The sequence below is a fragment of the Varanus komodoensis genome, unplaced genomic scaffold (assembly GCF_004798865.1).
Source record: "Varanus komodoensis strain SLA01 unplaced genomic scaffold, ASM479886v1 scaffold24, whole genome shotgun sequence".
NCBI classification, from domain to species: domain Eukaryota; kingdom Metazoa; phylum Chordata; class Lepidosauria; order Squamata; family Varanidae; genus Varanus; species Varanus komodoensis.
The window spans coordinates 3867288-4000180 of NW_025335641.1; the positions used below are offsets into that span (position 1 = coordinate 3867288).

Here is a 132893-nt window from a genome sequence, read left to right on the forward strand (position 1 = left end):
TGGACTTCTCTCCTCCTCCCTCAATAATTCCCATGAATGAGGCATGGTGACTGTGCAACACAATCCTAGATTGTGTCTAGAAGTACTGTGTTCCCTCCACCACCTCTAACTTAGTCCTTTTAGTGTTAGATTATTAGATCCATTGACACCTCTTAGCTTAACATTAATTATTTTACTTATTTTCATCCAGCACCTCCTAGCTAACAAAGACTTGGCCAGAGCTTGCCAAACCAGCTCCTGCAAGTCCTGGCTGAATCTTTCCCCCTGCTCTTTACATCCCAGTGGAGATGACAGCAGCACAAGAAGGCAGAACCCAACTTGGTTGCTGTTTGCCACAGCTGGCTTCTGGAGCAGGTTTTAGCTCCCAAACCAAAAGAGGCTGTCTAGACAAGATTTAAGGCTGTAAAAACTCAATTCAACACTCTAGACTGAACCTAGAATGAAATAAAAAGCCAGTGGAGCTGACATGGTTGGAGTTACATGCTTTGACCTGTAAGTACCAGACAAAATCTGGTTCCTGAATTTTGGCTGAACAAAAATATCCGGACTGTTTTCACAAGCTGCCCAGTCCACCACAGAAGGAGGACTGTTTGGCTGACAGATGTCATCCTGTTGGCAGACAGTCACCAATGGACACAAAGCATTCTTTTTTTCAGTGAGCTTTGGCATAGTTAGTAAATGATCTTGCATGTCTCCAGTGTGTGTTTTCAAGTTCAAACTCAATGCACTATGGTTCATTTCACTTTTCCGGAATTTGATGACACATTTACAAGACCAGGTCTTCTCATTCTGCAGAAAATTAAAGGACTGCTTCTCTTGGAAAAAGAAAAAAATCTGTGCATGAAAATATAGGTTGTACTTGTTGCACACAAGTTATGCTTCAAAATGAGAAGAATGGAAGTAGTCTCTCACAGAGGAAGGTCAATGGATTCAGAGTGTGTGGAAACAAGTTGAAAAAAGCTCACCCTGACCAGTCTATATGTAAGATGTTTATTTATTTATTTAAAAAATTTGTAGACCTTCCCATTACCAAAGTCTCAGTTTAACAATACAAAATGTAAAAAAAATTAATTTAATACACAGCATCCTAAAATTTAGCTAATAATAGAACCCCAATTAAACCAGTTAGGTCTTAAAACATTGGGAAAATAAAAAGGTTTTGGCCTGGTGCTGAAAAGAATAAAGTGATGGCCCCAGGTGAACCTCTCTGGGGAGCAAATTCCACAATTGGGGCGCCACTGCAGAGAGGCCCTTCTCCGGGTAGTCACCCTCCTAATCTCCTTCAAGAACGGCACCCGGAGAAGGGTGTCTGCCCCAGATCTTAAGGGGCAGGCAGGCACATATGGAAGGAGACGTTCCTTCAGGTAACCAGGCCCTAAGCCATTTAGGGGTTTATGGGTCATCACCAGCACCTTAACTTGGGCCCGGGCTTCAACTGGAAGCCAGCGTAGCTGGAAAAGGACTGGCGTTATGTGTTCATACCTGCTGGTCCCTGTTTAAATTGTATAGCCTGTTGAAAAGTTGAGGGAACAAAGTAAAATGTTTCTTTTTGTGCAGAGCTGAAAAGTAAGTGGTCCTTCTCTCAATGTATTTCAGAAAAACAGAATGATCACCTATGAAGCATCAGGTAAGCTGGGAAAAAGAGAAAGTAGAGACAGAGCAGGAGGGGGGCATGGCTCAGTGGCAGACCACTTGCATGTCAAAGGTTCCAGCCTCAATCCCTGCCTTCTCCAGCAAGATCAAGAAAAGAATCCTCTCTGAAGCCTTGGAGAACCCTAGTCAGTCAGCGCCGTCAATACTGGGGTTATGGACCAAGGAAATGCTTCAGTGTAAGGCCGTTGGTTAGGCTTCTAAGAACGTGGAGACACATGGAATTAGTTATATTTGTTTGCAATCAGATTCTAGCAAGAAGCAAAGGTGAAAGAGGAGAAAAGGGTTGCAAGAGCCATCAGCCTTATTAGGAATCTGCTCATCTGTCTTAGAGCAGGCAAAAGGGAAGCAATCCTATTAAACATTTGCAATTTCATATCGAATACAATCTGTTCAGGCTCCAGGTTGCTTGGCACAATTTCCAGCCATTTCCTCATCACATCATTCAAAAGCTTTGTCATGTTGACTTCTGTCCATGAAATCAGTAACATAATTTCTGCAAGTTGTGTAATATAATAATGACATAGATGCCAGAGGCTGTTAGGTGGATGTGTTTGGTACTTGGGAAGGGGAATGTATGTAAATCCCATCACCTACTCGGAAAATAATTCCAGGATGGCACAACCTGTCATCTTCATCAAGATTAGTTAGTTTGAATAAACTGAATTAACAATGCACTCCCCTAATTTAATTTGTCCTCTTAGTTGAAGTGATAATTAGTGCATTCTCTGCCCTGGTTGGTCACAGGTTGAGAATTTAGGCTTCCAGAATTGTCATTCAGCTGTTGAAAAGACTTCCATGCGAGGGCCATGATCCAACAAAGAACTAAGCTTGCTTAAATCTGTTGAAAAGAATGGGTTGAATAGCCATCCTGCATCTTACTTGCTTATACCAACAAGCAGCTACATCTTTCTTCTTTACTCTCAAGTAAGCACAAGGGGAAACAATCAGGGCTGGGACCTTTGCATGTGTGGCACGGAGGGGGAGGAGGGAATTAGGGGCTTTAACCCTTTGCCCTTGGCTGTGATCCCATTCTGAATATCTCAGCCCACCCTCCTCCACTCCCCCCCCTTTACAATAATTTTCATAATTGCCAAATTGTGATCGATGCTGTGGGATGATCCACTCTGCGACTGGATATTGCATTTGCCCTTGACCCCAGCAAGCCTGACTGCTGCAGATTGGTGAACAATCCACAGTTTGACCATCCCAACACAATTAGCGCATCAAGGGCAAAATCCGATGAGGCTGCCCATCACTCTCCGGACTCGGAGGATTACAGGCATCCATGCAGGGAGGGAGGGATGCAGAGGCAAAGCTGACCTGCACACTCCTCTCACTGAGGCAGCTTCTGCCTTTGCACTCTTTTCTCTCTACAAAACAGCAAATGGCTGATTTCACCTGTCTAAGGGGGGCCTCAGGAAGCCAAGGCACTGCTAGGATATGTGATCTGGATCTGGATCCCCAGATAGGAAGTTGGAATGACTCTCTGACCTCGTTGCCAGGAATTAAAACAAAACAAAACCCTATGGCCTTCTCGATTCTGCCTAGCAGTCCTAGGTTTGCTCTGCAAGATGATTTAAAAAGTTGGAATGAAAGCTTTAGAATTGGAACTAAAGTTTGGAAGCATTGTAAATTCTGTACCATAACTCTAATTTCAGCTTTATTTATTGCCTAAGTATTATGGTGGCTGAGTGAGAATTAATAATGCATAATGCAGGAAACTCTGGAAATGGAGAAATGCCTGCAATGCTAGACATGAACTTCACAGGCAAGAATGTGAAATTCTCCACTTTTAAGGCATGATGCTATATTTCAGCTGTGGTAAGTTCATAGCCACAGTTATTTGTAATATATTCCATTAATTCTCTGTTCTGTTTCCACCCTTTTAGCGCCACAGGGCCCTACGGAGGCCCAGGAACAGCAGCGTGACCCATTTGAGGAGCAGGTGGGGGGCAGTGCAGGCAATGTTTTGGAGAGCAAAAGACTGCACACTTACACGTGTGTTGCAGTGATGATCTACATGGCCAGAGTATGTACGTATATGTATAAAACCTGCTTTTATCTCAATTGCACTCTAGTATGGAGACTAGAACAATGAGTGGCGAGACCTGAACAGCATCTGTTCCATGTCAAGAAATCAGAACACAGAAAAGGAGAGGCAAGGAATGGGGAACACTGATTATCAGTAGTTGCTGTCAAAGCTTTTCTGTTTTTCCTTACTTCAACATCGTCTTCGATAATATGGTACATTGGCTTCTGCATCACAATCCATTGTTGGAAGTGGGTATTCACGCTTGTAGCATGGCACACTTTGCACTCTCATTCAGTCTTGCCAGTCTTCTTATTCCAGTGTCTACTCTTGTACAGGGAAGAAATGAACAATGTGCATAACTAGCGGTAATTATACCAATTCTAGAGTTACATGTGCAAGTTATCTCTAATTACAATCATACATAATGCAACTCTTCTATGTGCTTCCACAATGTCCATGTGATCAATTTAAGCACAGATCTCCTGAACCACATACTTGCTTTATACAGCAATTTTTCAGCTTCCATGCACATATAATTAACAAAAGTTATCCCATTACAATATGTAGGAACTGATCTAATTTGTCTAAGCAAATGTATGTATATGTATATATATAATTTTGATAGCAAACATATCAGACTATTTTAGCAAATTCATGTCTACATCAACCCATACACAGATCTCTTCAGTAATTTGTGGAGTTCTGAAAGCAGTAGATATCTGTCAAGAACTAAATTTCTAGTCACTATTTCAAGTAATTTGTACTTATACTATGATTTTCAGGCAATGGACTGATCACCTACCCAATGCTGTTTGATTCCACTTAATACCAAACATATATACAGAAAAAAAGAAAGCCCCATTTTTTTAAAATAGGAAGTTTTCGGACTGACTGTTTTCTTTTCCACCAAACTGTGGAAGCCTATGACACCACCAATGGACAGATCAAATTAATTCCCACCTATACATTAAGAAAGGAAGATGTTATACAGCAGTATATGAGGGAACTGAAAAGTAATGTTCCCATGTAAATGTTGCCATGGCTGCTGCAGCAAAAACCCCCAATTCCTCTGAAAACAGCCATGAATAGAAACACGTCTCCGGGGTTTTGTACTCCCGAAGAAGCAAACATGTGGCAAGTGCTATTCTCATAGGCCTGTAATCACAAAAGGAGCAGCCCCGTCTTTGCGAGGGCCTTGCTGGAAGATGCCTCAACTCCATCCACACTGAGCTGGATAACTGTATAATGTAATGGCCATTTCAGTTGGAGCTCTTACAGAGTATTACATATCTGTGGTTCACTTATACAACCTCTGACAGGTGGACCTTAAAAGAATATGAAAATGTGTGAAACAAAAGGAAGTCTGTCCAGTTCTGTAAAACATAACTCTCTTCTAGCCAACAACACCCAACATTTCTATTCTGGCCATCACTGCAGGAATGTTGTTGGGGACAATGAATAAAATGATGTTTGCCCTGAAAATGTGCAGTTGCACAGCAGCTAAGCAGCAGAAATAAATAAAGCAAGCATGAAGCGTCACTGCTGAAAGCATCATGATAACAGCAATCTTTTGAAAATCTCATAATTAAAAATACATCCACTCTCTGGGTCATCTCATGGGACATGTTCCTCCACAGGGTCCTTAACCCAGCAATTGCTACTTGAAAAAGTACAGTTGAAAAATTGTAAGTATATGTATATGATAGCACAGACACCTACGGGAAATGGAGATTAATGTGCACTAGCCTCCTTCATGCTTGTGGCCTGGTCGCTGACTACTGAAGCAACATACACTTTGTCTTTGTACAGCCTTCTGCTGCTTCTGCTCTTTGCATCCATGACTGGACAAGGCATGCGCAATTATTTGTATGAATCAAAGTTCCTGTCGTGAACTTTGAACCACTCCTGTTCTGTTCTCTCTTCCCAAATCCAGGATTTCAAGGTTTTTCCTTAAAACACCATGGCCCTTGGCCACCGTATCCCCAGATGCCATGTTATGCCACTGTGGACACTTCAGGAAAGGCTTTTCAACCAAAAAGGAAGGACAGATGTTTATATTTGTGTGGATGTTTCAAGCTACTTATAATATGTTTTATTTATGTTTATTATCTTTCAAGTCACTTATAATATTTGATTTATTATTATTTAATGTAAATTTAGATTAAAATTAAATTTTAATGTAATTGTAGAAGGTATATGTCAGAAATGTATCTAAAATGTTAGTTTTGTAGGAAATGTTCACTATGTTAATATTATTATTCTGTTTTATTTTGTATACCACCAGAGAGTCCTATGGCCTAATGGGACAGTTTCTAAATATGATGATGAGGATGTTCTTACGGGGGTACAAATATCAGGATAAGGAGACAGAAATTTAAAAGCTTTGCTTCATACTTGCACAGTTATGAAATAGAGAGGTGGAAACAACAGCCATTTTTAAAAAGCTCAGTAAATACACCCAAATGTCAAAAACAGAAAAACAAAAACCCTATCACAAATGGTCATCTAGTCGGGTGTAGTCATCCTATTGGTAACACCATAAATTTAAAGAAGACCACAATGGTTGGGCACACGCCACTCCATTACTGCAGAACAAAAGCAACCATAAAAGGCACCAGGTTAAAACCTTTTTATTTAACCAATAGTTTAATAAGTTTTAATACTGAATCTTATTACCGTATTTTAATTGCAGCCAGAGTGTGCCAGAGTGTGTCGTTAGTTTATTTATGTTATAGTGTTACATATTTTGGAATTTTATTTGTGTAAGCCGTCCTGAGGCTCTTGCAAAGGATGGCATACAAATATCTTAAGTAAGTAAATAAATAAATGCTCTTGGTGTTGCCCTGGAGGTTTCCTAGGGTAGTTCAGTGCAATTGACACTTGCAGGAGCGCTGAATGGGGATGGGGTCCTGCCCCTTGAAGGACAGTCTACTGAGATTCTGCATTTGCATGTGTAGGTGCTTTCAAAGAAGACTTTTGTCACACTCTCTGTTGCCCTGTCTCATTCACAGAATTTTATGAGACATCCAGACAAAGTCATCATCTGCACATAGCCCTGCTATATTGGCTATCTTCTGTGGTTTATTTTGGTGTTTTTTGCTTTTTTTAACAATGGAAAATTCATTTAGGAGAGAAAGACTATGTAGCTGTACAATGTCTTCCTACTTGGTAAAATCAAGAAACCTCTGTCTAGAAGCACCGGTTTTCTCAAGCAGTTTTACGCACCTGTCTTACTGTTGGTGACAGATACAAATGCTAGTGAATAGGATAAGTTTTGATTCCACTTGAACTACATGATGTTTTGGGCAAAGCTGGGTTTTTTTTATTGATCCCTATGGTAGACAAGCTTCAGATGAATAGAAAGGCTGAAAATATACACACAAGAATAAACTATCTGGATAAGACCTGGAGGGCAACAAGTACACTCAGAAATATCAAGGGAACTTTACAGAGAAATCAAATTTGACTACTCTGGTAGAGAAAGCACGCCATCTGTGATTGTCTTGACAAATGCTACACAATGGAAATTTAGCCAAAGAGCTAATAGAACAATCCCTTGCAAAATGTTCTGGGTTCACTAGAAGGTGGGTGTGGTTGACTATGTAGAAAGTAAATGCCAGCCCTTCTGTTAGTGGTAATTAGATATGGCCTGAGTGTCATGAATAAGAGATTCATACATCTATGGAGGAAAATTGCTTATTGCATCCTGGGAGTACCATAATAACAACCTCTCTCCTCTGTACCTCCCATGTAACTGATTAAAGTCACATCTGTCCTTTGTGGTGCATGCTTCTCCTACTTCTTCCCTCTCTCTGTTGTATCTGCCAAACAACTTTGCAAACTTCTTTGCACAGGTAGCAATAATAACAGTGCGCAGGCGCCAGAGAACTGCTTAGACTCATACAAGGAGCCCTGCTCGATTTTTATTTTATTTATTATTTATTTATTTAGTAAACTTCTATGCCGCCCCATTCGCCGAAGCTCAGGGTGGCTTACAACAATAAATAAATACATATAATCATATAAAAACAATATAATTAGAAACGCCCTGGCCAAAGATATAAAATCAATAAATAAGCTAACAATTAAAATGCCGTTCAAATAAAAAGGTCTTGGCCTGGTGCCGAAAAACATATAACGACGGCGCCAGGCAGACCTCTCTGGGGAGCGCATTCCATAGATTGGGTGCCACCGCAGAGAAAGCCCTCCTCCGGGTACTTACCCTCCTAATATCCTTCACGGAGGATTCCTGGAGAAGGGCCTCTCCTGCTGATCTCAAGGAGTGGGAGGGCACGTATGGACGTAAGCGCTCCTTTAGGTAACCAGGACCCAAGCCCTTAAGGGCTTTATAGGTGAAAACCAACACCTTGAATTGGGCCCGGAGTTCAATGGGGAGTCAGTGGAGTTGATGGAGGACTGGAGTCATGTGAACATAATGCCCAGTCCCTGTCAGTAACCTGGCAGCTCTATTTTGCACCAATTGAAGTATCTGGACCGTCTTCAAGGGCATCCCCACGTAGAGTGTGTTGCAGAAGTCTAATCGGGAAGTTACCAATGCATGTGTCACTGTCGCCAGGCAGTCGTACTCCAGGTAGGGACGCAGCTGATGGGTCAGCCGAAGCTGAAAGAAAGTGCTCCTCGCCACCGCTGTCACCTGAGCTTCAAGTGAAAGCTCTGGGCCAAGGAGCACTCCCAAGCTGTGGACCTTGTCCCTAAGAGGGAGTGCAACCCCATTCAGGACAAGGTCAAGGTCCCCTTCCCCGAAGCCCGATCCACCTACCAACAGGACCTCCGTCTTGTCTGGATTGAGCTTCAGTTTATTATTGTATTACTGAACAGTTCAAATGGCTTGAAACTCAATGGCAGCTTAGAACTGTGCAAACCTCAAAAGCAACATCACTGGTTTCTTGCATAGAAAGCTGCCTTAGCCTGGGTCCTATGGACTAATGGACCCAGCCCTTAGTCCATCTAATCCAATACTCTCAATGTTGATTGATTTGTAGCACTATCCAGAGTTTCAGGCAGAATCCTCCCCTAGCCATACCTGGAAATCCAGGTTGAATCTGGGGCATTCTGCATGCAAGATAAAGAAACAGAACCTGAGCTACAGTGGCAGACTTAGTTCAGTGGCAGTGCCAGGTTTGAGGGGCAAGATGCCCAGCAGGAGGTCCGCTTCCTTCTGATTGGTCCACCATTTTTTCTACATCCCTTGCTTATGAGGAAGCAGGAAAGGAATCAACAGACACCTTTACTTTCTTTTTCTCCAAAACAAATGAAAGTCCATTTGTCCCCTTCCCTATCATGTTGGCTTGCCCACTTTCCACCCAGCCTAAGAGGAGAAAGCAGAGGGAGGAGGAAAGAAATACCCCCTTATTTCCTTTTCTCTCCTCTCCGCTCCGCTCCGCTCCTCTCCTCTCCAAGATTCTCAGGTGCACTGGAGCTTTGCTGTTCAACACTCCTGGTAACTTCCACTACTCCCAAATGTCTTCTCCGAACATGTGTACAAGTGTTCACAAATTCAAACGAAAATTGTTAAATGTAAGTCATAATGTGCCTTGGCAGAGGTGACCCAATGAGGAACACACACCTCGGTCTCTTTAAAATCAGGTGAATTTTCTTGTATAAACAAGAACTGGAATATGCAGAATAATTACTTTGTGAGAATTAGCTAGTTGGCAAAAGACATATGAACTGTAGCGTGTATCAAAAACCAAAATGTATACCATAAACATCCATGCACCAAGTCATGTGGTGGGAAAGTTAGCTCAAAAGTCTGCTTGACACCAAACCCAGGGACTAGGAGCAGAAAAGAGAAGGCTGCAGGTGTGTGTGGTATAGTGCATCCAGGCTGAACTGAGCTGGATTATGGTTCTCGGGGAATTGCAGCATTTTGGGCTAAGTAAACTGGAGGCTTAACACTGCTGTGGGGGCATGGAGGAGGGAGACTCAGAGAGGGAGAGAAGGAGAGGGGGAGAGAGATTTAGTTTCAAAATTCAGAGGGAAAAGAGTTCACAGGACTTGTCTTCAGCAGCCAAAACAAATTCTTGTGGACAATTGCTACAATGAAAAGGAAGGGTAGAGCTTGTGGTACTTATATCTAACTCACATACTGTAATTATTGGTATATAAGAGGAACCTTGAAACCAAAAATAGCAAAAAAGAAATTGGGGATTGACTTATACATCCAACCAGAAAAACAGCCCAAAATATTGTCCTCATCTTATGTGCAAGTCACCTTATACACCAATATATACAGTGCATATATACTCACTCTGTTTTCCAGTGCTTTGTGTACAGTCTGCTCCTTGTTTCCGTTTTGAGAAAGGTGGTGTGAAAAAAGGGGTGCCCGGACTCATTGTGTATCAAGCCAACTTCTCTGTGGAGTTTACCTTCAGTGCAATAAGGATCAAGAGGAAACGCAAAGATAGTTTGGCTCTCATTGAACTGGTGCCTGCCGATTTCGACATGTTGTGTTCTTATCCCTACTGTCACAGCTCATTCTTAAAAAATCTTGGGAACTTTGGTTTGGCACTGATACTGAAAATTATGTTAGAAATCCTGACTTCTCCCCTCACTGATCTGCAATTTCTTCTGAGGATTTCCTAAACAGTTGCCCAATTCTTCCAAACATGAATTTAGCATTGAAACACATGCTGCAGCACTAAAAGAAATGGAAACATGCACAACAACATCATGAAATATCCAAAAAACAATATAGTTGTTACTGCCCTGAGATACTGTGACACAAAAGCAATAAATAAATAAATAAATAAATAAATAGTTTCATATTGCGATTTTTTAAAAAGATGGATTTGGAAACACAAGAATTTAATGTGTAGAAGCTGGTTGTGGTTATTTGGTTCAAGCCCAGAAAGGGTATCTTGGCCTGTGTTGCATGGTACTCTCTTTATCATTGCGACCTGACATATTTCTGGTTTGAGGTTTGGCCTTAAAGCAGGTTTCGGTTGGGACTCAGCCCTTTTTCAGATTATGTACTAGTTACGAGTTTCAGGAGTTCTCCAACTTGCAAAACCATGTAGCTGCAGCAGCAGCAGCTCAATATTGCTTGTCATTTATTTCCTCTAATCTGATGTTATGTGAAAGACACTTTGTTTTCTCAGAAGATCTAAGAGCGTGCTATCTTGCTTGCCAATCTACATAGATGATGGACTGCCTGATAGGATGCCAGGCCTGAACTGATTTCCAGGGTATGCATTCAGGTTGTCAGTCAGGTAGAAACATGCTGACTCTGGAAGATGAGAAGCTAGGCAATTCCCAAGTGTGGGAGCCCTTTGCCATAGCAAAACTTCGCCTCCTATCACATTGATGTGGGGTTGGCTTTGGTATTCAAAAAAGTGCCTCCCTGTCTGCCAAAAGAGCTGCTACAGTCCAACACTCAAGAGTGAATAGTTGAATCAGCAATGATGCTGAGAATTAGAACTTTTCACCCTGTGGCACCTGACCTGTAACATTAAAAATACGCCAGTTCCTTGAAATCCAAGACATCTCTTGAGAATCCAAGTAGATTATAACCTAGAATTTACTGTGGTATAAGACTGAAGAAAAGAATGCTTTCAGAATAGGAAATAGGTCAGGCTGAGAGTCCTTGCTCCTCACTTTTTAGAAAATGAGTACCGAATCCATGATTTAGATCCAAAGGATTAACTGGGCTAGTGAAGGTGTGTGTGTGCAGATGCATGTGCCATCCAGTGAAATGTTTTCACTTTTCCCCTTTAGGAGTCTAAGTCACATGAACTACTCAGGTTTTTCAGCAGATGGGAGCCAGTGTATCAGTCCTTCCAGGATCCAGAAAGATCTCCAAAAGACTAATACCATCTCGGCCTATCTGTCCATGTAGCCCAGTGTTATCTCACCAGACAGATAGCAGTTCTCCAGGATCTAGGTAGATGAAGCCCCTTTCCCAAAATCAGAATCTTTTCTTTCTTTAACATAGACACTCCAAATGGTTACGATAAGGATAGGAGCTTGAAGTGCAGAAATGCAAAAGCACCCATTCAAACCTTCAGTGCTTGAAAACTAGACTTCTGCCTGAGATGGTTAGTTTCAATCTGGGCATCATTTTCATATGACCATTCCTAATCTAAGAATGATACTATCCAAATAGACACACTTGTGGCAGAACTGGCAGCCTTACAATATCTAGTGCCCTTCAAATATGTAGGACTACCACTCTCATCATCCCCCAGCTGTAGATGATCAACATGACATGCCAACACAACTGAAGGCACCTTGTCAGGAAAGGCACTAAGTGGAAGAAAATATATTAATTATCTCTAATGTCTTTATCCTTTTTGTTCTTTTTCCCTTCTGTATGTGTTCTACAAGCTGAACCTACACAGTCAGAAGTCAGCACCACTGTGCCTGGATATATTAGTGGATTGTTTGGTTGGCTTGGTTGTCTGTGTTCTGTTAACCAGGATGACTATGCATGCTATATACATTCTCCTTTGTAGTGTGGCCACATCAACTGTCATGATGAACACCCGTATTTTGACTGTATCTACTCCCCCTCTGGTGGTACAAACACATTCCTACTCTGTGAACAGTCCCTTATGCTGAGATCTGGGGTCAAATCTCAGATTTACAGGCACCGGCTAGAGAAAACCATCATTTTCTCAACCTCAGCCGCTCGACATGGAAATTCTCATAGCCGCATTAAGAAAGGCTGCTGGGATGCACATTGTATATTAAAAGGCATTATGGAAATGGTTATTACTAGTTAACATCTATATCATGCCACCAGTATGCCAGGGACTGTATAGACTGAGAAAAATGATGGAATCCAAGCCCTATAATCCATTCTAATACTAAAAGACACATTATTTGATGAACGCATTAAGGTTTTTCACCAGATGCAAAGCATCTCTGCTTATACACAATTTGCTGAGACTTAAAAGTGTGGAAGAGCATTCAGAAGACGCTGACAGTATAATGAAGAGGTGTCTGCTTGTAAGAAAGAGACCTCAGTTCCAACTGTCAATTGCCATGAACCAGGATACCTCCAGGGACCAGGTCTGCCATGTCTGGAGTACTGGCCCTCATCTAGCTGAGTATTAGAAACATAGAAACAGAGCAAGTCAGAAGAGACCCCCTGGGCCATCTAGCCTGACCCCCGGCTCCAGCCTCTGAGTCTCCTCTTCTCCAGGCTGAAGAGACCCAGTTCCCTCAGTCTCGCCTCGTATGGCTTACCCTGCAAACCAGCCACCACCCTTGTGGCCCTTCGCTGCACAGAATTGACTGGAGGTGTGAATGATGCAGGCCAGAACTGTGTTAAAACAAGGTCCTTGCAAAGATTCTAAAGATCAGGACTCCTGTCAGCTTGGTCTACTGAGGTAGTGCTCTTTTGGCCAATAGTTTCCTTAGGTTTAGTTATTACTCCTGCTTTTCTTCTCTGGAACTTGAGGAGGCATACAGATGGTTCTCTAATTACCTCTCAGTGAGGTGCCAATCAAATCCAGTCTTGCTTAGCTTCAACAAGGTGGCTGTACAGGGTGCATTCAGTCTGAAGCCCTGATTGTGGTTTGTACTCTAGTCCCCATATGAGAGGATGGGAAATGTCCTGGGGAAAAAACAGATAATTCTACTCTCCCTTCTCCAGCGTGGAGCCTGTGGGAAAGCTGACACTTCTACTCTGCCTTTTCTAACATGGCACCTATGGACCATCTCCCTTAGTGTCCATAAGACCCCCTGTCTCTACAAATTAAAACAAAAGTATTTTTTTTAAAAAACAGGGTAACCAGGAATGCTGCACTGCAAATGCAGAACAAACACAGCTGCCATGTTTATTTCCTCAAAATGCATTTTAGGAAATGAAGATGACAGATGGTTGGATCTTTGTTGATGCTTTGCTTCAGAAAGTACACCATTCTGTTAAAATGTGAATAACAAGGTGTGCAGATGAGAGAGAAAGGCAGAAAAGAAAGTTTTATAGGAGTGGTCCCAAGGCAGAGATTTCTTTCCTCAAAGAAAGGCTGTCTCTGTGTGAGTATTTGGGTAGTCATCTGAGTGACAGAAAGACATGGCGTAGAGGAATGAGGTGGCTGGCAGAGAATGAGTAGATTGGATGTTCATTGCACAGGAACTGATTTGGGTAATACACGGAAGTTTATTGATTGGGGGTGATCTTCCTGTTAATTTGGGGAACTGATTTCTTTAGAGGTGACTTGGGGAAATTAATTGGCTTGCTTTTTATAAAACGGGAGTTCTGCTGGAGCAGAAAACTGTAGGTTCAAAATGCATAGTTTTGGGGCCCTAATCCCACCTCTGCCATGTACTATGTCTCTCTCTCCATCAGCAGTAAAGACTGGCATTTTGTCACTGTCCATGTTCACCATGGCATTTGCTTTCTGAAAAGTCTTCTCCTCCCCCTGGGCAGCCATTTTGTGATGGCACCCACAATACTTTCTCGAAATTCCAAATCTGCCTGTCAGCATAAAACGGTGGGAGAGCCCTGGTCTACAAATTAAGAACTGACTTACCAAATCAAACGAAGGTCCAGTGATCTGTTTCCAAGACTATCTAGACAGATGCCTCTAGAAGTTTATAAGCTGGCCAACATATGCCAATGCAGCAAACACACAAGATGGCACTTGCCTCTTCTTTGTGCTCAGCACTGAACATGCTTTATTCAAAGAGACAATTCCCATCTCCTGTGACTTTAGCCTACAAGTAGGCAATTAATGCTTTTTAATTCCAAGGTTCATTGCCTATAAGTAAGTTAAGGTCCCTGGGAATGTTTGAATACTAGGCACTTTGGATGCCTGTTACAGTTAATAGACATTCAATAGGCCACATTAAGGGAGGCAAATTATTCCTGGAAAACCTCAGCATTCATTGTAGGAGGTTGGCAGTGCAAAGTCGGCAGCATTTCTCAGCCAGTCTGTGCTAGTTGTGCTTCTCAGTATGGGAAAAGCCTGAGGTTTCCCATCACTGGCTAGACACTGGAGACCAGGAACACTGAAGGACTGCCTGAAGCAAGAGCTATGCAAATCCATGCCATGCATTCAGGGAGACAGTGGCCTTGACTTACTGCTACATTAGGGATATTCCTCTATTCGGACCCCACCTTCTCCTTGGCACATTTTTGATCTGGCAAGCTTTTGATGCCTGAATAAAGACAACACCCTTTGGTTTAGAGAACTCACCTTATTTAAAGTTAGCAAATTACACTAACACTGGTTAGGCTTGATAGGAAATTACCACACAGAAAATAAGAGGCTTGTGTTCAGGGTTACCACCCAGCCAATGTTTTGCTGGCCTGGTCAGAGCCAGATCTGCTTAACCAGCTGCCAAAACTGGTCAATACCAAAAAAAAAAAAAAAAAGGGGGGGGGTAGAAGGGCCATCTTGCAGTTGTTGGGTGGGCATGAGCTGCAATGCACACCTGTACTCTAAAGCTGCTTCTGGACAGAAGGCTCCTGGCACTAACAATCAGAAGGCACCAGGCCGCTGTGTTTTGTCCAAAATTGTTTTGCCTTAAGGAAAAATATGGAAGATGTGGTGAGAAAACATAGGAGGGTCATCAGTAGAAGATAAAATTTTGGGACTTTGTAAACTCCCATGAATGAGGCAGGGTGAGGGTACCACAAAAGCCTTCTTTGGAAGCCCCTTAAGGTGCCACATGGGATAGTGGCTGCATTACTGGCATGCTGCATGTGTGTGTGCTGTGAAAGATATGACTGGGTGCATACAACATGAGCACCCACCCTCGAGATTGAGATTGTCACTGAACCATGTGTTGTTTTGTGCTTTGAACCCAGCCACACTAACAAACCCTAGTTTGTAAACCACAAACAACAGTTCACAACCCAATAACAAACTATGGATTCTCTTTGTGGGCTGTTCATGGTTAAGAAACTATGGTCTGCACTATGCAGTCCAAACAGCTGGACTGCAATCAACAAGAATGTTATTTTTGTGAGTGTTCAAGGCCTTTGCATGATTTCACTGTATTACTCCCCTGCCCCCCAAAGCATGTCTTTTTGTTTCTGAAAAGTCTGTTTTAAATAACTCTGACCCCTTTCCTTTCTCATTTATAATTTTCACCGAACTCAACATTCAAAGGATTTGTTAAACATAAAACTTTGAATATAACTTTTTGCTTATTAAATAACCATATTGCATTTATAAACAATTTAAAATAAGTTGCCATTTGCTATATGTACAGATTGATAAGCACAGCTTGTTCAGAAGGAGACAAGTTGTCTCTGTTGAGAAAGACTTGATGTTACCTATAATCTGATTTCCAGTTTAATTAATTATTTAGCTCTTCTTATTAAAGTAGTATTTAAATTGCACCCTTGTGAATGATCATATCAGATTCTTGTCAGGACAACAAGCCTAATTTTCCTACATTTAGACTGCTTTTTATTCCTCTCTTTGGATATAGATTCTTGGGAATAACCTGGGGGACAATGCTAGAACCCAGCCTGTGGTTGGGTCACAGTGGTCTTTTACATGCCTATAGTGAATTCCAGCCTGTGATCCAACTGTCATGCTGTAATCTAAATTTTAACTTTAAAACTACTTCAAAGTAAGGTATCAAGAAAAGCAGGCTTCAGAAGTTCTAGTAACATGCGTGAGGACACCGATGATATAACCGTATCTTCTTGATTGATTGATTGATTGGATTTTGTTATATTTCAGTTCTCCTCAGCTGTGTTATTACCCCTGAACCAGATTGCTGGAGAGTATTTCTCTAGCCGTACTTTCCACCAGCTAGTGTCAGATCCAGGTTTGAGCATGAGGTCATGAGCAAAGTACCTTTCTGTAGGTTTCCTCTTCCTTTGGAAGGCTCTGGTGGCTTCACCTTTGCTATGGTAGACAACAGCTCTGCTCTGAGGGAAGTTAGAAATACCCCCCCTAATTTCCCAGAATGCTTCTTTCCATAATGTCCCTAGATTATGTTGCCTGGTTGCTTGGAAAGCACCAGCCCAGAAATTCTGGTTGTCCAAATATTCCAGGCAAGTATTAGCATTAGCAAAGTGGGGGATCCAACAGCTTCTCAGGATACCAGGCACTGTTAGCAGTCTTGAATACATAACATTTTTATATTGTAACATTTTATGTCAAATAAGTAAAGAATTCTTGGTTTTAGGACCTCCTGCTTAGACTTATTAAATATCTTTATTGACTGCCTATTTGTATCTACACCGAATTCAAAGTACTGTTCGCTTTTTTTAGCCCTACAGAAGAACAACTTTTCTCTTATAATCACCTCCAAGAATTAAAACATTGCTCAGAAGGCCTCACTCCTGGGGCTGTTTTAAGACACAACCAGATCCTTTTCACGGATTGCTATCCTGGAATTGTAAAACTGTGCTCTTCCTCAAGAAATCCTCTGGCCAGCTTAATTTGCATTCTTCTCTTTTTGGTTATTGTAGTTCAAGACATCTGGAGGGCACTGGGTTAGGAAAGGGAGGTGAACAGGATGGCAACCTAAATCACTTTCCTCGGATCCTAATGGTGAGGATTCTTAAGGTGACGCTTCTGCAGCTTGGTATGACTCATTGCTGCCTTGGGTTGGGCGTTCTGTGTTTTATATCTATACAGCTACCTCATGCCAAAAGAGTGAATGACTGACATGCGGTTTTTCCCCTTTGTCTTCTGTTTTTTTCCCATCATGATTCTTAAGCCTCTTAGTACCACAGCCTTTTCTTGCTATACTTTGATTCCATCTACTCACTAATCTAGATACTATAAAATAAGTAGTATCAACACGTATTAAAAACAAAAAGGCTACGCACAGGACTGGCCCTGTAATGTGGGTAAAGTAGGCTGCTTCCTCAAGGCAGATTTGGACTACAAGCCTATTAAAACTAGGAAGGTTTAAAAGAAAGTAACTACAAGATCTATTTCTTGCAGAGTTAGGTGTGTGTAAGCACACTGATGTTAGCACTGTTGAGCATGCCTCTGAATACAGTCAGGATGATTGTGTGATAAATGACCTTGCGCACATGCCCTTATATGCAGTCTGGCAAGCTGGTGTATAAAATGGCAATGATCCCTTCGTTAATCCAAGTTGCACTATGGATCCCTTCGTTAATCCATGTGGCCATTAATGGAATCCGTGCGTAGTGTTGTGGAAGGTCAGGCACACATCTGCCTAACAGGCACATCGTTTTAATTTTTTTTTTTTTCTCAGCAGTGGCCAAAATGTTGGCTCAATGAAACTAAAGAAGCAGTTCAGTAAGCCCTTGTGTGAATCAGATATTGCTTTCTTTTCTAAGGCTTTCCAGGAGGAATACAACAGAAACACTAGAGCTAATATGGAATCCTGATTTCTCAAACATAGCAACATATATGAAAAAGGTGTTACTTGGCTCACACTCTGGCTGGTCATGACAGAGCCCAGCCACAGAGGAGGCAGGAAGTCATGCCATGGCTTCCTTGGTTCCAAGGCCTCTTCCTGGGTAATAATATGCCTGCAAGGAAAGGCCAGGTCACAAGGAAAAGCCTGCTCATGAACAAGACAGGAACTCTAGCTGAACGATAGGCAACCCAAATCCCATAAATGTTTCTACTGAAGTAACTCTAGCCTCTGGAATTAGTTGTCTTATGAGGACTCCATCTTCAGATAACGACATGGACAGGACAACATGTGGTAAAGTCACTGCTGCTCCTCCACATGCATTCTGCTCCGTGGGGCACTGGGCTTCGGCCCCAGAACTCCTCCCTAGCAAGACCACAGAATGGAATCCTGGGCATGTCCAGCTGAACGGATCAGCAGTTAGAAGGGCCAGAGAAGCAGAGGGTGAAGGGTAGACAGATCCCCTTCCCTGCAAACAAGACTGTACTGTCTTGCTCTTCTCCAGCACGGATAAAACTTCTCATACATTTATTAAGGTTTACTAGAGAAAACAGCCAATGGTAACTCACAGTTAGTTTCAGTCATGCAGGAAAGGTTATCCGAGTCCAAGAGATTACAACAGACCTCATTAAAAACACACATATATAAATGCCTGCAGGTAGGCCAAGATATTTTATAAGAAAATAACAATACATTAAAAATGGTGAATGCACACTAGGAAATGTTACATTAATGGCCACTTTGAACATGTGGGCAAATTCTCCTTAGGAGACATATGGATAGTTTTTATGCACTCTTTCAGATAACATCCTGTGAATATCATAGAGAAACAATGTAAACAGATATATGGGTAAGGAGAGGCAGGGCAGCTTTGGTTGTTAGAACACTACTTTGTATTCATTAAATGCCTTTGATCTGATGATCTCATGTACTTTACAAGGTGAGTGGTTGTTACTATCTCCAGTTTGAAGAGCATACCAAGGCATCTAGAAGCAAGCAAGGTGCATCTGGCCATACGCATTTTGAACTAGCCACTTTCGATCCAGCAGCCTTAGAACCTGGAGTCACCAATTACTCTTTTTGGACAACAGTTTTTTTATTAATGAAAGTCATTGCTTGTCTATTGCAGTACATTGAGACACAGTTCTTAGGTATGACGCTTCTGTACACAACTAGAGAGTTCTGCAAAGGCAGCGTTCTCCTCCATGAAATGACAGATATAAATGCTTCCTAAAGCAGTGGAGTTGCAATATATACCCAAATGCCTGATTAATGTTTAAAAACCCAAACACAAACATGAACACATTCACTTATGATTTAGCATGCTCGTTTCCAAATGGTGCACTGTGGTCTTCAAGAACTTTGGCCAATTGATGTTGAAGATGATGCGTGTTGCAGGTGGGCGACAGCCATTAGATTAGGAGTGGGAAACCCCTTTCAGCTTGAGGGCTGAACTGAATTTTGGGGAGGTCTCTGCCACTGCATTCGAGTGGTGTGCAGGGCAATTGAGGTGGGGCAAAAAAATGCCAGTATGCTGGCAGGGGGGTGCTGGGAATTGTAGGATTTCTTCTGTCTAAACATGCATAGGATTGCACCCTAAAGCTCTTTTGCTGCCAAGGACTGTGCTCCAGGAGTGCTATTAGAAAAACCCTCTTAGAATGGGCAAAAAACTGCACAAAAACTGGGAAATGATCAGTGGTTGGGGAAAGGGTAGGGCTAGGGAAAGAGGGTGTGGCCTTCAAAAGCATGGAGGAGTATCAGCATGGGACCTCAGGAAGGCTGGGCTTGGCCTCCAAGCCTGAGGTTCTGCACTCCTGCATCAGATCAAAGGGGAAGTTGCAAAATTCAAATGATCACTCATGGGTCTTTTTGGTGGAACATTTGCTAACTACTATCTTACAGCCTAATATTAAGCAATTTATCCCACCTAACCAGTTCTCAGCAGCAAAATCAATGAGAGTTTCTTTTAAAGGAAAAAAAATAGGATTTTGCACCACCCAGCTGTATGCTTTCAGTCACTTACTGCTGATGACCTCCCATTGCTTGCCCTGCTGGTTCCATGTTCTCTGTCTTAGATGTGCTAGTATCTGTAGCATAGCTGCTTTACATATAAGGAAGAAGAGAATGTGCTTACATCAATGAGTTAAACTTTTAATGTTTTAATTAAATGTTTATCATGTAGTTAATGTTTAGCATGTCCAGGGGTAATAAGCTTCATAAAGTCTACATTGTATAGACTTTATTATAGTCACCTGCCTTGGATGCTTAAGTGACTAAAAATCATCTTCATGTTGAGATGCAGACAATGAGACTGTATGATAAACAATACTAATTAAAAAAATAGACTGCATGTCTCCATTTGCCCAAATCCATGCAAACTGGGGTGGCGTGGGGTGAGGATCATACAACTATTGAAGTATATAAGGGAAATAGCTGAAAATGCTGGGAACAATTACACATTTTCCCTTTTATGAAGACACTGCCAACAATAAAACCAACTATAAATGCAAGTGCAGCAACAGATCACAAGAAAAGACACTATTTATTTGTTGCCTGGAATTACTGACTCTCCTATTAATTCTCTGTAAACAAATTTTTCAGCATGGTAACTTTAATTACAGGCAATATAAGCTAAATCTCCTTGTACTCTTCTGCGACCCTAGACAGACAAAATTTTCCCTTAGTTTATAGACTGTGGGGAAGGACAAAACTAATCTGTTTACCCAGTATGAACTTATTCCCCTATACATGTATAAAATTACTTATAAATTCACAATGGGAGAGTCTATACAACATGAGAAACCATGATGAAATCTTATCAATATTGTCTGTTGTGCCACCCAGATCCAGTTCCAGAGTTCTGGTGTGGTAGGATTGATTTTCTAAAACTATGCGGGGGGGGGGGGGATCAACTAAGGTTCTAAGGTTTCCATTTGTAGGACATACCTACAAAGCAAGCTGCCTAATGACCAGATCCTGGACATGTCCCATATAGCCCCCTCAGATGCTGGTGTGGAGGTTGGTGGGCTTGGCTGTGGTGCTGGCTGCCCGAATTTGTCCTCAAGGGAGCCCTGCTGGTGTTGGCACTCCTAGCCATCACCTGTGGTGGCATGCAATGCCTGTCCCTGATAGCCAGAATGTGTACAATGCACACCACATAATGCAGAGACCACCTGGCATTCATAGAGATGCAGAAGCTCAACAAAGAGATCTAATACAACCCTGAATGAGCTTCTTAGACTCAAGAGGAGGAATTATAGGACATACCTGGCTGGCTGGCATTAGGCAGGAGCAGGCTAGTCACTTCCCAAGCATCCTCAGCAATAATAGGACATCACCAATGGCTAGCAATTGAGCAATCTCCTGCCAAAAGCCCTCAGCCCAGCCTCCAGGTATGCATGGAAAACACCTGAATTCAGACATGCCAATCAACACTCAAGGTGGGAATTTCTGCAGTTATACTGGCAGAAATGGTGCAAGGAGGTTGGATTAGGGTACACTTCATGGCTTTTGAAGGAAAATAGGTAAGATTCAGGAGGAACTGCAAGGTTCTGGTTGTCAGCCCCCCACCCCATGTGACTTTCTTATAGAATGTGGCAGGTTTGCATATTGTAGATGCTGAAGGGCCTTTGTGCTGATCATAGAAAGCTTTTTGAAGTGGGTCGGGTCACTTCTGGCCCTTGTGAGGTGTGCGATGGTCCAAGAGACAACAGATCACTTAATGTCTCTCAGTCTGTGGTATGAGGCTTAGCTGGCATCCTCTTTGTGCTTTCTGGCTCCCAGGAGAGTTCCTGCTGGCAATTTGAGAACCCTTTTGCAGGATGATGATCTTTCTTATTTATTTTCTTAGCATATGCAGATACAGAAAAAGAACATAAAATAAACAGAGCAAACTAAAATGAACAAAGCAAGCAAAGTTGCCAAGGTAAGTTTAAACAAATGCAACCTATACATTCAATCCCCCAAAACTATCTTTCATCTTTCAATGCTCTGTGAGAGTTTAAAAGAAAAAAAACCTATGCAACAACACATTTTATGGCTTGAAGCCCTCTACTTGAAGTGATAGGAAGATTTTCATTTTCTTTTCCAAATTCCCCTCAACTCCCATTAGTCTTACTGAGCATAATAAAATTTCCATTTATCAATGAATTCTTCTAACGATCTTCTGTTTCTGCTAGTCTATTTCTCCATTCTTCAATTGTCCGGGGCTCCAATGATTTCGATTTAGACGCAATTGTGATTCTTGCTGCTGTTGTCATATACTTGAATCACTCTGACATAGTTTTGAAAGGGTCTCCGGCACTATATTCAACAGCATATTCTAGGAAACTTAGCCTTGGAAATTGTCTGCATTTCCAGATGTATCAATTTCCTTTTTTTTTCGTTATTTCACAACTCCACCGTGGCAGGACGATGATCTTTCGAAAGTGGCGCTGCCCCCTTCGGAGCTTTCGGCGGCCTACAGTGGAAGCTGGCCGAAGATTCTGCGGGCCGTCGGTAGGTGGCGCTGGCAGGGCCTCTCGGCCTTGCTTTCCCGGAAGCCCCACAGGAAGAAGACGAAGAGGGTGAGGGGTCAAGGCGTGGGAAGAAGCATGGCGGGCAGTTCGGGAAAGCGGGAGCCGGGAGCGCAGAGCCATGCCGAGAAACCGAGCGAGGCCTTTGGCGCGGGAGAGGTCCAGGCGGCGTTCCCGCCGACGTTCAGTGTCTCCGAAATTAAGAACAAGCAGCGGCGCCATTTCATGTTCCTGCGCTGGAAGCAGCAGCAGAGGAAGGTGCGAGTGGCGAGGCGGCGGAGGGGAGAGGCCGGCCTCGGTGCCGCCGCGCTGAGCTCGAGGAGCCGCGTAGCTGAGGAGGGAGGAAGTTCCGTGTGGGTAGGAGGGAGGGATGACCTCCGGCGGCCGTATCGGTGTGTGGGGGGCTCCACATGCTACAGGGCGCTGGGGTGGGTGGTGAGGAAGTGCGTTGTGCCTTTCAAGGGGTCTGGAGTACCAGAGTACGAGAAGGACTGGGAGGGAAAATGCTTTATGGTGGATTGGGGTTGAGGCGACCTGGTTTCCGTTTTATGCTTGACCACGCTGCTTGTTAGAGGACCTTATTGAAATGGGTGTCCTCAGTCTGTCAGGAGAGGTGGGGAATTTGTGGCCCCTCGGATTTTTGGCATACAGTTTGCATTTGTTCTAGTCATCACATCCAAGAGTGAGGGATGATGGCAGTTACTGTAATTATTATATTGCTTTTCTATCCTACTTTTTTCCCCTTTGGAAGGGACTCAAGGTAGTTTAGGCAGTTTTCCTCCACTCCATTTTGTCCTTAAAACATCCCTGTGAGGTTGGTTAGTCTGAGAATGAGTGACTGGCCCAAAGCCACCCAGTGAGCTTCATGGTCAACCGGGGACTAGAACCAAGATTCACAAGTCCCAGGCCAGCACTCTGACCATCACACCAAACAGTAGGAGACCAAAGTTGTTACCCTGTGTAAAACTAACTATCAGAAGATGATAATTCTTTTAAAATGTATTTTTTTCCTTCTCTATCCCCCACCCTTTATTCTGTAGGAGAAATTAGCTATCAAGAAAAAGAGGAAAAAGGAACAAGAAGCACTCGGAGACAAGGTAATGGATTAGGGTTAAAAGTTGTTTTGGTCAATACAAAATTATGTACAAATAAGCACATGGTCTTTTTGCAGAGTTAGTTCTCTTATATGCATGCACAGGAAGACAGCAAGGAGTATCTACTATCTGTTGTAGTAAGATACAAGAACAAGATTTTTTTTGTACAAAAAAAATTATCATTAACTTTAGCACTGTTGATTGAATGTGGGGACTTGATAATTAGATGCAACTCATCTGTTATATTGCTGAATTATATAGGAAGTAAAATGCATCTCAAGATATGCAGAAATAGACCTTTTAATATTTCATTTGCAATATCATGTGATAATACTAATGTATGATTATTGTAGTATAAAAGATAAAATTTGGAAAGTTGCTTCTTTGCTCAGAGCATGGCTTTAGAAATCAACTCTTTGCTTTTAAAAAATATTTTATAGTATCTTATTGCATATTATAGCATTTTATGTGCTGCTGTAAACTGTTTAGAGTGCTTCAGCTATTGGATGGTATAAAATAAATAATAATAGCATGCTTTGATAGAAAGCATAGGACTGTATACCTAAGATGGTAAACCATCACTTCATCCATCTTATCTGCATTATGAGGGTAATAATATTAATGCACTTTATAAAAATGTTGTCATGAGTACAAAAAGGTTTCAGGCTCTAAGGAATCCCCAGCAAAGTTAATGTCATGTATTAACTTATTTCTTACAGGCACCACCAAAGCCAGTACCAAAGACAATAGAAAACCAGCGTGTGCATGATGAAACTACAGTTGATCCAAATGATGAAGAGGTAGCTCTTTTTGGAAAACTAGAACTGTTTTGAAAACCATTTTAAAGTAAACTAATGCTGAATAAAAATCCTCGTGATCTTTTATTCTGAACTTTTTCTGCACATGTTTATGCTTGATAAGTACCCTAGGCCTTGGATTTGTGTTCAATGGCTTGAGGGTTTTATTTTTCTTGTTTGGTAGCCTATTGGTAACTGTTCAAGTCATTGATCTCAAGCTTTTTTAAAAAAAATTTCTTTGCAAATATAAAACAGGCTTTTCTATTGCTTTTAGAGAATATTTCTTAGTAGAACATCCCATGTTGATTCCTTGGTCACTTCAGTTAAAATAATCTGGTAGCAGATGATGTGAAAGGCTGGAAAGCTACTACCAGTCAGTGTAGATAATACTGGTCTTGATGGACAAAAAGCTTGATCCGGTATAAGAAAGCTTTTATAGAGCAATTCAAATCTTGAAAATGCACCTGAATCAGTAAAATGTACTACTGATAAAGTCATTTTTAAGGTCCTGGTGCATGTTTCTTAATATCTAGTGCTTGTGCTGAGAAAACTTCTCGTTGGATGGTACAGGAATGTAACTAGAATTTTAAAGGGCTGGTATAGAGCTGCTAGGTCTTAGGTCTGAAAGTTTTTATTTTTAGAAACAAATTATTTAGTGTGATTTCATATCATTGTCATTTTCCAGGTTACTTTGGATGAAGCTACAGATGAATTTGCACCCTACTTCAATAGGAAAACTCTTCCAAAGATTCTTATAACAACATCTGACAGACCTCGTGGGGTATGTATGTATTTAGCTAGCTAGCAAGCATATATTGCCAGGGAGTCTACAATGTGTTACACAGAGCAGATGTTCTGGTGCCTGTAGTTGCTAGCCTTTTATTGTGCCAGCGCACCACAGGGGGCAAACTAGCTCAGCGCCATTTGGCCAGCAGAACTCTTATAATCAGCTCATCCAGGGCTTTTCTCTGCTGATCTTCCACCAAACACATCTGGGCAGATCCAGTGCTGGTGCTTACTTTCATCGCTAATGCAGCCAGCAGGTTTCCCACCAGGAAGTGGTGGTCTGTATATGTATATATACTTGCAGGTGATATGCTTTCAAACTGCTAGGTGGGCAGAAGCTAGGGCCAAACAATGAGTGCTCACTCCATCCTGCTAGGCTGGCCTCAAACCGCTGGAGTGCTGACCATTCCTGATCGACAGTTTCAGTGCCATTAGGCTTCTACGCCACCCTCATGGGGTAAAAACACATTTTTAAAGCAATGATTAAAAACTTATTTCAGCTTTATTACATGTAACATGAAGGCCTAATGTCTATTAGATCTAGACTTTGTAACTTTTTGCAAATAGTTTGCATGAGATTCCTTTTTTAAAATGGCATTTTTTTTACAGTACAGTGGTACCTTGGCTCACGAACTTACCGTATTTTTCGCTCTATAAGACGCACCTGACCATAAGATGCACCTAGTTTTTAGAGGAGGAAAACGAGAAAAAATATTCTGAATCAAATGGTTTACTAAACTATTTAATAAACTATAACAGAATACAGTAATAACGTATTTCAACCTTGTAAAGTGAACAGCAGTCAACAGTGGCTTTAAGAACCATCATCACTGTCATTAACAAAAGAGAGACTTTAAAGTTCGAGTAGTCTTCTAGTTTTCGTTGAACCCATAGAACTCATCATCACTAGAGTCAGAATTTATGAAGCTCTGTTGCTCACATTCACTGACATCACTTTCTTAGTCAGTAGTGGAATTATTGAAGGAATCCACAATCTACACCAGTTATACAAGAGCTGCTGCAGACAATTCAGTAACAAATCTAAAAAAGCCAGTAATGTCCATGCTGCCCTACTAGTAAATAATAGAAAAAATCTGACAAAAAATGAGATATTGTACGGTAAATCAAACACACAGTGGACTAAGTAGCCTTTGAAGAATAAACTTCATACACAAAGGTAATGCTGTTCAAATATCCACTTATCCTAAAAAAAATGTGTCTGATCAACTAACAGATAACTGATCCATGGAAAGCTTCCTGATAATCACAGGCACATTCCTCATCACTTCACCATGGGCTTCATTAAAAGACGGGTTGCCATTTGAAAACACACACTGACCTGTGATTAACAGCTCTCACCTGCGCCGGAGGAGGGTGGCGGAGCATGGCGCGCCGAGTGTGTGCCGGCCAGGTGGTGCTACGTGGGGCTGGCAGTGTGCCAGTGGTGGTCTTCCGGGCAGCGCAGTGGCGGCAGGTCTTCCCAGGCGGTGGAGGTGAGCAGTCCGTCTCTCTGTGTGGCCAGCAGGTTAAAGCCCATGGCTGCTGCTCCTCCGCACCGCTCCCCCTGAGCGGCACAGCTCTCACCTGCGCCAGAGCGGGGGGCGGAGCAGGACGCGCTGAGCGCGTGCCGGCCAGGTGGTGTCACTTGGTGCAGGCGGGCCAGCAGCATCCTGGGCATTGGGCACACACACATTCGCTCTATAAGATGCACAGACATTTCCCCTTCCTTTTGAGGGGGGGAAAAGTGCATCTTACAGAGCGAAAAATATGGTAATCTATTCCAGGATGGTCGTGACCCAAATTGGTCATGAGCCAAGTTAAATTTCCCCATAAGGTTCCATGTAAATAAGGTTAATTAGTTCTGTAACTATTTTTTTTTTCAATCAAAAATGTGAAGCAAAGTGGCAAAGAACAACAAAGATTGTGGCCATCTCTCCCCCACCACGAGCACAGCTATCTCCCTGCCCCCCCCCCAGCATGACCGGAATCACGCCCGTCATCCCGGCACACTCCTGTCATCTGGCGCACTGGGGGGGCGGTGGACGCAATTGCGGGTGCACCGGGGGGAAAGACGGGCGCGCTGCGGGGGAGAGATCGGCACGAACACAGGCGCTCTGGAAGGGAGAGACGGGTGTGATCATGCTGGGCAGGGGGAGATGGCCAAGATTGCGGTTGTGCTCATGCAGGAAAGATGGGTGTGATCTCAACCATCTCCCCCCTCCCTGCCCCCAGCACAATTGCTGCCATCTCCCCACTGAGATGGGGGAGGGGATGGCCACGATTGCGGTCTTCACTCAATGTGGAGTTCATGTCCTGAGTAAAAATTTTTATGAAATTTTTGTTCATGGCCCGATTTGATCGTGAACTGAGGCATATGTGAGCTGAGGCACCACTGTATATGTTTAGTAGTCTAACCACTTGGTGCACTGGAGCCATGTTGAATGGGTAGACAAGCACAGGAATGTTCAGTTAAGCATAATGTAGCAACTTGTGTTGGTAACTCTCTTAGATGAACTTGACAGAGTGAAAAGTTAACTGTGCTTTATATTATTCTTTTTTTGCTTTTGCCCAAGCTTAATGGGTTGATTGCTGGTGGGAAGTATGCATTTGGGCTTACAAGCCAGAGTTGGGCAAATTTATCTGAGCTACTTGCATGATGCATATAATTTTTCATAAGCAGCCAAAACCATAATATGATCCTTGCTACAAAAGACCTAGTTCCTCTGGTTCATCAGGTTTTGGTAGCTTTTCTTTTTGTAGAGATCGCTTTAAATGTACATTACAAAGAAATGTTCCTACAGTTTAAGAATTGAAGTACTGTGACCCATTAAGGTTGTATTGCATAAACACTTTTTTTTATAGAGAACTGTTCGGTTCTGTGAACAATTATCAACATGTGTTCCAAATTCCCATGTTTATTATCGAAGAGGACTGGCTCTAAAGAGAATTATTCCACAATGTATATCAAGGGATTTCACTGATCTGATAGTTGTCAATGAAGATCGGAAAATACCAAGTATCCTTCTTGAATAGGACAATGCAGGTTTTGAAGTCAGATGTTACTATTGAGTAGTAGATTCCACATCACTGTTCAATTACAAGGAAAAGCAACAATTCAGTGGTACTTATTTGTGACTGAAACATATTGTAGAAACTGCAGTTTCTCATAAAATACACAATTGAGATTTTGAATGTTGCTTTGACTATTCTTTGAAAACTTCCATAGGTTTGTAAAATAAGTAAGTAGTAACTGGTATTATTCAGTCAGTTCACACTTCCTGTGTTTAGTCAGACAGTTAACCATATTGGAACAATAGAAGCTAAAGGCCAGCCAAATTGTATAATCAGAAGCAGGAAGTTCTGCATACAGTTGCTTGAGTTCCGGTCTTCCTCAGAGCTCTGTTGATTTGGGAGTATCATAATTTCTCTTCTTTCTCAATCCCTTTACACAATGTGGAAAAACTTCCCTGTTAACCATGTGTCCTGGTTGCATATTAATAGGATGCATCTTGTTGATGCTTAAGGACAAGTTTTCTTCAGAAGATTTGACAGTCACTTTCTTTGCTGGCATTCATATGACTTGTTCCAAGCATCAGGCTTACTTTGGAAGTTTTTCTCTGGCTTTTACTACATGTTTCTTCTGCTCTCTTTCCTTTATTCAAAGTGGAAGAGTATATTCAGCTGATAGTGGTGGGAGTGGGGGAGAGATTACATGGTTTTTTCAACATCAGTGCAAGTTGTAGTGTTTGCTCTGTATCACACATTGAAATTTGTCCGTCTTAACTTTGTTGAAACAGATGGGCTTGTGATAAGTCACTTGCCTGAAGGTCCAACTGCTCATTTTAGGATGAGTAGTGTTCGTCTCCGTAAAGAAATAAAGGTGAGTTTATTCCAGCAAGCAAGTCTACCTGCTTGTGAACCATGGTAGGCTTACCATTCAAGAAAATATCTTATCACTTATTGTAGCGGAAAGGGAAAGATCCCACCAAACATCAGCCTGAAGTAATCCTGAACAACTTTACAACACGACTGGGCCATTCTATTGGACGCATGTTTGCATCTCTTTTTCCTCATGATCCTCAGTTCATTGGTAGACAAGTAGCCACATTTCATAATCAACGAGACTATATATTTTTCAGGTTCCACAGGTGAGTGTTTGAAAACTCTTGTTACAAATTTAAGAATTGATTCTGTTTGCCAAATCTGCTTATGTTAACTATTATCTTTTAAAGGTATATTTTCAAAAATGAAAAAAGAGTAGCCATTCAAGAACTAGGTCCACGCTTTACCCTGAAATTAAGATCTCTTCAAAAGGGAACGTTTGATTCGAAGTTTGGAGAATATGAATGGATTCATAAGGTATTTTAAAATTTCTGTGATCCCTTAGCATTGGAGAACTTTTTAGGTACACAGTGGATTTGTAACTGCACTTTGCATAATAGTTGAATTTATAGCATAGTGTTAAGCAGTATTTGCCTTATGTATCTTTTAAATAATTGATATTTTTATATTGGTTTTGGTGAATATGAAGTTACACTTGAATATAGTAAGCAAGAGTTGCTAATATCCAAAGAAGCATACAGCTAGCGTATGCATACAGTGAGGTTAGTTATATAATAGTAACTGGAAATTTCTGCAAAACTTTTTACAGATGGCATGGTTGTCAACTGTTTAAAATATTCAAAATCCCTTAGGGAACACAAGCCCTCTTATTAGATATGTTTCTAAAAAATTTTGGCTGGCCAAGCCAAAATTTCTTACATAGACTTTTACTCCCACCACCCATGCAGAATCTTCAGAACTTTGTCTGTTTGGCACAATCACATTGTCAGTGGGCTTATTCCCAGTCTTGTTGATGGGCAACCCTACAACAAGAACTTGGGGCAATTTTTATGATGGGATGCAGCATGTGTCACGTGGGTTTTGAATATTCAAAACTCAGCTTGTGTCAAGCAAACCCAGATGTGGGTTAGACTTGGGATTAAACTTCACTCAAGCACTCTGAGTAGAATGCCAGTTAGGGCTCTGGATCCCTGATTTTGTGCTGCATTTATGAGGCTAGCAACAAGCTCCTGCTTCCTTCACTCAGCTTGGTGTTTGGGTTTGGAAGTACAGGTGGGCATCCTTGTAGACAGTTCAGAGGTTCAGTGGAAAGTTCAGAGGTTCAGCAATTGTAAGGACCCTGGCTCCAAACTGGTAGCTAGGGCTCATTTGTAGTAGTGCTACTACCCTTGCTTAAACTAAAGAACAAGCCTCAACCTTTCTGTCCTGCTGTGCAGGGAAAGGCTGAGGGTTACTTCTGTAGTCAATGTACATCTCAAGTGCCTCTGCCATCCCCATGTCTGTCTCTAGCCAAGGCTGGAACTAAACTGTGTGGTGGGTAGCAAGACATTGTGGGTTCTGTTTCTTCTAAAAAATCTTCCCCAGGTTTTTACAAGGGCCATCATGTCTGTAACAACGGGTGATGATCCATTGTCCATCTAGTATTTGTCTGACTGGCGGGTGGCAAAAATGCACCTTCGTGCAGATGGCATCTACAGCATGGCTGGGGTTGTCTTCTCTAAAGTTGAAAGGTTTGGGCTTGTTTGTGTGGTGAGCAATAAAGATGCTTCTTGGAACACTACTGCTAGTCACCCATCCCTGTTTGGAATTGGAGTTATTCATGGATATTCCCTTGTTGTGATAGGCTTGGGAACCCGATGAAGTTCAGTGCAAGTTACTGGGGGCCGGGGGGAGGCGTATTTCCAATCTCTTCAATTCTAAGCAGGCAAGGAGAAGAGAGTTTTGTTAGTTATCCTTCAATACTTTATTAAATCCTGTTCTTCAAAAGCTCAGGCCTGCAGATTAATCAGCACGATGATGAGTGGAACTGTTGGCAAGAGTCTAAAGTAGAACATGGCATGTTAAGTCTTTATTAGTGGAGGTTCTAAGTTTTAAGTAACCTTAATTAAGGGCCGTTATACAGTAACCTAAGTCCAGTTTGACTAGAGCATACTTTAATGAGACTACCTAATCCATTGCATTGAGGTATGAGCATCGTGTTTAGTCAGTGTCAATAAATATTCCTGTAATGCTAAGCAATGTTTATAATTGTCTGATAATAAAATATGCTCTTCATTTTGTAGTGCATTTATAAATGCTTTATCTTTCAGCGCCGTGAAATGGACACCAGTAGAAGAAAATTCCATCTTTAAGAATATGCTAAGAAGGTGAACCTGCTGTTTGATTTAGACTGCATCAACAAGAACAAAGAAGTGGGGATGGTGTTGCTGTACAACTATTCCTGCTCTTTATGAACAAACTGCAAACTAACAGCTGTTTCCATCAGACTGAATTCATAGTTGGGGCCAGGGACTGTCCCTTTTAGTGCCTTTGGTGGCTTCATAACTATGCTACATTTGTGTGAAGAAACTGCACCATTTCCTGTCTAATCATGCCAAGAGGTTATAAAGATGTCTTCTTAAAGATAGTGCCATCTTTTGTAATTGTATATATGCTATATATTAGAAGGATTTTAGTCTGAAAATAAATCCTAAAAAAAGAGCATAGGCTGTAATTGAGTCACTTTCCAAGATTCAAGGTCAGTTGTTAGAAATATTTAATTGTTATTAATGTTAAGGGAGAAGCAAAGTAGGCTTTGAGGTCTAAAATAATTTGCTTCAGTATGCAAAATCAAATACAGTCTTGCGGGAAAGTAGCACTGAAAATGAAGAGTTGCATTAGTTTCAGGAAATTAGCACAAGGAGTAGTTAAAAAAGAAATCATGAGATCAGTACTGGATGTTTCAAAACATATAGCTAATCACCACAAACTATGGTTTGTGTATCTGGCTTGTCTGAATAAGTCATACTTGATATTAACTGCACTTCCCAGTGTGGTCATGACACATTTCCTAGCTGCTGTTAGTTGAAAGTGGAAGCAAATGTTTCTGATCCCCTAGCAACCATGCAGAGGAAGGGAGAAGCTTACAAGCGCAAGTCTTACAATTTATGTTTTAACATTATAACTAAGTCTGCATCAATGGCTTCTGCATGGATGCTTCCCCACATATGGTTAAATGAGTACTTTCTAGGACACTTAAGGAACAATATAGTTCAACATGAATATATGCCCCACCTTTTCAAACGCAAGAATTTTTCACTTAATGAAAAACCTTTCTAGTCTACCCAATAGTAAGTTCCTACTATCTTTTGTGATGAGGTAGAAAAGAGAAAAATTGTACAGTTGAAGTTCCTATTTCCCACAAGCTATCCAAAAATAACTGCATTTTTAAATTCACTCAGTAAGTAAAAAATTATTTTAAGCACTGCACATTTCAAAACTAACTTTTAAAACAATCTAAAGAAAGTACTCCTTTTCCTAAAATGTAAGTATCACTTAATTGTAAATTATTTAGTGGTAAAATGTGCCATTTTGAGGAAATATCAATTATTTTAATTAGTATTTATGTTCATCCCGATATGGAAGTTTGATAGATTTCTAGGGACAGTTTGGAACAGTCACAGAACAAATGTTTACTGTCTGGGCCACAGATACTTTGTATTCAGAAAAGGGGATCTTAAACCATCTGAAAGGTTGGGTAAGCATGCTGGTTGGCTTTCCTAACTAAGCATGAAAAACATGGATCCTTATAGGAAAAGCACCTGAATTGTAAAAATGCTAAACATTATTTATCCAACTTGTAAAGATTATTGTCATTTAGTCAACTATTTATTGCTTGAATATAAAATTGATTCCCTCAAGATACAGAAGTTACTGCAGCCAGCATACAATGTGTTTAGAGAGGTAGATTGTAAGAGTTTTGACAACAGTAGAAATGTTACTATCTCTAAATTGGCACGTTAATGCAAAGTTCCTTTACAGCTTCCAAGCCACACTGGTTCACTTCTATATTCATCACATCCATCAACAGCTGTGAAAAGTTGCTAGATCTGAAAGAGAAAAAAATATGATTTCCAAGGTGAGTGTGAATTTGCTGCAAATTGTTTCCAGAACTTGACATGATATCCAACTAAGTTTCTGCAGCACTTTGCAATACACCGAACACAAATGCATACAAATCTCTCTGAAGAAACCACCTTATCTTTAGTTACAGAAAGTCATCAGGCTTTCCTGGGTAAAGAGTCCTAGAGTATAACTTCATCTGTCCTTCATCTCCTATGACTGAGAGAACATGCTGTATGGATTTATCGAGCAATCATAAGCCATTTGGGTGTATACAAGATCCAACAGTATATACTGGGGGATGTATTTGAGAGTACAGCCTCAATTTGTGTAGGAATTAAGAATTCTGTAAATATTGCAGACTAAACAGTTGTGAATTGGTCATTTATGAATAATTTAAAAGTTATGTGGTAGCTTTAAGAGACCAGATAATTCTGGCAATAACACTAATGGAAACTATTAATTACATAAATAGTAATAGAGAGCCAGTGTGGTGTAGGGGTTAAGAGCATGGGACTGGGACTCAGACAATCTGGGTTCTAGTCCCCACTCAGCCATGGAGCCAACTGGGTGACTTTGGGCCAGTCACAGACTCAGCCCAACCTACCTCACTGGGTTGTTCTTGTGGGGATAAGATGGAGGAGGAGATGTAAGCTGCCTTGAGCCCTTTGTAGGAAAAAGGCAGGATATAAATTGAAAAATAAAGTATCACATTTAAATTGTTAAGACTTATATACCTCTCTCTGGTCAGATGGAACTGAATGCAAGAAACACAAAAGAATTCTCACTAAACAAAGTTTCTTTTGAATGGCAACTGTTCAGGTAATTTTTATTAGCTGAACTTTTTGCTTTTCAATTCTGCTTAGTCGTGGTTTATGTGTCCCTCTCCTGCATGTGTATATAAATCTGTGAGCAGGTCAGCACTTCTGTATGAAAATAGTGTTCACAAAAGCTTATGCCATAATTAAAAGTATTTTAGGGTGCCACAAGACATTGGAGTGTTTTGCTACAACTGCTAAAACAGTTACTGCTTTATAAATTATTTTATCAGTGAATCACAACAACTTATTTAAGTAGCAACAGGTGCAACAGACTGCAATCCTATTCATCATATGCCCAGAAAGAACCTTAGGTCTTGCTTCATGGAAAGTGGGAACTATTACTATAATTCTGTAGAATAAGATATGAAGACATAACATTTTAAGAAAACAAAGGTCATAAAATAGCTTGAAAGAGCTTACCATTAAACAATTCAATAAAGATCACCAAATCAGAGAAATGAACAAACTTTTTGTGGTCTAAATGGATTTGTACTTGACGAAACCCCTGTTAGTAAAGGATCATGCTGTGCATGCTGCAGACAAAACTGCTTTAAGTCAGCAGCAGCTTCTGAAACCTAAAAAAATAAATAAATCCATATTTAGACAAATAGTTACATTTAACTTGATGGGCTAAGACATTTAGGACAGTCATGAATCAAGATAATTCTTTTCCAAACTTCATGCATTACAAAACTGACTATATTACTAGTATTTTACATTTACATTCCTCTTGTTTGCCTTTTATAAGAACCCAAGGCAGTTTACATGGCTGCATTCTATCCTCACAACAGCTTCTTTGTAAGGTTGGTTGGGCTGAGCAAAGACTAAAACCTACATCACCCAGGTTCCCAGTCCACCACGTTTTAACCATGCTGGCTGGTTTGACTATAACCTGCAAGAATTCTGTTACTGTCTCTCAAGTGAAGATGCATAAGCTTTAATTGTCTCTTATTTGGATGCATGTATAGATCTACTTGGGTCAGAGGGACAGTCTATTTCACTGGCGGCAGTGTTTTCCAGGCCTTGCCTACTAACATTAGTGGACTGAGACTGGGTCCTCCAGCACCAAGCTTTTCCATAACTACTAAACAGAGCAGTACAAATACATAGTCTGTAAATGGGAAAATACAGTTTATTGAGAAAACCGGCTTGCTTTTTGAATCTCTCCCTTTAGGGAACAACAGAGGCCTGGGGATATAGTATTTGCACAATCCTACTGCAATAACAGATTGAACAGATTTCCCATAATGGAATGGGATGTAAGAGTACAAGGATGAGAAAAGTGTCACAGCAGTTGAAGCGATTTTGAATATGAGCTTTCAGATCATAACTATTCTCAAAGCTATTACCTGCCCTTATCATGGAGGTTCTCAAAAGATCACTGGATTGTGCATATGAAGTGCTTCGAGTGCTTAAATTCTGCGGGAATAGTGTTTCCATCCATTCTGCCCGGGGAATTAGCGCCATGCAGGAAGCCTGCGAGCTTAAGTCGGAAACACAACGCAACAAACATTCTGCTGAACGGGCTTTCTTCTGCAGACTTCCTCGGGCCTTAACACACTTCCCCATTTTGCGCCAGGCGGACTTTCAAGTCAGTTTGCCTGATGATTCTTATACCTCCTTTCTTTCCGCTGAAAAGGAAACTCCCCAAAAACCTTGTTTAAAAAAGCATGCCTTTCTTTTCGGAAAAGATCCCGAGCCACCACCAGCTTTTGCAAGAAAAACAGGTTGCCAGAGCCAAGAAAAGGAAAATATAACGGGGTGGCGACAGGGTGGAGACGAAGAGGAAGCCAGCAGCTCCTTCAGGCTGTGTTTAACGGCCAGTCCGTCTAAGATCAGAAGCTGCAGCGCGGCGCCTCCCTGGCCAGGGGTCTTCCGCCCAGCTTCGGCTGCTTGCGGCTGGCATTCATCGCAGGGATGAGAGCACGGCACTCTGCACATGCCTAACGGCGCTCCGCACCATTCCTTCACAAGTCCGAGGGCCGCAAGCTCCGACAGCGCCCTCACGCACAGGCCCCGTGAGGCATCACTCGTGCCCTCAACGCGACGCCGGGGGAGCGGCCCCCGCCGAGCCGCGGAAATGGCGGCCAAGGCGCTGTCCCCGGCCGCCCCCGCCCCCGCCCCCGCCTCACCTTCACGCGGCTCACGCTGGCCTCGAGGCGCAACTGCTGCACCACCTTCCTCATGGCCGCTACATTGGAGGAACCGGACATGGTCGCCACCGCTTCGCTTCGCGGCGTGGCGAAGGCAAAAGAGCTGCGGGCGAGGCCGACGGACGCGCCGAAGGAGCTTCTCGGAACTTTCCACCAAGTTTCCGGCGCTGCTCACTCGCCAGCCCATAGACTCGCAACTGGAAGACTCGCACGCAGCCCTCAGAGGCGGGCTCCTCTTCGAGGCCGTCTGTTCCGGTGCTCCCCCGAGCGGAAGTGAGGGCGTCCTGCTGAAAGCTATGGACTAAACTCGGTTTTTGGGATAACCCTATTAAACTGTCCTGGCAGAGATGGGCGAGTGCTTTCCTTCCCTAACTAAGGTCCTAGTTCTTTGTGCTACGTAGGGTTTTTAAAAAGTTTTTAAAGAGTGACAGTCTCAGTGTGTCTACAAATGAACTCAAGTTTTCTTTATAGAACTGAGCAATGTATAAACACATTATGCCTAGCTGCAAGGTGAGGAGACCGGGTGGAGTGAGGGCGGATGTTTTTTTTACGTGGCAACTCAAACCAGCCTATAACTTGCCATACGAACTGTGGACTGCATCGCAGGGCTTTACAAGCCCCCTCCCTCTCAGCTCCTCCCCAAACTTACAGCATGAAGGATAATAAAAATAGATTGTACACGGCCTGGTGTGAATGGGCTCTTAAGCGAAACACAATTAGATTTGGAAGAAACCAGCAGCTTTTATCTGAATCGCATTAGTCTATCGCTACAATAGTCTGTTGCTGCAAAAACAATACAGTCGTGTGATGCCTTAAAGATTAATTAGATAAAAACGGGTCTAGTACTCCCAGCATGATCCAGCTGGCTGGCTGGGGAATGCTGAAATTTATAAGACTGCTCCCACACTGCTAGACGCATGCCTAGGATTGTGTCCTTATTCTGACGTAAACCAGCCGGAGGTTTATAACAAGAAAAGGGGATCATTCACCTGCTCATTTAGATAGGAAAAGGGGCTTGCATGACATTTTTCTGTCTAAACGTGCATAAGATTGTTCCCACGATGGGTTAATCCATAAGGTGCCCCAGGATCCTTTGTTGTGCGTGAACACGCTATTGTTAAATTGAGTTTCTTTGTTGTTTTCTATGGGCGGTGGACGCTCCTGCCAAGCGAAGAGAAACGCACAACGTGAAAGAGAACCGAAAACTTCCCGCCGCTAACTCTGAGAAACTTCAACATTTCTCTTCCTTTCCCTCTTGTTTTTATTTATTTATTTATTTATGGATTTATATCCTGCCTTTTTTCTACAAAGGGCTCAAGGCAGCTTACATCATTCTCCTCCTCCATCTTATCCCCACAACAACAACCCTGTGAGGCAGGTTGGGCTGAGAGTCTGTGACTGGCCCAAAGTCACCCAGTTGGCTCCATGGCCGAGCGGGGACTCGAACCCAGATTGTCTGAGTCCCAGTCCCATGCTCTTAACCACTACACCTCACTGGCTCTCACTGGTTTTCGCCGCTACCGCATGTGGACCCGCCTGCGCCACCAACGGGCATGGTGGGGGTAGCTGCCCGCGGCCGGCCCGCTTCAGCCCGGCTGGAGGGGCCGCTGGGCGGGCATCTGCGAGAGCCCAGCCGAGAAGGGCGGCGCTGCTTTCCGGGGAGGACTCTCGCCCCCCGCCGAAAGCAAGCCTCACGCGTTCCTCGCCGGCCACGTAGAAAGTTTTCTGCCACAATTTTCTGGAGAGCAGGTTGCTAGCACTTTATCACAATTAATGAATATTATGTGTTTAACTATTTCCTGCCCGCAGTTAGATCCTATCTGTATTCTACTGGATTCAGCACTCTCAAATAAGTGACTAGAATAAGACTTGGTCTTGAATCCCGCTCCCATATAGAACTTTTATACGCAGCCTGATAGGCAAACAAACAACAACAGACCATTTTCTGTATTGATCTATGTCCATGCCAGGGAAAGCATTGTCTGTTAAAATTCCAAGTGTCTGGTTACTGGTAAAAGCACAAGAACATGGCCAGACAAAAGCAAGGAAGACTTACATTTAGAAATACTGGTAGGACTGTTCGGTTCTGTTTCTGCTTTTTAAATTAAAGGGTAAGAAATTAATAAAATAGCACCCACTGATGTAGTGTACAGAAAAAGTGGAAAGCGAAAGGCTAGGAGTGATGCATGATGCTAAAGCTGCCCAATCTATTTATTTTAGAACATGTGTATCTGTCTTCCCATTTGAAGAATCCCAAAGAAGCACAAAACACATTACATAACAATACTTCATTAAAAATATAACAGCATTTAAATGGGTTAATGGTTAGGAAAGGCCAAGGTGAACAAATGCATTTTAATAATCATTGAAAGCACATGATCCTGGGTGCATCTCAGAGGGGAGGCCATGCTAGAGAGAGGGCACTGGCACAGACTAATGCCTTTTGTTGGTGCCAGATGGGAAGACAGAAACTGAAAACTGAAGGCCTCACCTAAAGATTCTAGTCTTGTAATAGGTCTATACCAGGAAAACCATCTTGAGTTGAGCAGAGAGTGAATGGTATGGTGCCTACAGTTGCAGCAGTGCAAATTCCCTGTGCTGTTTGTTCTTGCTTAAGAAAAAGATGCCAATAAAGGAGTAGGACCAGAGCAATCACAATGAAGAGGACACTGCAATGTCAGTCTGGACCATTTAAAAAATTGGACAATATGATCCAATGACTAAACCAGCATCCACAAAATTTGCTTAACGTCTTTTGTTTAAGACTGGGTGTTATTTATTCATGCTAACTATATGCATATTTATATAGACATAATTTCAATTTTAGGCAATGCCAAGCACATCAGATATTTGTATCATTAATATTAACCTACTATAAAAGAGAAGGAAATAGGAAGACAAGCACATTCACATACTGATTCTTTATTGTTCTTAGTGCAATTCACATATATTTATAAGGACTCCTGCTGCATGCCTTTTCACAGTTTAAATTGCACTGCCCAGCAATGAGATACATGTTGTTTTTATTCTATGTGGCAATTATCTCCATGCAAGTAAAAAGCTTCAACATAGATCTTTGATTATTAAAGCAAATCTCAGTTACATGGCACTGATTATGCAATACACTGTGTTACTAAGGTGATATTTACTTGCATTGAGGTAAATGAAAGGGTGGATCAACTGTGTTAGCCAACATTTGGATCCATTCAGTTTGTTTTCAGGTTCACTAGCAACAAAAGTCTCTTGCTGTCCCAGTGTTGTCTCTGTTTAAAATCCAACATTTTTAGAACATGGCAAGATATATGAAATGTGAAATATTGCTTCTGGGATACCTGCAGAACTAATCCTTACTATGTTAAATAACACTTGGCTATAAAAGATGTTATTTTCTTAAAAATCAAGCAAATGACTATCCTGAATTCTTCGTGAATCAAGACAGACTTCAGGAAAATATGCCATCCAGTCAGATCAGACCTCCCACATCAGAGGTGAGAAATGACAGATTTTGGAAAACATGGATAGCATATTTTGAACTATATCTTGTAATCTTCTCTGTTATACATTTATGAAGTATTAAAACATCTATTAATTCTTTCCGTTTGTACTTCTAGTGTGCACTTATGCATAGGCTAACTTTAGAGAACATAGACTAATTTTAGAGAACAGTAAATAACTTGGAAAATTCACTACCATTTAATTATAATGCTGATTATAAATAGTGGCAATGTTGATTCTGGGAAAGATTTTGCTACTATTACAAATAATAGTACTTCTCCTCTGTGGCCAGCAACAACGGGAAATGAAGTCGTTTGTCTATCACCATTTTTACTTTTATCACAAGGTCACAGTAGTGACAGTGTTACTCTCAGAAGGAATTCATTTGGTATGGTTGCAACAGCTGCTAGCTATGCACAATGTTCCTTCCAGTGTTCTATGGCTAATTGCACTGAAAGGCTGTTCGCAACAGAATTGCCACAAGCGAAGGAGTGCCAGGCTGCCTAGTGGCGCAAAGGGAACACATCCCTTACTGCTATCATGTCTCTGACAGAGCCCTGGGACCTTAATAACTGTAGAAACAATGGGAGGAGAAGCAGGCTGTGGCGGATGGCTCCTTTTTTCTTAATTACAGCCACCGCCCCTTAGTCCCAGATAATGCTACACAATCACAAAAAGTAATAACCCAGACTAACCTGACTGCCTCTTGATGTGGGTGAAGGAGGAGAGCGCAAAAGTTGGCTTGAAACGCAACATTAAGAAAACTAAGATCATGGCATCTGGTCCTCTCACTTCCTGGCAAATAGATGGGGAAGAAATGGAGGTAGTGACAGATTTTATTTTCCTGGGCTCCAAGATCACTGCAGATGGGGACTGCAGCCAAGAAATTAAAAGACGCTTGTTCCTTGGGAGGAAAGCTATGGCAAATCTAGACAGCATACTAAAAAGCAGAGACATCACCCTGCCAACAAAAGTGCATATAGTCAAGGCTATGGTTTCCCAGTTGCAATGTATGGCTGTAAAAGCTGGACCATAAGGAAGGCTGAGCGCAAAAGGATTGAGGCCTTTGAATTGTGGTGCTGGAGGAGACTCCTGCGAGTCCCTTGGACCGCAAGGCGATCAAACTGGTCAGTCCTAGAGGAGATCAACGCTGACTGCTCTTTAGAAGGCCAGATCCTGAAGATGAAACGCAAATACTTTGGCCACCTAATGAGAAGGAAGGACTCCCTGGAGAAGACCCTAATGCTGGGAACAATAGATGGCAAAAGAAGGAGGGGACGGCAGAGGATGAGGTGGCTAGATGGAGTCACTGAGGCGGTTGGTGTGAGCTTGGGTGGACTCCGGGAGATGGTGGAGGACAGGAGGGCCTGGAGGAGTGTTGTCCATGGGGTCGCGATGAGTCGGACATGACTTCGCCACTAACAACAACAACCTGACTGCACAATTGTTCTGATACAAGTTTTGTTGTTGTTAGTCCCGTATTAATTCACAAGATCTCATAAAATATTTGGGAATGCCTAATTACAAAAAATGGTTAATGCAACAACTTTATTAGTCCCAAAAACAGAATAATAATTATTGGTGTATAAGAAAATATATTTTAGAAGTTGTAGAAAATGATTCATTATATACATACAAATTTATTATATGCTTACAATATACACATATTGAATAAAAAAGCAACTTAAGGAAGATTATGAAGTGATGAAGCCTGGTTTAAACATTGTGTAGGATACCTAATTTGGAACTGGGCTGTAATTTCTTTTTCTTGAATTTTTCTTTTGTAAAATTATATATTAAAACAAAATATTTTCTGTGTCTGAACACTTGTGGAACATCTTGTCATCAGAGATCTGCCAGGCTGTGGAGTGCTTTGTTCATAGTTTATTTTGCTGTTGTAGCTATTGGATTATCAGACTTAAATCCCAGATTAATTACCTCTTCTTTTTTTCTTCCTTATTGCCACCCTATGCTGGCTAGTTGCATATTTTTTTAATAGCAGGGGCAAGCCCCCCCACCCCATGTTTATGTGCTTTGAAACTGAATTTAAACAAGAATCCACTGCAGGGATATGAGTTGAGCCCCTGATGCCCCATGGTTTCTGCCAGCTACAATTTTATATATGCAACCTATAATCAGGGGATTTCTGTACTATGTAACCCCCGCTGCTATGGGTTATTTGACAGTTGAATAACTTTTGTTTTTCCCTACAGCACACCAACAGTTATGCAAGGCTGTTTAATCATAAAATACCCTGAACTGGCCAGGCTCACATAATACGGGTACCCTTTAATAGGGGTTCGCATATTGGGCATGGTGCCCAACACATGCTACAGTTCATCTGGAGTTAAACAATCCACAGTGCACCTGGCATGTCATGCGAACTGGGTCAAAGAAATGTTTGAGGCATGCAAAAGCTTCATTCCATGTCAGTGCCTATAATTTCCTTTGTAGTGGCATTCAGCTACTTTGACACTCCCTTATTTTAATTGCATATGAGATTTCAGCAATGTGCAACGGTGGAGTGCAATGAAATTCCTGTCTTGTTAAATGTTAAGTGCTGCATGTTGATTAGCTGATAAAGTAATCAGCTCAGAATACATCTAAGCAACAGAGGTAATTATAAAACATTGATGTCAATTAGCAGTATTCATCATAACCAATGTAAGGGCAGCCTACATATTGTTCATTTAGATAGAAATCTAAAGCACTGTAGAAGTTCAGCAATGATGGTTTAGCCAAGGCTTATTTTTTATTCCATTGAGCCATACTTTTTTGTCTTTCACAAACCATCAGTGAGCATTTTAAGCCATCACTGCAAACGCTATTCTTTTATTGTTATTTCTCCTTATTGTTAAAGAGAAAACTTCTAACTGCTGTAAGTGGACCACTTGTAGAATGTCCTGGGCTGTTACCACTCCTTGGGCAAGCCCAAGACCCTGGTGAAGCATTGTCTGACTGCAAACTGATAGTGACAGTGCTATTCACTGGATGAGCTTGCACATTATGATAACCCACACTGAGAATAAGGCACCATGGGTTTTGGTGTTCACTCACTAACCCATGTTACTGGCACCAGATTATCAGGATCAGCTCTGAAGCTTGTTATGGCTTGTTTTACGTTTCGGTCTCCTGAGTACTCCCAGCATATATCCCATGGGCCTGTGTAACACAATCCCTCACCCCTATGGAGGAATACTTTCTGTTGCTAATCCTATCCAATTCTCATTTTCCTACATCTTGGAATGACACTTGAGTAGTACCTTGTCCGCTTCCATGTGTTCCCTAACAGCAATCTCCATTTTTAATTTTCCCATGCACACTTGCGCAAGGTTGCTTCAGCATATATTATCTTTTTAATTGACATACTTACTTAGCAGAGTGGCTTTCTGAATTGCCTGATCAGAACTCAACTTTAAGTATTTTGTCTTTACAAACTCATGCAGTAATTATACAATGCCCCCCCCCCCCGCCCCTCCCCCCCCCCCCCTTTCTCTCACACACGCACAGCTCCCAAACTTTAAAAGTGGGATAATTACTGAAAATAAAATGCAGGAAAAATAAAATCTGATAACAAACCCATAAGAATGTACAGGCTCGTTATGGCCATTACCATTATTATTGCAGCATGAATGGCAAGCACAGTGATGGGCTCAGAGGATCCTCTCCACACGTGCCTGCAGTGTGCCATGGAGGCTAGCATGGCTATGTTGGAAGTGCAGCTTGCTATGACACGCATGCCTGGAGCAGGCAATGGGTAAAAATGTCCGTCAAAGCCCGTGGGCTGTTGTAGGCTTCAGCAGCTAGAAACTACCCATTCCAACTTCATGTGACACAACTATTACTTTGTTTCCACTGCCATGACAAGGGCTAATGGTTTTAATATGCTAAACAGGTACATTAGGGCTGACAATTTTAATTGTTTGTAATATTTAAGACTAATTTTCTTTTAATGTGCTTAGCTTTTAGAGCTTCATGTTCTTTATGTTCCGGAAGATGTGTGGAATTTTAAGTTGAAGACAGTTCCTGTTGATGTTATTAGCAAATTCCTTTCAGCTGGATTTATAAGGTGAGTTGTATTAGCAATTCTGTATAAGCATCCACTTTGGCTGCTATAAATAGATGTACAACTTTCTAAAAGCCAAGTGACATGTGGCAGGAATGTTTTGTGATTCTTCCCACTTTTTTTCTAAAATGAAAACCACCCATGGGGGCTAAAATCAAGAACAAAAAACTTGCAGAGGGAGCACTTGAATCCTCTTATTGCTTGTTTGTCTCCTTAGTTTAGCGTCAATCTGTTTTCTGCAACAGAAAAGCAATGCAGTTGGTTATCTTTCTCCACAACTCTTGGGAAACGAAGTTCTGGGCAGAGGTATATTTTGGGTAGACAAGCAGCAAAAATAAAAAGGGTAAAGTAACCCCATTCCATCCTGTTCCTTTGTTCCTGACTTAAGCTTCTTGTGTTTCTTTTTAACCTAGTTACTGTCGTCTGTTTGCAAACAATTTTAGTAGTTCCTTGCTTGTACATCACAGAAATGATTAGTGTCCTATTAACGTAGTTCATTCCTGGCACTGTTGACTTATAATGAAGAAAAAGCCTTTCTTAATAACCTGAAACACTGCCTGGAACCCCAGTTGGGTTAGCAATGATGTCACGTAAACATCAAATTAGCAGTTTCAGCTAAAACTGCAACACAGCCTCAACCGGATGAATCACATAAACAAAGAGGCTTATTTTATTATATAAGTTTCTGGTTCTATACAGCGTTGAGGCCTCTATTTCAGAAGCCTATTCCAACTTGGTGCCCTTCAGACACATTGGACTAAAACTCCTGTTAGCTGCAGCCAGCAAGGCCAGTGGTCTGATATGATGGAAGTCGTAGTCCAACACATCTGGAGAACACCAGGTTGGGGAAGCCTGTTTTGTTTGTTTTCAAAATAGATGCTTAGGAGTTCGTACATTTAAAAAAAATCCACCGTGGTGCCAGTGGACTTTGAAAGTTTAACGTTCAAGGATTAAGCTTCCGAGTGGCCACTTGCAATTTCTGAGGCATAATTAGATTGCTTTTGCCAGTAAGGATTTTAAAGCTGAAATCGTATATCCCCTTACATGTAAGTAGGCTGAATTCAGCGAGTGCTATTTCTGAATAGATGTACCTAGGATTATGCTGCAGATGTACATGCTTTCTAAACTAGATTTACTTGAGGATTTAATCAGGTTTAGAAATGATTTTTGATTCAGGTCAGAGCAATCATCTTGTGCCATTTAAGTTAAAAATCTGTCTTATTGTAGATTCTGTGCCATGAGAAATCAGAATAGAAATGTCAGAGACATCAACCCAAATTCAATACTTCATTGTGTACCGTTGCAAATGTTTGCATTTGTATCATGTTGTTACATCACTGAAAAGCAAATAGTGCTAAAAGAAGTGGTATTGTGATCTTGAATGTTGCTAAAAGTGCCAGAACTGAACGGAGCAGGAATTCCTAACCACTTCTAGCTATAGATGCAAAGCCACATCCCATTCAACCGGTTCATATCTATGTTTCCTTTATATAGCAACCTGCAAAGCCACATATATCCACCATTATGTACATGTATTCATGTAATCTGATATTCTAGGGTGTCACCTCATTTGACATTAAGAACATTGAGAAAGCATCTTGGAGAGTACCTAGGTGAAGATGTAATTGTGGATAAATTTATCTTTCTAAAATGTATAGGGAAGAAACTTGCAGTGGTAAGTTATATCTGTTTCTGCTGATTTTTCGTAGGTGGGCTCTACACTTTTTTCAAATGTTCTTGATCAAAAGGGAAGTGGGAGCTCTTGCAAGAGAAGGGAGGGTGATGGATCACATGTTCCTATGGTCTGCTTCAAATTTTAAAACAGCAATTTGCAAGAAACCTGTGCCATGTCTGTGCCAGACCGCTGTAAATAAGGTTTGAGTCTCTCATTCAGTTAATGCATTCCAAAGTAGACTTTTACAAATGGTAACATATTTTTGATTTACTTGAAAGGGAACACTGAAATAGATTTATAGAATTTGGGAGGTCACAGCAACTCTGTGTAATCGTATCTAAGTGAGCATCCCACTCTTATATTGTTCAGCAGTGCTTTAAGATGCAATCCAATGCATGTTTAGATGTATGAAAAAAGACTTACCAAAAAAAAAAAAGACTCCCAGAATTCCCAAGCTCAGCAGCCCCTTAATCTCTTCGAGATACTACTTTTTCATTAGAGTTCTCTGAACACTCTAAAAACATGTTGCTTCTTCTTTAAGAGGAATCAGCAGCCTTATTTTTTATCCAATGAAGGAAGTGACATGCAAATTAAGAAATAGACTATTTTCCTTAAAATAAACAAAGGCTTTCCATTTAAATGAAAATTTTCTATTCTTGTAAAAATGGGAAAATTGGACTTTTACAGGAATCAGTTGTACATGATCTTACATAAGCATATCTTATATACTTATGTGTCCTCTGGGCTGCCAGATAGCCACAGACAACACCAAAGGTTTTTATTTCTTTTATATGAGAGAGAACACTGGAAATTGAATGAAAAAAAGCATTTGTAAATGAAAAGATTATAATAATCCAACTGCAATATTTCCCAAAATTCTACTTAGTGTTTTCCCCACCCTCTGAACAAGGTTGAATATGGCTTTTAAATAAACATAACATTTATTATAATCTGTCTAGCAAGAAAGTAAAACAAGAAAGAAAGTAGCAAGAAAGTGAATAGCATTTTGATTAATGCTGCTTTTGTTATATTCGAAGGTGAAAACAAAGCAAGAGACAGAACTGAAGCTCAAATTGTTTGCTCCTCCCTATGTATGTATATTTCACATCAATTTTAAGAGCAAGCATATTGTTATTAATTACTTTGATTGGTTTTTTCTTTCAACTTTACTTGCTGTATGTTTCAGGCATTTTATCCTGAACTGTATTTGTTACCAGTAGAAGAAAGTATTTATTCATCATTATCAGCTCCAGAGAGACACCACAATAATGCAGAATACGTGCTGGCATGCGCATCACATCACAGACCACACAGTTTACCTGCTCCAAATCTTGATGGTCAAATCTCACCAGTTTTTGGAAGTTCCTTGAAAAATCAATTCAGTCAGACTCAGGAAAATGTTGATTTTTTAGGATGGAATGAAGGTGAAAAGGAAAGTGCCCCAGTTCTACATATAAAACAGAGCTCTGAGCAAGAAAATAATGAAAGGATTCAAGAAAAAAGTAGCTCTCAAAGAAAAAAAGGTGAGGAATCTAGCCAATGTTTAGAAGAAATGCAGTGAAAATCATGTCTAATGATTGTATGCAGGTCAAAGCACAATGAAAGCAACATTTCTTTCATTCTAATGTTTAAAAACTGATTTTAGCTATTTATCTAATATGAACAGTAATTCAAATTAAAGAAAATCAGATACATCATCCCTTAAAATTATCAGAACAGGGAGGCACAGCATTAATTTCCTTCTGTATAATCCAGGCTTGGGCCTGCTGTGTCAGGAGGTATATATGATAACATTAGTGGCTTTCCCATCTTTTGATCTGAACCTTGTGCCTCTTAACATTAACCGTTTTGTTTTCTGGAGGATCCAGTCAGACTTTATTTATTAATTAAAAGCTTTTATATACCCTCCACTAAAAGTGTCTCAGGACAGTTTTACAATAAAAGTAAGACAAAATAAGATAAAATAGAGCACAGCATCCAATTTCCAATAAATAAAACCACTTTAAAACCAATTATTAAAATAATGAGAAAATACAAAGGTTTTCACCTGGCACCAAAAAGAATAAAGTGTTGGCACCAGGCAAACCTTTCTGGGGAGTGTATTCCATAATCAGGGTGCCACCGCAGAAAAGTCCCTTCTCCTAATCTCCTTCAAGGAGGGCTCCCAGAGAAGGACCTCCGCCTCTACTTCTCCAGAGCATCCTTTATCACATTGCTGATTTTCATTGAATTATGGGTGATTCTAGTGAAAATCACAGGGAGGAGGAGACCTCCGGATCCATGCTTGAAAGGAAAGAAATTTTGCTAGTTCTGCAGTCTCCAAGGGAGTACCCCCGGACAGCCCCTTTGTGCCTACGTGGCACATGCTGCTCTTCATTTTAAAGCATATTTTTAAGCTTCCCAAATCCTCAGAAAATAAAAGAGGCAGATGGCTGAAGCCCAGCTCTTCATTTCAAAGCTGCCCAGATGCTTCCTACCAGTGTTATTTTTTTGTAAAAAAAAAAGTGCTGGAACTCACGTCGCCGCCGGCAGTAAGCACTCAGCGCGCGACCACACGCACCAATCCAGAGCCCAAGCTGAGCAGCCCTCACTGTCTCACTATCAGATAGCAGATAGCAGACAGAAAAGCAGCCCTCAGGCACTATGTTAATGGTGTTTGCTGCTGATCTGCTATGCCTGACAAAATCATCATAAAATCCATTGGAAAAAAAGGTGCCAGAACACCGTTCTGGTGCGTTCAATGACAAAAAAAGCCCTGCTTCCTACCAAAGAAAAATTACATTGTGGGAGGTAGGGGGTGTTCTGCCACTGCACACAGTGATGATGGCAACCATGGGGTGTTTAGCATGTGCTGTGGGCATGCTTTGGGCTGGGTAGAAAGCCAGTTTGTGGCTTGGGCCTATGTTTTGCCTGTGTGTGCGAGAGAGAGAGTGCTGCCTGAGTTACGTATGTCTGGGGTGTCTTGCTTCTGTGAGCATGTTTCTCTGAAGATTGTCATTGTGCCTTTCGTGGTATTTGTTGTGATTTGCCATTTGAGGTGCAGCCTTCATTTCCACTTTGTACCTTTCATCAGTTTCTCTTCTGTGAAATGGCTATTGAAGCAGAAAACTTTAGGTTCATAAGAATTGTTCTGTGTATGGAACTCAGACACCACCTCTGCCTTGTTCTTAGATTATTTGGAAGGTTCCTTTCCATGTAACCTCAGCAATATTCCCTCTAGGTTCTTGTGACTAGCTACATCTACCATAATACTCATTTTGTGATAGTGCCCACAGCACACTCAAAATTTCAGATGTTTCCACAAGTCCAGAAAGGTTGGGGACATTGCTTAGTACATTGTGGTGATGGAAAGTTAATTAAATACGCAAGTAATGGACGGCATACAAATTTTATAGATAGATAGATAGATGTGAGTCAGTTGGGATATTGCACTTGTGGAACCTCCTTCTTTGCACATGACCGGAACCTTTCTGCATCGTGGGGGGTCCCTTTGTCATATGTATTGCAGGGACACCTGTTGGCAGGTATACAGGACCCCTAAATTGCTTGGGTCTCTCACCAAGAGCATCTGAATGAAATAATAAGTATGAGATATTGAAAGCATATTAGAGGGTATAAAATAGTATAGATCTACTACTGAGTCACTTTTTAAAAGGTCTTGCAGATGATTTGAAATTCATCAACAAATGCCATTACATGATGATTCACTGGGTGAATTTGTATTAATAGTTCCAGATAAGATACTGTTAGTCTCACACCACCTTTCATCACTTTTAACTGCAATCTCCACAAAACACTAGTATTGGTTTCCACTTACAATATCTTGCCCTGTTCCCTACTGACTGGAGTGGGGGAATAAAGATGGATAATTTTCAACAATTCCTTAGCATGTGTGAGCCATTTCTCTGTAGTTTCCCTAGCAAGAGATGAGCCTAGCAACTTTGTCATTCGACTGTTAGAGGAGTTTCTTGAAAATCTGGCTGCATCAAACCGCTACTGTCCAACCCTCCAAATGTACAATAATATAATGCTACCAGAATTAAGAGTAGAAGTCATAGAAGGTATATTGCCATTACCAAGATGAATCCTGGAGCATAAGAAAACTAGGAATTTCACAGAATAGGGACCTGTTCTCTCAAAGACTAGTGCCATATTTGGGCATTTCATGGCAGTGCCCAAACTGGTTAGCTTCCCTGCCATATTTTGGCATAAATGTCCATTTGTCTATTTATTTGTACTTTTGACTTGCTTACAGCATAGTATATGCAAAGCTTATTTGTATTTAATAAAGATTCCAGCAATATCAAGTGTCACTAAAACATAACTTTTATTCCTTTTTGCATTTTTAAGAAGATGCTCCACTTGAAGCACATACAAAAAGTTGATAAAATAATTCAAATTTCTAAATCCAATTTCATACAATAAAACCTTCATGATACAGCTAAATATGGTGTGTTGAAATGCAACGTAGTGATTCATAAAATTCTGTAGTTCTCTGAAGTATGCCATATATGTAACTGTATAAATCCTAATCAGTGATTGTGTATATTGCTAGGAGAAACTCAACAGAAGACAAGCAAAAGCGAATCCATTGCATTGCCCTTTACTCAGCATGATTTAAATCCTGCAAGACAGAACGCTGAAAAAAAAATGGCATCAGCAAAAATGCATCAGAGTAAGTCACACAGCCACATTCAAGAAAAGCTTAATAATTCCAGAAAAGGTGAGTAATACAAGAAGACTGTTAATCGGAATAATGAGAAAAGGGAAAAATCAGCTTACAAGTGGGGGGGGGGGTGTTGCAGAATGGGCACTCACTAGTGCCATGCTATGAACTGTGGTGGCTCATTTAAGCCACCACAAGTGGTTACACAAATTTGGTTGTCGGGTGTTTTTTCCAGTTGCTCTTAAAACTTGTTTTATCCTGGTTTGCAAGTCAGGAGAAACATGATTTCTGGAGAACCCTGGCTTATTGGGATCAAGTAACAGGCTTGTGCTTTCTGCCAGCCACAAATCATGGCTTATGATTCTGCATTGTTTGAGAGGAGAAAAAGCAGAATCAGCAGTTCAAATGCGATGATAAACCATGGAGAGAGGGCCCGTGGTTAGTTCTGCTGCCGCCACCAACAGAAGGAGCTAAGTGGAAATGATCAGAACAAACATGCTATTCTTCCCAGTAAGTCCAGGTTCCCTAAACTCTGACTTACTGGGATGTGCAAATCAGGGTCAGGGTTTCTGTCACTGGAAGATGGTTGTAGGCCAACATCCTTCCCTCTCAAGGCCCTAGCTCTTTTTTCAATCTTGATAATTTTTACTTTTACTTCAAGTGACTGTGCTTGGAATTTGTACATGCTCACTGCAGTAAATCTAACACAGAGATAATGTAGGGAAGAGGTGGTTGACCTTTAGGGAATTTTGGCCTTTTGTAATATTGTGGTATCAAGTTTTCACCCAGTACTTGTCACCCAAATATCTACATATCATGCCATTTCATTTAGAATTTATTTAGAATGAAGAATTCCCACATGTCTCAAAAGTATTGTTTGGAGATTTGAGAACATGGCACAAGATCATATACTTGCTCTCCTTTTTCCATCCTCTTTAAATACCAGTTCCCTTTCCTTGACTGGATAGCTCTTACCAAAGCTTGCAGTGACATCCAAATCGGACAAACTGTGGTCAGTGCAAACGTCAAACTATTGTTTGAAATTAGACTTGAAGTGGGTTTGCAGACTCTGAAGTGAAGGCCAGCACTAATTATGGTTGCCTGCTTCAGAACATCAGCAAATTATTGTTAGAGTAACTTGGAAATGAAAGAGGAAATTGGTGCTGAAGAAAAGGGATGTACAAGCCCACAGCAAGTTTGTGACCGAACAAATCTTGGCATGAAGAGTTATCTAAACTGGGTTGTGTTTTCACGCAACACAACCAGCACTTCAGAGAGAGTACAAAGACACTTTTCTCAAAGTACACTCCTCATTTTGTAAAGATGCCTAGTCAGGTCAGGACCAGGCAGTTCCTTGAAAAGCAAGATTGCACTTTGCAAACTGGGGGAGCAGGGACATATTTACTTTCAGCCTGGACCAGCCACTACAGAGGATGGTTTTGGCCATCAGCCACCCTCCCTGGTTAGTACCCTTTTAAACCTCATCTATTCTGTTTGCAAAAATGGAGCACTTTGTATTTTTATACAATGAACACAATTAATTGTACATGTTATTACACTAAAAAAACAGGGGATTAGTCCCTACTGATAGAGTTCCTTCAGAGGGCAACATGCAGGTGCTTAGAATGTGGATCAGTAAGGTTGCCCTGAGAGGCAGCTTTTGCAATCTCCAGAAAATGCTGTAAAAATAAAAAAGCAAGCTTCAGTAGAATCAAAACAACTCACAATAGCTCTGGGAAGGATAGATGTCTTTCTAGTTGTCCTTTCAAGGGTTGCGCTGGTATTTCTGGGGCAGAAAACAATGGCAGTCATTTCATAGCTGCTTGCCTGGGGTGGCCGGCGTTTCTGCTGCTCTTGCCAAGTGGCTCTTGCCTTGTTGCTTCGTCTGGATCCTGGTAACACAGCAATCTCGGGAATGACTAGGAAACCCTACAACAAGCCAAAGCAACAAAGAAGTCACTCCACAAAAGTGTGCCAGGTTAAGACAACATGCCAAGTCAATGTGGCTTTGAAGCCATGCTGGCATAGCCTGACATTCAATCTCCATCAATGTGACCCTGACGGAAGTGGCTTCATTTTTGTCCATGGGGGTTTATAGGTTCAGAAAGTATAAGGTATTTTTGAGGTCCTTCACTTTACCCAATCTGTTGTACATTCATTAGTGACTGACTAGAAAGAAGATCACTCTACCAAACCATTGATTTTGGCTGGTAGGTAACAGAAATAGAAAGAGGTGTGTGGATTGCAGAGAGATAAAGAATAATTTGCACTTTGTTTGATGTAGAAGAACCCTCTAACATGTTGGATTCAGGTGCAAAAAATGGGGTCAGTCCACCAGGTGATGGAATGTGGAGACATACCACAGGAGATTCTGGAATCCCAGAATCCTTGGAAGACAGAGACCTGGAATATTTATACAGCAAGAGGTAACAAAATACAGAATTTACTATGCTGGTAGTATTAGCTGTTTTTAAAATTACATCAAGGATTCCTAATAGATTGAATAATGGAAAAAGTAAACACTTTAATCCACTTTCAGACAAATATAATAAAACGTGAATTTGTTCTATCTCATTTTCTGCATGTGAGTGTAGTGCATCTTTGGAATACTTGAATCTAGTCCAATTTGTCACCAATTTCAGTACCCTATTGTTCAGACTGATAACCAAAGCAAAAGTACCTGCCACCCTATCACACTGTGTACTAGACCCACCAGTCTCTTAAACTCATTTAAATAAAGTGCTTGGTTTCTAATGGAGTTGTTACACTGTACTTTGATTTCATCTATAGCCACCAGCATCATCAAATTGCCAAGTCTGCCACTGGGACTGATAGTGCACTGGATCATCAGGTACATTCCAAAGATCAAGCGAAACAATCCCTGTTAGCTAAGATCAGCTGTTACAGCTTCAGGAACTTGGGTTATATTTATTCTTTCTGATTTAAAAATGTGACAATAATATATCACTGCTGAGAGGGGGGAGTTTCAAGGTTCATCTTTACCTGCTCCTGGCCAGATGCAAAACTGATCATCAGTGTATCTCCAATAAATTTGAAAAAGTAAGTTCTAAAGTAAATGGCACTAGATGTACACAGACACAGGCAGGCAGGCAGGCAGGCAGGCAGGCAGACACACACACACACACACACACACACACACAAAGAGAGAGAGAGAGAGCAAGCGAGCGAGCGAGCGCCAGCTAAGTAAGGAACAGCTGAAACTGATGTGTGTTTATTTGGAACATCCACTCATTTGTTTCTCCCCACACAATAACCCACCATGGGTGAAAAGCAGAATTGGACTATTTCTTGTAGAGTGTCTTGTTTGTGGGCAACAAGCCACCCTGGCAACTGCCGGCTTATTTAGAGGTTTTTGAATCCACAATGGCTAGTCATGTCCTCTGGACCCAGGCGACTGACCCCATCCTGGGTACTGAGAAGAGGGCTAGTGCGTGTCTCTTGGCAAAAGCAGCAAAAATTGCTTGCTGCTCTTTTTAAACTTGCCCAGACTACCGGCTGTGCCAGCCACACCACAAGTATCCAAGTGGCACTTGGGGGTGCCCATCACTCGTTTGGGGCCCCTGGGTACCATTTCAAGCCCTTTTGTGCACATCACAGCCTTTCTTCCCCTTTCTTCCTTGGAAATCACAGAAAGTAATCTCCAATCTGATAGCTAGTGACATCCCCTTCAAAGTGCCCTAGAATTTTTTAAAATTTTTAAATTAGTGTGAGAAATTCGGCAATCTTTTCCTTCAGTTTTTATTTTTTTATTTTGTTGTGGGACTTGTACAAATAGGCACTTTTGCAAGTCTGAAATGAGTGGCCTCATCTAGGCATTATCTTTGTTGGCAGCCCGCAAGGCCATTGACCCAGAGCATAGCTTTTTACTTTGCTTTAGCCATGGGGGCTTGTCAGGAACATGAACATTCATGCACGCATATGGCCCTGCCAAGAACCCTTTTAATAGGGGTCTGAGCTGTCAAACTTCTGTGCTCCTGTAAAAGAGAGTAGCTTCACTTTTCCATGTTCTTAGGCACCTATAATCTCAGAAAGGATGGAAAAGTGTGAGGAACCAGACAGGAGTTAGGTCCAGAAACCATCTCGACTTCAGTGATACTTTGCTGCAAACGGTCAACAGCAGTAAGAGTGTGAAAGGCAAGAGGAGAGCTCACTCCTTACCAGAAATTCTGCTTCTGAAGAATGTTATGGTACCTATTAGCAAATTATTTATTTATTTATTTATTTTTCTATTTATATCCTGCCTTTTTCCTACAAAGGGCTCAAGGCAGCTTACATCTCCTCCTCCATCTTATCCCCACAACAACAACCCTGTGAGGTACGTTGGGCTGAGAGTCTGTGACTGGCCCAAAGTCACCCAGTTGGCTCCATGGCTGAGCGGGGACTAGAACCCAGGTCATCTGAGTCCCAGTCCCCTGCTCTTAACCACTACACCACACTGGCTCTCTATGATACTTCTATGATATTTGTCCGACTTTATAAACCTAAATTGGAAGCATTTGTTTTTTATGCTTTTCTTAGACTGACATACAGTTTTTCAGCATCTGGGCAGTTCACCACCACCAAACATTCTTTTTCGCCTCCCACTGTATTTATTCTACTCCTGTTAACAGCCCTGCAGGAGAGGCTCTGTTGAGCACTGCATTGGTTAGCAAAGCCTGATGAATGCAGAAGAGAGCTCTCTCCTGTGCTGTCCCCAAACTACAGAATACACTCCTGTCCGAAGTGTAGTTGCTTCCCACTCTTTCCGCTTCTAGCAAAAGATGTCAAGATGCAACTTGGCTTTCAAATGTTTGTGGTTTGATTGTTTTTGATGTTTAATAATGGTTGTATTGCTGCTTTAAGATATGTTATTCTTTTTATTGTTTTGATGCAAACCACTTAGGTGGTTTTTTACAGTAAGGAAATATAAAAATAGTTTAAATTAAAAAAGAATACATTTTATGTTCTAAGATCACTCTCTGAGACAATAGTGAAGTTCAGCATGTCTGGCCAGCAGTCTGCATGGTGTATATCCAACTATTCACACCAGACACAAGGGTAGGCAGAAAGCAGATTCCTGGAAGTTTTGAATGTCACCTTCCCAAATTCTGCACCATTGGCCATGCTGGTAGGGAATTTTGGAAGTTCAAGTCCAAAATTCCTGGATTCTGCACATCCCTGCTCTAAAGCATGCCCAAACTACATTGCAGTGCTTAGGTGCTGGGGAAAGGGATCGATGTAGTTCAAGAGTTTGAAAGTGATTGTTTTAGATACAGAGGAGGGTTGAGCTAGTTTTTCCTTGACTTTCTTCTGTGTCATCTATTCTAAAAACAATATAGTATATTAATGCACTTTTTATTTTGCCCTAGACTGACAAGAATGGGCTAAGTGACCTTGCAAATCCAAGCCAGTTTCTTTCCCCTCCTACTCCACCTCTTCTAGCTGTGTCTATAAACAAAGCTGCAGTTGCCAATAAACCATTTCCAATAGAGGGTAAGCAAGCCCAAAAGATTTAGAGTCAGCAAAACTCTCTTTTGTGAAATTCATGGACCTGCCCTATTCCTGAAATGAGTTTCTGATTCTTCTTGATTATTTTTAGTAATGCCAAAGCCCCAGTGCATGAGTAGCACATATTGCAGATGCATGGACACAACAGGACACTACTAGAGATAAATTATGTAAATTTATTCTAAATATATATTACACTCATGGTTTACATATGGGTTTCTCAGTGGGTCATCTGGTTGGCCATTGTGGGAATGGAATGCTGCATTTGATAGGCCTTTGGTCTGATCCTGCATGGGACCTTTTCTATTTCCCAGCATAGTTCAAAACCAAAACTGTGGGAAGCAGTCCTTGCGGAAATGTTTTGGAGTACAATTTTCAGTGTTCCTGACCATTGGCCATGCTGGCTGAGAGTTGAAGTCCAAAAAACTTCTGGGGGGACCAGAATGAGGCAAGGAGTGGTACTGGTACACCAGTACTACTGCTTCCTCATACCTGATCTATACAGCGTGTCTGTGGATCCCAGGTGGCATGCAGGAATTGGAAGGTCCAGATGAGCATAGCCAAGAACTGCCCCCACTCCAAAAATGCAGATGATCTTTCTTTGATTAATATCTCACATTTCTATGGCTGACTAGATTTTTAGTTAACTTTAGTTCATTGTTCTAAATCACACAGAAGCTAGGCAGACTGAATCAAGATCCAGATATATAGGACTTTTTTCCTGGAGGCACTGCAGCCTGAAAATTCTTTATATCCCACCTTCACTAAATGTGGGTTTCTTTCCCATAGGTAATGAATTGAATATTCAGCTACAACATATCAAAGCAGAAAGAAAGCACCTGGAAGAGACTAGAGAGGAGCTAGTTAAAAAAGTAAAAAGCTTGCTTGAGCAGAACAAGTTCAAAAGATATTATGGTAAGTTTTAGAATGAGATATCAAATCTTGCGAACAGACCAACCATCTATTTTGTTTTGCTTATGCTTTTAGGCTAATTGCTAATTGTTGTCAGGTTTCTAACTAATTATGCACAGGATTACACCCTTAAAGGTTTGATTTGTATTCTCCTCAGTTTATGCCTCCCTCCCTTCCTTTGTTTTACGTCTATTTGTTTACCAGGATCCCACACTTACTTTGAAACTATGGTCTCTGATATGTTTTGATTTACAACTCGCATCAGCTAAGTAAGCATGGCAACTGAAGGATGATAGAAGCTAGAGGCCATCCTAGGTTTTCAGTTTCCACAAGCTAAAGTCCAGTTAATCTCACCTTCTCATGAGAATTATAAATTGTTTTCATTACATATTTTTGGTTTACATAACTGCAGAGAAATATTGGTTACTATTCTGATTTTAAGCTACAATTCTATACATATTTTCCTAGAAATAAGCTCCACTGGAATGAAATGAAATTACTTATGAGCAGACCTGTATGTTATAATAAGCTATATACTTGCTCTCCTTTGTTTGTTTGTTTTTGGTGCAGCCCGAGAGTCCTGGAAAAAGAAATATTTTGAAGCAAAGAAAGTGACATTTTCAATGGAGGAAGTTTTAAATAAATTGCGGGAAGATTTAGAGCTTCACTATCAGAAATTATTGATGCAACTGCAAGCCAGGAATGTCAGGAAAAAACGAAATAATTTAACCCACAGCATCAATTCAAAGGTAACGTTTGTTAAATTTTAGCTTCTCTTTCCATAAAATCTAGGTTTTTTTTCATATACTGTAGCCAAATATGCATTTCTTCGTCGTGACTTCTGTGCATTACACATATGGGCTCTGTGCCTGCACAGTGCCTTTGGCCGGAAGATTGACAGCTAACGGTTTTTTGGTGGGAAGCTCCGCTCCCCTCCCCCATGGCCTATAAAGAGCGGAGCGTCTGCCATTTTGTTCAGTCTTTGCGACTGCCGTTCACTGTGCCTCGTGCCGCTTTCATCTTTCGCTTGACCGTTTCCTCGTAGCTATTGTCTTCTTCTCATTCCCAGTTTTTATATCCCTAAAACTCTTGTTACTTCTAGTTTCTTCTTCTATCGTTCTAGTGTTCCATCTCTCCTTTAAAAACAAAAAGAAAAACCCAAAAATATATTCTTACCCTCTGCACTGTCTCCTTTTCTCTTCTCGTTCTTTCTGCGATGGCGCAGCGAGCGGCCTTCCACAAGTGTGCGGAGTGCGGGTCGAAAATGTCTCCATCCGACCCACATGATCTATGCCTCCTCTGCTTAGGGGAGGGGCATAGTACTGTCAGGTGCTCCCACTGTCTGGCCTTCTCCAAACAAGCCAGAAAAAACTGGGAGAACCACCTCTGGAGACTCCTGTGGGATCGGGCTCTCATGCAGTCCGACCCACTGGTCACTGCTCCGAAGCCTGGCCCGGCTGCAGTGGTACCGCCCTCCCGTCCATCGGATGAAGGTGCCTCTGCTTTGAGGGCCCCACCAGCTTCTCCTAAGAAAAAAAGGGAGAAGCACAAGCATGCCAAGGCGGTAAAACCTGCCAAAAAGGCCAGGAAGGAGAAGCCTTCTAAGTCAACCCCAAAAGCTAAGGATCCGAATCGACCCTGACACCGTACCTCGGGTTCAACAGTAGCATCAGTACCGGCACCTTCTACCGTGCCGGCACCACCCAAGCTGGCGATCCAGGCAGCCATGAGGGTCACCCCTCAAGGGTCTCCTCACCGTGTGGCTGACCCCCTGGTTGAACAGCCTCCAGCTGTCCAACGGGGTTCGATCTCGGATGGAGAGATCCAGGACTCTCCCCACAGGGCTAGGTCACCAGCCCCTATGCCCGCGGCTATGCTGGAGGCGGATGTGGTTGACACCCCGCCTAGGACCCGCAGAAGCCATTCTAGGGAGCAGCGGTCCGAGAGGGGAGAGGACTGGCGTCGTCCCTACTATCCATCTTGGGACGAGCCATACTCGACCGGATACTATCCCGCTCCAAGGGATCAACCACAATTTCACCTTCATGACCGCTCGCCCCATCCGGATCCAAAGCACTCACCCCCGGAACCACGGGATGATAGCAGCCACTCCGTCTCACCAGCAGAGTCTTCCTCTTCAGCTCATCCTTATTACGGCACGGATTCCGACGACTCCGATTTGGACTCGACCTCTCCTGATGCTACGGTAACCTCCCAGGGCCCCGCATCACCGGATGAGTCACATGTGTCCTTTGCGGAGCTGATGGGCAGCCTCGTCCAATCTTTGGATATAGACGCCGTCCAACAGCCAGGGCCGTCTACGGACAAAATATACGACATCGTCCGTGGGGAGCAGTCCACCTCCAACGTCCTGCCACTGGTTACCACCTTGCGGCAGGCGATGACCCAGCCCTGGGACTTGCCATCCCATCCACAACCTACATCCCAGAGGTACGAAGCCATGTACCGGGTTCGGGAGGAGGACATTCCATTCCTCCTCCAACACCCCAAGCCGAACTCAGTCGTGGTGGAGTCCTCCCAGGGAAGAGAGGCAAGGGGTCATACCGCACCGAGAGACAAGGAGGGCCGCAAGATAGATTCACTGGCCAGGAGGGTTTACGCAGCCTCAGGCTTGGGGTTGCGTATCTCTAATTACGAGGCGACGTTGGCGAGATACCAGTATTTCATAATGCAGCGTCTCAACAACGTCGTCTCAACCCTCCCGGATCAACAGGGCGAATTGGCCAAGGTCCTCATCAAAGAGGTGATGCACGTGGCGGTGCAGCAATTGTCCACAGCCAGGCACCATGTGGACACCAATTCGAGGGCACTGGTTGGTGCCGTCTCTCTTCGGAGACATGCGTGGCTACGGAGTGCCAATTTCCCTGAAGAGACCAAACGGTGCATCGAAGAAATGCCCTTCGATGGGTCCGGGTTATTCCACGCTAAGACAGACCACAAGCTCAAGAAACTCCATGAGTCTTAGATGACAGCCCGACGAATGGAGCTTCAGTCGCTGCCCAAACGTAAGTGGCCATGGAACCATCCGCCCTCCAGGCAGCAATATCACCCCAGGCAACAGCCTCAACATAGGCAGCAACAGCAACAACAACGCCACCATCAGCAACCTCAACAAAGATACCAGCAGGGCCGTCGCCGATTTGACGATTGGAGGCAGCGCTGACGGGACTGGCGAACCACTCCTCATGCTCCTCTAATACCCACCTCCCTCTCATCTGGGGATCGGCTCCGAAGCCGACTTTGGACTTTGGGAGTCCATCACATCTGACCGGTGGGTATTATCCATCGTTCAACACGGCTATCGAATAGAATTCGACATTGTTCCTCCATCGAGTCCGACCCGGTCTACTTCATGTTCGCTGGCACTTCTCGACGAAATACACCAACTTCTCCGAAAAGGAGCGATTCGCCAAGTATTCCCATCTGATGGACTCCACGGATTCTATTCCAGATACTTTACGGTCCCCAAGCAGGACGGTGGTCTACGTCTGATTTTGGATTTACGGGACTTGAATAAGTTTATTATACCGAGAAAGTTTCGTATGACCACCCTTCAAAACATTTTGCTGTTGTTAAGGCGAGGGGATTGGTTCACCTCACTGGACCTGAAGGATGCCTACTTTCATATTTCAATTCATCCAATTTACAGGCGTTTCCTCCGTTTTGCTGTTGCAAACCAACTTTATGAGTTCAAAGTTTTACCCTTCAGACTGGCTACGGCTCCGAGAGTTTTTACTAAAAGCGTGGCTCCTGTCTGTGCCTTCCTACGCCTTCAGCGCATACAAATTTACCCGTACCTCGATGACTGGCTGTTGGTCTCGCAATCCAGAGAAGGACTCCTAGACACCATCCATACAACCCGTACCTTACTAGATAGTCTGGGTCTACGCATTAATACAGAGAAATCTTCTCTTCTTCCGACACAGACGCTCACCTTCATTGGAGCCCACTTGGATTCGACGTTGGAGAAAGCCTTCCTCCCACAGGACAGACAGCAGACTCCAGCTCGCCATATCCATCGAATCCGTCGACAGGGAACGGTTACGGTGAGATCCATCCAGAGGGTCCTGGGGTATATGGCCTCCTCGGTTGCCGTAGTTCCACATGCCAGACTTCAGCTATGCCCATTACAACTATTCTTCATCAAGGTGTATCATCCTCAAAGGGACCCACAATCGAAACTGATTCGGATCCTGTCTTCTGTGCTCCACTCCCTGTGCTGGTGGCTGAAGCTGACCAATCTCGTGATGGGAGTCCCCTTCAGGGCGCGACCTCCTACGATAACTCTCGGTACTGACGCGTCTCTTCTAGGATGGGGAGCGATATGCTCTGGCCTGTCTACCCAGGGAACGTGGACTCGTCTAGAATCCATGAATCATATCAACTTCCTGGAGCTACTGGCAGTCTTCAAGGCCCTTTGTTCTTTCGAAGACCTCCTTCATCATCAGATCGTTCAGATAACTTCGGACAATATAGCGACCATTTTTTATCTGAACAAACAGGGAGGGACAAAGTCACTGACCTTAGCCAGGCTTTCTATGAGAATTTGGGACTGGTGCATTCAGAGAGACATCACTCTGATGGCCGTTCATCTGGCCGGCACAGACAACGTACATGCAGATCTTCACTTCTCACGAGTGGGAACTGGACCCTCGCACGCGCAACCACCTGTTCAGGCGCTGGGGGTTCCCCGATGTGGACTTATTCGCTACCCAACAGAACAGGGTACGTGAGACTTACGGTTCCAGAGCGGGAATTGGACAAGCATCCCTAGGGGACACATTCATGATCCCTTGGGACAACATCAACTTCTATGCTTTCCCTCCGATCCCTCTTCTGATGAGGGTCATAGCAAAGATAGTGCACGACCGGGCATCGGGGATACTAGTTGCCCCTTGGTGGCCACGTCAAGCATGGTTTGCGAAACTGCTCGACATCTCCCGCGGGGAGTTTCTTCATCTTCCAGCACTTCCATACCTTATAACGCAAATGGACGGCACACTTCGTCACCCGGACTTGCTCTCATTGAACCTGACAGTGTGGCGGATTCGATGATTGACCTTCCATTGGGGCCGACGTCGGATTCGAGAGCCTCGAATCCGACAGCTTCTATTAATCCATCGGTATCGATGATTACTTCGACCGCCTCGGTTCCGATTCTCGAATCCAACCATGCGGGTGCCTCTCACTGCCACAGTCTCTCCGTACCATCCGGTTCGAGACAGACCCCGTCGAGTTCGAATCCAACGCTCTTGCACCCTGAGATTCAGCATACTATCGACTCTGCTCTAAAGCCGTCCACAAGAAAGTCATATACGGCTAAATGGAAACGTTTTTCCACCTTCGCCGAGTCTCATTCGTTCTCCCCACTTGTCTCATCAATTGAACAAATTCTTCAGTTCTTTCTGGAGTTGCATCACTCCGGACTGAAGCCGTCTTCTATTAAAGTGTATATGGCCGCAATAGCCTACTACCGTGGCTTAGTCGATGGATCACCCCTATTTTCTCATCCTATTCTCAAGAGATTTTTGAAAGGACTGTATAATCTTAATCCATCGATTAGACTGGTTATGCCCACGTGGAGCCTTTCTGTAGTTCTACAGGCCCTTATGAAGGCCCCCTTTGAACCTTTGGCGACTGTGGATCTCCGATTAGTTTAGTGGAAGACGGCGTTCCTTGTAGCTCTCACGTCAGCCCGGAGGGCCAGTGAACTTTGCGCTCTTCGCATTGACTCTCCTTACCTAAACTTCCACAGAGAAAAGGTTGTTTTGCGTCTTGACCCATCTTTCTTGCCCAAAGTCTCTACGCCTTTCCATACAGGACAAGACATTGTACTGCTTGCCTTTTTTCCATCACCGTCGAACCCTTTAGAAAGATCCTTGCATTCACTCAACGTTCAACGTTGTTTAGCCTTTTATCGATTGTGAAGAGAGTCTATTCGACGATCCAACAAACTATTCATCAAATATTCTACTAGGGATCAGGGCGACCCAGTCACTCCACAAAGACTTTCTAAATGGATAGTCCACACTATTATCTTGTGTTATCAGTTAGCTAAGCTCGAACTGCCTGCAGTTCCCCGAGGCCATTCTACTAGAGCTGTCGCTACGTCTTCTGCATTCGCATCCGGAGTTCCGATTGATGACGTCTGCCGAGCTGCTACTTGGGCGAATCCCTGCACTTTCGCCAAGCATTACCGTCTCGATTTTCAGGCTCAACGGGACTGCTCCTTCGGTAGAGCTGTTCTCTTCTCCGTCCTACAGTGAGGACACCTTCCCTCCTCCTTTGATGGTAAGCTTGTTAATATACCCATACGTGTGATGCACAGAGGCCAGGACGAAGAAAAGCAGGTTGCTTACCTGTAACTGATGTTCTTCGAGTGGCCATCTGTGCAGTCACACAACCCACCCGCCGGCCCCGCTCGGTGTCGGTGAGTGGACACATTCATCGGTACCGAAAGTTTCCCATTTTTCTTGGTACTGACCCCTTTTTTTCCTATCTCATACTGAAATTTTTTCCACAAGGGGGCGCACATTCGGTCGTCAAAGACTAAACAAAATGGCGGACGGTCCACTCTTTATAGGCCATGGGAGAGGGGAGCGGAGCTTCCCGCCAAAAAACCGTTAGCTGTCAATCTTCCAGCGAAAGGCACTGTGCAGGCGCAGAACCCATATGTGTGACTGCACAGATGGCCACTCGAAGAACATCAGTTACAGGTAAGCAACCTGCTTTTCTCAGATTTGACACTAATTATCACTGGCGTGAGTAATATAACTACAAAATGTCCATTTCTGCTATTACACTATTCAAGCGTCTTTAATTTCATCTGAATTAGTATTTTTCTCTCGCTCTTTCTATGAAAGGCTGTGCTACCTGGTTTCCACTTATCTAGAAAATAAGCATATGTTGTCTTCTCTTTTTTGCATAGAAAAAGAAGCCAAAGCATAAAACTTTTAGTCCACGATCTTAAAATTAGGTTCAATTTATTCATTTATTACAGTCATAGAGCAGCATAAGATCCTTTAGTGTATCTAAGCAATGGATTTAAGAGCATGGTGCCTGAATGGAAAATGAATGGAAATCGGCATTAGCCCACTCACTCTTAGGAGGCCAGTGCAGTAATTGCTTTTAATGTAACCTCAGAAATGGGCATCAGAAGAACCAAGATGAAATACAACGAAGACATGTTTTTTAACAGCACACTGCACTTTTTTACCTGACAAAGTGACTCATCTCACGTGACAATCTGTTATGGATAACAAGCCACAATGGGGTTGTTGTGTCACGTGAATCTGGACAGTGTCTAGAGGGTGGCTTTTTCTTGGGCAACCAGGCACCCTGATAACATACGGCTTATGGTTGGGATTGTCAAGTCAGTGGGCTGTCATGTTGCGCAATCCAGGGGACTGACCCCATCATGGGTACCAGGAACCAGCAAGAGAGCTCTTCGCAAGAGCCAACCTCCCCTTGCCATTTTTGCCAAGCTTGCCTGAGCCAGTGCCAGCCCCTGTGGCACTGATGATTTCTGAAAAAGGAAAACCAAATGTGTAAAGGGGGCAAAAAGGCTGTGGCAAGAGCAAGAGGGTTAGGGATCGTGGAGAAGAGAGAGCTGACAATTTTCTTTCACTGTAGAGTCCCTTGGGAAGCAGGGCAAAATGAGGAGGGAGCAAACAACCCATATTGCATGGCTTATTGTGTTGCATGAACCTAGCACATTTATGCTGTGATTATGATTTGACATCAAGACATTGAACTAGTTTCATAAGGTTTATATGTATTAAAGAGAATCTTGCACAGTGAAACAAATGAAAATAATAATTTGAGAAATGAGAATGATGGCTATTGCTCTGCAAGTTCTTTCCCTCCATTTTGAATGACTGTAACAGACTGCTAGTCCAATCCAACCTTTGTTTATGTTTATGTTACTTGGTATGCCTAAGATCCTTTTCCCACTAGCTAAACAATGAAACTCATAAGAGTAAAGTTTCAAGTTAATTAAATCCTTCCCATATGAATAATGCCCTGCAGATACTGAGACAGGTCTTTTGATTATCATAGAATCATAGAAGAGTAGAGTTGGAAGGGGCCATGAAGGCCATCAGGTCCAACCCCTTCTGTTACAGAACACAGATTTACACCATCCCACTCAGTTGGTCATCCAGTTTTGCTTTGGATGTCTCCAGTGTGGGAGAACCCACAACATCTCTAGGCATCTGGTTCCACTGTCATATTGCTCTGACAGTGAGGAAACTTTTCCTGATATCTAGCCTGAATTTGGGTTGTCACAACTTGAACAAATTAATCTGTGTCCTGGTTTCAGTGAGAAAAGACTGTCTTGACTGTCATCTTTGTGACAGTCGTTGAAGTACTTACAGAGGGATATAATATTCCCCCTCAGTCTTCTCTTCTCAAGGCTGAACACACCCAGTTCTCTCAGTCTCTCCTCACAGGACAGTGTTTACAAACCCTGGATCATTTTTGTTGCCCTCCTTTCTAATTTCCTGCATCTTTCTTAAATCTTGGTGCTCAGAACTGGACACAATATTCCAGATGAGGTCTGACTAGTGAGGAGTAAAGGGGAACTACTACTTCTTGTGATTTGGAAGTAATACTTCTATTAATACATCCCAAGATAACATTTGCCCTTTTTGCAGCTGCTTTGCACTGTTTGCTCATATTTAGCCTGTTGTCCACAATAACTCCAAGGTCTTTTTCAGTTCTGTTGAGCCACGTATTTCCTATCTTGCACTGATGCATTTGGTTTCTTTTCCTAGGTGGAGGACTTGGCACTTGTCCCTACTGAATCTCATTCTGTTGCTTTCAGCTTAGCATTCAAGTTTATCCAGCTCTCCCTGGATCTTCAGTCTGTCTTCAAGGGTGTTTGCTATTCCACCCAGTTTTGTATTGTCTGCAAATTTGATGACCTTTCCTTGTATTTCCTCATCTAAATCATTAATAAAGATGCTGTAGAGCACTGGGTACAGGACTGAACACTTTGACACCCCACTAGTTACCTCCATCCAGTTTGAGAAGGTGCCATTGATGAGCACTCTTTGTGTCTGATTTACCAGCCGGTTTTGCATCCGCCTAATAGTTTTTCTTTCTCGTCCACTTTTTGGTAATTTGCTTAGCAGAATGTCATGGGGCACTATGGTGAAAGCTTCGCCAAAATCAAGACAGATTATGTCCACAGTGTTCCCTCTGTCCGTTTGGGAGGTTACCCAGTCAAACTATGCAATTAAATTGGTCTGACAGGATTTATTTTTGATAAATCCATCTTGGCTTTTATTTATCACTGCAGACTGATGTTTAAATAATTTTCTCCAGACTTTTTCCTGAGATTGAGGTTAGACTGTAATTCCCTGGTTGAACTTTTTCCCCCTTTTTGAAGATAGGGGCAACATTAGCCATTTTCCAATCATCTCCTGTCTTCCAAGATTTATCAAAAATAATAGCCAGTGGTTCTGAGAGTTTGTCCACCAGCTATTTTATGACTCTGGAATGGAGTTCATCAGGCCCTGGAGATTTGAACATGTTTATTTCATTTAGATATTCCTTGACCATTTGTCTGTCAAACTTGGGCAGCCATCTCTCACTTTCAGCTTGTACTTCCTCTTGGTTGCAGATTTTCTTGTGGGAGATGACTGAGGTGAAGTAGGAATTGAGTGCCTCCACCTTTTCCTTGTCATCTGTTATCACTCTGCCATCCACTTTTAAGTAGCTAGACACCTTTCTTTTTCTCTTCAAACATCTTTTATTTTGGATATAGCTGAAGAAGTCTTTCTTGTTGTTCTTAGCATCTCTTGCTATCTCAGTTCATTTCCTGTTTTAGCTTCCTGATGCCCTTTCTGCAATTCCTTGCTATTTGTTTATATTCTTCCTTTGTGGCCTGGCCCTGCTTCCACATCCTGTATATGTTTTGTCTTTCTTTCAGTTTGTCACTTAACTTTATGTGGAGCCATGTGGGCTTCCTCTGTTGTCTTCTACACGTTTTTCTTGGAATTGTTTGTAGTTGTGCTTGGAGAATCTTCTTTTTCAAGATTTCCTACCCCTCATGGACTTCTTTTCCGTTAAGAGTGAGTTGCCATGGCACTTCCCTTATCATTGTCCTGAGTTTCTTAGAGTGGGCTTTCTTGAACTCCAGGGTACCTGTTTGGCCACAGTTAACCTTTGTCTCTTATATAACTGAGAATTCGAGTATTATATGGCCATTTCCACCCAGAGTTCCCATGCTGCTATTTGTCCACCAGGCCATCCCTGTTAGTTAGCATTAAATCAAGGATACCTGATCCTCTGGTTCCTTCCTCTACCTACTGCTGGAGGAAGTATTCAGCAACTCATGTCAGGAATCTTTCTGCCATGTTTGGCAGAAATTGTCTTCCAGCATATATTAGGGAAATTGAAGTCCCCAATGATGACTATATCATTCTTCTTGTAAATGCTGACACATTGCTTTTCAAAGGTTGCATCCTTGTCCTCTTTTTGAGTGGGTTGTCAGTAGTAGATGTCAATTACTATGTCTTTCTTATTTTTTGCTCCCTTTAAATTAAGCCAGATGCTTTCAGTGGGACTGTATTTCTGTGTCTCTTATGTATAGTGCAACTCCATCTCCCTTTTTGTCTTTTCTATTTTTCTTAAACAGGTTGTATCCATCAATTGTAGAGGTCCAGTCATGTGAGTCATCACACCAAGTTTCAGTTATTCCTATAAGATCATAATAGCCCTCATGTGCTATGAGCTCAAGTTCATGTTGTTTGTTTCCAATATTCTGGGTACTGGTGTAGAGAAGTCTGAGAATACAACAGTTTTGTGTCTCACTTTCTCTGATAAAGTGAGTGTTCTCTGAAAGTTGTCTTTCCTCCAGTTTCATAGACCCCAATTATAAGAAATGACTTCTTTCTTCTGATCATCAGTTGTGTATGGCAAGTATTAAACAACTTCTTTTTCTCCTTTGCTCCACCACGCAGTTGGGCTCCATTTCTGCACAAAGCAGCTCCTGAACTTTCTAGATTACTAGTTGAAGATCTAGTACTCCTTGTATCAGATAAGAGGTTCTCTGAGCACACTCTGAGAGGAGAAATATGTGCATCCCCACTTACCTCTTCTGATCACTGCAAGAGCAGCATCCCTGAGATAGTTCTTGCTGAGTTGCTAACTGAAGTTCTTACATTTTTAGTTGGAGAGGTTTGTTTCTTCATTTGTACCATTCTTATTAACATTTCTGTGTGAGTTCCTTAGCTGTTTACTGAGCACCTGTAGTGCTTACAAGGTTTCTTTAAACAGTACCGAAGCTGTGATGGGAATCCCCCTACTCACATTAGACATCTGGCATGACAATTGCCTCTTATACAGGTGAAGGCAATCAGGTGGGCAATCACTAACTAAACTTTGGCAAGCAGCCACAGTGGGAGATGCGAAATATGCACTTGGAAGACCCTCATTAGGAGTCTGTTTCTGCTTTGCATGCAGAAAGTGCTAGGTTTAATTACTGGCTCCTCCAAGGAGGGCTGGGCAAGCACCCTGCCTGAAATTCAGTCACCAATACTAGGCTAGATACTCCCACAGCCCAAGGCAGTTCCCTATGCTCTTATCTCTGCCCTGAGCAAATTTTGTGAATGGCCAACTCCCTTGGGGGTGAAATAGAGCAGGTGCTATAAACAATTTGTTTCCTGATTGGTCTCATCTGAAATGAGTATTTGCATGGCCTTTCTTAAGCTCCTGGTGTTGCTCCTGGAACAGCATATTTTCTACTTCTATATTCCATGTAAAATATGTGTCAGAAGAGTGTGTATATATTTATTATTTCAATAAAAGTTTTCTTTTGTAAGAATAAACCAAATTCATGCAGCAAATAGACTGTGTGATGACACCGAAAACAGCAAAAGGGGAAAATTATTTTCAGTATCTTATCTTTAACAGTAATTTTATAGGCATTATTTATATATGCTGAAAATCCAAGAATATTTAATACCAAATTCTAGCTGAAATTATGGTACTAAATCAAGAACTTCTGTCTCTCAGACTTCTGTTAATATCCCTAATCAAAGATCAGCAATCAAAGGGTATTTTAAGGAATTTAAAATGGAATGGAATGTTTCTCTGAACCAAAACGAAAGCACATTTTGGTTTTTGCCATCTGCAGAGGACCAAGAACTACTTGGAGGCTGTGTCCTTGGCTTTCCATGAATAAACCAGGAGCACATGATAGTATTGCCAACCTGGCTCACAAATTGGAGGGATCTCACTCTCTTTCACTGCCAAGAGACACTTAGCTCTGACTGCCCTATAGAACTGGGGTTGCAGAAGTGAGGAGAAAGAACACTCGAGCCCCACCCATTTGCCAAGAGGTCACCACTTGCCATGCAAGCAGGAACATCTTGCAGTTGTCAGAATCCCGGAATCTCAATTTGAGAAGAGGGCATAAAACTTGGGTTCGTGGGAAAGATCAAGCGTCCAGACCATCTGAGGCTTTATTGTATTTCCCAGGTTCCTCGCGGGTGCGTACTCACGATAATGCATTACCGGACAGGCAGACTGAACTCTGCCGCCAAACTTCAACACAACTAGAGAGTTTTTATACACTCCCAGTTACATACAGGTACAGGGCAATTGATGACAGACTGCAGAGATTACAATAAGATTCTGAGGTCATCACATACAGAACAGATAAAGGAATGTCAGTCAATCACACAGTAACAATAAGAGTACAATATTTCTAATTGCCTGTATTGACACTTTCGTTCAGTAGCTTGAACCCATCTCCAGGTCTGCTTAGACATGCAAATTCAAGCTACTGAGAAACTATGCATGATAAGCTCAAGACTCTTATCTAGACTCTAGACATTCTGAATTGGCCAGGGCCCATGGAGCCTCTGGGCTATCAAAAGATACTTCCTTGTAAACTGAATTCCAACAGTGACTATTTACAATGTATATTTGGCCTAAAATGGCCTGTCTACTGTAGCTTACAGCTAAAGGTGAGAGAAAGGAGCTGGGAATGCCATTTTAAACAGCGACAGCTTGGTTTTGAGAAGGAAGACAGGATTTGATCCCACAATGCAAAGGCACACAGAAGTAATGCTTTTCAGACAGGATTTATCCAAATTTTCCCAACACAGTGCACGTAAATGATCCTTATAGTTCACCAACTTTTGTGACTTGGAAAACGGATCCATTTCCTCTATTTTTTTCTCTCTCTCCTGTTCCCTTGTGTTCTTGTCTTTTAGTGCATAAGCTTGAAAGTAGGGGTCCTCTTTTTCATTGATGTGGTCCATTTTGGGAATCAACAGTTGATGGAAAAGTGGGATAAAATGTGTAAACAAATGAGCTGCACATAATTATACTGACTGTCTTTCTGAAACTGATGAACTGGAACTTATGAGTTTACCTTTTGATCAACCCCAAATTTTATTTCTATATTGTGTGCGTGTGAGAGAGAGAGGGAGAGAGAGAGAGATAAATTTGTGATCTGAATCTAGCCTTTCTTTGTTATAGAATAATACAATCATTCAGATCACAACTCTGCAGCATGAAATTGACCAACTAAGAAGAAAGCTAGATCATGCAAAAATGAAGCTTATCATAGAAATCAAGGTATTACACTAATGTATCTATTTGTGAAGCCTGTAAAAATGCATGCATAATTGATCTCCAGAATGGCCTCTCAAGCATAGGAGAGGATGTCATCTTGCAAATCAGTAATCCAGATCCCTAAACACATTTAGAATCCAAATCACTGAGGAGCTGCAGACTGATGAATGCATAGTTTTGTTGAGTCAGCAAGTTTCCAATAGTCTGGCTTTCCTAAGCACATGCTCATTTGAAATGAGGTTTAATAAAGCGGTGAACTCCTCTTGGTTCCTAGCAGTAGTACTCCTGCAGGTGAGAGTCACTATTCCATTCAGTCTGGATATCTTGTTATAGATCACAGCAAGAAAGTAAAGCTACCCTTGTAGTTAGGGACCTGTATAATCCTAGTGCTGAAGCAGTAAATGTCCTTCATCATATTTCATGAGCCAGCAGTTTGTACTTTATTCTATAGTACAATTTATTTGTATTTGTTGAAATATAAACGAGTCCACATTTTATTAAAATACAATTTTGTTTATAAATTAGCTAGTAAAGTTTAGCTGCCATATCCTGCCATTCTTGTACACTTGTGCTGTACATACCTACGTGAGACAAAGTTCCCAATAAAAGCAGCATGCCTAAGATTGTACTGTTAATTTATGAAAAGACTAAGGAAAATAACTTTTCAAGAGGAAAAGTAACCATTACAGGATGAAATTATAGCATGGGCTTTTAGGAAAGGTGGCGGAAAGAATTGATGCCTTGCTAGTCTCAATGTACTTAAAATGACTGAAAGTATAAAAATTATTTCAGTGGACAAGACTGCAAAGTTAGCTTCTCCTCTGTCAAATGTTCATTCCCAGCTCCTTAACTCTGTAAAAGTCATTTAGGGCAATTTCTACATTATACCCCTCATAACAAGGCTGCTGAAAATTGCTCATAGGCATCAGTACTCCACATCTCAGCTATATTCTGCATCACTATAGCAGCTAAACTGCTTTCAGATGCTCTAGTCAGTGTACAAGGTACTGAACATTGCTGGGTGCTTTCTAGTAGCTCCTATGTAAAGCTATATAATTTAGTTCTCAGCCTTCCTCTCAGAAGGACTTTGATGTCTCTCCAAATTTCCTGGTGATAAAACGCTGCAGCATCTAGGGACGTGCATGGGTTTTCTTACTCAACTTAGTCCGGTAGGGCAAAATAGCACAGAATCCCTTCGTACAGGAACTATGTCTTCCTTTCAAACTGGAAAGCTCAACTTGCCACCTGCAAGGTACCAAAACCTTACACCTACCTCGTGTGTACAATGCAGGCTCCATGTACCAAATATTTTCTACATCCCTTAAAAACGTCTTATAGATATACCTGCAGCCTAGTAAACTGCAAACTGTGTTCTGGGAATTCAAGGACAGCTTGGAAGCTTTTCAAGGATTTCTTCCCCATGGTAAGGTCAACTTGTTCACTATTAATTATCTTCCCATGGAAACCCAGCCCTTAAATAGAACTCTGACTACACATGCCAATTTGTAACATTGGATTGTGCTAATCAGACACAGAACATCACTGTTCGGTGATGTTAGTAGGAGCTGCATCACTTTCTCTTGAAATTCCTCCTTACATCCTATTTTTTCTTTTGCTTACCAAAGTTAAGGTATGTTCTGCACTGAAAACACTGCTTAAATAACGCTAATAATGATGCATTTTTCATAGCCAGAAAAATTGCAGGAATAGACAACTGAATTGCAGAAATGCAGCCTTTTCTGATCTGCAATACAATCTTGGATGATCTTTCAACCATTTTCCCACTGTCATTCATGGAAATACGATGTAATGTGTATATTAGGGATGCTATTAACATGCCAACTGCTTCATGGTGTAACTTGTTAGGCTTGAAATATGAAAAGGCCAAATTTTACTAAGCCACATAAATGTTGAATCTTCTCTGTAAAAATAAACCAGAGTTTGTAATTTATTTCTTTTGCAATTTCTGGATCTTTTTTAGATGAGGAAGCAAGCCACTTTTGATTTACAAGCACTGAAAGCGGAACTGGCACACAAAAAGGTTCAATCTTCTTTAAAACTTCAGTCTGAAAAATAAGTGCCTTAACTGACTCCCCTTTATGAAACTCTTCACTGAATATTTGTACAGCTGCTCCAATATATTCTTTTACTTGTAATTTGTATAAATGTATGAAAGAGTTTGTATTAAAATATGGGTGTTAGAAAGCAGTAATTGATCGCTAAACCAATCTATTGCTGATATAACATAGTGTTGCACACCAGTCACAGCAAAAGCTGGGAAGCAAAAAACACATTTGCACATTTTATAACAGCACTTTTAGGGAGGAAAAAGACTTGCTGTCAGAACTTTGAAACTGTTCACAGCCCTAGCTACCTATTTTTGGATGGAAAAGAGACACCTGAGTTGACTCTGAGTTCCTTCCCCATCTTCAAGCTCTCAGAAACTTCATTCTGACAGTACATACCACTCTTGGTTATGTTGGATTCTGCATCTGCAACATTATTTGCTTTGATTGCAAAATATCCTTAGATTAAGGAGAACTGACATAAGAAACCTGAAGATAGAAGGCAAAGATCTATTAGTAAATGACTGGACCTTTTGAACTTACTTCAAATCTATTTGTAAAGAGCATCGTCTTGCTTACTGTAATTAAATCATCCTTAAACACCCTTGGAAATCACATCTAATCATTCACTCTTGCTTCTACATACAGTGGAATCACAGCTAGAATTGACTATATTTAATTTAAAACTCTTCTATTAAAAAACTCCTCAGTATTTATCATATCATTGGAAAAAGGGGGACATAATACCAATATTTGCATTGTTTATTTTCCTGGTTTAAGCAGTATGAACAAACAGAACTGGAGTGAGGTGGACAGGAGCAAAGAGGAACACATAATAGTAAAATAAAATGTTTTTAGCAAAGTCTTTGATGGCTATTCGGGCCACATGAAGAACTCAAGAAGTAGATAATACAGATCCATGTTAACCATATAGTCTGGTCTCTCCGCCTCAAATATTTGGTGGTTCTTGTTAACAAGTATGCATTCTTTCTGCAAAACTTGGGAAATGGAGTACTCTCACATTGTGACAGTTCTAAAGCTGTTGGCTGTTGGGTGTCCTGTAAAAGTAAGAATTATTTTGGTGAGGCGGCAGAGGTCAGCGAGGTAGGGGTGGCAGCAGGCACAGGACTGGCTGCCCCTGACCTGGCCACCCAGGGCTCGCATAATTAAAAGACGGGCCAGATAAATGGGCCTGGCAAGCCGGATCTGGCCCGTGGGCCATAGTTTGAGGACCCATGGGCTAAGCAATGCACCAGTGCATTGGCCAAATCTGGTCTCTGGGGCTTCAGTCTTTGAGGGGAAGATCCACTGGAAACCTTATGTTCAGATCCCCCTCATTTTGTCACCACCAAACTGATGGACCAGGAGCTCACCAGACTTAATAGCCCATCATCCTCAAGTGCACCTTGATATGAAGTGCACTCCTGATGCCCACCATCAGATTGAGACAGATGCACTGAATGGTCTCTACATCTTCGTTATCACTACCAATACAATTAATTGGAGATTACCACAAGTCAAGGCTACTATTTCGACCATTGTTATCATAGGAAGCTCTCTTATCAGTTCTTTATCAAAGACTTTTTGACTGCTCCAGGTCACTTTTCTCTGGAACCATTTGTTGTCATCCTCCGCCATCTCCTAGGGCCCCAACAACTGCTGCACAGCAAATACTGACTACAACCCACTGTGGGCCATGTGAACATTCTCTGCCATCACATATTCCATTGCCAGTACACCTGGCATTGCCCCTCTTTAAGATTCACAGATGGCAGCTTCACTTTTTACTAGGTCTGAGGACTATCCTTTGGCTTCACCTTCTTGCTCTTACATTGTACAATTTTTTTTTTTTTTTGGTGGCAGCTGTGGGCACACAAGATCCTGCTTCCTCATCTGAGGATCTGGGCCATTTCTTGGACCAAATTCTATGGATGGTCCAATCTGAGGTCTCAAGGTGTAGCATCCTACAAAAAAGGTGAAATAAGGGTGGTTTTGATGTAATTTACACTGAAACATTGACTCCAGTAGCCATTTCATTCATTCCAACTTTGTTGCAGACAGTACAACAAACTTGGAAGGCCCTGCCCTCCATGACCCCCACATCAAGGCTCCTGGAAAATATGCACAAGGTCCATGACAAGGATGTTAACTTGCTTTTTCAGCCCCCTAAACCAAATTCCATCATGGCTGAATTATCACAGAGGCCAGTCCCAGTGAGAGGGTGCCATCTTTTGTTGTTCTTGGCCTCCAAGTTTGTAATTACCGGGCCACTATGGTGAGCTGAAAGCTGTTCTTCTGGGACAAAATGGGTAGTTCCTGTGCCAGAAGACCAGAGGGAGATGACCAGAGTTTCCCAGGGAGAAGTGTCTCCTGCAAACAAATAAACACCATTCAACATCAGGTTGACTGCAGTGTCAAATACTTAGGGTGTTGGCACAGTTGGCTAAAACAGAAGATGCTATGGATACTCATTCTATTCAGATTTCCCAACTCACTTCATATGCCAGATTTAGTTTATTGCATGTATCCCACTGCTCTCAGCCCTCCCTTTCTTTCTGTTTTTTAAATGAAACTGGCTATTTATTTCTATGAAATGCTTAAAGTTAAATGTTGGTTCAGGTGTGTGTTGATACCTTGATGACTACAGGTTTAATAATTTGCATGCAGAGGGTAGCCTTCCTGTAAGGAGGCAAGGTGTGGGTGTGGAGGCACCCAACATAGTGTGTTTTGAAAATATTAAATGTGGTGATCTGTGTTTCATTGCTGGACAGGAGAAATGCAGTGTCCTCAAAGAATTAAACCAGCAAAGAAACCAAGAATGCAACATGAGTGATAAAGACAGACTCAGCCTCCAAAAACAATACAATCAACATACATATTTTATACAAAAATTATTTTAATAGCATAAAACTATAAAACAGATGTTCAGATATTTCATTTTAGTTGAAATAATAGTAATGAAAATCTTTTAAGGAATGATCCTGTGGCCTCCCAACATCATCTTGGAGGCCACATGATATTCAGATCCCGCCTCCCCTCCACACACACACACACACTCACACACAGAGGAAGGAGGCTTGGGGCATGGACTCAGGTCATTTTCAATTGGTGTCCCAGCCTCTTCCTGTCCCGGGAACTAAATCTAAAGACTGAAAATGGCTGTCTAGAGAAAACACCCAATGTAAGGGACAGTAGCAGTGACAATTACCCCCATGGTTCCTTGTTTGGGCACAGAATGCATAGAAGCCTCCAGATTTATGGGTTTCTATGCACTGAGTGCATGAAACATAGGACTGCACCCTTACTCAACTCACTGAGAAGCCTGTTCTGCTACTTTAATGGCTCAAATGCTACTTGGAAAAGAACATATGACATCGGTTTTAGAAAGTGTGAGAAACGGATACAGAGAACTTTTCTCAAAAGCTTTCAAATGATTTGATTTTCAAAAGGCAGAAATGCAACAGAACTTTCCATTCTACAATTTCTAGTGGTTAAGGCCTTAGAAATGATGGCCACAGTTCGGCATACCTAATGTACTGAATTGGGCATACCAAACCAATCTATAGAAACCACAGTTGGTTCACTTATACAGTTTTTCTTCAATCCCCATGCAAGTAATACAGTTTCAGTTCTTCGGACTGTGTGCAGGCAGTTATTTTCTTATCTGCATCTTGGTATTTTGTATTTACACCAAGCAGAACACCCCCAAATACTGCTTTCATAATCTTCATACTTTTAAGTCAAGTCATCAGCTTCAACTGCAATGATAAAATATGTATTTACACCTGTGTAAATTACATTTACATACTATATTTCTTCAATGGAAATCAAGATGATTTGTACAGGTTTATTTTCACTCTTTTCAAATAAGTAAATAACAAACAGAATTCATTTGGACAATAGTATTTATCTTCTCTTGCAGGAAAACACAGTAATGACAGAAGTGTGAGATAAATTTCTGCTACATTTTGGTTTGTTTTTTTGGACTTTATGATAAGAAAGAAATTAAGTTACTTCTTTACTTTATGGGCACAGCATACAGAGAAACAATAAATGTAGCTGTCCTATTCCTAAATCCACACTACAGCCTACTTTGGTTTCAAGGCCTCCCACATGGCCTGGCTTTGCTCTTGTGCTACAGCACTGCCGGAATAGTCAAGGCAATTTGCATTCCACATACCCACACCCCTTAAGCCGTGTTTTTTCACATAGGCTGCTTTCAGAGAGATACTCCTGGGATTATCAAACCACACTTGATGATATGTGCCATGTGAATCCTACAAAAGAGTGAAACAGAACATATTAACATGCTTTTGGGTATTCTTTTATTTTAATGTACCAAGGAAAATATCCATGGATTAGAGTTGCATGGAAGAAATGTATTGGTATTTACACAAATATGATACAAAGAACTCTAAAGTCCAAAAAGAGTGAAAAAAGAACATTAACATGCTGACCAGGATATAAAGATCCGCTGGTCAGAGCGCCTTTGCCCCCGTGGGATGGAACAGACGGAAATACAGAGCACGTCCTGCTGAGGCGCACGTTCTGCAGGGACATTCGCACTGCACTCATCTCCCCACTGATGAATCGCTTCCCAAGACGTACGGAACAACAATATATCTATATACTGTTGTCTGACACTAATCCAATGATAACATACAGTGTCGCTAAATTCTTGGCAGCTGCTATGGGTGTCCAAAGACAGATCCTGAGGGAGAGTGGTTCTATCTAGTTGGACAAAAGACAAAGTCTACCGACTTAAGATGACTGATATGAACTATGGTAGTAATATATTGTGTCAAAGGATTTAGTAATCCAACTGGGGGTTAATCACAGATAACCTTCAATGTATCTTATTCTTTTAAAAAATCTATTAATTTACTGAATGGAGCTGGCCTTTGACCGCAATAAAGTTTTCCTCTATCTAACATGCTTTTCATGTACATTCCAAATAAATCTCATAGCTTTGAAACCTTCACATTGCATAGAAAGTATGCACTAGCAGCAAAAGTATGCACTGTGATTATCTGATTGTGCTTTTCTGAAATTTGAAGTAAGGAAGTCATACAATTTTGTCTATGAAATCCTGTTGCTGCAGTTATGGGAGATCACTTTTCATGCATCCTTCCTCAAACAATTTCCATATTTTGCACAAGTTCATATAAACATTTTTATCCTCACAACAGCCCTGTGAGATAGGTCAGGCTAACCAAGAGTGGTTAACTCAAAGTCACCTGGTGAGCTTGATTAATAGAGTTTTGCCAATGCATTAGAGATACCGCATTTAGTCACTTCATCTTAGCCTTGATTAACCCTCCACGAAATTGGAATAATGGACAACAAATTCACAATATTGCATAATAAAAACTTGATGGCCTTTAAATAATAGTTACATGGTGGTTATGTAAGTAGTCCAGGGAGAAGAAAACTAAACTTCAGGCAAATCAACTCTTTTACTGATTAATATTTTTGTATGTCAGTTAAGCCTGCAATCAGTTACCTAATAATCTGAAAACATTCTTTAGTCAATACCATGTTTCCACAAAAATAAGACCAGGTCTTATATTAATTTTTGCTCCAAAAGTTGCACTAGGGCAGTGGTGGTGAACCTATGGCATGCGTGCCACAGCGGGCACGCAGAACCCTCTCTGTTGGCATGAGACCCAAATCGCCCCAGCATTGCTCCAGCAGCCGAGCATCGGATAACAGCACACATAGGGGCCAAGTGCATGCTCGGAAAGGAGTAGCAGCGCCAGGCAATGCCATCACAAGCCACGACTCATTAGCCTTAACTAATGGCCAGTCAGTGTGCTGCCAAGGATATATTTGCTTGGACTGGTTGTGAGTTGTTTTTTCTAAACTAAAACCTCAGTTTTCAGGTTTTATTGCAGTGTTGGCACTTTGCGATGAGTAAGTGGGTTTTGGGTTGCAGTTTGGACATGGTCTCTAAAAGGTTCGCCATCACTGCAGTAGGGCTTATTTTCAGGTGATGTCTTATTTTTTTTCTTACGAAAGCCCTAAGATTCTTGCCCCAAGAGACCTCCATGATTCCTTTCTTGTACTCAACGGAATAGCTCTTTTTTTTTGCACCCATCTTGCATTTTGCATCCATGCATTAAGTATGTCCGTTACAACACACGATTTATTGATGTTATTCGTGCGTTGTGTCTATACTCTGATTGGTCATTTGGCAGTAAGTCTCGCATCTCTCTGTTTACATAGGCATTTACCTCTCATCCAAAGGTACCCTCTTCGGTATTTACAAATACTTAATTATAATGTGTATTATAATTTAAGTATTAATGTCAATAATATTATTTATTTATTTATTTATTTATAGCTATATATTAATATTATTATTTTATAATTCAGTACATATATCGTGTGTTGCAATAGACGTACTACCATGTTTCCCTGTCTGTCTGGCTGACAATCTTAACTGGGGCTTATTTTTGGGGTAGAGCTTATATTACAAGCATCCTGAAAAATCATGCTAGAGTTTATTTTCCAGTTGGGTCTTATTTTCAGGGAAACATGGTACAATTTTGTGCTTTTTGACAGGATAACATAAGAACTTCCTCAAATGGTATGGGTACCAGACCTCCTCCTGCTCAAGCTGCTCAGCTACTGGTGGATGCAGGCTTTTCAGCTCTGCTAAAGGAGGTAGCACAGAATTGGCAAGGCTAGTAGCTACTGACAGCTTCATCCGGAAAGGAGCATGGTTAACTTTGATGCCCAGGAAGTCTGAACTCACAGGGATTTCTGGTGCTTTAAAAAAAAAAACTAATATGGGGTCACTGGAGAGTAACTAAACAGGCTTGATTGGAGGGGCTGATGTAACTGACTACAATAGACATTAATGCTTAATGGACAGTTGAGATCATGACAAGGAAATAGGTTACCCCCAAAGATGTGGTTTTCTTTAAGGTTATGGAAATACCCAAGCCTTTTCCACTTTCCTATACCCTCCTTTTTCTTCCTGCTGTCCTGCCCTGTGCCCACAAATGCCCAGTCTCTGTGTTGCCCTCCTAAGAATCATCAGTGCAGTTCAATGGGCCATATGGTTTGTGTGTGCATTCGAGGCTTCAAGTCAGCCAGGGGTGTCCAAAAGAATGTCCAGTAAACAGGTCAGAAATCTAGACACTGATTAGCTTTAACAATCTCTGCTGTTTGTCACAAAGAGCAACTCCATCTGATCTAATGTATAGCCAGCTGGAAATCAGCACAGTTTTCATGAAAAACTCCCCATTCAGCCTGTTTGGGCTTCTGTTAAAGCCATGCACTCCTCCTCCTTATCAAGGAGTGAATACCCTCTGCCTCTGGCTCCTGATCTTGGGGAACCTCAGGGACTGCCCAAGAGGGTCCTGGCTCCTCCTCTAGCGGAGGGTAGTCACCTGAAGCCTGTGGCTGGGGTCCACTGCACTAGCTTTCTCCATCTGAGGAATCCTCCTCCAGGTAAGGCACAACACCTGGACTGGCTATTATCTTCTCACTTCTTCAGTATATTTTGAAAAGTGAAAGACTGTGATGGAAATAACAATGTAGTGTAACTAAAAATGCACAATGATGAACTTGCAGAAGAATGGATTATACTGTAAATGATGTACTTCTTTATACAACCCTTTGTTTTATAGTATGATAAAGGCATAATATTTTGAAAGTAAATATATGGTAATCTTTATAACAACTCACCTTGTATTCAAGATATGGAGCTTTTTGTGCTTTATTCCACAGGATTCCAGAAAGGGAACTATTTCCTTGATTCATTATGGTTTTGTAAGGGACTTGAGATCTTACTGCAGAACTGCACAGCAGCATTTGGAAAGGAAATTTTGCAAACGAGCAAACATGAGCCTGAAGGAATATAAATCAATATTATGTAAATAAATTATTATTATTAACTTACTCATAAAGGGTTCATGATCCCATTTAATATCCTGTTAACATGCTACGTGCTGCTAACAAGTTCTAGGCTTTAAAACTAAAGGTACCTATTTCCAAAATTCAATACTTTTATTGCCACACAAATGAATAATTCCATTCTCAGAGTTCCACTGAATACTAATACCTAACCACACTTAGGTTACAAGCAAGTGCCTTTGAAAATGTTCACGTTAGATGCACATTACTACCAAACAGCTTTTTCAGTAAAAACAAAATTATTCAACAATTTCCCATGCTGGAGTCCCTCTCTCTTAAATAACTCCTCTCCTTTCTTCCACTAGTAGAGAAAGCACAGAATCTAGGATGCACCTGCTAAAAGTCTCACTGATTAGGACTAAGAAAGGTCTTCAAATATCTTCATACTACTTTAACTTATAGAGAGAGAAGGGCAATTAAAGATTTCTAATTAGGCAAAAGGTATAGATTGAAAGCTCTTTCCTATGGGCTGGGCTACAGAAGGAATAAAATTAAAACAGATTGCACAGACTATTAACACATCTGAATTAAAGCATCAGTGTGAATGCATGCCCAGAAAAATAAAGCCTATGATCATACTGAGCAAAAATACAGTTAAAAATGAACTATTTTTTCTTACCGTCAAGTCTAGACAGGTATAATCATAGCCATACCATGGTACACCCATCACAAGCTTCTTTGGATTAATGCCCATGCGAATGTACTTGTCATATCCTAATTTAATATAAAAAGATTAAAATCCTGCATGCATTTTATTCTTAGTTCCTTGCCTGCATCTGATTTGTAATATCAACATAGCAAAAGCCATTGTTGGAGACATTCAAGATACAACTATACTAGTCTTTCATATACTGCTGTCTCTTTGTAGAAGAGCATTATTTTAAGTTTTCCAAGAGACTGATGTTCTGTCTTACTTAAGAAGACATCCTAAAGGAGAACATACTAGATTTTAAGATGATTACAGCGTATATGGTCAATATACCTACTACATCAGCTAACCATGGTGCCTTGGCATTTGGCATATATGGCTTTAATGTATTCCATCTGCAAGCTGCAAGCACAGTAAAAGATGCACATTCATGCAAAGTTCCATAGTTTTTCTAATTTTTCCCAATGAAGAACTCTGGGATTGCAACACCCAGTACAGGTGGGTCAACCAATCATTTTTTTCAGTTCAACACTGAAGTTAAGCTCTTACCAGATAAGGTCTGGTCATATGGAGCATTGGCTCCTACTATGCACTTTTTCCACATCTGAGGCCACTCATCATAAGACATCACAAACATAAAATCACAGGAATCAGCGATCCCACTATAGTTGTAACATCTGTTGTTTATGCATCTTGGAGACCAAGCTACATCAAAAGTTACCTGCAGGAGAATGAGGAACAGATGTCTCTCATTCACTTTGAAAAGGACATTCTCTGTATAAACACTGTTTATTAGTATTATAGTAACTATACAAAATTTCAATGTACACAAAATATTTAACCAATAAAAAGTATAAGTTAAACAAAGTTATACCTCAGGTAAAGCATTATCAAAACTATTCACACCTGTTTTTCCCCAACATAAAGGCATGCCATTTCTTCTGAATGCATGTTTGCTCACACATATATTCTCTTAGATTCAATTAAGCATAGCACTGCAGCATACTGTTATTTTCACTTTAATCTCCCAGAATTTGAATAACCATTTCTGCACCAATAATCTATATTTGTGTCTTTCCAGTCTAGCTGTATGCATTTTTGTTATGAACAGCATCCTTCATACAGGTTTATACAAGAGACCAGGAAACAATCTGACAGAGTACTAACAGAGATATCTAAAGAATGAAACAATTATTTCAGAAATGGTTATGACTTAACTGACAGTTTAAAGAGGTTGGTTGGTTAGTCAGTTGTCATTAAGTTGTTTGTTTTCACAGATTCTATTTTCTGAGAATTAAGGTATAGGCTTTGCAAAAAAAAAAAAAAGCGGCAGTTTCACACTTCAGGTATTTCAGAAAACAGAATGACAGTTTACAATTTTGATGATGCCTATGACTGCGAATTTCTTTTAAAACACTGTACTTCAATCTGTACAGCAGCAAAATGTTAATCTGTGAGAATATGAATGCAAAATAATCTACGCATAATTGTCAGCATACTATACAACGAAATGCTTTGAGTTAAACACTATGTGCAGCACTTTCCTTGAAAATGAGGAAAGCACATCTAAGGATAGGCCTGCACAAGCCATCGTGCCTGAGACCATGCATCTATCCAGACCAGTACTGCTGACACTAACTGGCAGCAATCCTCCAGGATGTGAGGCAAAAGTTCTTCCAGCCCTACCTGGAGATGCTGCTGAACCTGAAACTTCATGCATGTTAAGCGTGTTTTACCACCAAGCAACAACCCATCCCACTAATTCAGTTGCAGCTCACCAGTCAGGTATGGTAACCCATCTGGAGCTCCAAAAATCTCGATAGATTACTACATTATAACCCTTTTTTTCCTTCAAAGAACTCAAAGCAACTTGCATAATTCTCCTCCTCCTCCTAATCTTATTTTCACAACAACAACAACAACAACCCTGTGAGGTAGGTCGGGCTGAGAGTCTCAGTGCTCCAAAGTCACCCAGTTGGCTCCATGGCTGAGTGGGGACTAGAACCCAGATCTCCTGAGTCCCAGTCCCACACCTTTAACCAGGGCACCACACTGTATCATCAGCCATTTGATGCCAGCAGGACTTTAACGGAGTTGTCAACTACCTGGCAAGATGCAATGCAGTATTTTTAGTATTCTGTTTTGTTTTTAACAATGACTTCCCACCTTTACTTTTTTAAACTATTTATAAGAACTAGTTGTTCAGTGCTGAATATGTGTAGCTGCAATCTCCATTAATTGCCAGATGAGCACCAAACCATCCTAAGAAAGCAGACTCACACTGGAAATAAAATAGTATCTCTGGAAGGCTATTCAGGCCTAACTTTTTCTTTATAGATTTTATACTTTACCTTTCAGTGTGAACACTCTCAAAATATGGTACATACAGTCAATATTAAATAAACGGCAATGTCAAAGTATTCAGAATAGAATCATAAAGAGAGAAGCAAGTGCAATCTTAGGCACATCTACTCCTATATAAATCTCATTACCTTTAATGGGGCTTACTGCAAGGAAAGTGTATGTGACGGGGTGGCCAGAACTGCTCAACAGAAGAGTCACACACGGTAAATGTTTGTGAGCCACAAAAGGATGCCCGTGGGTGGTGGTGGCAAGCAGTGGGTGGCAAATGGGTGCCCACGGGCACTAACAGCAGCAGCGAACTGCGGAATAAACTCAAAAAGCCGCCTGCCACTCCCGAGCCACGGTTTGGCCATCCCTAGTTTACAGGTTTGCAACCAATAAAAGGACCTTCATTCCCATTAAAACCATTAGGACAAGACAGGACTTTGCTATGCACCCGAACATAACATAAATAGTGCCAGACAAAGTTTTTAAAGGAGGAAATTCTATAATTTGTGCATCACTACAGAGAAGGATCTACCCCTGGGTAACTGAATTATTACATGTTTCTGAGTGTGTGTGTGTGTGTGTGTTGGTAAAAAGCCACAATAGTGTTCTAGATATCAGAAAATTACACTAAAGTATAACACAATTAAACCAACACACATGCCAACAGCAGCTTGTTTACCTTAGGGCATGCCTGCATAACTTTTGATCTACTTTGATGACTGCAATCCCAGAGTGATTATTTATTTATTTAACTTTTATATTGTTTTTTGATAGACTCACCAATGTAGTATGAATAAAATTATAAGAAATTTGTGATCACAACTGTAAATGGTATCACAAGGAGCTTTTAATCTCATGCACTGGGGGTTTGTGAGGGGGGTGAAATTTGCTAATACAGAAATGAACTAGCATTTGTGAGAGAAGTATTTGCTTTATTTTTACCTGTGATCCTGGAATTTCTTTGTGGAATTTTTCAGTTGTTTCTTTAACCAGGGCTGTTAATGCGTAATATTTGGCGGAAGCCTTTTTAACCCCTTGTTCAATATCCATATTTATTCCATCCATATACTGCTTCTTGGCCAGGTCCAACTTTTCCTTTATCCAGGCTGCTCGGTATGCAGGGTCAACGATTTTCTTCAAGGATACATCTCCTAAAAAATAATTGAGGAATTAATTATCCCCATACTACTGGGTGAGGTCATTCAGAGGTGTGGGCTGACGTGTCGCCAGTATGTTGATGATACCCAGCTCTACCTCACCTTTTCATCAGACCCAGGTGAGGTGGTAGCTGTCCTGGACTGGTGCCTGATTTCAGTAATGGGTTGGGTGAAGGTCAATAAACTGAAGCTGAATCCATACAAGACAGAGGGGCTGTTGGTGGGCACGCCTGCCCTCCAACTAGGAAATTTTCAACCTATCCTGGATGGGGTTGCACTCTCCCTAAAGGATAAGGGGCTTAACTTAGGAGTGCTCCTGAACTCCAAGCTCTTCCTGGTCACCCAGGTGGGCTCAGTGGCCAGGAGCACTTTTCTTCAGCTTCAGCTGACCTTTCAGCAACATTTCTACTTGGATGAGTGGAGCCTTGCCACAGGGATTGCTGTAATGCGCTCTACATGGGGTACCTTTGAAAACGGTCCAGATGCTAAAACTAATACAGAGCAGGGTGGTACGGCTGCTTACAAGGACCAGCTGATGAGAACACATCATGCTGGTCCTCTGTCAGCTGCACTGGTTCCCTGTTGCAGTCCAGACCCAATTCAAAGTGCTGTCTTTGACATATAGAGTCCTAAATGGCTTGGGAGCAGGCCACCCGAGGGAGTGCCTCTCTCCATATATTCCTATCCACCCACTTACATCCTCCCCCAAAGTCCTCCCCTGAATGCCCCTCCATCAGTGAGATCAAAGGGGAAAGGGCTAGGAGGGGGGCATTTTCTGCAACGGTGCCCAGACTCTGGAATTCACTCTCCGGGGATGTATGGCTGGTGTCACCTATGCTTTCCTTTAGACATCAGGTAAAAACATTTTTGTTCACACAAGCTTTTGGTTAATTTAATTTATAACTTATATTTTTATCATTTAATTTTGGCCATTAATTTATTGGTTGTATTTTGTCATGTTGTGTACAGTTTTATGTAATTTTATTTTGCGAGATGGTTTAATAATTTACTAATTTTGTTTATATTTGTTTTATCCACTTTACCAATTGTATATGCTGTTTTCAGCATTTGCAAGCCACCCAGAGAAACCTTGGGTTATGGGGCAGCATAGAAGTGGAATGAAATAAATGAATAAATAAATAAATATTTTTGAGATCACGCTGATCCTGAACATGTTTGCTCGGAAGCATATCCTCTTTTCCCAACCTACCTCATGGGGCTGTACCTCTGAGGATAAACTAGAGTTCTGCATATTGCCCTGGGTTCCTCACAAGAGGAAGAAGGCCAGCATATAAATGCAATGTATAATAATTTGGATTCAATGGTCTCCCACAGATTTTTTTAAATAAACCATAGTGCTTAGATTTTTTTCAGAGGGTTCTAGTCCCTACCCTCTAGCCATGGAGTCAGATGGGTGAATTTGGACCAACCACAGACTCAGCCCAACCTACCTCACAGGGTTGTTGTTGTAGGGATAAGACTGAGAGCAGGAGGAGAATGATGAAAAGCCACTCTGAGTTCTTAAAAAGAGGGATATAAATCAAATAAATAGGCTATGTTAAGAATAGTTAGAAATCAAGCAAAATTACTATCTTGTTACAAAAGTCATGTGCGGACGAGCACAAGAAGAAACCCCAAATGGCGATGCACATTCTGCATCTACATCCAATCTGCTCGCTATGACCATTTCTAATATGGTTGTAGATGTGCCTCCAAATGTACCGTCAAACCTCAACTTTTGTGGGTTTAACTTTCATGGCTTTGATTAATTGCAATTTTGTTATCAATAATTATGGGGATTTTTTTAAAATTGTGTGGCCCACTGCAGAAAATCACAGACAATGTGCATAGACTAAAAATGTAAAGAAAATATTTGTGGGGATTAGGGACAAAGGGCCCTTGTGAAAGTGAAAAAACTAGGAAGATCTCAAGTCTTGCCTCCAAAACCTTAGCTCTTAACACTGTTAAACATACTGAAGTGCATAGCACAGTTCTTTAGCTCACTGAAACTTTTTACAAAATTTTTGCAATGTAATAGTTTGGGGATAATTTTCTTGTCACATGGGGGAGGGGGGTACAATCCATTACGATATACAATCCAGTGCACAGTCTAAAGAGATAAGGTTTGGGGGCAGAGCTAGAAATATTCACAGTTTTTCCATTTTCATGGGGGTTCTGCACCATGAATACCCACTAATATGGAAGGCCAACTGTCCATGTGCAGGATTTGTCTGCACAGACCTCTCTTACTGAATTGAAGAGAATGTATTTTACCATATTCCTCTGAGAATTTCCACAAGGGGAAGAATGTGGAATGAACATTCCTGGGAAATACCACCTAAAATATGTTTACAATGTGTGTCCTAAGCAACTAATAGAATTAAAATATTTAATTGAGTAATCAGTCAAAATGTTAAAAAAATTAAAAAAATGTTTACTGATTTACTGTTCAGTAGATTTTAGGCTCAATCTTATGCATGTTTAGAGAGAATGATACTGGCTGAGGAATGTCAAGAGTTGTAGGATTTTTTCCTATCTAAACATGAATGAGACACTTTAAAGCTATTTTAATATGAATATGCACACATCTCCTCAGCAGGGTGCAAGGATAAAAGCAGCCCTGTCCATTTTCTGCAACATAGGTGAGAATGACTTTCCCAAGATGATGCCTGCTAGGAGATGTATGTGCATTGTCCCGAAACAGGTGCGCTCTCTCTGGGCATTATTAGTTTCCATCCAAAGTTTGGAAAAATTATGAGACTAATCAAGCTGAATGCACTAAGATTTCTTTAACTGAGGGATAGTCCAAGTTTATATAGCTGCTTCTCAAGACTTACTGGGAAGTTCTACTGAAACTACAGGAGTCTTCTGCATAAAAGAATTTGGATAGATAAGAGGATACAACATATTTTGGAGCACATGCCTCTAAAGGTTGCAAGTTTCAAGAGACAGATTGCCAAACTTATTTGCGATGGGGCAGCATATAAGTTGTTAGTTGAATGAATGAATGTTTACTCATCCCCTTATGGCCAAGAGAACTAGACTGACCCGAGACTGGTGCTACAATTTGGTGGCACAGCTTATTCTCATACACGCCAGTTAAATTGTAATACCAATGACAGTATTCCTGCCTAACTATTAAGGTTGCAGTTTTAGACACACTTTATGAAAGTGTCCCTATCTTTGTGTGTCTTACTTTCAAGTAAAACTTAACCAGAATCAGGCTGCATGAAAAAGAGTTTATTCCTTTCATTGAAACATACCATGTAAAACTACCCTAGATCCTTTTGAATGGGCATAGCACATAAGCTCAGGGTCATATTTTCCAAAACATGTCACCGTTGTAATTTGTGACCAGTCATAGGACTTCCAGTTCTTTCCACCAACATCAAATACAAAGACCTGCAAAGGCACAACAACAAAAAAATGGCACTCTTGTTCTCTTAATATTGCTCCTGCTATATCTTGATATGTTTGTACTAGCCTCATTTAAATTAGGTAATTTGGTTTATATGACAGGCAAACCTTCAGTCAGTCAGAACATCCTGCAATAAACATGAGTAAATGCAAAGTTTAAAGTATTCTTAATTTGTAAAATTTACATGTAACAAATAGTGAAATGCTTTTCACTATGTTTATTTATTTAAAGTTTTTAATAGGGTCAATTAAAAACAATTAAAAACAAAATATCAAGACAGTTTACACAGAGTAGTTTTCCTAGTGCTAGAATATTCCAAAGTATGTCCCCTTTGCCATCTTGAGTCATCACTCTGCCTCTACACTGACATTTAACTGCACTTACATTTAAAATATCCTTTCGTCTAGTGCTTTGTTATAAAAAGTTGGATCAGCTCGTTAACACGGTGAAGCCCTGAGGTGCGCTTTAGCCTTTTTCCAGAACAGCACCCCCACCGCACCCGCTCTAGGGTTTTGCGACCGGCAGAAATGCAGCAACGACGGGGCTGAAGTTCAGCGATGAAGCACGCGCTCCGCCCGCGGAGGCCCCTGGTCCAACCCCAGCTATCTCAAGGCGGGGTCGGGGAAGTCTCTTCACAGCAACGCTGGAGAGCTAAAGCCCGCCGGCGTGGGCAGTTCTGAGTTCGAGGCACCGGTGGTTCGCGGCGCCCTGTGCTCCTGTGGAAGCTTCTTCCGTGCTAGAGAAGCAGCGGCGGGGAGACCCTCCGTGGCTACCCGTCTACTTACTGGGTAGCTTTTAACCACGCAGCTCCTAACACAGCCCAGCACTGATAAGGCACGTGCAGCTCTCGCTCAGCTCTGGAAAAAAATCAGCGCGAAATTACGGCAAGCGGCCGCGAGACGCCCACCGTCTCTAGGGACGTGCCTTCCCCACCAATCCCCTTCTCAATAAGCTTGTTTGTTTGCCTTCCCGTAAAGGGCCATTGCGCCTGCGCACCTCGAATTCCCTGCTGGCCGTGATGGGGCGGCAGAGCGCGGGTTCGTGACATGGGCATGCGCTGGAGGCCAAGCTCAGCAACAGGAGAACGAAGGCTCCGGCGCCGCTGCCGAGCAGCCTGTGCATATCGAAGGTCCTCACCGGCCTCAGAGCAGCCGCTTTGTCGCATTCATATCGTACGTCCCCCCCTCCCGTCCCCCGCTGTCAGCCTATGGGAAGTGAAAGGAAAGCGTTCTGTCTCGGGCGCCATGCAACCGGTGTAGACTTTACAGTTGGGACCGATCGTTCCATCGTCAGCTAAAAGGGCATTCCTGACCTCTGCGGGCCATTTTCTCCTCACCTGTTGAGTTGGACTGACAACGATGGAGAAGTCCAGGGCTTGTCAGTGTAGCTGTTGACAAAGCACCTGTGTCCCATGCCTTCCCCATCTTAGAGACAAGGTCAGGAGTTCATACCTTCCCTAAGTAACTTTTGTTTTTAAAGTGTGTGAACCGCACATTGCAGGGGTTGGGTAAAGTTTTGGGTGGGTTCACAAGGGACAGACTGTGACAACCATGGGATATGTATGTTCTGCTGTTAGTATCACACACAAGAAGTGGGGTGAAGCAGTGAAGTTACTTAATGCAGTGAAGTTTGGGGTTACAATTATTCCCATATTGGGGGGGGGGAGATCCTGAAGCCACTGAAGCCAAAAGAGTAGCCTAGCATAGTTCCCTGCTAATGCGTGATCCAAAACACTGTAGCCTACCTTACTGTAAACCTACCTCACTGAGAACAGTAAGGTTGTTAGAGGGTATGTAACTGTTTATTAGAGTTATATCCTATGTTTTTCTTACAAAGAACTCAAGGCAGCTTCCATCATACTCTTCTTCCTGCTCTCAAGCTTATCCCTACTACAACCCTGTGAAGGAGGTTGGCCTGAGAGTCTGTGACTGGCCCAAAGTTATGCAGTTGGCTCCATGCCCAGCCCAGGCCTAGAACCCAGTTCCTCTGAGACCCTGCCCTGTGCTTTTAACCACTACATCACACTGGCTCTCTTTGCTTCCCTCAGCCTGTCACTTTCAGATGGTATCTGACTGGATTTTCAGCAAAATAAATATCTCATTTAAAATATGGGATATTAAAATAAGCTGTTAGAAAATATTAAAATATGGGGTACTAATATACATTACATTATCCTGCAATGTGGAGAAGACAAACTTTAAAAACTGGAAAATTAGTCCCATGGCATTTAATAGCCTATGTGTGCACAGGTTGGAAGCCAGGTTTGTAGCAAAGGTAAAACTTAGTATCACTGCTCCCCTAGTTTCCCCAAGCTGAATTCAGACCTGTCTTGCGGCAGTAAAAGAAACACTGCTTATAATTGAAACTGCAAGCAGCCAGGGACTGTGCATCCATCACAGGTCTGCAGTCTTCCCCTAGTGCCACTCAGTGTTTCCATATCTGTTTCAGGCTTTGTAGGTTGATAGAAATTTGGCAAGAGGAGGGATTTTCTTTACGGGGAGATTTGTCAGCGAACAACAGACAGGAAGCAAGGCGTTAGAGAGACAACATTATTCTTGATCCATCTGCATTTGTTATTCAAAACCATGCCATTGTATACAGCTTCAGTGTAAAGTTGAAAGCAAGTTAAAGCAGTCAAACCATGACTGCTTACATTACACTCTGTGTGTGTGTGTTGTAAAAATCTTTGAAGATGGGCTATAGCTCAGTGGTGGAGTAAATTCAATGCCTGGCATCTGTAAGCAGCACTTGTCTCGGGAGTTGGGGTTTCTCGGTTGCTGTGGACTATATTGTTGCTGCTGTCCAACTTCTCTTCCCCCTCCCTTCCCCCATTTTACCCTGTTTTTCTCCCTTTTAAATTGTATGTTTCACCACCCTCCACCCCTATATTTTATTCTGGGGTGGGATTTTGCCCACTTGGACAGGGAAATGAGGAATCCCTAATGGCTTTCCATTACAACAGGCAGTGGTTAAAACAGGGGTGGTCACCCCATGGCTACTATGTAGCACTCTGCTCCTCTCCATGCCGGTAGTGAGCTCCACACATTTTTTGGTGCACATAGGGAATATTTCTTTCATAGTGATGGAATTGGGTTCACCTGTTCCACAGATCAGAGTACAGCACCAGCAAGAAAAGAAAGCTTGGTGAATATTTTTTGCAATGTAATATATTTCTGTCATGAACTAGAGAAAGCTCTTGTTCTAGAAATGACCTCCGGGGATTGGTGTGGAATTTGGAATTATATTTTGTGTCTGCATAGCTTAGGGAGGGCTGGAGATAGCTTATGTATTGGTTTCTTGGAGGTACAAAGAACAGGGCAGTGGATTATCATTGCTGTGATGTATGATGGCGGGAGAAGGATAGTTATCTGCACAAGAAGGGAGGTTATACATTTAATCACTATCACTCCCAGTTCTCCTGAATCTACGAATTCTTGGTGGGCATGCTCTTAACTCTCCAGGTCTATAGTTTTTGATACTAAATGGCAGATCTATTAAGGAGATGGAAAGAGATATATGTTAAGATATATAACATCATTTCTATTTGGTGACACAAATGTATTAAATGGGAAATCAAAACTGTAACTTAAAGACTACATAATAGAAAAAAAGTTGAAAAGTTACATGTTCTCCTGAAATCAGTTTGGTTTCAAGGCCTCCCACATGGCCTGGGTTTGCTCTTGTGCTACAGAGCTGCCAGAATAGTCAAGGCAATCTGCATTCCACATACCCACACCCCTTAAGGCACGATCTTTTGCATAAGCTGCCTTCAGAGAGATACTCCTTGGATCATCAAACCATACTTGATGAAATGCACCATGTGAATCCTGCAAGTGAAACAAAGAGAATATAGTGACATGCTTTCCATATTCTTTCCAAACAAATCCTACAGTTTAGGTGTTCCGTGTACCTAGGAAAAACCCCTGGAACTTCACAGATGAGGGCTGCACTGAAAACATATATCAGTCAATAGACAAATGTGTTTTTATGAAATAATGATATCTAAAGATTTTTATTACTATTTTGTTTGGTTTATTTGTTGTCTCAGTTATTTAGCACATATGGATAGAAGAACATGAGGATAAGCTGAGTTTCATATTGTGTTAGCCAAGCATGTATGAGGCGGAATTATTTGGGGCATTGGGAGGGAAGGAAGAATGGATTACAGGGACTTTATCCCTGGATGCACCTATAATCTATTTTCCATCAATTGAGGCTAGGCCAAATATGCCTGTATAACTTTGACTTTGTGCCATTGGCCCCAATTAATTGCAACTTTTCAATATTTTTTCCTAATGGATTGACAAGGCTACTTTCTTTTTTGGTGTTGTATTTGTATAAATAAATGCATAAATAACCTCTAGAAAGTAATCTTGATAACAGCTTACTTTGTATTCCAGAAATGGGGCTTTCTGTTCTTCATCCCATAGGATCCCAGAAAGAGAACTATTTTCCTGATTCATTATTTTCTTATAAGGAACTTGACGTCCTGCTGCATCACTGCAAGGAGCCCCTCTGAAAGGGGTTTTTGAAATGGAACAAACATGGTCCTGAAGAAAGGCAGTTCATGTTACAAATATATATTAAAGGCTTAAGAAGGGATCATTATAAAAACAATGCCCACAAGAATAAAGTGAGTAAAAAAGTAGTTAAAATTGCTGTCTTTTTCTTACCTTAGATAAGTCTAGACAGGTATAATCATAGCCATACCATGGAACACCCATCACCAGTTTCTTTGGATTGATTCCCAAGCGAATATAATTGTCATAGCCTAATTTAAAAAATTAAATGTAAACCTAAGTTTAAACATTTACCCATGTGCTTTTTGTTCTTATTTATTTTTACATTTCTGCTGCTACACTTGTAACATCAGCAAGCTGGAGGCGATTGAGGTAGACATACAAGATACAACTATGTCTACATGGATCTTCTATGGGCAATTGCCTCTTTGTAGAACAGGATCTTGTTCTTTATTTTTTTAGTGATTTAAGTGCAATCCTCTTCATGTTTCCTTTTGGCTCTGGCCTCTTGGCAGAGCAGCAGAGGCACAGGCTGGGAGAGAGGGCTGAGTGGCCAGGGGACTGGCAAAGGCAAGGGAGGAGCTGGGCAGGGGAGCAGAGGGCCAGGAACAGCGGAGAGGAAGGGGGCGGGGCCAGAGGGGCTAGAGGGGCCAGGAGGAAGCAGGGGGCGGGGCCACCAGCCTGAGGGACTGATAAGGCGTCATCCCTTGGCTGCGGCCCGGGCTGTCCAGGGACTCCCTTCCCTGGGATGCAGAGGGGTTGTTTTTTTGTTTTGTTTTTTGCTTTTGCTTTTGCTTTTGCTTTTGCTTTTGCTTTTGCTTTTGCTTTTGCTTTGCTTTGCTTGTTCGTTTGTTTGTTTGTTTGTTTGTTTTGGTGCTGTGCTTTGCTTTGCTTTGTTTTCCCTCCAATTTAAATTTAAGTTTATTTTATAAATTTAAGTTTATTTTATCCTTGTGTGTGCGCGCGAGTGGGTTTTTGTCTGGGAGAACTGGGCGAGTGAGAGGAACTACAGAGCTAACAAGACAGGGGACCAAGGTAAGGTCTCGGAAGGGATCCCAGTGGCAGACCAGGAGATGGCCTTGGTGGGAGTCACGGGTGTTGCTGTCTGCTGCGACATGTTCGCCCTTCTCCCCCAGGAGAGGCAGGGTTACACTTGCCCTCAGTGCAAGCTGGTGACCCTGCTAGAGGAGGAGGTGAGGTGCCTGAGGGCCGAGAGAGCTCTCCAGGCCCCCCAGGAGCAGCCCCCCTCTGGACAGAGGGTTGAGGGAGAGGCCACGGGAGAAGCAGCTGCGGAGACATGGAGGTATGTCACCCACAGGAGGAGGAGGCCAGCACGGCCTCCTCCTTCTCCTGGCACCAATCTGGAGCTGGGAAACAAGTTCTCTCCACTTGGGGAGGCTGGTGCTGATGAGGCCTCGGGGGACCAGCAGGACCCCCAGCCTGGGGTGTCAGGTGGCAAGGGGGCTGCTGCAGGAGAGGTGAGGACCAGGGCACAGCTGCCCACCACCACCAGGAAGACACGGCGGCGGGGACTCCCTGCTGAGGGGCACTGAGCCGGCGGTGTGCCGCCCCAACCTGGAGACAAGGGAGGTTTGCTGCCTGCCGGGCACACGCATCCAGCATGTGAAGGACAGAGTGGAGCATCTTGTTCGCTCCGGGGGTCACCAGTCGCTCCTTGTGATCCATGTGGGCACAAACGACATGGCCAGGCAGGGTGTGGTCAGGATCACCAGGGACTTCAATGCCTTGGGGAAGAAACTCAGGGAGTTAAAGGCCCAAGTGGCCTTCTCATTAATCTTACCGGTTCAGGGATTTGGGCCAGAAAGGGACAGGAGGGCCTCCGAGGTGAACGACTGGCTTAGGGTGTGGTGCCAGAAGGAACGCTTCGGGTTCCTCGACCACGGCACTCGTTTTCTTGCCAATGGACTTCTGGCAAGGGACGGGTTACACCTCACGAGGATGGGGAAAAGGTCCTTTGGAGATGCTCTAGCGAGCTTCATCTGGAAGACTTTAAACTGAGCCGGGGGGGGGCGGGTTCAGTCCCCCCAGAAACTTGTCTGCACTGGACAAGTGTGGGGAGAGGACCAGGGCTCTGGGAGCAGGGTTTTAGAAGTACTGCAGGGACTGACAGGACTCCTACAGAGAGGGGCCAGGTACCAGGGAGGATGGGAGGAAGGAGGAGGCTGGGAGCTCCAAGGAAAGGAAGCGGTGGGAAGGAGTTGAGGTGCATGTACACCAATGCTAGGAGCATGGGTAATAAGCAGGAAGAGCTTGAAGCTCTCCTGGGAATAGGAAGGTATGACCTGGTGGGAATCACAGAAACTTGGTGGGATGAAGGGCAAGTCTGGAATGTGAACATAGAAGGGTATCACCTTTTTAGAAAGGACAGGAAGGGAAAGAGGGGTGGGGGCGTGGCTTTATACAACAGGGCAGGGGTAGGATGCAGTGAGATAGAATGCAGCACAGGTGGGGATTCGGTAGAGGCAGTCTGGGTGAAACTTAGGGGTTTTGACAGGGAAAGAGACCTGACAGTGGGGGTATGTTATCGCCCTCCAGGTCACCTTGATACCCTGGATGATGTCCTGACAGGCCAGATCCTAAGGATATCTTGGGGGAGGGACACAGTAATTATGGGAGATTTCAATCTCCTGGATATTAGTTGGGAGACTCACTCGGCAGTGACAGCCAGGTCACATCGCTTCCTAGAAGCTATAGAGGGAGGGTTTTTCACACAGAGGGTCCGAGAGGCGACGAGAGGGGGAAACATCCTTGACTTGGTTTTGACCAATAGGGAGGAGCTGATAGATGATGTACAGATTAGGGGAGCTCTGGATGCGAGTGATCACTCCATCCTTTGCTATGAGATCAGGGGAATGGGGACATGCAGCAGGTCGAGCACTAGAAGCTGGGACTTCAAGAGGGCCAACTTTGGCCAACTGAAGGCCAGACTGGGGAAAGTCTCCTGGGATAGGTTACTGGAAGGTAAGCGAGTTGAGGAGGGGTGGATAGCACTCAAAAGGGAGGTTTTGGAGGCACAAGCCTTGACGATACCTCTAGTCAGTAAGGTGGGGAGGCGGAGGAGAGTGCCGCCATGGATGCGAAAGGAGGTGGTTAGAGGGATTAGACGAAAGAGGAACCTCCGTAGGAAATGGGTACTGGGGCAAACAGACAAAAGGGTATACCGGGAGGAGGAGGCCTGTTGCAGAAGGATTCTTTGCAAGGCTAAGGCTGATTACGAGCTGAGACTTGCCAAGAATAACAAGAGCAACAAAAAGGGCTTCTTTCCACATGTAAATAGGAAGAGGAAGGGGAGTCAAGTGGTGGGACCACTAAATAAGGAGGAAGGAGATCCAGTGACTGATATGAGGGAACAGGCACAGAAGCTAAATGACTATTTTGCCTCTGTGTTCTCCCCAAAGCAGGACGGGGATATCTTCATAGGAGATTAGATGAGGCTGGGGACTTAGGGGCACAGATTAGAGTACCTTGAAGTCGAGGGGCTCCTCAGGGCATTGGACATTACAAAGGCGCCAGGCCCTGGCAGGTTACACCCAAGAGTACTTAGAGAGTTCGCAGGGGTTCTCTCACGCCCGCTGGCCTCCATTTTTGAGGCCTTGTGGAGAATGGGTGAAGTTCCAGAGGACTGGAGGGTGGCATCAGTGGTCCCAATTTTCAAAAAGGGTAGTAGAAGTGACATGGGGAATTATAGACTGGTTAGCCTTATGTCCATTGTAGGAAAAACAATGGAAAGGCTCATAATAGAGAGAGATCTAGTGATGCTAGATAGGGAAGGGAGGCTGACAGCCACACGACACGGCTTCCGCAAAAACAGGTCCTGCCAGACAAACCTTGTGGAATTCTATGACAAGGTTTCGAGATGGCTAGATGGAGGGAATGCAGTGGATGTGCTATACCTGGATTTCAGCAAGGCCTGACATGGAAGAAGGGGTGAACAGTCTGCTGATCAAATTCGCAGACAACACTAAAACTGGAGCAGTGGCCACAACTGAGGAGCAGGTACTCCAGATCCAAAAGGATCTGGACAGACTATGGAAGTGGGCAGGAGACAACAGAATGGCGTTCAATGTGGTTAAGTGCAAGGTCTTGCACTTGGGGCATAGGAATAGCTGTCATAAGTACAGGTTAGGTGACAAGTGGCTGGAGAGCAGCCCTTGTGAAAGGGACCTCGGGGTACTGGTTGACTGCAGGGTAAACATGAGTCAGCAGTGTGATGCGGTGGGCAAGAGGGCGAACGCCACCCTTGGTTGTATAGCCAAAAGTGTGGCTTCTAGATCAAGAGAGGTATTACTACCACTGTATACGACTCTGGTGTGCCCGCAACTGGAGTATTGTGCTCAGTTTTGGGCCCCTCCTTACAGAAAGGATATAGCCAGGTTAGAGTCAGTGCAGCGTAGGGCCACAAGGTTTGTGGCTGGTTTGCAGGGGATGGGGCATGTGGCGAGACTGAGGGAACTGGGTCTCTTCAGCCTGGAGAAGGGGAGTCTCAGAGGGGATATGTTGGCGACATACAGGTATGTGAGGGGATGTCACATGGAGATGGGTAGAGACCTGTTCTCCCCTGCAGAGGAAGGCAGGACACGCTCCAACGGAGCAAAGGTCGTTGAGGCCCCATCGGTGAGGGTGTTCAAAGATAGGCTGGACATGCACATGATGGGCATGTCGTGAGCAGAGCCAGCTGGTGCTGGAGGTCAGACTAGATGGCCCAGGAGGCTCCTTCTGACTCGGTCTGTTTCTATGTTATATACAAAAGTCCTACAAATGCCAGCATTTCTAGCTACAGTATATTATATACTGTGGACAGGTAAACTTCTCAGATCCTCTTTCCTGCCTCAGATTCCTTCATTTTCTACAATATGCAAAGAAATGGGTTTATATACTGGCAAAAGAGTAGAGAGTTTTATTTCAATCTCTCCTCTGAAGGGGGGAGATAAAAATAAATACTCAGAATCAGAGGTTATTGACATTTTAAGAACTGATAAAAGAAAAACTTGGCAACCTACTATTTTTGAGGTTAGACATTTAATCAGAGTTTGAGAATGGCTGTCAGGAAAATAATCTGATGGAAAACAGTGATTTTCAGAGGAGATAAAATTTATTAATTGTCAGAAATGTTACTATTATTTATATGATGAAATGGCAGAGAGTTTTCCACCTTTTTCTTTAACAGTAAAGTCTTTGCTGACTCTACTGGCACTTGCAGACCTGCAGTCGGCAATCCAGCAGCATTATTCACAGGCAGCAGAACAGCCCAATGAAAATAATGCCACATGTCTCCTGAATGACTCCATTACATCTTTATCACACACTGTTTGTTTGTTTGTTACATTTCTATACCACACACTGGTCAAAGCTCTCAGCACTTTACAAGACAAAGCTGAGACGTATAAAATACATCAATGTAGTAAAACATAATATAAAACCTTTTGTTTAAACAGAATAAAAACAAAGCAGTAGCCAAGGTAAAAGTCTGCAGCAGTTCAAAGATCTAAAAAGGAACTAAATTTTTAAAACTGAAGAGCTAAAAAGCCTGAGAAAATAAAAAGATCACCTGAAGCCAAAAAGACCACAATGTACGTGCCCGACAAGCCTTTCTGAGTAGATTATTCCACAGCTGTGCTGTCACCGCTAAAAGGCCCTCTGCTCAGTAGCCACCCAGCTCACCTCATCTGGTAGAGGCACTTGATCTAAGGTATATGGAAAGGGATGATCTTTTGGGAATCTTGGCCCCAAGCCATTTGGAACTTTCTAAGTTATTACCAGAACTTGGATTTTGGCCTGGAAATGGATTGGTAGCCAGTGCAGATCAAAAAGCTCTGGCCAATATAATGATGCAGTGTCAGGAATTTTATGATCTACGCTGGCAGCCTTCCATTTTCATATCCATTTAATCCTGCTTCCTTATTTCAGACAGGTTGAAATTTCCAAGCCATTCTCAATGGCAGCCTCAACATACTGCAGCGTTCCAAATGACAGATTACCAGAACATAGATAACTAGCTAGGCTATCTGTGTCCCAGTGAGATTGCAGTAGATATATTGGCCTAAGCTAAGGCTCCATATCTCTGAGGCCACCTGTGCCTCCAATGGCAGTGCTGGAATTAACAGCACCCCTAAAATATGATCCTGGTCCCTTGGGGGAGTGCAACCCCTTCCAAAACAGGTTGAATGTCACTTGACGGGGCAGAAGAACCATGCACAGAGGTTTCTTTGTCTTATCTGAATCGAACTTCATTATATTGAGCCTCATCTAATCCATTAGTTCACCCAGACACTAACACACCAAGCAGGCCGTATTGCTGCAATGTCTTTTTTCCAACAATGTACTGCATCATTATGTAATGCCATTCCTACTGGACCATTCAGTCGTCCAAAGGAGGATGGCCACTAGACTGTGATGGCAACTTTTCTGCCATTTGAAGTGAAATTGAAGTGTTACACTGAAGAAAAAAGGTGGAAAATGCTCTGTTGCTTCATCTTGTAAGCAGTGATAACAGTCTGTCACCCTAATAGATTTACACTACCCCTGAAAAGTGGCCAAAAATGTCTCATCATGTTTGTAGGGAAATAAGAGCCTTTAAAAAATATTACAATAATGATTTTCTATTTTAAGCAATGTATCTTACTTTTTCCCAGCTTGTAAAAATGAGAATATGCTTAGCTACTTTGGTAGGTTGCAGCTCCATCCCAAACACTGTTCAGGTGCTACTGACATTTGAAAAGTTAAGAGCAAACACGTATGTGTCTATGCATGCTCTCAGCTATATCAGTAAAGCAGCCTGGTAGTTATATTTTATAGTTCATAAATGAATCAAACAGACCAGTGATAGGAAATAAATTATACGATGCAAGAACAATTCTCTGTAAGCTACTTTCCGAGAGTCTTTTTGACTGAAGAATGAGGTACAATAGTGAGTTTGATGTTGCTCAACTAGCAAAGTCTGTGTGATATCGTGGTTAAGAGTGTTGTACTGGGACTCAGGAGGTCTGGGTTCTAGTCCCCACTCAGTGATTGAGTGCACTGGCTGACTTTGGGCCAGTCACAGACTCTCAATCCAACCCACCTCACAGGGTTGTTGTTCTGAGGATAGGGTTAAGAAGAGAAGGAGAATTATGCAAGCTGCCTTGAGTTCCTCAAAAGGAAATAGGCAGGATATAAATATAATAAGTAAATAAAGCACATTTAGATTTAATTGAAAAATAAATGTTCCATATATTTAAATCCTTATCTCCACCACTACATTTTTTGCTATTTGTTTTCCCTGAAAGAAAAGGGGGAAAGGGATTTTGATGTCTTCAACATTTCTGCAAATTTTATGTCACTGTTTCTTACCAGCTAATGTCTGGTTGTATGGTGCATTAGCTCTTGCTATGCATTCTGACCACACTTGACTCTGCTCATCATAAGACATTACAAACACAAAGTCACAAGAATCAGCAATCCCAGTGTAGTTGTAACATCTTCCGTCTATACATTCTGGAGACCAGGCTACATCAAAAGTTACCTGTGACAGAAAGAAAAGTACATCACACTCTCTTTTTCTGAATGTGCATTCCTAGCATATGTTTGTGCAGATGCCCATAAACTTTCCTGAAAGAAGTAAATGATACGAAGTTAATCTCAAAAGTGATTGCAAATTGGGATTGCAAATTAGATTTTCTGCAATTTGAAATGGCAGTTCATGAGTTCATTTTAATTATTTCTTGAAAATGTTGTACAGTGGGGAAATATTAATGTTTGGGAATATGAAGCCAAAGTAATTGGAGCATAACTTGACAGCACAATATAAGAAAATATGGTTTGAAATAACAAACAAAAAAGCAGGCCTTCCTTTGGTATCAAATAACAGGTCTGTATAAACTGTCTTGCACCAAGTCGAGTGCAACAGCTTGTCAGGGCAGGAGCCCTCCGAACTTCTTGAGCTGCTGCCTGCACAGATTTCAGATATATTGCCACATAACTGTTGGGCCACAGCACATGATGGGAGCAGGTCACAAGTTATGGAAACCTGACCTAAGATGGGTGGAGTAAGCAGTGGCTAATATACAGTATGTGTTCATCCAACTGAGTTTTGTTTTGATCATGCTACTATAAACTGTACATGACAATTACCTTTAGTCTTAACATTAATTTAAACTTCTTTAGAAAGAAAAAACAAGGCTGAGAAAAAACATCAAAATTGAATACTGTTTTTCAGAAACACCAAATACTACATTTATTTATGTATTTATACTGTTATTTTAATAAAAATATGTATTTTCCAATTAAATAATACACTGGTCAAAGCCAAATTTAGTCATACTAGGAGCTGACCCAATGAAGTAACAGGGCTTATAAGTCATTCCTAACTTCACTCTGATTGATTTCAATAGGTCTATCCTACACATGCCTAAATCTGAATCCAACCTTTGTTGTTGTTCTGACCCCATGGACAACATTCCTCCAGGCCCTCCTGTCCTCCACCATCCCCCAGAGTCCACTTAGGCTCACACCAACTACTTCAGTGACTCCATCTAGCCACCTCATCCTCTGCCATCCCCTTCTTCTTTTGCCATCTATTGTTCCCAGCATTAGGCTCTTCTCCAGCGAGTCCTTCCTTCTCATCAGGTGGCCAAAGTATTTGAGTTTCATCTTCAGGATCTGGCCTTCTAAACAGCTGTCAGGGTTGTTCTCCTCTAGGACTGACTGGTTTGATCGCCTTGCGGTCCAAGGGACTCGCAGGAGTCTCCTCCAGCACCACAATTCAAAGGCCTCAATCCTTCGGCGCTCAGCCTTCCTTATGGTCCAACTTTCACAGCCATACATTGCAACTGGGAAAACCATAGCCTTGACTATATGCACTTTTGATGGCAGGGTGATGTCTCTGCTTTTTAGTATGCTGTCTAGATTTGCCATAGCTTTCCTCCCCAGGAGCAAGTGTCTTTTAATTTCTTGGCTGCAATCCCCGTCTGCAGTGATCTTGGAGCCCAGGAAAATAAAATCTGTCACTACCTCCATTTCTTCTCCATCTATTTGCCAGGAAGTGAGAGGACCGGATGCCATGATCTTAGTTTTCTTAATGTTGAATTTCAAGCCAACTTTTGCACTCTCCTCCTTCACCCACTTCAAGAGGCTCTTTAGTTCCTCTTCACTTTCTGCCATTAGAGTGGTATCATCTGAATCCAATGTAGTGATTCTAAATACAGATCTGACCAACCCTTAATTTGTTTCTAGCATGTGTTTACCAGTGGCCTTAGGATGCTTTGGTGCTGGTTTAGCACCTAAACATATTCTATAATAAAATGTGTGCTCACAAGGGTGAATGTTGTCAGTGAGGAATGGTAGAACCCTATTCCTCATTAGGATTGAGGAATGGTGGAACCCTATTTTCTTGGAACTTCTTCTCAGGACAGATATTTTTGGCTCCCTTTTTTATTTTCTTTCAAGCAGTTCCTAAGAACATTTTTTTTGTTTCTAGTTGCCCCTGTGTGGCATGCAGGATTGATTTAATCATCTATCTTGTTCAGTGTTTAGAATGTTTTGAAACTGAGCCTAGGTCAGTGTTAATGTGCTTTATGCTGCTTTTTGTTTTCCTGGCTTTTGGTGGAGGACCAACTGCTGATGGTTTTAGTAACTGGAAGTTCTGTATTATATGTACTTTTGCATTGTGAGCTTCTTTGAGAGAACATTTGTTTTGAAAAGTAGTGTTTATCTAAAAATGCATATATAAAGAAATGGATGATGTGAAACTGAATAGGAGTCGTTGGTTTATTTTTACCTGTGATCCTGGAATTTCTTTGTGAAAAGCTTCTGTTGTTTCTTTAACCAAAGCTGTTAATGCATAGTATTCAGCTGAAAACTTATTAACTTCTTGCTCAATGTCGATATTGATTCCATCCATATACTGTGTTTTGGCCAACTCCACCTTTTGGTTTATCCAGGCTGCTCTGACAGCAGGATCAACAATTGCCTTCACAGATACTTCTCCTAAAGAACAAGTGTTTGCATTACTACAATGGATGAAAGAAATGTTTTTTCTTTTCACCTCTTAAACTAAGTTTCATCGTGTAACAACTTAACAGGGCTTATGAAAGCACTGGAACTCTCTTCCATGTCCTTGAGTTTGGGGCTGAGTTGGATGGGAGAAAAGAGTGCAATATGTTTTATACTGGAATTCATGCCTCTAAAGATGGTGACCTTCAAAGAGAGACCTCTTAAGGTAGCCTTCCAATGTAGACCAACACATGCGGGGCACCATATTCAAGAAAGCATCATCCCTTTGTGCTCGGTGCAGCATAGCATAAGGGGGATTTCTAGCCTGTTCTGAAACTGGTGGCACAAGGTGGTAGCACTGCTTTCCTATGCAACAGGTAAACTGTAATAGCAATAAAAGTATGCTCATTATTAAGGCTGCAGTCTTATACTCTCTTAATGGGGGAATAGGTCTAATTAAACCCTAACTCTAACTTAATTCCATAGAAACACAGGATCAAGTTCCATATTATTCTCATTATTCTAGTTAGAACACACCTTTTAAAACGACTCTGGATCCTTTAGAATGGGCATAACACATAAGTTCAGGGTCATATTTTCCAAAAGTTGCCACTGTTGTAATTTGTGTCCAGTTGTAGAATTTCCATGTTTTTCCACCAACATCAAATACCAAGATCTGTAGAGATACAGCAAGGATTGTTGGAGGGTTAGCTTTCGCTTCCTGAGCACAAACTGCATGCTTTTGACCGACTGTTAGGCAGGCAATAATTCAAAGACTGTGTACCACTCTGTTTCACTGGCTCAAGCCACAGACCCACAGACCCCTTTAATCCTTTATAGCTGTGCTCACAAGACAAAACACTGCTTCCTGTTAACTAAAACAGTACAATGTGTTAAGAATAAATTCCAGTTTGAAGCTCTCTTCAGTAGCAAATTGCTAAGTGTTACATATGCCCTTTTATTTTCAGTTGTGGATTCCTTTATTCCACTTTCACATTGTTACACTCCAAATTAAAAATGTGTGCTTCTGGACAGGTTTTTATTTTGCAACTGCCTTGCTGCAGGCGATTCCAGACAAAGTCTGCTATTTTTAATCATACTGTGTTACTACTACTTTTTTCTTTCTTTTTCCTTAAGTCGTTTATATTAGTTTATTACAGAACGAACAATAAAAAGACATGAGACACATTAAACTGCATATAATCTGATGCATGATTTAGTGGCCAGTGTCCAATCTTATGACAGAATAAATATACCCGTCCTGAATAGTCCTGTTTCAGGTATGTCTTTCTTTCCGGTAGGGCATTTTTTGCCTTTAATAGTTTCGTGGCAGGCAGAAATTTAACTGGTGGTGCTTTTCCTGGCACGGGGAATGCGGAAGGGGCGCCCCTGAACCGCTCAGTTCAGAGCAGCTCTAGAAGCCAAAGTGCAGCCCTGCCACGGTGCATCGTCCGGGGCGCCGGGCCAAGCGGCGTCAGCCCGCACCAGGGCAAAGCCCTCGGTCCACCAGCGAGGGGCTTCGCGGCGCGTCACGGGCCCGCCCGCGCTCTCCCCGAATCGCGGCGCACTTTTTCCTCCCCACCCCCTGCGCAGTCCAGACGAGACACCGTTGCGCCTGCGCACCTCGAAGTCCCTGGTGGTCGTGATCGGGTTGCAGAGCGTGGGATCCTGGCACGGGCATGCGGCCGAGCCCACGCGCAGCGGGAGGAGGAGGGCGCTGAGCAGGAGGCGCGCGACCCCGCCGCTTGGCAGCCTGTCCATGCGCCTCGAAGGAGCTCCTTGGCTGGTCCCTGGCCGTGACTGGCCCCTGCAGCGTGAGGCTTGGTGAGTCCCTGGCAGGGAGGACGGAACCTGGCGCCGCCCAGAAAGGGAGAGGAGGGAATCTGGCAGAGCGAGGAGGAGGCGGGGAGAAGCCGCTGCGCGCTTGCTGGCGGCTCGGCGCGCCCCTTAGCGCCAGTCAAGCGCATCAGCCTTTGCCGGGTGTCGCTGATGATGGAGGGAAATGTGGGCACAAGCAGGAAAAACTGAGCACATTTAGGACGCACGTACTGACAGATAGCAGCAGTGAATTGAAATGACATCTGATGAAGGTAAAAGAAGAAACTGTAAGAGCAGGTCTGCAGCTGGGTATTCAGAAAACAAAAATCACGATTAGGGAAGATTTATTTATTTATTTAGGAAGCTTCTATGCCGCCCCATTCGCCGAAGCCTCACAATAATAAATAAACACAATATAAAACAATATAGGTCTTCTCCTGAAATTGTGAAGATTTTGCATACCTTGGTACCATATTCACTTGGTTGGGAGGAGGTGTTCCCTGCTCATTTTCTAATGATCACAAGCAGGCAGAAGTGCAAGCTGTTTTCCTTATACAGAGATGCATATTTGAAAATAGCCTGGATGATAGACTTTTTAAAAAGTGAGTTACCTAGCATGCATCGGAGTGATAGGCAGTCCATCTGTAATGGAAAACTGCTAATAACCCATTCTCAGCCTCTCCCCTTTCTTCAGTTCCAAGTCCTTCTGCTTCAGCTGGAACACCAGTTCAGACAAGAGAAAGATGACACAGGGCCCCTTTAGTCCCCGTATGACTTGAAGGGTGGCTTCATTGCCTTTCTCACTAGTTCTGTCAAAAGAATGGCTTGGCCTTGATGACTGGCCACCTTTCCTGACCTCAGTAGCATGCACCTTCTTCCCTACTCTAGGCCAGCCTGAGCCCAACTACCCAAAATGAAAGAAAAACAACCGAAAGTAGATTCCCCACCCCAACCCCTGGATTTAGACATAGAGCATGCGAAGACCCATCCCACCACTAACATCATAATGGCAAGCAGGCACCCACAGACACCCCAGTGTCAAGAAATCACCTCTGAAAAGAGTAAACAGGGAGGGAGATTGACTGGAGAGGCTTGGAGCTGCCCCAGCCTTCATTTTGCTCCCTCCATTGTGCTCCAGCTAGATGTGAAAAAAAAGCTCATCTACAGAAAACGCACCCAGGGCAGCTGGGAAGTGAAGATTGCCTCAACTTGTCGTCCTGCTTAGTTTTGGATGCCCATAAGCCCCCGAGTTCAGGAACGTACAGGCATCCCCAAAGGACTGCACCCTTTTGAAATGAATCAGAACTATCTTTTGAATTGTTTTTGCAGTTCTCATTGGGGGGTGGGAGGGGAGGTATTTCCAGGAAGCAAATACATACACCAACATATAACTTATTATCACGTGCCAGCATATGCCTTGACTTTCCTTATTGCTATAGTGCACTTATCAGGCATGGCATTTCAAAGAGTACAAGAGAGCAGTCCTCTTCACTGAAAATTTTATACCCTGAAATGTGGCAGCAAGGAAACAACAGAGAAAGATGAGGAAAATAGTAGGAAAGTGAACAGGGAAAGAATCTATAATGGTTTCAGTTAGAGATTCTTACACTTGGTTGCAGAAAGGCATGGGAACCGAGGGGAAGAAGAGGCCCATTATCTATGCTAGAGAACTCCCTGCTATCACAAGGATGGGCTGGATTTCCCAAGCTGCTTCTGCTGCTACCAACAGTGAGTGACAATCTGCCTGCTACCAGGCTGCTTAAGCTGGGGAATCAGCAGCATGCTGGCAACATTTCAGATGATCATCAGGTGTACTTCTGCTGAGGGACAAGAATCTCTCCGAAGAAATGGAGTAGCCTTCATAGTCAATAAAAGAGTAGGAAAAGCAGGATACAATCTCCAAAATGACAGAATGATCTCAGTTCGAAACCAAGGCAAACCATTCAACTTCACAGTAGTCCAAGTCTATGCCCCAACCACTGATGCTGAAGGAGCTGAATTTGACCAGTTCTATGAAGGCCTAAAGACCTTGTTGAAATAACACCAAAAAATTATGCCCTTATCATCATGGGGTATTGGAATGCTAAAGTAGGAGGCCAAAAGATAACTGGAATAACAGGCAAGTTTGGCCTTGGAGTACAAAATGAAGCAGGGCAAAGGCTGGCAGAATTTTGTCAAGAGACACACTGGTCATAGCAGACACTCTTTTCCAACCACCCAAGAGTCGACTCTACACATGCACATCACCAGACGGTCAACAAAGAAATTAGATTGACTATGTGCTTTGCAGCCAAAGATGGAGAAGCTCTATACAGTCAGTAAAAACAAGACCAGGAGCTGACTGTGGCTCAGATCATGAGCTTCTTGTTGCAAAATTTAGGCTTAAATTGAAGAAAGTAGGAAAAAGTACTAGGCCACTCAGGTATAACCTAAATCATATTCATACTTCAGTTGGTGCAGAATAGAGCTGCCAGGTTGCTGACGGGGACTGGGTGTTGTTCTTATATAGTCCCAGTTCTCCGTCAGCTCCACTGGCTCCCGATTGAAGTCCGGGCCCTATTCAAGGTGTTGGTTATGACCTATAAAGCCATAAATGGCTTGGGAACTGGATATCTAAAGGAATACTTGCGCCCATATATGCCCTCCCGCCCCTTGAGATCAGCAACAGATGCCATTCTCCGGGAACCCTCCGTGAATGATATTAGGAGGGTGAGTACCCGGAGGAGGGCTGTCTCTGCGGTGTTGCCCCATCTGTGGAATGCGCTCCCCAGAGAGGTCCGCCTGACGCTGTCGTTATTTGTTTTTCGGCGCCAGGCTAAGACCTTTTTATTTAAAACTTATTGTAATTGTTAAAATATTTAATTAATTGGGATTTTAAATTTTTTTTAGCCAAGATTGCACTGGGTTTTTTTATTGTTATATTATTATTATTTATGTATTTATCTATGCTTTGTGAGCCACCCCGAGGCTTTGTTGCGATGGGGGCGGCATAGAAATGTTTTAAATAAATAAATAAATAAATATTCCTTATGAATATACGGCAGAGGTGACAAATAGATTTAAGGAATTAGATCTGATAGACAGAGTGCCCGAAGAACTATGGACAAAGGTTCGCAACATTGTACAAGAGGTAGCAACTAAAACCATCCCAAAGAAAAAGAAATGCAAGAAACTAAAATGGCTGTCTGGGGAGACTTTACATATAGCTGAGGAAAGAAGGGGAGCGAAAGGCAAGGGAGAAAGGGAAAGATACACCCAACGGAATGCAGAATTCCAGAGAATAGCTAGAAGAGATAAGAAAGCCTTCTTAAATGAACAGTGCAAAGAAATAGAAGAAAACAATAGAATAGGGAGGATCAGAGATCTCTTCAAGAAAATTAGAGATATGAAGGGAACATTTCATGCAAAGATGGGCATGATAAAGGACTAAAATGGCAGGGACCTAACAGAGGCAGAAGAGATTAAGAAGAGGTGGCAAGATTACACAGAAGAACTATACAAGAAAGAGCTTAACGTCCCTGATAACCATGATGGGGTGGTCACTGACCTCAAGCCAGACATCCTGGAATGTGAAGTCAAATGGGCCTTAGGAAGTCTGAGCAACAACAAAGCTAGTGGAGGCGACAGTATTCCAGTTGAGCTATTCAAAATCCTAAAAGATGATGCAGTAAAAGTGCTACACTCAGTATGCCAGCAAATTTGGAAAACTCAACAGTGGCCACAGGATTGGAAAAGGTCAATTTACATTCCGATCCCAAAGAAGGGCAATGCCAAAGAATGTTCAAACTACCGCACCATTGCACTCATTTCACATGCTAGCAAAGTTATGCTCAAAATCCTACAAGCTAGGCTCCAGCAGTATGTGGACTGAGAACTACCAGAAGTACAGGCAGGATTTCAAAGAGGGAGAGTAACTAGAGATCAAATTGCCAACATACGCTGGATCATGGAGAAAGCTAGGGTGTTCCAGAAAAACATCTACTTCTGCTTCATTGACTATGCTAAAGCCTTCGATTGTGTGGATCACAACAAATTGTGGCAAGTTCTGAAAGAGATGGGAGTACCAGGCCATCTTATTTGTCTCTTGAGAAACCTATATGTGGATCAAGAAGCAACAGTGAGAACTGGACACGGAACCACTGATTGGTTCAAAATTGAGCAAGGAGTTTGACAAGACTGTATACTGTCACCTTGCCTATTTAACTTATATGCAGAGCACATCATGAGAAAGGTGGGGCTAGATGAATCACCAGTTGGAATTAAGATTGCTGGGAGAAATATCAACAGCCTCAGATATGCAGATGATACCACCCTCATGGCAGAAAGTGAAGAGGAACTAAAGAGCCTCTTGATGCGGGTGAAGGAGGAGAGTGCAAAAGTCCTCTCACTTCCTGGCAAATAGATGGGGAAGAAATTGAGGTAGTGACAGATTTTATTTTCCTGGGCTCCAAGATCACTGCAGATGGGGACTGCAGTCAAGAAATTAAAAGATGCTTGCTCCCGGGGCGGAAAGCTATGGCAAATCTAGACCGCATACTAAAAAGCAGAGACATCACGCTGCCATCAGAAGTGCGTATAGTCAAGGCTATGGTTTTCCCAGTTGCAATGTATGGCTGTGAAAGCTGGATCATAAGGAAGGCTGAGCGCCAAAGAATTGAGGCCTTTGAATTGTGGTGCTGGAGGAGACTCCTGTGAGTCCCTTGGACCGCAAGGCGATCAACCAGTCAGTCCTAGAGGAGAACAACCCTGACAGCTGTTTAGAAGGCCAGATCCTGAAGATGAAACTCAAATACTTTGGCCACCTAATGAGAAGGAAGGACTCGCTGGAGAAGAGCCTAATGCTGGGAACAACTGACGGCAAAAGAAGAAGGGGATGGCAGAGGATGAGGTGGCTAGACGGAGTGAGCTTAAGTGGACTCCGGGGGATGGTGGAGGACAGGAATGCATGGAGGAATGTTGTCCATGGGGTAGCAATAGGTCAGATGAGACTTTGCTAAACAACAACAACAACAAACTATTGAAAAACCGTGTGTTTGGTCTGATATAGTCTGATTGTTCTGTGATGATCAGCCACACCTACAAGGCACAATGTGTTCTGTGTATACAATTTGACCAACTTTGTGACTGAATCCTAGAAACAGATTTAGATTTAAGGCTGACCTAAATTTGGAGAGGAGGTCTAGGAAGAAGAAAATGAAGAAAAATATGTCCCAAGCTCCCCCAGGTGGTTGTCGTCTTCTTTTTTCATCATTGCCTGTTTTACATTAGCAATGGTACTTTTGCTCTGGGCAGAGCTGCTCCTGGTTCTGTCAGCCTGTTTTCCTCCTCCACAATTTGCTTTTGTCCTGTGCTGCTCACGTACAGCCTTTTGGCTCTAGGTGGCAGCTGCAGTGAAGCGCGGCCTGGGCCAGCTGCTTCTGAGCAGGCCGACCCAACTTCTGCCCTGTGCTGCTGCTGTAAGCCCTTTTTCATGCCAGGGTTGCAGGGCAGCAGCACCAGTTTCAGGTCTGTTGCATCATGACTTCCTTCCAGCAATTGCCACTGCATGGGCTGAAAGGTCTGGTGGAAGCACTAGGGAAGTGAAGATTGCCCTCTACCCACAGCAGCTGAAGGGGGCAGTGGACGACCTGAAATTGCTGTCTTCTGCCATTGCCAGTCCAACATGCTTGGCCATGCAGCCTAGAATGGGAAGCCTTTGACAACTCACTCTCCCTGAGTGCCACATGGACACTTTGGGTGAAGCTGTTTGCCAGCGTCACTGGTTAGGCACTTGGCAAAAGCAGCAAAGAGATCTTGCTGTTCTTGCCGAGCACCACACTCGTTATTCGTCTTGACTCACAATGGGTCCTGTTGTCCAGCTTTAGACAATACAACAGCCCAGGTTGGTCAAACATACCCAGAACAAATTATGGTATTTTTAAAAATTACGCATGGTAGGTAACCCATGCTGGGTTTGCACATCATAACAACTAAATGTTGACTGTTATCATAGCTGGTTGTCACGTCATGCAAACCCAGTCATTGTCAAGTTGAAACTGACAAGGGTATTTCCTAGAGACAGGTGAGTCAGTGGACCTGCTCACTTCTCAGAACGCACCGTGGCTTAATTTACCTGTGGGGGCTCCTGCATCATGTCCTAAAGCACAGTAGAAGTTATCTGAGGATTGTCTAACATTCACATTCCCCTGCCAGCTTGTGTTGCTTGATGCAAAAAGTCCCAGAAAGTTTGTACAAAAATGTTGCCTTTGGGCCCCCAGTGCTGCACAAGAGCCCTCACAGGTAATCTTGGAAACTGGATGGTCAGTTTTCAGTGGTAGCCAAGCTTGTGCGGCTAGTACTCCAACTTTCCCCATTCCTAGATAGGATGCAGAGCTTAGCTACATCTCCTTTGGACTGCTGTAGCAAGCTCTGTCTGGAGCTCCCTGCAATTTTTTTTCCAGAAACAACAGAAGGAGGTAGCCAGGCTGTTGTCCAGTTTGGTTACAGGGAGTATAAGATTCCCTTGTTACAGCAGCTCCACTGGCTACCATTCTGTTTCTGGGCAGAATTCAAAGAGCTGGTTATTTCCGATGAAGCCTGAATTGACCTGGCAGTCTTTCAGACAGCCTGGACCCATCTCCCGTAAGAGCCTACCCAATTCTTAAGATCTTCTAAAGGGTCCGTTTTTTGAGATTACCACCTTCGGAGGCACATTTGGTGGCAAACTTAAAGAGGGCCTTTTTGCTGGAAACTGTGTAACTCCCTCCCAAGGGAAGCTGGGATTGCTCAGTCTCTACTGTCTTGCCATCCTGTTTCATACAGTGCCTATAAGTGGATCTGTTGGGTTGGCTACCGTTTACGCACAAGCACATACATCCATGTTTATCTAGCTATTCGGATATATCTGCTACTGGTATGTTTTTATTGAATTTTGAGATGTTTTGTTGTTTTAATCAATGTTAATCATGCATGTCAGCCACTCTATGTGCCATTTTATGATAGAAAGCCAGGGTGCAAATAAAACAAACATAGAAAACATTCCCCACTCCCTTCTCTATGATGCTATCTTTATTGTAGAGGCTGACTATATTTTGAGGGGTCAGTTTGTATAGCAAATACATAAATAGAATCCAGTCACCTCCCTTGGAGCCTAGGCTGGCAAATAGCCGGTCTGGTGAATACAGATGTAGGACACTGTTGGTCTACAGTGACAATATCAGAGGTTCCAAAGTCACGAGCTTAAGTCCAATTCATTTTTTTTTAATCTTTTAAAATTTATTTTCACAAGGTACAATAAGAAAGAAAAAGAAATACAGAAAAGGAAGGTGCCAAGAATCAATTCACAAATATAGCATGTAACATCAACTTCTAGACACATTCTTAAAAAAGCAAAAATCTCCATTGGCCATAAGTCATCAAAGCAATTCAATTCTCAATCAAAATTTGTTATAAATTAATCTATAAAATTAGTCTATATAAATTTTAAAATTAGTTATAAATTATAACATTACTTTGACTTTAGAAAAGAAATTACTGACATTTATGAAAACTGTATTTTAACAATTATTACATTGCTTATAATAAGCTTCCCATCGTTGAGTAAATTCTTTGACTAGCCTTCTGTTTATGTAGTTAATTAATTTTGCCATTGTTGCATAATCAGCTAACTTGTTTTTCCAGTCTTTGAAAGTTGGAAAATCCTCAGCTTTCCATGTTGAAGCAATTATTACTCTTGCCACTGTTGTCATGTATTTAAACAACTCTGTCAGAATCTTTGGTACAGTGCTCAATAACATACTCTTGGCATTCACTGGAAATTCAGCTTTAAGTATTTTCAGCATTTCCATGTGCATCTGCTTCCAGAATCTTTTAGTTCTATCACATGTCCACCACATATGGTAGAGGTCCCATCTATCTCTTTACATTTCCAGTACTTTCCATTATAGTTCTTACCCATTTTCTATATATCTTTTGGAGTAATATACCACTGAAAATACAACTTATACCAGTTTTCTCTTAACATGTGACTTGCAGTGAATTTTGTATCTCTCCTCCATAAGGTTTCCCATTGATGAGATTGTATTTATTCTTCAAAATTCTGTATCCAATTCATCATTTCTGTATTTTAACTTGTTGAGTTTCAGTATTAAGCAGTGCTTTTTTTTTGTAAAAAAAAAGGTGCCAGAACTCACGTTGCTGCCGGCAGTAAGCACTCAGTGCGCGACCACACACACCAATCCCAAGCTGAGCAGCGTCCCAAGCCAGGTGGTGTGGACACAAAAGCAGCCCGCAGGCACTGTGTTAATGATGTTTGCTGCTGACCTACTGCGCTGACAGGCGATTCAAAATCACTTTGTAAAATCAGTTGGAAAAAATGATGCCGGAACACTGTTCCGGTGCGTTCTATGACAAAAAAAGCCCTGGTATTAAGTAATAGTTTATATATTCTTCCTAGAAGATGTTCTTTTTACATTTAATTATAATGTCAAAATAATTGAGATACCATATTATGCTTTTTCCTGTTTGAGTTTCCTTTTTTGTAATCTTGAGACCAATTGGTAATAGAAGAACCATTCTGTATTTTTTCCTTCATCTTTGAATTCTTGCCAGGGCTTAATTTGTCTCTGTTGGTTGGCCATGTCTCCATATGTTATAAGATCATTATTTTTCCTCATATGTTTTCCATGGTATTAGAGACATTAAAGGAGAGATTGGAGGGCTACTTCTTTTCTCATGAGATATCAATTTTTTATTAGGCCATCCATAGACACATGACTATTACTTAGGATCAGTGCTTTTTTAAAGATTCTTTAGTCCATAATTGATTGTGTAATCCTTCTTCAAGATCGGCTATCTCCAATTTCATTAATCTTTCATTAAAATTAAAGTACCAAACTGTAATCCAGAGTAGACCAGCTGCATAATGATATCGTTTAATGTTTGGTACTGCAAGATCTCTCTTTTTTTCTTCCTGTAAAACTTTGGATCTAATCCTTGCCTTTTTCTATTACATTCCAGATAAAAGCATTCAATTGCCTTTGCCAATCTTGTAAGGTTTTCCCCTGTACTGAAATTGGTAACATCTGAAATAAAAGTTTTATCTTTGGTGATACATTCATTTTTATGATGAAAAATTTTTCCCAACTGTGACACTTTTAATTTAGACCCTCTTTTGAATCTTTATACAGGTTGTTTTACAAATATTTTGAGCAAATGTACCAGTGTGCCGTCAGATTTATCCCCAAGTATTTAACCAGATTAAAGGTTATTTCACTGGAACATGAGCTGTGTAACAGCTCAACAAGGCAGGAATGGGGTATCAATGCAAGGGGTAAAATGGTGACAACCCCAGAGGCCAGCCTTGGGGAAGCTAGCACAAGGTCAAGGGAGGGGAGGCTTGGCTCTCATTATGTGTAAGGAGGAGATACTGTAAATTACTCCACAAGGACACAGGAGATAGCTGCAGTGAGGGGGAAATGGTCCACATCGGAGTCCATCATGGATCATGTGATATGGGGGTTAATGAAGCCTGGGGCCTGGAAAGTCTCTGGGTTCCTCTTCAAGGAGAGGTTCCACTTTTGTTGCTATACCCCTTTGCTGAAGAACTCTGTGCTGCCTTGTATTGCTTGTGCCGTATGCTGGTATAGTATCTGCATGTATAGCTGAGGCTAGGCTGAGCTTTGCTATTTTATGTCCGAGTCAGCCAACAAGCCCTGGGAGCTGGGGGTCTTTGGCTGGCTTCAATTTTAGTTGTTGCCGCTCTCCAAATCCCCTTCCCCCTTTCTTTCCCTTTTTAGCCCTTTTAGCTGTTTTAGTACCCTCCACCCCTATATTGTATCCTTTTAATAAAGCTTTATTTTCCCCCAATTCTTGGGTTGTCATGTGCTGAATCCAGTGTGTGCTTCTGGGACCAGGGAATTACTGGGCAGACTTTTCAGCCCAGTTGGCCACGGGAGTGGAGAATCCAGGTTGGCTTTTTGCTACGTGCACCGTCTGATTTTTTAAAAATATGTTCTTCTTGTTTTGTTAAGAACTTCAGCATGATTTTCATCTTTTCTTTGTTTATTTTATATCCAGAGACCATTTTTTTCAATTTTGTCTAGTCTATGTGGATTTAAGATGGCCAACACAACATTATCTGCATAACTTTTCATTTTATATTCTTCTCCATTTATTTTTAAACCACTTATGTCTGAGTCTTGTCTAATTTTCCTGGCTAGAACTTCCAGTACACAGATAAATAGAAGTGGAGATAATTGGCATCCTTGCCAGATCCTTTTTTCAGTTTGGAATCTATTGGTTAGCATCCCATTTATAAGAATCCTAGCATGTTGCTTGGTATAAATTGCCTGGATCCAATAAATACATTTCAAACCATAATCTAAATACATTTGATATAAAGGACCAAGACATGTTATCAGAGGCTTTTTCTTCATCTAAGAAAATAAATGCCACTTTCTTATTATACTTAATATGGTCAATAGCATTAATCACAAAGCAGATATTTTTCATTAATCTCTTTGGGACGGATCTGGTCTGGTCTATATGAATTTGATTTTCTATACATTTTCTTAATCTTCAACCATTATTAAAGTAAAAACTTTGTAGTTGACCTTTGATAGTGATATAGATGTATAAGACTGTGGCAGAGCAAGATCATGGCCACACTTTATCCATGTTATATGAGCTCCTTACTATGATATAAGTAATGGTCTCTGATCTTTAATTTCATTCATTACTTGTTGTGAGATGAGTTCTCTCTCCTAGCAGTAACAGACTCACCAGTGTTTCTTGCCAAATGTCTTTGTTTTACTTATAAGTCTCTGAGCATACACAGAGCAAAAAGTTGATCCCTCTCTGGCCCCCTTCACCCAAAGCTTTCCTTATGAATTCTTCTGTGCCTGTCACGGGTGGGAGGAGCACTGTGGAGCCGGGCACACCTGCGCTCTTCACTCCAAGCCCCCAGTTGGATCACCCTGCAACTGTGGTGACAGACAATTGAGGACACCACCTCAAAAGGCTGGAGTTTCCCATCCGATAGACTCCCCATCTCCAAATCCGCCCCCACCCCAAGATGTTGCTCTTCTTCACTCCCATGATTAGGCCCCCGGGCTGCCCTTGAACTAATCTGTTCCCTAGCAGGACCTTGGACTGCAGCTGGAGCTGAGTCAATTTCAACAACCTTATCATTATGAGCACCCAAGCGGTCAGTCCTGCTGGGATTGGCCACTTCCTCTTCACACAGCTCATTCTCAGAATATGAGCTGTCAGTCTAGCCAAAATGCCCAGCTTCTTGTGCATGCTTGGGAATCTTGCCAGAGTGTGCATACATGACATTACTTTTTGAAGTGGTAGTATTACTTTTTTTCTCTCGACACTTATAATTCATTGCAGGAAAACCATCTGGTCCAGCTGCTTTATCTTTTTAAAATCTTTTTATTGCTTATGAGATTTCTTGAATGGTAAAAGTACCATTTAGTATTCCTCTTTGATCCAATATGAATTTGTCAATATGAGCTTCTTCTATGTATTACTCCATTCCATCTTCTGAAATTGAGTTTTTTTATACAGATTTGAAAAGAAATAGTTTCAACTGATCAAGTATTTCTTTCTCTACATGAGTAATTCCAATTGCTCTTTTTTACCCCGTTACAATCTCTTTTCTATTTCTCTTTTGAGGCAATTTCCCAGGTTTATTTGCTTGTTCAAAGAGTTTTTGTTTTAAGAAAATTAGTTTCTTCTGAACTTCCTCTGTCTCAATCAGTTCTTAATTGTCTGAGCTCAGTTAAAGTTGATTTATCTAGAGACTTCTTATGAAATTGATTTTAATAGGTCTAAATATGAATAATTCTGGATCCAACCTATTGCTTTTAAGAAGGAAGTAGAATTATATATACCATATTTCCTACTGAGCCAGGAAACTGTTTGTTGTATTTCCATTCATGTGAGCAACATAAAACTATATATTTGCTTTTTTCTATTAAAATAGCAAAAGTGGTTTACTGTTACAAGATCCTAGCTTCACCCAAGTATCCAAATATGCATAATGTCAAAAGCATCTCCTCACCTTTCTGAATATGGTTATTACCTATAAAGCCCTAAACAGCTTGGGACCAGGATACCTAAAGGAACGCCTTCTTCCCTATTTGCCCTCCCACCCCCTGAGATTGGCAGCAGAAGCCCTACTCCAGGAACCCTCTGTGAAAGATATTAGGAGGCAGAGCACCTTGGAGGAGGGCCTTCTCTGCGGTGGAGCCCCGTTTATGTAATGCACTCCCCAGAGAGGTCCACCTGGCACCGTCATTACATGTTTTTCGGCGCCAGGTTAAGACCTTTTTATTTAATCAATATTTTAATAAGCTTTAATATTGAATTTTATCATATTTTAATTGCAGCCAGAGTGGGTTAATTTATTTATGTTATGTTAGTTATTTGTATTTTATTTGTGTAAGCCGTCCTGAGGCTCTTGCAAAGGACAGCGTAAAAATATCCTAAATAATAAATATACAATGAAATAAAGAAGCCACCAGTTAATTTGTCTTTTTGAATGCAAATCTTTATTAGACAATTATCATTTACATTTGCCCTGTTTTCTATAGGGATTTGACAGATTTCTTTTAAAATACTTAATTAACATGTATACTTAAATTAACATGTATGAACATGTATGTAATTGCCCAGAAATGACACTCGTTCCCAAAGAAAACAGTATTACAGGTTGCTAACCAGCTCAGTAAGAAATGCATGGGTCACCCGGGAGCGAGCACGAGCATTCTGTGTGGAATGTAACCAGTCTTGTCAGGTTTTCCGAATTTTCAGCTCAGTTCATCAGTTTAGGAATTATGGTTGTTCCTGGAAACAAAAGAAAAGGAGTGAAGATGCTAAAAGAATGGATAGTGCTTTTCATACTTGCAGCTAAAGACCAAAGTACCTTTCACAATATCAACAAGGATCTCTTCTCTGAATATGTGGCTTACCTTCAAAGAGATGCCTCCAAATAGGATGTTGGAGTAGGTAATTTTTATCAGGTTTGAAGTAGGGATAGAAAGGCCTGGTTTGCATAGTCCTTGTGGCTTAAACATGCCACCGTAGCTCATTTAAGCCATGGTATGTACAGGGTGCCACTTGCCTAATTACCAGCTCAGTTGTGGCTTGCTATGTTGTCTAAACTCAGGTGGCATGGCTTGTTCTGAGGAAGCCAGCCCCCAAATAGCCCAACGGCAAGTCCACAGAGTCTTGTTTAAGAGGCAGTGATTGTGCAAACTATGCAAAATATAAAATTCCCTTTCAGCCTCCTAAGTTGCTCAGGTTTCCCCAACATAACATAACAAATGATGTGTACATTCATTATATTCATGCAAGCAGTCAATACTTGAAATAACAATGGTGAACAGCATCCTGAAAGACCTAATAAAATCTGGCTTCTTGCTGCTCCCTTCTGTATTGCAGGAGTAGGCAGAGGTTTGGGGCTTTGGTTTGCAGAATTACTGATCATTGGCTATGCTGGCAGGGGCTTCTGGAATTCCAGCACTTCTAAAGATCTTCTCCCCACCCCTGCTCTATTCCACCTAAAAGCAAGATGTTCAAGAAACAAGAGACTCCAGAAGGCATTGTTGGTTTAATCCATGCCAAAAAACATCGAGTAGTTTTAGTGGTCTGTCCAAAGCACTCAATATTACAAGGACTCACCTGCCCTTGATCTGCATTTTCTTCCCTAGGCGGATATCCAGGAGTTATAACCGATTGATGCTTTTGGCAAGCTGCAATAGAGTAAGCAGTGGATTTTTAACACCTCGTTCAAGAGGCTGGACATTCCACAGTTTGCCCCTCAAACTTGCATTTACCAGAATTCCATTTTGATGCTTGTTGGTTGGAAGATGCATTGATTCAAGACATTCATGAACAGCTCTACAGGATTCTGATAGCTGTCTTTAGGGTCTGTAGGGTCAGGCATCTTTGGGCAGCTGCTAGGGCCTCAATGCCCACTGCTGTAGCATTGCAGGAAATTAAAACAGTGGCGCTGCGATGCTTGGAGTGATGCAGCCTGCTACCACTGAGAGGTAAGCCCACCAGGATCCACTGATGAAGAAGGGGGCACAACAGAGGGCCTTTTGCCCAGGTGTGCTTCAAACCTGGAACTGGCTCTGGCTAATCAGGTGATAATCAGAACAAACCACTAAAGTCTGCCTACCTGCATCAGTGAGGACCCAGCTCTGAGAAAAGCTAGCTTGATCTTTAGCTGGAACGCCATTTGGTTTTCTGAACTTGTCTTCAAAATCACCTAGCGTTCCACAGAGACCGCATGTAGCACTTATTTGGGAATTAACTAAGATCTTAAGGAAAAGAAATAAAAAAAAGTTTTGTTTACAAGAAGCATTTTAGCACCATGAATGCATCCTACCACCATGAAAATGTATGAAGCAGAGGTGAATGCATTTCAAGTTTCAAATGTCATTGATGGGATCAGAAAGACAGACGTAAAAACAAAGACTCTGTTCATTGTTGTAGCAACATTTCTCAGTCTGGTACAGGAATTCCTGAAAGGAATTTTTCTAACATCTCTGATGTTAAGAGTAATCCCATATCTGCATCAGTAGCCAGAGGTAGGAAAATAATCACAGTAGCTGCTTGTGTTTAAAAGCACACACTTTCAGGATACTGGAGAAACAACACCCTCTTCCATAACATGATCTGATGGCATCACTGGCGTGCTCCCTTAGTTACTGCTGCTGTCAGTCTACACAGTGCTTGAACTGTGCTTTCTGCTGCTCCCTTCCTCTCTCTTGTTCTCATTGACATCTCTTTTATCATCTGCCAGGCCTGAGAATGTTATCAGGCCTCCTCAAATGTGAAAGCTGCCATCTTGTAGAGTTTGGAAGATGAAGCTTTGATGTTTAACTGCTGTTATTCAGCCGGATCCTTACTTTGTCTCTCCTGAACATTTAGCGTAATTTCCACTTTATAGAAGTGTTCAAGAGATAAGTGGGAGGGATCAAGTATGTTTGGTTAACCATGGGTCCCAACTCTGAGTTACTTTTCAGTCTACAACCCAGAGTTCCATATTCATATGTCACAATAAGCTACCAATAGGGTGGAACATCTCTGAATTGTTTGTCTCAGTGGGAGCAGAAATCAGCATGTATGCTCCCTAATGAAGACATGGGCTGGGGGTAAGATGGAATTAGAGGAGAGGCCACAAGATGTGTGTAGGCTATGGGGGGCGGTGAGGGAGGGAGGGAGTTTATGCGGTGTGCTGCAGTGGGAAACCATCTAGGGGAAGACAGTAAGAGTATTATCTCTGAACTGTGGGAAGTGGGTGCTTGTGGGACTGACCTTTCACCTGCTGCCTCCATTGGCAATTAAGGAAGAATCCTCATTTGCTCCAGAGACCCTGCTCTTTAACCATGAGTACATTGGGGTTACTTTACAGATTTGCTGCTTCTGTTGGTGTTGAAAGAAAGGTAACCTGCCAGTGTTTAATCATTCAGAGCACAGCCTGGTCACTTCTTTCAGGGCTCTGGTCTGCAATATAGGAGAACTGCCCTTTCACCATATGCTTTATTGAGTTCAAGTAGTGAGATCTTATGTGATCACTATCATCATCAGTACTGGTTAAAGAGCACAATTTAATTGGTAGACACGGACAAGATTTGCATTGGAGTCAACAAACCATTTTACAACCTTAAAAAGCATTAGTTCTAGCAAGAAAAATACCATGAGGTTATTTTCTTTAAGTTCCAAATTCTCAAGTCCAAATGATGGAGCAGAAACAGCAACTTTATGATTTGACTTTTCAGAAGATATGTAAACATCTGTAAGTGAATCAAAAGATCAATTAAAAGTCAAAATAATGATATCAGGGCTGGAAATCAAACAAATGAAATCTTCTTTGGACTACAATTGCTGTCCTTTTTATGAAAAAAATCTTGTTCATCAATACCAACCAAGATCTATTTTAATATATTTTGAAATGTGGAGTTATAACTTGTTCTGTCTTTATATGTGTTGATCATAACTTCTTTTTAGGTAACACATCCTAGCCCTGAATTGGAGAATCAATCCACACTTTAAAAAATGCAATATTTCTTCTGTGCTGCTATTATTATGTTGATGTTTTCTCTTTTTCTATCAGCTACTCTGATTTTCAAACTGTTCAATCTATGAATTAACTCATATACACATGTTCTTTTACATACCTCTTGATGGAGGTGTCTTTCTTTGTTCTATTGCAGTACTATTTCGTTTTACTGAGATGATTCCATTGTGAGATTCCAAGCTAATTTCACTTAGAGAAAATAAAATAAACATTAATCCACTATGAGCACAGTTCATGAATTCTATGTCCGTATGTTGCACTTGTTTTCAGTCAAGTAGTTAAAACTGGGCATTCTCTTACTCAAGTATTATTTGCTATAAGGCATAAAACAGTTCTTCATCTATTGCACATCACTTATAACGTCCTTTTGCACAGTCATTTTGTCTTAATGTCTGGACCATTTCTACTCTTCCTAGATTCATTTAAAACTAAGGTTGTATTCTGCTATCCAGAGCTGCTGATTGTTCGGTCTGGTTGTTCCTCCCCATCCTTATTTTCTGTTTTATTCTTGCAAACCAATTCAATTACTTTAGAAAGCTAAAAATATGTTGATTTCTATGAGCCTTCCCAACCTGATACCCTCCAGGCATATTAGACTACAAGTCTCATCATCCACATCCAGAATGGCCACTGGCCTGGAGGGCTTGATTTATGCAGTGCTAAATGCCATAGGAAAAAGGGAAATACAGAAAACAAAGGAAGAAACACATGTGCATAAATGCCTTGAATAGACTGGGTGGGTACCAGATGTGATAAAACCACCCAAATTAGCTACTTGGAGTGCAGCCCTAGACATGTCTACTCAGAAGTAAATTGCACTTCAGTGGGGCATAGACTCAGATAAGAGAGTACAAGATTGTAGTCTTAGAATTTTCAACTCAGCATTTGAAACTCAGATTCTTTAATTTCCTGAAGTGTCATGGCATTCATAAGGAGCAGGGGATATTCATTTGTGGTGCCCTCTCTAGGAATTCTCATCCAGCACCAGCACAATGTTTTTAGCTGCCCGGAGGAATCTCCTCCTCCGGCTGAAAGCCCCATCCTGCTTCCTGTCTTCTGCCACTGATTGAGAGTCTTCCCCTTCCCCCCCTCTTATTACCTTTTAATTTTCCATTGTTTTGGACTATGTTGTGGCCTATTGGGCTTTGCTGAGGAATCTCTTTTTATCATGATGACTATTCTTGATATTTATTTATTTATATCCTGTTTTCCCCATGAAATTACCAATCAAGGTAGATGTTTTTATTGTTAAGGTTTATGATTTTAATGCTGTAATATTTATTGATTCAATATTACTAGTTCCTTTTCGAAGAAGAGCAGGGCAAAAATAATATAACCAAAACAAAGCAAGCTGCTCACACTTTTTCCTGTAGCAATTTAAAAGGCAGAAACTTTTCCTCTTATATTGTCAGACTTGGATATTGCAAAATGATTCTGGGGTTAAATGTGCTTACTGGTTGCCAAGATTGAGAATGACTTCTTTATCTCTCTTATCAGGAGTTGTATACTTCATTCGCACCATCATCTTCTTATGGTGGGAGCAATCTTGAACCAATATCACAGAACAATGTGGAGACATACTTGGATGGATTTCTTCTCCATTAAAGCCTACAATGACTCCATTTTGCACTATGCACTTATCTGATAACAATGAAAAAAATGTATGTATGAAAGAAGAACATTTGAATGCCATTGGAGTATCCTTTATCCCTAAGAAAATGGTGGATTTTTACCAAGTCTAGCCAGTTGGTATGCATTTGGTTACCACTAAACCTTTTCCATTAATTCATGCAGGGCTAATCCTATTTAATGATACATTTTAAAATGGCTGTGTGGTATAAATTGCATTTTAAATCTCATGTCTTTGACATGAGATTTAAAATGACAGAACTACAGTAGTAATGCTGAAATCTGATTCATTAAACTGAATCCTGTAGCTCACATCCACAATAATTTGACATAACTGTACTGAAAAAAACATGCCAATGTTTTTTTAACTAATTTGCAAGGTAAATATATTTTAAAGTGTTAATGTAGGGATGGGAAACATGCCCCTCCAAAGGTTGATGGACTACTACTTTCATCGTTCCCAATCATTGTACATGCTCGATGGAGTTAATGGGAGTTGAAACACAAAGACCTCTGAAGGACCTCATATAGTCCACACCACAATTAAAAGCTACAGAGATGCTGAAACCACTAACCACGAGAACTAAGAAAGGCCATGAATCGTAGAGCCGTAATTTGTGGGTTCTGCGTAAATGGATTCCAAGCGAGCGTAATTGGAAGTGGCAACTCTTCACTATAGCAAGTATTCTGGAAAGAAATATGAAAACTGATTACAAATTAAGCAGAGCCAATGTCCATTCATACGAACACCATCTTTCTGTTTTGACCTCAGACAGACAAAGGCATTTAACTGATGTCAAGCCCACAACTGGTTCACACAGGATTCAGCAATATCATGCGTCATACACATTGTTCTCCACTTCACTTCTTACACTATTCCTCCTTATTTGTACAACTGGTCAGCCAAATCATACTAGCTGAGTCAATCATATAGCATTGCATTGAAAAGGAACAAGTTTAAAACACACATAATTGATTTATGTATCAAGTTGTATCTGAGGCGCTGCCATGCAAGACTTCCTAATGTCATAAATCTTGCCAAGCACCCTTAAGTTTGTCTGTGTCTGGGAAGAGACTATATTCTGGGCTTGGAGAAGGGCAGAATAGCAGTCTCCGTTAGTACAATTTAAGTCCTGCACATCCCAAGTGAAACTGCATACATGACTCTTGAATTCAGGCAAGATGAAACCCCACACACAAGGGTTGAGAATGGGATATCGTTGAAATGTGCTTTGTTGGTGGAACATCAGTTACCGTGTTGTCTAAACACAGTTGAGGTAATGAACCATGGGAAACAACCCATGGGAAACAACCCATGGTTCATAGCCCCGTAACAATTTATGTGTTCTCTTCATAAGCTGTTTATGGTTAACAAGCCATGGTTTGTTAGCACAGTTGGGTTCAGGAAACCTGATTACTCAGCAACAACCTGTGGTTTAATGACAGCCCACACTGAGCACATACTCCACCCGAGTGTGGGTTCTCATGATGTCTGAACCCAATCATTTCCCCCCACCATTCCCTTACTGGCACATAGAAATCCATCTCCCAAATCTGAGGGTTTAGTAACCAAAACAAAACTAAAAGGAGAAGGAGGGATAAAAAGACCACATCACGTTCTGGATTTGGGAATAATTTCAGTCTAGGAAACACCATCATGCATGCTGCTCAGAAAAGCAGCCCCCTTTTCTTATTTTTCTCTCTCCGTCCCAGAAGGATCTTAATAGAGCTTCCAATATTCACAGTGAAGCAGAAAACACAAAGATCAATCTTTGCTTCCTTCTAGATCCATAAGCAAATTAAGCCCCCTTTCTCTGTGTTTTTCTGCATAGTCTACTCCATCATCAAACCCCAAAATCCTTGGCTTTGGAGCTTCTTGTTGCTCTTTTAAACTGCTTCAAATATCTCAAGATGAAACTTCTTTCTCGCTGGTTCTCCATAATTGGCCCCCACACACACTTTTTTAGAACAATTCTCATGTTCGGCAAAATGGGGTTGACATTTGCCTCCCCCTTCAAGGGCTAGTATTCATTTCCGCTATTGCACATCATGTGCTCTTTAAAGTGCCACGCTTCCATCACCTCTTTTGGCACACACACAGATAGATTTCACATATCATGCTGTTCCATAGTTTCCTACTGAGCTGTACTGTCCTCTGTCCTTCTCACTGTTAATTGTTTTTAGCCGTAGGTGTATAACACCACTGATTTTAATTTATTTCATGTCTTTAATGAAACAAATCATTGTATCATCTGTGGATTTGGTTTGCATTTATGTAATGTGCATACACATCTGTGTAAATTGGGGCATACATCTTAGCACTTGGCCAGACAGAAACCCATCTGAGAAAATCACCAGAAGGTCATACAAATAGTGGCAAAATAGTTTTTGGATTTCTGTTTAAACATCTTCCACATTTAAATAATACAATGCACCACTCACCTTTGGTGTCCTTATGACCATAGCCCAGCTTTCTGAACTAGTAGAAGCTAAAACCACTGTGGTCTGTTGAGAGGGGTTTCTTTCATTTATTTCTGTGCAGCTCATCCATACACAGATTTTAGGGAGCATCCTTCATACATTGAAAAAGATAGGAAGATCTGACTTAATTGACTATAATCATGTAAGGAGTGTAGGGAAGGCACATCTTTAAACAAACATTCTTTCCAAACACCTTCAGGTCCAAAGTGAAACAATCCCAGCTAATCCTCATAGTTCAGAAAACACAACAACCTATACTCAAGTGTTGAAGGTCAATTGTTGTTGAACCAGGTGTTGTGGTTGAAATGTGGGTTTTTGTGTTGTCTGAATCCATACAACAGATGCAGACTTCAGAGAATGAAGTTAGGGTTTAAAAGTGGTTTTGGAGGGTCTGGAAATCACATGCCTGATTAACATGGGGTGCTGAAAATTATAATTCTGTTGCTCATACAAAGAAAGAAACATGGCCACAGATACAATCCAGAAAGGCATTCTCTGGATAGAAACCAAAAATAGGGTTCTATTCCAGATTGCTGTACACTAGATCAGAAAGCAGATTGACTGGAAGGCCAGTGTAATGCAGCATAAAGGGGAAGGAACTAAGTCTTTGCTTCTTTCCTCTTGAATTACCCATCACCAATGTACACAAAGATGGCTACCTGTCATGGGATAGGGAGGGAAACTATAGGATGAACTTAGTTAAGCTAAGTTTAATCCATAATTATTTCTGATGGAGCCTCTTGATCAGCTGTATTAAAGAGGCTGCCTAGAACTAAAAATCTTCTGCTAAAAAGTCATGCTAAGTCAGTAGGCAAGAGTCTGCCGATCTAATTTGGCCCCCAACCTAAACAAATAGTCACCAATGTTATCAGCAGAAAAGAGCTAACAACTTTTTAGGAGACTGTTCTTCAGCAAATGCATTCATAACCCATTGATATGACCCAAGCCATAAAAAACAAATTACAAGCTTTCAGCTAAGAGTAGACATCCTGTTTTCTAAAGTCATACATTTGAGAAAGATCAGAATGATAGAAGACCAGCTGCTATGCCATCAATGAAATCTTTAAATGTATACATTTACTCACGATTGTACATAGTTCACTGGAGGTAGAGAAGGGTCAGAATATGTCATCTTCCATTGTACAGCTGAATATTGATTGAGCATACCCAACTCTACTTCTGTTCGAGCCCTCCTCTTTAAATCAGGACCTACTGCCAGGGAAGCCTAAGAAAAAAGAAGAATGTAAAATACATTAAAAATAAACACATGCATTCCCATATGTACAGCTCCATGGGAACTCATACGGCACCTTTCCCCACCCTGGATCCTGCCAGATTAGTTAGACTTGTGAAGAATTATGGGAGTTAAAGTCCAACACATCTGGAACACACCAAGTCGAATAAGGCAGCAGCAATATACTTTAAAAGAAGACTTACTGTTACTTTGTAAGGATCAGGCACTGCAGTTTCCAAGACAGCAAAGGGCTTGCTTGCTTTTGATTCTTTAAGACTGACTCTGTACTTTGCGTTACTAGCTGAAACCGCAGCACTGATTCCATAAGCTTCTCTTTTGTTACAGAAGACTTTAAAAGCAGCTGTCATTCTCTTTGGAGGCACAAAAAAGAAAAAGTTGTTCAGTGTGCTGATCTCATCCAAAGAACACCACCACTGCCACAAATACATTGCTTTGAATTGCAGGGAAGATATGGCAATGGCTCCTAAACTTGGTTACAGAGTTTTGCTAGTGAATGCATGCCTTTGCGTGCTTCTTTATGTCCTCTTGTGGATGCCTCCCAGCAATCAAAACTAATCATTTATTTGATAGCAGGTGATCAGGAAATTAAATGGAAATGTGTTCATATATGTACCTTATTTTAGACGTACCATCCATTACATAGAGTTTGTTTACCTGATCATTTTGCTCAACTTGCTATAGCTATTCATTCCAGTGAGCTAGCATTAAGAGAGAGTTCTCAGAGGTGTTTCTCCAGGTTCCAGATCTTGCTAGAGATCCTTACCAAGGAAACATGCTGGAATAGCCAGGATGAGGCCTAAATAGGCAGCAGGTAGTCTGAAATTTCAGTACAACCTGTGAACCAGTTTGAGGACTTGAGATTATTATTATATTGCATTTATATCCTGCCTTTTTCCTTCTTGCAAGGAACCCAAGACAGGTTTCCATTGGTCTCTTCTACTCCATTTTTATCTTCAGAACAACAACCCTATGAGGTAGGTTGGGCTGAGAGTCTGTGACTGGCCCAGAGTCACCCAGTGAACTTCATAGCTGAATGGCAACTAGAACCCAGATCTCTTAGGCCCCCATCCCAACATGCTAACCATCACTCCACACTGACTCTTAGTTCCTTTGGTCACAGTGATAGGCAGAGGGCTTGCTGATTCTTCTGACCCTCCTTCCAGCTTGCAATAGCAGAAAGCACCTTGTCCCACTGACTCAGGTCAGAAAATGCTATTCTATTCTTTGGGTATTTACCACTAGAGATCGGACAGATAGGCACAAGAATCAGGGCTTTCTTGATTCATCTTGTCTCAGGGCAGTCTTCCCCCATTTAGCGACATCCAGATGTGCTGGAGCATCTATCCCCCAGATAACTTTCTGGAAGATAATGGGTGTTGTACTCTGGGGAGCCCAGATGAGGGAATGTTGTGTTAGGGAGAGCTGGCAGAAAAAAATCCTGCTGAAACATTTGGAGCTAAGGTGGAACATTGCTGAGGTTGCTGTTCAGTGGCACCAACAGCAGCAGGAAAGGTGGTGGTCTTCCATGGAAAGTGGATGACAACGGGACAAATGCAGCATGTCAGCCCATGTCCAGCATGTTGCCCATCCCTGCTTTAGAAGACTTCTTTAGGTACAGAGTTCACCTTTACATAATCTATTGTTATATTGATATTAATGATGGTGTGTGTGTGTGTAATGAGGATATGAACTTTTATTTTAATTGAGAATGGGCCTGCACCCAAGAGTCCCTCTTGGGTCAAAAGGTAGTAAGTTTATAAATCTAAATATCAAACTAAGCAAATAAAACATGAACAATTGTGAATTCCCATCAGTGTTGTTTGGTAAAGGGAATACATTTTGGTACAGACCAAAGTGTCAGTACTGATTTTCATGTCTTCTTCACTGGAGGAAATTGAGATTTCTTCACTGCCAACCTTCTGGAGGGGGAAAAAATATATATATATAAAAGCATGCATGAGACTTAAAGTGAGTTTGAGATTAAACAGAAGTAAAGGCAAGAAAACTATCCATTTTAAAGTTAGAGTGCTTTTCTACATGAAACTTTCAACCTGCTACTTCATCAAGGTGCCTGCTCCAGGAATCTTTGTGAAATTAAATTGGAACGTCTGCACATTTTTTTCTGATGGGTTTTCCTTCTCTGACTTTTTATATTCCATCACATAATAAGCTGTGGTATAGCAAAATTGCACATTTGCACCTAGGATGTTATGCCAACGTTCCCTGATGAACCAGATTTTCTTTGCTAGAACCTCTTGCCATCATTAAAATGGTTGCAAAGAACTGGAGAGATCCTAGAGGATGTTACTGTTGTATAAATCACCCCCAAACTACACACAATAGCAACATTTATAGACAACATAAAGCTATATGGAATTTTAAAAATCATGGTGGCTCAACACTTAACAAGAAAAAAGATGGAAGAACAATAGGGAAAAGTTGGGGGCATAGTAATTTGCTATGAAAATTGTCTAGCTTGAGAAGATTACAGGAGAAAACTAAGGGTGTATGAAGAACTGGAGATAATGTCCAGAACAGAAGCAGCCCAGAATTCAGAAACCCTTATTAAATATAGCTCTCAAGACTAAATGAACAGAAGGAAGCTTTTATAAATGTTATTATATTATCAGCATTCTGTTGATAGTTTTCTGACTTCAGATTTTTCCCCCTGTTAAGCCTTTCATGCCAATACAACTAAACCCCATCCCAAGTAAGCAGTTTTGCATCTCCCTTGGATGAGCAGGAGCAGATTGAAAAAATCTTACCTGCTGTTTTTGCACAGATTTGAATCTCATCTCATGAATCGCTTTTGGAGTACCCTTTTAAAAAAAGAGGAAATCAGAAAGTTCAAGAGGAATCAAGAGAAGAAATGGCTTTTTGTAGTCATAGAATCACAAAGTTGGAAGTGGCCATTTTAGGCCAATGAGTCCAAATGCCTTCTCGGTACAGGATTCTAGTTTAAAGTTCCTTGACAGGTGGTTTAAAGTTCCAGTGATCCACCATCTCCCTATGCATTTGGATCCATTGTCTGAGTGCTCTGACCATTAGGATCAAAGGTGCATCAGAATTCTGATTCCAAAATTCCTGGACTTAGTACATCAGCTGGGTAGAGGGTTCCCAACTAGTTCACCTGATGGATCACTGGAATGCTAGTTGGCCCACATTAAGCACTATGTCACCTGGAAGAAATAAAGTACACACCCTTGTATTCCACAACTAAGACTCATCCCAAGTGAGCAGATTTGCTTCTGCCTTGGAGCAGTTGGAGTGGAGTTGAGGCAGCTGAACTGCCTCTGTGAAGCCTGTTTTGTCTGGCCAGCTCCCATAACACGCATAAGCTCAGTGGAGGATGGTGGCTCTAATTTCAGTGGAGCGGTGCATTAATGCTGGGTTCTGGTTTGAACAGTGAAGGAGCTATCCAAGGTGCTGAATACTGCCCCCACACTAGGCTTGGCATGTGGATAGCTCCTTAGGAGTTTGGACCCAATCTGGAATAGATAAATTTCCAAGATGATTCTTAGGTATTGGAGCCACCAAGTTCCACTGGATCAGTTCTCTCCAAAGCACTGACAGTTACCTTTTGGGAGGATCTTTTAACATTCTCACTGGACTCTCTGTGGTTGCTGCTGGAGTCGCTGCTGCGGCTGCTGCTGCTGCTGCTGGAGTCGCTGCTGCGGCTGCTGCTGCTGCTGCTGGAGTCGCTGCTGCGGCTGCTCCTGATGCGGCTGCTGCTGCTGCTGGAGTCGCTGCTGCTGCTGCTGCTGCGGCTGGAGTCGCTGCTGCTGGAGTCGCTGCTGCTGGAGTCGCTGCTGCTGCGGCTGCTCCTGCTGCGGCTGCTGCTGGAGTCGCGGCTGCGGCTGGAGTCGCTGCTGCGGCGGCTGCTGCTGTTGCTGGAGTCGCGGTTGCGGCGGTGGCTGCTGGAGTCGCTGCTGCGACTAGGACGGTAGCTGGAGTCGCTGCTGCTGCTGCTGCTGGAGTCGCTGCTGCTGCTGCTGGAGTCGCTGCTGCTGTGGGAAATCTCAGTCTGGCAACGATGTTTGTCTCTGCAATGGTTAATCTCATTGGTGTCACTGCTGGAACTGCTGCTGTCACTAGGGGACCTCTTATCCCAATCACCATGCTTGTCTCGATGGACATGTCGACGTTTGCTCTCGCTGCTGCTCCTGGTGTTGCTGCTCCTGCTTTCAATAGTATTTCTACTTTGTCCCTTTTTCTTAAATCCAGCAGATATAGAAGAATCACTAGGGAACGAATGAGCTGCTTGTTCTTCAGCCTCAGTTTTGGGGTCTTGCCATTCTTGGTCAGATTCTTCTCGAGCTGCACTTGGATCCTGCAGCATGATTCAAAGCAAAGATATAACTTTGATAACACACATGCACAGCTTGTTTTATTGCATCCCATGGTCTTGCTTTCATTTTCTTTACTTAGCAAGGAAACAAAATAATAGCTAAGGTGGACAACTAAGTGTTCTATTACACATGTAGCTATTATGGTTGCTACAGAGAAGACAGTAGCAGTCAGCCACAGAGAGTGCCCATTCATTCAAAAAAAATTTTTTACCTCCAGCAGATGGAATTCCTTGATTTTTACACAAATGGTGTTGATGCTTTAAAAGTGATGCAGTCCCAACACAGCCCTCCTTGTGGATTATTCCAGAGAAACATTTAATTTGGAGAAAAACGGTACTGGTTATGGCCAGTGTCATTTACATACCTTTGCTGTTTTATGTCTCACATCCCTTCTCATCCGTAGTGCTTCAGAGCCACGTTGCAGAGTCAACTGGACCGTCTCCCCTGGACAAACTATGGATGACAATTAATACATATACATTTGAAAATTAGCACAGCTTCACATATGCTTTTAGGAATACAAACTGAACATTCTGGTCACATTATTTTACCTGCTTGTAAGACTATATCCAATGAGTGTCCTGCAGAAAGCATGTGGGTAACTGGATTCTTGGGGGATACAACGTCTGCGGCTGCCTTGGAGGTTCTAACTTCTATCTTTACAGGATAATTAAGTAATTGGTGTTCCTCAATTTTCCTTTTGTTGAAGTGCTGTCTTTGCTGCATTTAACATAGTCTTATCAGTATTTGGCAATAGGCTCTAATACAATCATATACAACATGCAGATAACAAACATAAAGGAAAGATATACAATAAGTAAAAGCCCAGCTCCCTGAGACAGCAGGGGACAATTAGGACCATGTGTTTGCTTGTGTGTTTTAATGAGGACTTGACAGTATTTTTATGTCTTTGGGCCAAGAGTCTTGAATCACTTTCAGCCCAAGGTCCAGATTCAATTTTGAAGAAGCCTTCAGAAGCAGGAGGGGGAATGGCACCTTCCATAGTGGATGCACCTGAAGGTAAAAGGGAAGGGGTCAAAAATACTAAGATACTTTAGCCTAAAGCTTTTGCTGCCAATTACCAAACCTTAAGGAAAGCATATCGACTTTTTCAAATGGAGGTACAGAGAATGGCACAAAAGGCTAGAAATGTACCAAACAATTTCAGGGTATGGGAAAAGAGGTGGGGCATGGAGGAAAAAAAAAGGCTTTCTGGGAAAACCTGAACTGAAACTCCAGGAAGGCTGACTTTGGCCCATAGGATCAAGGTTCAGCTCCTTGCACTACATTTTTAAGTTGAAGATATGAAATACCTGCTTGTGCACAATGTCTTACTAATACATGTTGGGGTAGCATGCTAGTGTTTGGTTGTTTTACTTTTACTCTTTTGCTTTAAACTTTTCTGTGTGACCCTGGAGGATGGAAAGGTAGGGTCTCCTCATCAGTGCTAGGGGAATGCTGCAATTGCCAATGCTGCTCTACCAAGCCTTAACAAGATTTGAATGTAATAAATTGGGAAGTTTTGACCTATGAAAGCAAGTAGACATAAGTAAATGTGAATTTAGCATATTTGAAAACTGATAGTGTGATTTTCCACAGAGGCTTACCTTATAGGTAATATATAGATTTGATAAATGCCAGTAACTTTACACATGATGAAATTAACTGGTAATTCTTAATATTCAGTAAAAATTCTCACATTCTATATATATTTTTCAAAACTAAGAAATAATAAACTACAATTCTTATAATAGAGTCCTAGATTTGCAATCAATAAAACCATTAGTGATGTACTAATCTCAAGAATCATCAATTACCTTATTTTTAAGAATTACCATGTATTTTTTTAAAGGCTACAATAGCTAGTTCATTATTTTCATTCTTTTTTATTTATTAGATTTATACCCCCACTTTTTTTTAAGAACTCAAAGTGGCTGACTTCATTCTCCTCCTGCTGTACCCCCATAACAACAACCTTGCATGGTAGGTTAGGCTGAGAGTCTGTGATTGGCCCAAAGTCACCCTGTGAACTCCATGGCTGAGTGGGGACCACAACCCAGATCACCTGAGTCCCAGTCCTGTGCTCTTAACTGCTATACTACACTGACTCATTTTTATACCACCCAGTGCCAAGTTCAAAGCAGTTTATAGTCATTTGTAACATGTAATCCTATACATGTTTACTTAGAAGTTAGCCTCATGAGATTCAGTGAGACTTGTTCCCAGCCAGATCTGTGTGTATAGGACTGATGTGATCCTCACACACATCTTTGTAAGGATACATTGAGTTTTAAGGAGGCATGTTTGGTTGTGTGTTAAACCATGCTGGGGACATGATTGTTTCACATTTACTGGTAAATTTCTACCATTTCTAAGCACCTTCAAACAATTCCACAATTTAGCAGTAAATATAAATAAAAGAAGACCAATCAGCTATATGCAAGACCAGGAAATACTGACATTTACTACAGGAAACATAAGCACACATATGAAAGAGATATTTACTTCAGTGTTGTCTCTTTGTGTAGTGAACTTTCCATGCAGGGCATCAACTGCATAATCTTCTGGAAGAACTGGAACCTGAATGACATTGTTCAGACTTCTTGCTACAACGACGGCCTCATGGCTGCGTGGGTTTGCAATGAAAACTATTTAGATTATTTAAACAGGAAGGAAACAAAAACATCATTCATGGCCCAGAATGCACCAAGGTGACAGAGGCCATTGTTCAGCTGTAAAAAACAACTTTCCTGTTCACAGAGGCAGTGGGTTGATTTTTAATGTCATGTATTAAAAAGATCTTGGATATCAGGAAGGAAAATGGAGTCTAAGACTATTGTTGTGCCTGACGGCTCGACAGAGACGCTGACTTGCAAGAAAGAGTCAAACGTTCACAATGAGAATCAGGCATTAGAACAAGGGGACTTATACTTGGGGCCCAGTGCCCAAAAGGGCCCCCTGCAGCCTGACTCAGACTGCTGAGCAAGTAGCCCCCTCACACCCTGACTCTTTGGCTTCTGAGCAAATAGCCTCCCCACAGCCTGACTGTGAGGCTTCTGAATGAGCAGCTTCTCCTCATCCTGTCTCTGAGGTGATTGAACAAGTTGCCCCCCCCCCCCCCCGCCACCTTCTGACTCTGAAGCTGCTGGGCAGAGT

General features: G+C 41.9%; 5 protein-coding genes across 10 annotated transcripts; 2 read left to right on the plus strand and 3 right to left on the minus strand.

Moving 5' to 3' along the window:
* Positions 1-22577: 22577 nt before the first annotated feature.
* RPF1 (ribosome production factor 1 homolog) lies at positions 22578-39194 on the plus strand. Of its 2 annotated transcripts, XR_006414949.1 has the most exons (10): positions 22578-22785; positions 23568-23624; positions 24341-24421; positions 25104-25199; positions 28067-28220; positions 29002-29084; positions 29171-29352; positions 29437-29563; positions 31357-31691; positions 39184-39194. XR_006414949.1 is itself a non-coding variant. In XM_044432447.1 (9 exons), the coding sequence occupies exons 1-9, from the start codon at positions 22606-22608 to the stop codon at positions 31396-31398; spliced, it is 1002 nt and encodes a 333-aa protein (XP_044288382.1). In that variant the 5' UTR covers positions 22578-22605; the 3' UTR covers positions 31399-31748. The 2 variants fall into 2 exon arrangements, 1 of the variants encoding a protein (XP_044288382.1); XM_044432447.1 differs by lacking the exon at positions 39184-39194 and having other exon boundaries at positions 31357-31748.
* On the minus strand, positions 32893-36357 carry GNG5 (G protein subunit gamma 5). The gene is made up of 3 exons (XM_044432448.1): positions 36102-36357; positions 34390-34544; positions 32893-33135 (listed from the first exon to the last, which is right to left on the minus strand). Exons 1-2 carry the CDS (start codon positions 36180-36182, stop codon positions 34419-34421), a joined length of 207 nt encoding a protein of 68 aa, XP_044288383.1. The 5' UTR covers positions 36183-36357; the 3' UTR covers positions 32893-33135; positions 34390-34418.
* Positions 36181-72141, plus strand: SPATA1 (spermatogenesis associated 1). The gene is given in 14 exon segments (XM_044432241.1): positions 36181-36395; positions 39502-39610; positions 43580-43686; positions 45241-45358; positions 46396-46449; positions 46545-46881; positions 49914-50081; positions 52309-52450; positions 52815-52875; positions 55394-55517; positions 56322-56447; positions 57015-57193; positions 69960-70058; positions 72037-72141. Coding segments are annotated over 14 exon segments (1944 nt in total).
* A 2856-nt stretch (positions 72142-74997) lies between these two features.
* Positions 74998-88524, minus strand: LOC123024518 (di-N-acetylchitobiase-like). 4 transcript variants are annotated; one of them, XM_044432303.1, is made up of 6 exons: positions 88005-88524; positions 83988-84196; positions 81243-81414; positions 80664-80758; positions 79817-79978; positions 74998-76398 (listed from the first exon to the last, which is right to left on the minus strand). In XM_044432303.1, the coding sequence occupies exons 2-6, from the start codon at positions 84108-84110 to the stop codon at positions 76210-76212; spliced, it is 741 nt and encodes a 246-aa protein (XP_044288238.1). In that variant the 5' UTR covers positions 84111-84196; positions 88005-88524; the 3' UTR covers positions 74998-76209. The 4 variants fall into 4 exon arrangements, with proteins under 4 accessions (XP_044288238.1, XP_044288240.1, XP_044288237.1 ...); XM_044432305.1 differs by having other exon boundaries at positions 88406-88506; XM_044432302.1 differs by lacking the exon at positions 88005-88524 and adding an exon at positions 87466-87594.
* On the minus strand, positions 87467-103996 carry LOC123024517 (di-N-acetylchitobiase-like). 2 transcript variants are annotated; one of them, XM_044432301.1, is made up of 8 exons: positions 103754-103996; positions 102668-102806; positions 101916-102124; positions 99491-99662; positions 92294-92391; positions 92009-92170; positions 91245-91447; positions 87467-87604 (listed from the first exon to the last, which is right to left on the minus strand). In XM_044432301.1, exons 1-7 carry the CDS (start codon positions 103889-103891, stop codon positions 91259-91261), a joined length of 1107 nt encoding a protein of 368 aa, XP_044288236.1. In that variant the 5' UTR covers positions 103892-103996; the 3' UTR covers positions 87467-87604; positions 91245-91258. The 2 variants fall into 2 exon arrangements, with proteins under 2 accessions (XP_044288236.1, XP_044288235.1); XM_044432300.1 differs by lacking the exon at positions 87467-87604 and having other exon boundaries at positions 90159-91447.
* Between the last annotated feature and the right edge of the window lie 28897 nt (positions 103997-132893).

Bases quoted from the DNA above. Each gene is read 5' to 3' on its own strand.
- LOC123024518 (XM_044432302.1), bottom strand. From the start codon at position 87,508: ATGTGCTATGCCCATTCAAAAGGATCTAGGGTAGTTTTACATG. The intron at 81,415-83,987 runs GTAAAAATAAAG...ATTCTCCTGCAG, and splicing joins AAGAAATTCCAGGATCACAG to GTAACTTTTGATGTAGCTTG. The intron at 79,979-80,663 runs GTAAGAAAAAAT...ATATTCCTTCAG, and splicing joins ATACCTGTCTAGACTTGACG to GCTCATGTTTGCTCGTTTGC.
- RPF1 (XM_044432447.1), top strand. From the start codon at position 22,606: ATGGCGGGCAGTTCGGGAAAGCGGGAGCCGGGAGCGCAGAGCCATGCC. The intron at 25,200-28,066 runs GTATGTATGTAT...TTTTTTTTATAG, and splicing joins CATCTGACAGACCTCGTGGG to AGAACTGTTCGGTTCTGTGA. The intron at 28,221-29,001 runs GTATCCTTCTTG...TTGTTGAAACAG, and splicing joins TGAAGATCGGAAAATACCAA to ATGGGCTTGTGATAAGTCAC.
- GNG5 (XM_044432448.1), bottom strand. From the start codon at position 36,182: ATGTCCGGTTCCTCCAATGTAGCGGCCATGAGGAAGGTGGTGCAGCAG. The intron at 34,545-36,101 runs GTGAGGCGGGGG...TTATTTTTTTAG, and splicing joins CCAGCGTGAGCCGCGTGAAG to GTTTCAGAAGCTGCTGCTGA.
- LOC123024517 (XM_044432301.1), bottom strand. From the start codon at position 103,891: ATGGACAGGCTGCCAAGCGGCGGGGTCGCGCGCCTCCTGCTCAGCGCC. The intron at 99,663-101,915 runs GTAAAAATAAAC...TTTCTGTCACAG, and splicing joins AAGAAATTCCAGGATCACAG to GTAACTTTTGATGTAGCCTG. The intron at 92,392-99,490 runs GTAAGAAACAGT...TTTTTAAATTAG, and splicing joins ATACAACCAGACATTAGCTG to GCTATGACAATTATATTCGC.